This window comes from Mytilus californianus, unplaced genomic scaffold (genome assembly GCF_021869535.1).
Source record: "Mytilus californianus isolate M0D057914Y unplaced genomic scaffold, xbMytCali1.0.p SCAF_2, whole genome shotgun sequence".
Lineage (NCBI taxonomy): Eukaryota > Metazoa > Mollusca > Bivalvia > Mytilida > Mytilidae > Mytilus > Mytilus californianus.
Window position 1 is genome coordinate 36,007,088 of NW_026262668.1, and position 144,179 is coordinate 36,151,266.

Here is a 144,179-nt window from a genome sequence, read left to right on the forward strand (position 1 = left end):
CACACAATATTTTTAACTATTTTCACACCCTATCCTTGCTGAAAAGGTGATAGTTTTAAAGCAGACACCGCAAGTAGCAAATCATTTGATTCCGACATTTTTTTTCTTCACTTTTTACCAAACCAACCCATGACATATGAATACAAACCCAAAATTATAGAATAATTACACCTTCTCACTTATGACATCCACTAAACTTTGAGAATAATGTTTGATGGCAATAATTTAAACTTTTGTAACACCTTTTCGCATCCTTGCTAGATAAGTGAAAAATATAATTATTTTCATTGGTTTTCCCACTAACAATTATCACTCTATTCACTTTTAAAACTCGGTCAGATAACTATCGATGATACAACTGGATCGACACTGTGTAGGTAAAAATCTGCATAGTAGCCGAAGTATTAGCACGTTGAAAGGTAACTCAAGGAATAAATAAAGTAAGAAGATAGCAATGGGACGATAAAAACATAGGTCTCAAAAGAGATGATCTGGATATTGACGAACGAACATATTTCGATAAACGAACGTAATAGGAGCAGTAATTGTAAGCTTACAAACGCACTTAAGACTTAAAAGATGTTATCATGTTAAAAATGTATTTGGATGCAATCACTTTAATAGATAGAAATGCATAAAATATACCGATTTTCAAAAAGGTTTTCATAATATAACTGAAAGACGTTTAATAGTTTCCGAAAGTGTTACATACCTTACGATACAATGTGGTTGTTTGTTATTGTTGAAAGCACGATGAAATGTACATTACACATAGGATTAATCGAGTGCACCGACGACTTTTGCAATGTTCAAACAAATATGAATGCAAACTTTTGATGATTTGAAATAATTTGTAAAATCATTGTTGTCGGATCGAATGTTTGCTCTGTATTTTTAATTGGGTATTCAAGTTCAGACAAACAAATCGATCAGTTTACAATAAAAATGAAAAACCTATATTTTTTTTTGTACCAAATAAAAAAAAAAAAGATTCCTGTTACAAAGAATTTTCTATAAAACTATTTTTGTGTAAAAAAACTGGTCATAAGAGTAAATAAAATATTATATAAGGGAGTTTACTAGACATAAGGCATACCTGGTCCATTAATAACGCATTCAAAGATAACTTTAAAGCCTTACAACTATTTAAAAGAAAACAAAACATGTATTTCAAAATGACCACAGGCGCTTATGGGGTAGACCCCTTTTTTGTTTTGTTTGATTTTTATTAATTATTATTTAAAATATTTAATTTTCTCTGTTTATACCACTTATCTATCACTACTACGTATGTCTCATCTAGTTTTAGGTAAATTTACCATATCTGTTACAACCCCTTATTTTACTATCAAAACTTAAAACAACATTTTAGTATGGATATCAAACCATGTCAGAGGATATGCAATGATTACTTGCATACTGGATAGAATTAAAATTTATAAAGTCCAAAGACCCGTTACTTTGGGAAAATTTATGGACTGCAACAAACTTCGTCTGACATGGTTTGTTTGATACACATGCAATTGCGTAGATTGTTGAATTACGTTTCACCGATCTAAGTATTTAAAATTTCATTATTTCAAAAATACTCAGAAAGCAAATAATACGATTGATAAGAATATTATTCTGATGATGGTATGTCAACCTTTGTTTATTTCGGAATTCAGATATATTGCCTTACAGTTACTCAATTGAAGTGGGAAAACAGGGTATTTCTGTCCTTCCCAAAGGACTGGTCATTTGCATCCTGAAGGGAGGGGGAGGGAACTAAGTGGCCTCAAAAATTTTGAGGGGGTGGGCATCTAAATTGTTTACTAGATTTTAGCTGTTGTGTATTTCAACAGAAGTGTCTGACACTCGATTCCGATGTCATATCTATAACTATTGTGTCATAATTTTTGGCTTCAAACTTCATTTCAATGTTAAATGTTTTATTCATGTGAGTCATGACCAACTTCTGTTTGTTTGTTAGACATGGAGAATGACAATAATAGGGAATAATGGTTTTATGTCTTTCTTTTTTTTAAAGGTTTTTCGCGAATGTCTTCTTAATATTATATTCCCTTTCCTTATGATAAAACACTGATAATATTAAAAGTTGTGTCCTTAAAAAGATTAATCGCAAAACTCATGATTGAGCATATATTTCGATGGTTCAAGATGATATCCAAGAGTCAAGTGTGGCATTTTTAATATGTCTCAACGTGAATAATTTTCCTTTACGAGCTGGAAGTATGGATTCAGGCGACTTACAACGCTTCCCCTTATAAGAAAGAAAATATTTATTTTTTTTGGCAGGAAAGACATACATTTTTCGCCTCGCTCCGCTCGGCTCAATTGCTCAGTAAAACATCCTAAGTTTCAACATGTTCTTCCAAGAAAGTATTTTTATCTGAAGTTAAGTTACTAACTTTTTTTAAAACAATGTGCTGAAATTGAAAAAAGGTGTTGTAAATGTCCTTGAGACCATAACAGGCATATCTAGTTGAAGTTCCCTGTAGTCTGAAACAACAAACAACTTCCCCACTTGAAGCTTTATTTCCAATACTGATGCCTTGTCTTATTGAATAATATTAATATAGCATGTACCTTATGTTGTAAAGAATATAAGTATTGAAACGTGTTTGGGGTGGGGCGGGTGGGTTGAAATTTTCATGTCTTTTAAATTTATTTTCCTTCTTCATGGTGGAATCTTGAAAAAAAGAGAAATTCGGATTTTTCCTTTCCCTTCCCCCTATGAAAGAAAATGACAAGTCCCCAATAACAAACCTTAGATGACTTATAACTTTTTGAAATTTTGAAATGTGGAAACGATTTCGTTTAGTTATATACGTATTGATCATTAATTATATAAATATAGTAAACTTCAATATCTATGCTTTCACACTTTTCTTACCACAAAACTCATTAAAACCCTTATGGAACCTCAATTTATAAAGCAGAGTTTTAGATATTGAGTGTACCATTTGCTTTTGTAGAAAACATCTTTTTCAAACTACATGCAGACGATGCGAATTACTATACTACAACTAGCGTTTTTATGTTAGGATTATACATAACTATGTATAACACAGCAGCTCCCGTTTCGTACGATTCGTCAAGTTACGCTTTCGTAAGTTCGTTCGTCAATATCATGGTCATCTCTAAAAAGACAGATAACACCATGGAATAAAGAAACAAAGGACGAATATCACATTTGATGATGTATTGATCGACTAATGGGGTATTGGGATAGTGACTTTGAGCAATAAAATATATCTATGGACAACTTGGACAGAAATATTCTTCATCATTGATATGGTCATAATTATAACTTAACTGTCTACGATACTTTGAATTTTTCTTAAATCTAAGGATTTTGTACCCAAGAAAAAAATAAGGTTGGGTCTTCAATGCTCTTCAACTTTTTTTTATACGAACGTAACTGGTGAGTCTTTTGTAGACGAAACGCGCATCTGGTTTACATAATTTTAATCCTGGCATCTATGATGAGTTTACTTAAACGGTCGACCGAATCTTAGTGATGTCCGTTTTACTTTCGATGATATAATTTAGATACCATAAAGAACCTTTGATCTTAAGAGCCAATCTGCCAGAATACCATGCAAAACCGTCCGAATGTCACTTTTTCCAAATGAGTTCATATTTGGCATATTGGTGCACCTTAGTAATGTAAATAACCACACAAATTTTTTTGGGAAAATATTGAACTGATCTGGATATTTTTTGAGCGCCATATTTTAACAGATGAAATTGCTCGAAAACAGCAAAAATAAGCCTTTTTTGGCATATTTCGCTAGTTTAAATGAAAAAATATGGTAACATTTATAATTTTTTGATAGTTGTTCCTAGTAATACATCACTTTAAGTGTAAGAATGCATAGAATTAACAATGCTGTCTATTAAGTGTATGTATAATCTAACTGTTTCAATATGTCTTATTTAGCTACATGTCCAAAATGGCTGATTTTGGTCATCTTTCAGAGCCAAAATACTCCAAGACCCGTTTATTATTGTAAAACAACATATCTACTTGCAAAGTATAACTATATATACCCAATCAAAAAAAATATCAAGCTCGGCAAATAATGTTGGTGTCTGGTATATGCCACAACAAAATGGGGTAACCTGCATATTCAAATTTTCTCAATTTTGCCGTCTAATTTGTAACTACTGACATATGATAGGATCTGGACTTATAAATAAGTATAACAACATATGGAAAAGAATAATTAATGTTTCATTTAATACATTAAGAAAATAATCATACATAAATACAAATTATTCATTATAAATCTAGAGGCTCCCAGGAGCCGAAATAGATCGTATTGACAAATTGTGCACCTAAAACGATAAAAAACACATATTTCAAACGCAACCAATTTAAATTAGAAGTTAAACAATTCAGAATAAGTTCAGACTGTAAAAAAAAAGTTTCTTCTGACCACTTTTGCAATTTATTCTATAATATATTGATATTCCGGTAGTTGTCGGATAGTAGCAGAAAACTGTGAAAATTTGTAAATTTACACATTTCAGGGACAATAGTTCATAGATGTTATGTCCAATTTTTCAGAAAAATTTTGGGTATTTAGATCTTGTCATGTTGATAGTTTTTATCAATATATATATATATATATATTGAAAAGTTTTTAAATTTTGTATACATATATATGTATGACACTTCTTCTAAAGTTATTAAGATGATGGTTTAAAAGTGAAAACTGTAAACAGATGATTTTAACAGACACTTAGTGATGGAAATTTTTTTTATGACCCTTTGAGCCTAGTATGCTAACAAGGCAAGATTTGCCAGGTACCTATATCTATGTTGCTGCAATGTGGTCAATACAAACATGAAAATCATAAATGCTTCTAAATAAAAATCCCATAACTAGACGAAAAACAAATTACTTAGTCTATATATACCAGTGCAAAATTTATAAGGAATTTTGAATGAAATTGGATAGCTGTTAAGATTACTGTACCTATAATGCTCTACATCACATCCTCGGAGATAACAGAATTAAAATAAGTCATATGAATCTTCAAATTTCAATAAAGTTGAATGTGTTTTTTTATACTTGAACGGCTATAGGTTTTACTATAAAACAAGTGTACATTAACTTTCTTGTAAAAGAAAAACCATAACATTAAAATCTCCATAAATGATGAACTGTTATTTTTTGAGACATCATCCCATGGAAGATTTTACTGATGTTTTAAAGTTGGAAAGTTTCTGTTGCTTGTTTGGTTGGTTGAAATTGTTTCTGTTAGAAGCATTATCAGTCTCCCAATCTGATGTTGACTGCTGTGAAAGTTCAGTTGTTGTTGACACTGACAGAAAGGTTAGCTGCGAGTCTAGATCTGAAAACCACAAGACATACATACATAAATCAGGCTGTTAGTTTTCATATTTTTTCATTTTCTTATTTTGGGGCCTTTTATGGCTGAATATATATGCAGTATAGGTCTTGCTCATTGTTGAAGGCCATATGGCGTATGAAGACCTATAGCTTTACTTCTATGTCATTTGTTCTCATTGGCAATCATACCACATTTTTTTTTAATTTCATATATACCACTGACAGGAAATAAAATTGACAACTTTTACTGTAAGTGGATGTAGTTACAAAATTCTCCCAACTAAAGCCAAATAATTTTTGCAGAATAGTTATTATCCACTCCTTTTAAGCATGTCCAAATAACCCTTAACATCTTTACAACAATAATAAAATGCTCCGCTGGGGCGCAGCTTAATACGACCGCAGAGGTCGAACCCTGAACAGTTGGGGCAAGTATGGACACAACATTCCAGCTTGATACAGCACTGAATTTGGATTGTAATTAAATATTTGACACAGCATAGGTTTCTCACACAGAATGGAAGTGGTCTAAGAACTTAAAATTTTTTAATTTACCTATTCAAACCATATCATTATTATTTGCTTTTATATATAAATCAGGAATAACCAATTTAAAATGGAAAATTTTAAAGAAAAAATCCCCCCAATTGTTTGAACCCCCTTATGATTCATCACCCCGAAACTCAATCCCAGCTTTCCCTTTGTGGTATGGTACCTTGCAGTACAATTTCAGAGAGATCCATACACTTGAACACAAGTTATTGTCTGGAAACTAGAAAAATGCTTGTTTTTTGGCCCCTTTTTGGCCCCAAATTCCTAAACGTTTAGGGCAATTACCCCAAAACTCAAACCCAGCTTTCCCTTTGTGATATGGAACCTTGCAGTACAATTTCATAAAGATCCATACACTTACACACAAGTTATTGTCCTGAAACTAGAAAAATGCTTGTTTTTTTGCCCTTTTATGGCCCCTAATTACTAAAATTTTGAGGTAATTACCCCCAAAATCAATCCCAGCCTTCCCTTTGTGGTATTGTACCTTGCAGTACAATTTCAGAGATATCCCTACATTTGAACACATGTTATTGTCTGGAAACTAGAAAAATGCTTATTTTTTTACCCTTTTTGGCCCCTTATTCCTAAACTTTTTGGGCAATTACCCCCAAACTCAATTCCAGCTTTCTCTTTGTGACATGGAACCTTGTAGTACAATTTCATAAAGATCCATACACTTACACACAAGTTATTGTCATGAAACTAGAAAAATGCTTGTTTTTTGCCCCTTTTTGGCTCCTAATTCCTAAAATTTGGAGGCAATTACCCCCAAAATCAATCCCAGCATTTCCTTTGTGATATGGAACCTTGTGGTACAGTGTCAGAGAGATCCATACACTTACACACAAGTTATGTCTGGAAGTTACAAAAATGCTTATTTTTGGCCCCTTTTTGGCCCCTAATTCCTCAACTGTGGGTACCATAACCCCCAAAATCAATCCCAACCTTCCTTTTGTGGTATTGAACCTTATGGTAAAATTCCATTGAGATCCATTCACTTCAACTGAAGTTAGAGTGCGAACACTAATGTGTCTTCGGACGACGACGACAACGACGACGCCAACGTCATACCAATATACGACCACAAAATTTTTTTTCTGTCGTATAAAAATTGCCTCCATTTGGTTTGGCATGTCAAATTACCTCTCAATATAATTTTACATTGAAAACAGACAATGGTGATAATTTGACCGCTTTTAGTGACAATCTTTGAAATGATGGCCATCTTTATATCTGTTCTCTGTGTCAAAGTACAGCTAAATATCAATATTCTTTAAAATGAAACTCAACAAAATTGAAAATTTTACCCTTTATTTGCTGTGTCCATCTTTAAAAAAAAATTTCATTGTTTTGTTTGCATGTCAAAAGTGCTATAATTCCTTAATGTCAATTTTCATATAAGGCCATCTTGAAAATTTTTGCCATTTTGGAAGAAAAAACAACCTTACTTTGTTTAGCAAGTCAAACTACCACGACTATCCCTAATCAACAATTTTCATTAAATTAACCAGTGTTGAAATTTGTGCCATCCTTGGTGGCCATCTTGAAAATGTTTGACATCAGATAGTCATCCACATATTGTGCTTTTCTTTTCACTAAAGTTTCATTGAAAAAGATAACACCCGTTATCTCAGAAAAGGACAAATTTTGTGGAAGATGAAGAAAAAATGCAAGTTTGGACAGAACATTCAAGCTATAACAGCTCTAAATTTGTAATGGGATTATATATTTGACAAAGAATAGGTTTCTAACACAGAATAAATATGGTATAAAGATAAAGTTTAATAGATTCAGCATATCAGAGAACCCAAAGATCAAATTAAGATTTAAAATTTAGTTTAATTTTGGACCCTTCGGACCTCAATGTAAACCAATTTCATAATAGGGCCCAAAAACTAAATACAGGTTAGATTCAGGCTGAATCAGCATCTTTAAAATTATTGTTGAAATCAAACACAGTTAAATTATGGACCCCATTTGAACCAACTTGAAAACTGGGACCAAAATTATAAATCTAAGTACATATCTATATTCAGGATATTTGATTATTTCTATTTATCATTCAAAGAACCCTAATTCATTGTACATGTAATTAGAGTTCAAGTTTTGTTAAAATTAAACTAAGTTAAAATTTGGACCCTTTGGACTTTAAAATGGGGACAAATTTGAAAACCGGACCAAAATTAAAAATCTAAATATAAAACATTTGCATTTTGTATATCAAAAGAACCTCAAGAATTCAAGTTGTGTAGAAATAAGAAAAAAAAATTTTGGACCATTTTGAAATCAATGTGAACCAATTTAAAATGGGGCCCAATTGCAACATCTTAAATTATTCAAATACATTGTTAGATTTAGCATATTAAGAACCCAAATAATGTATTTATTTTAATTTGTTCTTGTCTTAAACATGCATGAACTATTTGCCATTGGACATTAGCATTATCAACAACCAATCAATTAATCGAACAGGTGAAATATCTTCAAAAGTACAAATAAAAATCTCCCCCTTTTATATTTGAAAAAGTAAAATCACAAAAATACTGAACTCCGAGGAAAATTCAAAAAAGAAAGTCCCCAATCAAATGGCAAAATCAAAAGTTCAAACACATCAAACGAATGGATAACAACTGTCATATTCCTGACTTGGTACAGGCATTTTCTTATGTAGAAAATGGTGGATTGAACCTGGTTTTATAGCTAGATAATAAACCTCTCACTTGTATGATAGTCTCATCAAATTCCATTATATTGACAACGATGCGTGAACAAAACAAACAGACACAATAGGTAAAATTGTCAAAAATAGGGGTACAGCAGTCAACATTGTGTTATCATCTTAATCACTATAAAAACAAACAAATGTAACGAAGAAGCACAAAAAGGCATACATCAAATTTAGCATCCTCATTTTGCTTATATTATACGATTTTATATATCTATGTAAAATCCACCCATAAAGGATGGAAGGTTTTAAGTACTGGCGTAAAATCGCACGTTTGAAATTCGCACAGGTAGACATAAAATAATTTTGTCGTTCAAAGTATGACGGGATACATAAATACAGTCACGTAAAATGGATATCACAAAAAACAGACTTAACAGTAAAAGTAATACGTATTAATAAATAAAATAATTGAAATGGAATGTATGAACAGTTCATTAGTCATTGTTAGTTATTGAATGGAAAGTATAGGAGCCGCCCAATATAGTACTACAAATTAAAATTAGCAAAGTGATTTTTCAATGGGAAAACCAAGTTAACAAAGACCTGTTTAATAAAACTGATGTACAAATGTATAACATGTAATTGAATAATTATGTTATTATATAAGTGATTACATATACTTTGTATGATTACCATGTTATACAAACAGTTAAATTAATATATAAGTTAATAATAACTTACCAATATCTTCTTCTATACATGTATTTAGTTTGACCTGGCTATTGTCACTTTTACAAAAAATCATCTTAATTGAGCATTGCTTGCATATATATAGCCCTACAAATAAAAAGTGTTAAACTATAAAATAATTCTTCAATTTTGTTTTACATGAAATAAAATATATCAGACAGGAAATGTAGGGTAGTATCACTGTGCATGTAGTTTAAATGTATGTTTTTTCTTTTAAAAAGGGCTCTATAAGTAATCTACATACATGTACATGTAGGGTCCTAAAATTGAACTTTACAAAAGTTTGCAATGCTTTTGATTTTTTTAGTCTCAATGGCCTATTAGTTCATTAATAAAATATTATTCTCTGGATAAAGTTGTCTAGTGTTACATGTACAGTTTGTTGTATGTAAAACATGTATTTGTAGGAGGCTTTTCCACGAGATAAAAGTTTTTTTAGTAGACAAAGAGCTGAACAACTTCCAGTAAGAACTGAAAATATAACTTAGGGGAAGAGAATAAAAACCTGACCTGCTAAACGTTGAATATGTTGAAATAGATTTTGATTATTATCATGATTCTGGTCTATAAATTGATTTTTTAAAGCAGAAAATAAATATATATTGTACCCTGGTTAATAGCTTGAAAATTAAAATTCTGTCCTAAGCTGACAAGGACATAAATATTTTGACCATTCTAACCCTCCCCCTTGCTTTTTTAATCAAATGGTCCCAAGACAGAACAATGTATATATGGATATATATTATTTGCTTGCACTTTGCCATAGGAAATAAATAAGATGTCTTAGAAACAGGTCAGGTGTAAAAGAATATTCACATGCCCCTTCAACACCCACCCCCCTTTTTTAATCTAGCTAATGTATCAATTGTTGGTCCCCTAATTTCAGATTGACTATATGGAACAAATGAAAATTGATTGTAAGATTTGTACCTGTTCCTACTGGAATAACTCGTCCTGTATACAGCCTGTTTTGAAAGGGTGAAGATCCTTGGTCTGCTTTGCTGGAAGAGGGTTGGACGAGATGTTGACATCTTGCTTGACTATCATGTCAATGAATTCCATAAAAGTCCCTGTACTTCGAGCATATTCAAAGACAAGATGATGTAACAACCATGGGAAAATAAACCACTCCTTGTCTTATATAAAATAAGGAGTCCTGTTGGAAATTCTACACCATAGTTTTCAGTATTATTCAGACTTCCTAAATGTAGATGAATGGTAGTCTGTATCTGTATGAATATGTTTGGTTACCAATGCTGGTTTCAATACCACGGTAGAGAGAGTGTCGTTGATTTATTGATGGTGCGCCAGAGCAGTTTTGACACTCTCAATCTCAATTTTGGTGCGAGCAAGGTGGTTCCACTCGCTCACTTTTTTTTTGTTTTGCTCGTTGAAATCTAAAAACACTTTTTGTTGTTCATGGACTTATTTTTCCAATCAATATTTATCATGTTTATTCACTAAATTATTGTCATGATTGTCAAATTTCTTGGCAGTAATTATTTTTTTTGGAAATGCTATTTTGGTCTTTAGTGCATTCAGATATCTTAAATAGTTTGTAATATGTAGATGTATAAGGCTGGGATAGCCCACATGCTCATCCTAGATTATTAAAGTCACAAACTTCACTGTAAACATTTGTCTGCCAAACAATCAGGCATCACTGGGAGCTGACATGTTTGAGATCTTATCCAAGGGAGATAAGTCAATGGAAGAGCATAAAAGATAGACTCCCTGGTTTCAGACAATTTATCTATTTTTGGACTTGCAGTACAAATAAGTCTTATTTCATTTTTCAGACATATTGATTTTACTTGTTCGAATGATTTTATGAGCCATTTTAGTACCAATTGTGTTTAGAAAAAGTACGAATTTAATTAAAATCAAAATGAAAATGTGTCAATTTGGGACTAAAATCACCATTCTTCCAAGGCATAAATTAACATATAATAGTCATTTGCCAAGCTTAATATTTTGTTTTGATATAAAACATACCCCATAGTTAAAACCGATATAAGTTGCAAACAAATCCGGAATGGGTCTTGCAAGATAGAAGCGAATGAAAACCACGTAGATTCATGTATGAAAAACCCCGCCTTCGTGTCCCTGCTCCTGGCAATGTGCCAAATTGTTTAAATTTTCATTTGTATTGATCATAACATAGTAAAATGGATGAGTTTCAGCTGACATTACTCTAAAAACTCAACTACCCCATTTAATATGCTTCTGGGTCATTCTTAAAAGGCATAAAAAAGTTGGATTTTTCCTTGGTTTCATTATGAATTTACAGAATTATGCAAATGAGGCTGTTACTAAAAATAGATACGATTCTGGGAAAAATTAAGTGGTCAAATTCTTTTATTTTATGTCAAGGATTAAGATGATGTATAAAAATTTGTCAAGTTGTGATTGTCGATTTGGACGATTTTCTGAATATTGCATGGTTTTCTGGCGGATTGGCTCTTAAATAGCTAACATGTAAGCAACAACAATTGATGAAAGGAGGCACAGGCCATGTACCAGTAACAATTTAAACAAGGTTCAAAAGGTTTGAAAGCCATAAATAAAGGCAACAGTAGTATACCGCTGTTCGAAATTCATAAATCGATTGAGAAAAAACAAATCCGGGTTACAAACTAAAACTGAGGGAAACACATTAAATATAAGAGGAGAACTACGACACAACAGAAACACAACATTAAAATGTAACACACACAGAAACGAACTATAATATATCAATGGCCATTTTCCTGACTTGGTACAGGACATTTTAAGAAAAAAATGGTGGGTTGAACCTGGTTTTGTGGCTAGCCAAACCTCCCGCTTTTATGGCAATGTTAAATATAACATTAAAATGACAACATTACATGACAGGACTACAATACAAATAAATGGGAGAACATATAGGACAGAGAAACATACGAATAATAGCTAACAAAAGGTACCAGGTTTAAAATTAAATACGCAAGACGCGCGTTTCGTCCACACAAGACTAACCAGTGACGCTCAGATAAAAAAAAGTTCGAAAAAAGATAAACATTTAAATGTAACTAATTTTAACAACTATCTTTGAATGACAGAGGGATAACTACTAAGAAAAGTGATGATTTGTATAAGTTGCCAACCTACAATTCGTAAAAGGTCGTGTTTATTTGTAAATTTGTTCATAAGGTATATTTACAGTAGGTGTTCAATTCATACAAATGCTGACTTTTATTGGCCGAAAAACGAATCGTTTGATTAAAAAAAGTATAAAAACCCAAAGTAAATTAAAACAGGGGAAGCCTAGAAAAACCTGACAAAACCAAAAGAAATCATGGTCAATTTTGAAAGAAATATTCTTAAACGGTCGACCGAATCCTAGTGATGTCCGTTAAACTTCCGATTACATTATTTATATACCGTAAAAATTCCTTTATCTTAAATAGTTTCTACGTAAGCAGCAACCAGATATAATCGAAATGATGAAAGGAAGTGCACGATATGTACCATTCGCGTTTCAGATTAAAAGTTTTCAACGGGTATTTTGGTTTTTTGTTTCAGATTGAATGGACATCCCCTTTTGTTATTTATCTTTCAGTTCGTTTTTTGTTAATACTTTTTTTCACATATTCAAATAAAATCAAATTAGCTATGTTTGGGAGGAGACATATTGGCCTTTGATATAACGAAATTAAGTTATTCGTCGATAAAAGATCAGCATTTGTATGACTTGAACATCTATTTGTTTTGCTAACACATACAAGTCATACAAGTGAGAAGTTTAGCTAGCAACAAAGCCAGCTTTAATCCACCATTTTCTACAGAAGGAAATGCCTGTACCAAGTCAGGAATATGACAGTTGTATCCCATTCGTTTGATGTGATTGAGCTTTTGATATTGCCATTTGATAAGGGACTTTTCAGGTTTTGAATTTTCCTTGGAGTTCGGTATTTATGTTATTTTACTTTAAACTGTAAATATAACTTGATGTTTTAAAAATCAACACGACATTTTGAGATAATTATAAAAGAAAACTTTCGATTTCTGAAATGAAATTTTCACCTTTTCAGTGCTTATTCCTTTTTCATTAAAGATATATGGTGTAAAATCGTTTTAGGTATTGTTTGACAACAAATATTCAGGTTTAAATGATTTTGGCTTTCATCCTACCCTTGATGAAAAAGTGATAATTTTGATTCAGAAACCGTAAGTTGTCCCACTTGAAATTATCAGAAAATGATATTTTAACTTTTCAAACTCTTTCATTAGGGTTTATTTACAGTAGGTGTTCAATTCATACACATGCTGCTCTGTTATTGACTAAAAAACGAATCATTTGATTTCGTCATATTTTTTTTTAAATTTGAGTAAAAACAAACCGAGATACAAGAAAACTTCCCAAGAATATAGAATGATAAACACCACCCAAAAAATGGACCAACATTGTTTTCCACATTGTTCGTGTGCTTTGTACAAATGGTTAATACATATACTCCTAAGTATTGCAAATTTGATAATTTGAATAAGTAATTTATTATGGTAAGGTTAACCTGTAAGCTCATACGTAACTATAAATCATTATTCTATGATATACAGGTAAACTGATTATTGAAATTTGATAAATGTTTTACGAGTTACCTACTTTGAAATCGATATTTCATTATGCCAATATATCAGGTATATGACTTATAATTGATTTTACTTTGAAAGACTCCGCTTTCATCTGACTACAATTTCTATCAAAGTTTTGTGCTAACAGTTTACGTTCTGATTCAAATGAATGAATAGTATATTTTTTTTTAATTTCAAATTTGGTGATATCTTGAAAGAGGGGACGAGGATGTGGATCGAAGCGACAAAAATATACATGGTCAGCTGTGACAGAGATAAACTATAACTGTTGACAAAATCATGATGATATATAAACTTTGAGAATAATGTTTGTAAGCAATATTTAAACTATTTTGCACCCTGTCGCATCATTGCTAAAGAAAAAGTGATATAACAATCGAAGAGAGCGATAATTTTATTGCAAAAACTATTTATCACATAATTACCTTTTAAAACTCGGTCATAACTACAACTGTATCAGCGCCGCGTAGGTAAAATCAGCAGAGTGACCAAAGTGGTATATATAAAAGCATAAGTCGATGAAAGGCAGATAACACCATGGCATAAAAAAGACAAATAGATATTAGGGGGAGGGGGGGGGGGGGTCGTAAACGAGGAAAGAGGTAAGGGGGAAAAGAGAGAAAAAACCCTAGTTTATACGCAAAGTATTCCAAAAAAAATTGTAGATTACGAAATCTTATAACGCTATAATATGGTTATTTCGATAATGAATGAAAGTAAATATGTGGTTTATATCATTGACACGGCATGCTTACAACATAATAATTCAAAAGACATATAAAGGCCGGCCTATGGCTTTCTTCAACAACAGACATGCGACGATATACATTGTTTGTGGACAGGTTAGTGAATAGATTAGGTAAATTAATTGCAACTCAACTTATACACCTGCACCATTCTGTTCAATATCAGAGGTGGAAAAAGTAACTCGTTCAGTGTCCTTGATGAGACTACTCGCTGAGTAGGATTTCTACCGTGCTAAGTGACAAGGCAATAGTTAACAAGGAGACATGTCAACCTACTCGGACATATTACTTGAACTCCGAGCTTACCAATCATTGCTCCTACTCCTATATGCAGCGCACAGGGCTGGAAAGAAAACAAAAACCGATTTTCAGATACTAGTACTTGGTTTGACCAAGCTTACGATCTATCCCATGACTCCCCCACTCTAAAGTCGAACACGCTACCACCAGACTACAGAAGGTCTAGACATTCGTGTAATGGATGCAAAGTGCACAATCTTGCTTCCAAAGACAGCTACTCAAAACTGCTCCTTAAGAATCAATCACATTAAAATATATTATCGTAAAACCTTTCTTCAAAACATTCAAAAGTTTATAAAATGTAAGATAAGCGACAGCTTAGAAAGTAGCACTACATCGGTCACTACAAGTGATTTTATTATAAATATTCCTACAACTATATTTATGATATTTGAACATCGGTTACCTATTGTGGACTTAAATCATGCGCCTGAATTTATCTGACTCAAAAATATGTTATGTGAAAATAAAATAAATAAAAACAGAAGAAAATAACAGAAACGACCCTGGTGAAACTATAGTACGAATTCATTGAAAAAAAATATCTTTGTAACTTTCTGAAGTAAAAGAAATTTCTTCATTTTACTTTTAATAACAATTGTAAAACAGGCAAAAAAGATTATTAAAAAATAATATGATTATAACTTAGACAGTACATCACATGGAAAATTTTGAAATCATTGAGACCAAAATGCAGAGGATGATGTAGGAGAAATTTGTGAAATCATTACTAATGTTTTAAGAACCTTTTTAAAACCATGGTTCTAGCAATGAGTGAATAGTAATTATTGAAGAATTAAGAATAAATATAAACGATATAGAAGAAAAACTTATGTCGAAATGAGAGGACGTAATCCCTTATCAGTATCATCTGTACTATTATTTGTCTGTTTGTCTTTTTATTTTTGGCCATGGCGTTGTCAGTTTGTTTTCGATCTATGAGTTTGACTGTCCCTCTGGTATCGTTCGTCCCTCTTTATTCACATGATTTGAAATTAAGCAACAATTTGAAATCAATTTTAAACTTGTGTGTGTTCCTGTACGCTTGAAACAAGCTTTCATGATGGCAGTTCATAAAAAGTGATTAAAATACATCACTGAAGGGGCATAGCCTTGACTAACTCCATAACAACATTAAATTCAGGCAAACATTAAAGAATTTCAAACATATTTGAAGAGAAACTTAATAACTTTGAATTCGGGCTACTGATTGTCTTAGATGATTTCTTTTATAATAAGCATAAACATAAAAAATAAGCAAAATCAGTAATTAAGGTAGGTAAGGGGTCTAAAATAAAATCGATAATTTGTTTTAACAAATTGCCAGTTGTGGTTTATATCATGCTTTTTACGAAATATGATAAAAAGGATATGTAAGGTAGCTATGAATATTAGCAAGCTACAGGTTGTGCAAAATTGTCAGATTTTGTATAGTTTATGCACGAAAAACGGATTTTGTGTAATAGAAAGAAAACTAATAAAATTTTGAAATAAAATATTAGGAGATAAATCTTATAATGTGCCTCAAGAAAAAAAAGGAAAATTGGGGTCACGGGTATCGTTCTCTTGCTACAAAAGATAAATCCCTACAAATTCCTTTATAAAATTAAGATATTCTGAGTTATCGCACCTAAATTCCAAAGTTGAAAAAATCGATTTACAAAAATGTATACAAAAAAAGTTCTGTGTTACACTTTTTGATGAACATTATTACAATTAAATTACATTCCTCTCTCAAAATTTGTAAATTTTATTTAAGAAGTAGATCGATTGTACTCTGCTATTTTATAAACTAATATGGCAGAAAACCCCGACTCTACCTTAACGGAATGCTTCAGTGATCTAAGAAAGGGCATTTGACTCTTCCTTGAAAAAAAGCTCGTTGTAAACATTAATAACCATGGACATTGGGAAAAGTATATACTAGTAATCGGTTTGAAATAAATATAAGGAGATGTGGTACAAAATGTATGATTGCCAATTAGACAACTATCCATCAAAGACCAAAAGTCGAGATGTAAACAACAGCAAGGATATATAATAGTACTATGTTTAACAGAGGACACACCAAAACCGTAAAGTAAGATATAAAAGGTCCGGCATGTAAACAATTCAGAAGGGAAGACCAACGGCCTAATTGATGATAAACAAAATAAACGAAAACCAATTATGGCAAGACAACAACCGAAACCGTCACTAGATTACATGCTCCAGACAATGGGAAAGGCACATAAAGAAAGTGGCGGAGCTAAACTAGTTTCTGAGTGCGCAACCCGTCCCCTTACATACGACAGTTGTGTGACAGCAAAACACAAAAACAAACTATAAAAATCAGTTTGAAAGAACTTGGCAGTTTTGACTTTTCAACTCTTTACCTTTCACTTCCACACAATCTTATCAAAAAAAAGTTTTCCTATTTAATTAAATGGTCGTTTGGTAAATCAGAATGGAAATATATTTGCTACAACTTAATTAAAACCTTTTCTCTAATGAGAAAGGTAAATATGCTAGATATACTTACTGGAGGTGTGATAAGATTATAATTATGTACGTTTCGTCAATGAAGTTTATCGACAGGTTGAAGGTATTCCTATAGGCACCAATTGCGCCCCTTTAATAGCAGACTTGTTCCTGCACTGTTATGAATCATAGTTTATAACCAAACTCAGTAAAGACCCGTCTTAATTGCATTCAATTGATGAATTCAACAACACTAATCGTTATCTTGATGATATTTTTTCGTTAAACAATCCAACATTTTCTAAATATACTGCCGAAATTTACCCGAAGGAACTTACTTTAAATAAATCAAATATAAACGGCAATAACTGTCTATTCCTAGATTTAGATATTTCAGTTTTACACGTGAAACTCTACACTAAAATTTACTGTTAATTTTCCTTTTTTGGACGGTGATGTTCCTTTGGAACCATCTTACGGTGTTTATATATCAGAACTCGTTCGCTGTTGTGGTGTTTTGGATTTCAATGAACGTAATCTATGTATTACTTGTAAATTATTAAGTAAGAATTTCGTTACCACAAATTACTTAAAATTTTTACTAAATTCTTCCATAGATATAAAGATTTGGTTTAGAAGTCTGGTTGTACGTGTAGAAGTCGTATCTCAAACGGTATAGCGCATCCTAATTTTTAAGGAGATGTTGTTTACCGAGCCCGGAATTTTAGATACAATCCGGGTAAACTTGTCGATCCTTTAAATAAACCTATTCTAAAAGGTTACCAATTCAACAATTAGATCCTTGAATATTATTTTTATTGGTATAAATATTGATTTTGTTATTTGTAAATTAAAATCAAACTAAATATTATTTCTATATACATATGTATATTCATTGCTCTACAATCTGTCGATACCTGTATCTTGGCATTGCACAAGGTCATTTTTTTTCATTGACTGTTAATGGCGTCTTTATCTTAATCCATTGCATGTTGGATGTGTACTGATTGATATTTTAGTCTTAGATGCAATATTTTTTGTAGTACAGCAGTTGTTATTGGCTTTGAATTAGCTGTCAGTAACTGCAAGTACTCTCAGATCTGTACTTTTTGTTGTTTGGATGTATAAGAACCCTGCCACGTCCACTCTGTGTTTTCGTTAGATGTATTTCTGCTTTGTATCCATCTGATGAGTCAAGCCCTTTTCAACTAAATTTTATAGTTTGTTCTCATGTTGTTCTGTTACACCACTGTCCCAGGTTAGGGGGAGTGTTGGCGCCTTCAAACTGTTTTAACCCCGGCACATTGTATATGTTCCTGTTTTGACCTATAGTTGTAAGTTCCTGTTTCATTTGGTCTCTTGTGGAGAGTTGTTTCATTGGCAATTATACCAGATCTTCTTATTTTTATATTGACTCATCAGATTGGTACGAATCATAAGAACATTGAAAGAGAGACACACAATACCGACCAATTAGTACTCCCAGTAACTTAAAACTAGTTCAAAGCCTTATTTTAACTGTCTACCGTAATTTATCAAACATGAATAAACAAATACTAGTTTAGAATCACAAATTACAGATTTATAAAATGCAAAAGTTTATATTTAGTTATGTCGTAGTTATTATTTTAAAACGTTATATGAGAATAGAATGCGTGATTTGAATAAAAGGTATAGAACCCCTAATTCGGGCCCGGTCGGAAGGAACATACAAGAAAGTAGTACATATTTTAAACAAAATAGTTCCTATGCATAGCTGTATCTTTGTCAATAGGTGCAATATTTGGGTAATTTTGGTATCAAATGAAAGCTTGGGGACTTGGGTTTACTGTAGAACTCTTGTTGAAAGATTCTTTTGAATAATAAAAAAAGTATATACAATTTTAATAGGAGGACATTTGCCCTGTTGTTCAGACCAGAAGTACTTTTTTTTTGTACTATATAACTTCCGGAAACCAGTACGCTCTAATATGCAATTAAAAGTATGTTGAATTTTTCAACACAAGTCAGAATAGGGTATAGTTTTGACCTGATATGACTGCCACTTTATTTGAACTTAAAACAAAGTAGCCATTAATGCTTGAAATTGCATAATTAACATAGAAAGAAATGGTGCTATGAATTAGTGGTTTTATACCTATTACTGAAAGGCATGTGAAATTCAAATTTTAGAAATCATACCCATTACTATGAAAATTGGTAACATTTGTTGTTAGTAATCATGTTACGTTAATTTTTGTTATGTCACAATTATGCTGGTGTCAAGTTACAGACCTAAAATTGCTACAATAGGACAATTTAGCCTTTTTTGGTCATTTGGCATGCAGACAGTTACGATTTTACCTCAAGTTTAAATTTTTGCAATATATAGGACTGAAACCAATGAAACATTATTATTATGACTGGTTTAGAGTATAAATATAGCTTTTGGTCAAATTATCTAATAAGTGTATATTTTTTATTGGGTTTCTTAGTGTATCCTTTATTTAAAAGGAAATTGATGTATACTTATAAAGGAATTCCAAAATCTCACTTGAAATGCAATATTTAACCAGTTTAGCAAGTTGTCTAGGTGGGAGATACATGAATTGCTCTTGTTGACTTTTTTTACATTAAATTATGGTTTTTATCAAATCACTCTCCTTTTTCACATAGAAAAAAGGGGGACAAAATTATCTACTATATTTAATGTTTGGACCACTATAATTATATTCCAGGAACAACCTCTGATAAAAATAAGACATATATGTAAGCACTTTGGTATTTCAGTAGGTATTAACAAAAAAGAACTAGTAAACATTGAAAAAAGTCTCATATCTGTCACTTTTAGTATCCATATGATGTTGTCTTAGTAAAACGCATATGTTACTACCAGTCCAATTTGAGCTTGAATTCAGTGATATAGTTTTTTGAAAAAAGCTTTATGTGTTTTTCTATGTTAGAAATAGACCATAGAATGAAATTAAGTAAAGCAAAAGTCAGTATAACAAGTTTTGTGCTGTTATACTGAAAGGCATGTGAAATTCAAATTTTAGAAATCATACCCATTACTATGAAAATTGGTAACATTTGTTGTTAGAAATCATGTAACATTTTTTTTTATGTCTTAATTATGCTGGTGTCAAGTTACAGACCTCAAATTGCTACAATAGGACAATTTAGCCTTTTTTGGTCATTTGGCATGCAGACAGTTAAGATTTTACCTCAAGTTTAAATTTTTGCAATATATAGGACTGAAATCAATGAACCATGAATATTATGACTGGTTTAGAGTATAGATATAGCTTTTGGTCAAATTATCTAATGAGTGTTTATGTTTTATTGGGTTTCTTAGTGTATCCTTTATTTGAAAGGAAATTGATGTATACTTATCTAGGAATTCCAAAATCTCACTTGAAATGCAATATTTAACCAGTTTAGTAAGTTGTCTAGCTGGGAGATACATGAATTGCTCTTGTTGACTCAAATTTTTACATTAAAGTATGGTTTTTACCAAATCACTCTCCTTTTTCAACATGTAGAAAAAAGGGGGGGGGGGACAAAATTATCAATTATATTTAATGTTTGGACCACTATAATTATATTCCAGGAACAACCTCTGATTAAAATAAGACATATAAGTAAGCATTTTGGTATTTGAGTAGATATTAACAAACAAGAACTGGTAAACATTGAAAAAGTCTCATATCTGTCACTTTAAGTATCCATATGGTGTTTTCTTAATATAACGCATATGTTACTACCAGTCCAATTTGAGCTTGAATTCAGTGATATAGTTTTTTGAAAAAAAGCTTTATGTGTTTTTCTATGTTAGAAATAGACCATAGAATGAAATTAAGTAAAGCAGAAGTCAATATAACAAGTTTGGTGCTGTTTTACTGAAAGGCATGTGAAATTCAAATTTTAGAAATCATACCCATTACTATGAAAATTGGTCACATTTGTTGTTAGTAATCATGTTACATTACTTTTTTTATGTCACAATTATGCTGGTCTCAAGTTACAGCCCTAAAATTGCTATAATAGGACAATTTAGCCTTTTTTTGGTCATTTGGCATGCAGACAGTTAATATTTTACCTCAAGTTTAAATTTTTGCAATATATAGGACTGAAATCAATGAACCATGAATATTATGACTGGTTTAGAGTATAGATATAGCTTTTGGTCAAATTATCTAATGAGTGTTTATGTTTTATTGGGTTTCTTAGTGTATCCTTTATTTGAAAGGAAATTGATGTATACTTATCTAGGAATTCCAAAATCTCACTTGAAATGCAATATTTAACCAGTTTAGTAAGTTGTCTAGCTGGGAGATACATGAATTGCTCTTGTTGACTCAAATTTTTACATTAAAGTATGGTTTTTACCAAATCACTCTCCTTTTTCAACATGTAGAAAAAAGGGGGGGACAAAATTATCAATTATATTTAATGTTTGGACCACTATAATTATATTCCAGGAACAACCTCTGATTAAAATAAGACATATAAGTAAGCATTTTGGTATTTGAGTAGATATTAACAAACAAGAACTGGTAAACATTGAAAAAGTCTCATATCTGTCACTTTAAGTATCCATATGGTGTTTTCTTAATATAACGCATATGTTACTACCAGTCCAATTTGAGCTTGAATTCAGTGATATAGTTTTTTGAAAAAAAGCTTTATGTGTTTTTCTATGTTAGAAATAGACCATAGAATGAAATTAAGTAAAGCAGAAGTCAATATAACAAGTTTGGTGCTGTTTTACTGAAAGGCATGTGAAATTCAAATTTTAGAAATCATACCCATTACTATGAAAATTGGTCACATTTGTTGTTAGTAATCATGTTACATTACTTTTTTTATGTCACAATTATGCTGGTCTCAAGTTACAGCCCTAAAATTGCTATAATAGGACAATTTAGCCTTTTTTTGGTCATTTGGCATGCAGACAGTTAATATTTTACCTCAAGTTTATTTTTTTGCAATATATAGGACTAAAACCAATGAAACATTATTATTATGACTGGTTTAAAGTATAAATATAACTTTTGGTCAAATTATGTAATGAGTGTTTATGTTTTATTGGGGTTTCTTAGTGTAGTTAGCTCAACTTGTGGAAAATTTTTTTCACTTTAGCAAATAAAGAGCTGTGAAGCCACTTAACGTAAATGAACGTGTTACTCGGGCATCGGTTGACACATTTTATTTTGTAGAAAATATATACATTGTAATGTGTAAAGTATGTAGATATCAATTATATAGGTTCTAAAATATTTTCTTTGGTAGCATTTTTAGTTTGTAACTTACCGATGAAGGTTATTCAAAATCACTTGTTGCACTCATGAAATTCATATCATTTGCTTTTAATTTTGCTTTGAAAAAATAATTAAAAAAAAAAAGAAATAAATTCTGACTCGACTGAACGTCGATTAAAGTATGTAATCATTTGTCAACTTTGAAGGTCTCATCATCCCAGTAACCAGTACTTTGGTATTGAAATGAATACAAATTTGCTGATATAAATTTCGAAATAATTTTAAGTTTGGGAATGTATCTCCCTCATGCTTCGCACTGCTTCCTTGTCTAGGTTTTGCTTTACCTTTGGTCCTTTTTGGTTTTATCCGCTCTTCAACAACGTTTGTATTAAGATTTGATTTTCAAATATGTTGACCTTGAGCATCATTGACAAGACATAAATTATCAAAATGCGCAACTGATGCAGTTAAATTAATTTATTTGACTAAAATTATGTGTTGTAGGCGACAGTAAATGAGTATGGTAACGGCAAAATACCCCTCTTTTCATTTACAAATATTTTGACAATGAAAAACAATTACTAGTAGACGAAGATAGACAACACTAGCACTACCATAAGAAAAGACAAAAAATTAAAAGAATTTACACATAGAATTTAAAAATTAAGCAACACGCACATCCCACCCCTTTTTCAGAGAAAAAACAACTATGTGAACATAGGTGCTTAACCTAAAGCTGAGACAACAAAGAAATTATAAACCATTGTACTGTGTGAATTCTTCAACCCTTGCTCATGATCGAATTTTACATTTAAAAAAATGTCGAATGTACGTTTTTTGGGTGTAAATCAATAGACTTCACTGTATCTTTGGTATACTTCATTTTCAGGGAAAGGACATAACTCATTTAGTAAAACATGAAGTTAAAAGTTTATGCTGGCTCCTTTTTGTGTTTTAGTCCCCTACCGACGAAGTCAAAGGAGACTTTAGGTTTGCACCGTCTGTCTGTCTGTCTGTCTGTCCATCCGTCAATCCGGCAAATCATTTTTCCACACATTTTTCTTTATGCTTGAAGATATTGATTTGATATTTGATGTATGTTTTTATCATGACAAGTTACAGATCAAGTTCGAATTTTGTTCCGGTCTGATGATTTTGTGCAGAGTTATGGTCCTTTGACAGAAAATTCACTCAAATAATCAGTTTTTTTTCGTCATGCTTGAAGATATTGATTTGATATTTGTTCTTAAGTTTACACCATGACAAGTTATAGATCAAGTTAGAATTTTGTTCCAATACAATGAATTTTTAAGCGGTAGGGGACTATGTATTGCCATGCAATACTCACAGAATGCTTGTTTTTTTTGTTGAAAATCTCCTGTATGAAGTCTGTCTAACAAGATAAAGGGAACAGATCGGCAAGAAATAGAGCATGGCACAGTTGTTTTCATGGGAATCCCAATTGTCTCTTGAAAACACGTTCCCAAAACGTAACAAAGATGTCAATAAAACAAATTACTGTCATGAAAAAGAGAGGCGAAAGATACTTAAGGGATAATCAAACTCTTAAGTCCAAAATAAACTGACAACGCAATGACAAAAAGGATAAAGACCAAAAAACAAACAGCAATATACAAAACACACTAAGGAAAACTAAAGACCGAGCAACATGAAACCTACCAAAAACAGCGGGTGATCTCAAGTGCTCCTAAAGGGTAAGCATATCCTGCTTCACATGTGGCACCCGTCGTGTTGCTAATGCAAGTACAAACCCGATGATAAGTCTCATTCGGTAGGTCACATTCGGAAAAAAGGAGGACGGGATTGTTGTTATGACAATTGGAACATACCTGAACGGAAAAAGCATTATCTGTATGTTCATATGTACTTTATGCTAAATCCTTTTTTTAAATGTTTTGATGGGTTTTTTCAAAAGGAATTCAAACACGTCAAAACTTAGCAATAACATTTCCCCCAAAAATACATGTACGACATGAATTCATCACCTGACGGCTTATTATCAACTCTGCACACGAACAATTTTAAGGCTAGTAATTTCTCCAAAAGTCGACAAAATAAACATTTTACAATCATTAAAGCGGATTGAGAATTTACGATAATTAGGTATTTATTGGTTTACTTCAAATGTACATTTGTAAATATTTCAAATCTATTTTTCTGTGAAAGAGAGAATTTACTGGCATATTCATTCACAAGGGGAGAGATATAAATTGGCAATCGTAAACACAAAATGACGACAACAGGGCAATTAGAAACTGTATGTGTCAGTAGATTCTTTCAGTTTTTGTTTGTTAAATTGATTTTTCTTCTTAATCGATTTATGAGATTTGAACATCGATAAACTACTGTTGCCTAAATCTATGTACCAAAATCTGATCAATATCTACGAGGCTCCACAAGTTGCACCAACCAGGATGCACATTGCAAGTGAAAATACGATTATGGGCGACATTTGGTGATGGCCACAATCTGGAATAATATGACACTGAGTACCATAAGGGAAAACAAGATCATGAACAAATTCGAATCGAATGCAAGTTGTTTTATACTTATTAAATGATTGATTGTTTTTTTTGACAAAAAGATCTGTGTTTATACAATCCACTATTTCAATAAAGTAGATGTGAGTTCACTTCCTCTGGGGCATGACTTTTCTTCATGACAGACTTAAGTAAACTGAAAACAAATCCACCTACTATATGATTCCCCACTAATAAAGTATCAAATCCACAAAATAAAATATACACGAAAATACATGTTTTTCTCCATCCACGAAAATTGGTATTCACAAAAATAAGTTAATCTAATGTATGTATTGTTTTATAACCATTGTGTAACATTTCGATTGATCTTCTACTTCATAGTGTGTTATTATTGCCTATTATAGATTTCCGTGAGCTTCTTGCAAAAGTGTGATATGAATTTAAATAACAGCTGCAAAATAAAATAAACATCTAAATGTCACTTCAACATGCCTTATACAGTAATGAATCTTTTCCAAAATCTTCAAGTTTCACATGTTTTGACATTTTACTCAAGTCAAACGTGTTTGTTTTAACTTTTGTTTACGACCTCTTACATGCATGTTACATGACAAATCATATAAACCTAAAAGAGATGGTATTCCTCAAATAATAATGTTTTTAGAGAAAAAGCTATGGGGACATGATACCATAACTAAGTGATTGAAAACAAGGAAAATATCTGGTCAAATCGAATTTTGAATTTTCAGTTTTAGTCAAAGTTCAAGGGAAATTTAATTAGGGGCATTAACAAATGGTTCGGGTATCATTGGTCTAAAAACGAAGGTTTAATCAATTGAAGGGAATAGTCCGTTTGAGGGACTAATTAAGCATAAAATTGAGAATGGAAATGGGGAATGTGTCAAAGAGACAACAACCCGACCATAGAGCAGACAACAGCCGAAGGCCACCAATGGGTCTTCAATGCAGCGAGAAACTCCCGCACCCGGAGGCGTCCTTCAGCTGGCCCCTAAACATATATGTATACTAGTTCAGTGATAATGGACGTCATACTAAACTCCAAATTATACACAAGAAACTAAAATTAAAAATGATACAAGATTAACAAAGGCCAGAGGCTCCTGACTTGGGACAGGCGCAAAAACATGTTTTTTGAGATCTCAACCCTCCCCCTATACCTCTAGCCAATGTAGAAAAAACAAACGTACAACAGTACGCACAGTAAAACTCAGTTTAAGAGAAGTCCGAGTCCGATGTCAGAATATGAAACAAAAGAAAATAAACAAAATGACAATTATACATAAATAACAACAGACTACTAGCAGTTACTGACATGCCAGCTCCAGACCTCAATTAAACTGATTGAAAGATTATGTCTTCATCATATGAATATCAGGCACAATCCCTCCTGTTAGGGGTTTAGTATTATACCGTCATAAAATATATGAGAAGAACACAACACGTGTCATGCCAACAACTGGTTTTAGAATAAATATGTTTAATTCCGATGCAAAGACCCTATAAGTGAATCAATATTAAAGCCAAAATATGCAATCTTTAATATCGTAACTATATCCCTTCTTAATAAGTCTGTTTAAAGGTTTTGTTAGCTTTTGAGGTGAATACTGGCATTTTTGTGCTTTGTAAAGAATATTACCATAAAAGATTGGATGTGAAATACCCGAACGTATAAGATGTCTGCATGTTGAGTTATATTTACGAATGATGTCCTTATACCGATGATAAAATTTAGTAAATGTTTTGACTAGTTTATGATATCGAAAACTCTGGTGTAATAATTTTTCAGTAATATATAGGTTTCTCTCGCTAAAATCTAATACGTTGTTACATACAAGTGCGAATCGTACAAGTTGAGATATATAAACACCATAAGAAGGTGACAAGGGAACGTCACCATCTAAAAATGGATAATTAACGATAGGAAATGAAAAATCATCTCTTTTATCATACATTTTTGTATTAAGCTTCCCGTTAATGATATAGATATCAAGATCGAGGAAAGGACAGTGGTCATTGTTAGTATTAGCTTTATTTAAAGTAAGTTCAACAGGATAAATTTCTTTAGTATACATACTGAAGTTGTCATTATTGAGAGCCAATATATGATCCAAATATCTAAAAGTATTGTTGAATTTTTGTATCAGATGTTGTTTCGATGGGTCTTTGCTGATTTTAGTCATAAATTGTAATTCATAACAATACAAAAACAGGTCCGCAATAAGTGGTGCACAGTTAGTCCCCATTGGAATTCCGATAACTTGAAGATATACGGAATCTCCAAAGCGAACAAAAATGTTATCAAGTAAAAATTCAAGGGCAGATATAGTATCAAAGCATGTCCAATTGACATAGCTCTTTTGTTTGTTGCTACTAAAAAATGACCTAAAAGAGTTTGAACATATGTATTCTCATTCCGACTTTTTAAATGCCCATCTAATTAGGTGTGTGAATTTTTTCTTAATAAGAATATGAGCAGTTTGTTATTATTGATCAAACGATTCATTCGAAATATTGGATTCAATAGTTCGACATATAATCTCAGCACAAATTTTGGTTTGAGACGAAGTTACATGAAGAGCTATTTACGATTTCACTTTAGTGAAAACGACATGAAATTCACTAGTGGCTTTGAACAGATAAGCGAAAGGGAATATGACTTATAGTTTGTAACTTAAATAAAAAGCACCCTGAACTATGTTAGATGAAACATGATACATCTCTACATGTTCAAATATTTTAATGGTTTCCTAGTTGTAGGCCTCTATGATCAGTCGACTTTTTATTCAACATAGGAAACAGATGACGAGCGAAAGCTAACATTGAATGATTTTTTCTACTCACTCACAAAACCAATAAAACTATAGCACGAATTGCCAAATGACCTTAACGAAAAATATCATGGTCAGCTCTGAAAACATTTGACCAACATATTTTTACCTTCAACACATCTTTGAATCAAACAAGTACTTAGTACACGTGATACCTCACTTTAATAAGTATATGTGAACGAAGGATAATAGCTGAAGTGTAAAGAAAACTGTTAGAAATTAATTTAACACCACAACAGTTTAAAGAAATTATTGAATGACTCTGCCTGTAAAATTTATCACAGCTCAACAGTTTTACACCTCCACTAAGCTGATATAATAAGTCACAATTTTTAAGTTCGTCAGTACGAATTCGAATTGATCGATTTTTTTTCACGTGTCATTGAATAAAACCTTATTTTCGTTTTCTTTTTTCATTTTCTTTTCACTCGATTTTGATATTATTGAAATTTAATCTTATACGGCTAAAACCAGTAAACAATAAGATCTTATTTCAATGCGATGCAGGATATTCTTTACTTATTAGAGCATCCGACACACACTGGATTTTGATTAGAGTAAGTTAAGTACAAAGATTTAGTTTTAGTGTTCAATACTAATCCAACTCTTCTTTTTTTCGTTGCTATTTTGTCCAGTGTAATTCATTATGCATTCCCCTGTAATTGTTATAAAATATTTTTTCTTACAAAACCCAGATTTGTAAAAATGTTTAAATGTTTTATCGTCTTTCGACTGTTAATTGTCTATTCCTTTTCTAAAACGTTTGAGTTGTGATTAGTTTTACAGTTAAAGTCTTTTAATAATTTTTTTAAACTGTTGAAGTGCAAAATGCATTTTTTACAGTTTTTTACCTTTTGTTACACATTACCAAATGATCTTTCGTTCACATATACTTATTAAAGTGAGGTACACCAAAAAGTTAATTTTATCGCGTGTACTAAGTATTTGTTTGGAATTCAAACACGTGTTAAATGTTTTCAGAGCTGACCATGATAGTTTGCGTAAAGGTCATTGAACAATTTCGCGTGCTGTAGCTTTACCGGTTGCGTGAATGTGTAGAAAATTAACTTTAATATAAACTAAAGTTTCAAAATTTGACTTGACTTGATCTTTTCACTTGTTTTCAAACACTTCATTCTTGCATCATGTTCCCAATAGCCTTTTCTCCAAACACATACAATTTTGCACGCTTGAGATAGTTCATAAACAATGGTTACAAACAAACACGTTCGACATTAGAGAAAAATGTCAAAACATGTAAAACTTGAGGATTTTTGAAAGGATTCATTACCGTTTAAGGAATGTTGAATTGACTTTTAGATGTTTTTCCCATTTTGCAGCTACTATTGCAATTTATAAGACACATTTTCAAGAAGCTCACAGAAATCTATCAAAGACACTTATTTCGCCCTAAGAAGAAGACAAACAATCGAAATGTTACACAATATCAAACAATGGTTATAAAACAAATCCAATCCTGACTTGGTACAGGCATTTTCCAAAGAAAATGGTTGGTCAATCCTGGTTTTATAACTATCCTAACCTCCCACTTGTATGACAGTTGTTTATAGCTCCGTTATATTGACAAAATTACGTGAACAACCCAAACAGACATAATAGGTTGATGTGGCAATAATTGGGATCCAGCAACCAAAACTGTGTAAACATACATGACAGACATACAACACAACTGACTCAAAAGTGCACACGAACATACAAATAAATCTAACAAACAAGCTATCAAAGGAGGATGTTGTAGTTGATATTAATTATGACGCCAATAAAAAAGTTTTTGTAGGTGATAGTAAATTAAAAAGACGCAGATGAAAAAAGTTTTTGTAGTTGATAGTACATACCGTATATAGTATACACTTTTCCGATAAAGTACAAATTAGGTAAAACTATAATACAAGGATAGACAAAATGGAAACAACACTGTAAAAACATTTTCCATCCGAATCGCATTTGAGGACCCACCTGAACAAGAAAAAACATTTGAGGACCCACCTGAACAAGAAAAAAAAACGTGGGATGCATAAATACCAAGTCACGCTAAAAAATCTTACGACCAAAAGAAACATAATAGCACAAAGACAGATAAAGGGAAAACTGTAAAATAAATAAAAAGATATACAACTTCAGCATCTAGAATCTATAACTCAAGACCCTCCTGTATTATTTGTGAAGGAGACACTGAATATTTATCTATTTGGTCTTTTGGATTTTTCGATGATTTTTTTCAGAAAAAGGACAGACGTTTTTTGTCGAAACCCTGGCTCATATTAGATTTCGTGGATTTGCCAAAGTCTGCATACTGACCTATAGAAAATGTGTACTTGATTTCGAGGTCGGCTCGCAGTCAGAATAATGTGTTTGAGTAGAGTGACATGTCTTCCTACGGACTGTTACCTTGTGAACTAGCATGTTAATAATCCGGCTCAGCGTGTCGGTCTAGTAAAAAGCAGGGTTTGTACTCATGTTATATTCTCATGTTCTTGTCTGGAATATGCATTTGATTTGCCACAGGATGTTAAACAACCATCCATCCATCCACCAATACATCTATTCTTAGCGAGCACTTAGGTTTTCTATGTATTCTCAACCTTGTTGAGTACTTCGTCTATTTGATTTCGTGGATTGCTGGTGTTTAAATAAGGAGAATCCTAAGGGCAACACATTATTTATTTGCTTAATTGTCTCATTAAGATTTTAACCGGTAGCATGATAGTATTCAACCCAATCAGTTTGGAATAAGTTTGAGTGTAATCTCAGGTTGAAGCCCAATTTCCTTGGCACAACTCTTTAAACATCTTTTCTTTAGAAAGGAGGTTAACACTCTTCTTCGTAAACTTGCAAAGAAGAAGCGACTCCTCCAACTTTGTAGCGGCAGGACCTCGGCGGATGAGTGGTCTAAGTAGCTTATTTACAGCGATAACTAGCCTGTCAACTAAGAGGTTGTCAGTACAAACCCAACACGTGGAGAGGGGTGCTCGACTCCGATCTTAATGAACAATGATAGCCAGTTTTCCTGCCGAAAGTTGATGGTTATCTCCGAGTTCTCTGCCAGCTTCCGTCATTATAAAACCTGGTCACTCGGATATAGCGAGTGTAGCTTATAACATTACACAGTTTTCTGTGTAGTTTTACTGTGAATTGTTGTCGTGTGTTCGTCTTTTTTTTAAGTAGTCTGTTTTTCTTTTACTTCCCTTACCTTAACTTGAATTAAGATGCTGTGGTCTCATTGATGTTTACTCAACATTCTTGGATTTTTTCTGAATAAGTATTAATTATTTTCTACTGGGCGTTATGAAAAAAATTAATCAATCATTGTCTTCATTTAGATCAAGTCATGCCTCGTGTTTGGATAAGTGCCATGCTCTCTATGCGTTATAGATTCCTTCCAACAATTTGGAATGTTTTTTTGCTAGGCAAATATTCTACCCGTACCCAACATAAGCTTATGTCACAGTTGCAGTCCTAATTTTCAGTCCGAAACCACTGTCGACTCACTTCCTTATCTTACATTTGTTTACCAATTTGATGTATTGTAAATAAATGAAAACACCACTTGAGTTTGTTCTCGTCCAAAAATGCATGCAATATTTGCTACTAGACGTCAAACAAAAATAATCAACCAATCAATCTAGAACTGCCCACTTAAAACTGAGAGTAATGTAAACTCCTTAAAAAAAATTCAGCAACACAACTTTTGACTGAAAATAAAATAAAACAAAATCTGTATTAATCTTTTAAGTTTGTGTTTCCGAAATCTTCAATCATTTAGAATTACTACAGTTATGCTGGTCAAATTTCAGACAGCTACGCTGTTCGCAAACTTTGAGGTGAGGGGTCAAAATTGGAAGTCACAATTTTAACTATTATTTACACATGGTCTAGTTAAAAAATGCCTACAATGCACAATATTGAAGAAGTGGTGAATTTGATTGTATATTTGAATACAAATGACCAGTAACTAACAATTAACATTCGCTAAAAGAATAAAGAAAATTGGGGAGACTTTTTTTACCCCCCTCCATTTCTATTATTTTTTTTCTTATAGTTTTCTTCATTAGTCTATTCAACATCCTTTGAATAGAGATGCTGTTAGTTTCAGATCATTTTGAGCATTTTCTACAAAAATAGAAACCCTCATAGTTTGACCAATATTAATCACACTGGAAGTGTTGCAAAACTTTCTTTGAGTTGTGTATATTATATGGTGTATACATTTATAAGTGCTTGAAATTACGAATTCCGGGGCGGAAATTTCTGTTATCAAATGCTGGAGATGTAAAACATCATAAGTGTTCAGGATGATACACCATAAGTGTTCAGGATGTTGAACAAAACTATCTTATGAAGTACACTGAAATGACATTTCTAAACAAGTTTGACCTTTGTCGTCAAGAACTATATATTGGAGTTTAAGTGTTGTAGTAAGTATATATGTTGTCAATTAGTAAATAAAGCGTGAGGCATTACTTTATTGAAATGCGTTGTTACACAATGTTGGTTAACATTTCTGATTAAGGAATATATATCCCTCATGCATAGCTTTGATTTTTTGACTGGATATGGATATGTTTTTGGTCTTTTTGGTTTAATCAGCTTTTGTATTAGGTTTTGAATTTCAATTATTTGCCCTAGAGCATAACTAAAGAGACATTGGTTGACGAAATGCGTATTTGGTTCAGTCTTGTGGTTCCTTAAATTTTATCACTACCACTAGGTCGATAACTCTGCAGGCGGATTGTTTGTCCCCAACACAAGCCAATTTTGCTCTGAGACAGTCATCTGAACAGCTCTTTATATAGAGACTGAACAACAAATGGTAAAGTCATCTTCAGTCTTTTAGTCAATTTTCAGACTTAATCTCTGCAGTCAATTCAATACTGTTCAGACAATTCACTTTCAGTCAATTAAGTTCTGTTCAGTCCATGTTCAGATTGCTCAGCAGATGTTATTTGCCTGTACACTCCAAAAGCATACAGAATTGTCTGAAAAGCTACTGAACAGTACTTAATTGACTCGAGCAAATTTCTCAACAGTACTGAATTTACCGCAGTGGATAAGGCTGAAAATTGACTACAAGACCATGGCTTAATAATTTATTGTTCAGACTTTTCAGATAATGTTCAGATCAAAATCACCGTTTACTAGTGCGAGGTTACCACCAACCCTATAACCAGTACATCGGTATTGGCAATGACAATACGGATATTGTTTTATTGATTAATATGCTGTGAATTTTGAAAATCGTTTTAAATTATGGAATGCATCTCCCTTGTGCATAGCTCTGATCCTCTGTCAAGTTTGGCTATACGTTTGGTCTTTCGTAGTCATTTTATCAGCTCTCCAACTTAAATTCGCTTTGGATTTTCAAATATTTTGACCTCGAGCATCAGTGAAGAGAGTATGTCTAGTCAACATTGAGTTTCAAACATTTCAGGAATATTAGTTCCAGAGTTATGCGACTAAATACTAATTTGATTTGAGTAAGTCTCAACGAGAGCATTGTACATTGAAACACACATTAATATTAAATTATTAATAGAGCTTCGGCTTAAAGATAAATTGTAAAATAACGGTATCATATAATACGTTATCATATTAATATCAGTTAACTTTTCAAAATACCTAAAACCGTTAACAGGTTTTATCAAAAAAGACACTATAAGAGACCACATCCTGTAACCACCATCATCTGACTTCTCTAAAAGACAAACAATAACGATCAATACATGGTCCAGAAAGTCTAACTTGGTGCAGGTACATAATGTAGTGGCTTATCACCAGTTTTACGTGCGCACAAACCCAAACCTCCCATATGTCTGTCGTGACCATATGTCGTAAAAGTATAACACTTGATAAAAAAAAATACGGTGTTCAGCTACCAGGTGAATGACTACTATCTTGAACAAGGAAAGAAAATTATTTGGATTTTGAGATGAAGAACAGCTATTCCTTTGCTTTCTGTGTGTATTTTGCTGTGCATGTACTGATTTTGCGTCATGAATGGATACCCCATATCCTTTGTATTTCTATTAGAGATATGAAAAGTCTAAAGATCACATTTAGTTTTCAGCGTAAACTTTTAAATTACATTCAAACCAGCCAATGAAACGGGTTGTCGGAATAACTGACTATCGGATTAATAAACATGTAACTTTAAATACATCTAGAAAGCAACTTATAATGTGCTTGCATCTGCTGGAAGCTAGTAAAGGTAGCCACGCCCATTTGTTTGAATAATAATGCTTAAGAAAGACAGCAATAAGAAACAACATTACTAACATGTTTCATCAAGACTCATCATAAAGTAAATTGAAATCGACATTATTTGAAAGAGACGAGCAAGTATTTAATATTGCCAGACAATCAGCAGAATTAATCATTTCAACTGAAGTAGTTAGTGTATCCCGCCTGTAAACCTTGCTGATGAAAGATGTAAGAACTGTCCCCGAATTTAAATATTATCTTTTTCATTATTTTAGTTCTATTTACGACATCATAGTAGAAGGCATGGTGAGACATATCATTTATTAATTTTCACGATTTTTAAGACTAATATTTGTTGAATTTTTTTTTCATGGTTTTGGTTTGAAGGACTTTTTCAGCTGTTTTAGAGTCAAAAGTCATTGATAATTAACAAATTTGTTTAAGAATACAATGTAAGCTACATGTAAAAGCACATCTTATCACATAGAAAATTTAGTTAAGGTTTATTTTACAAATAAATGACATCGAATGACGGAACTAGTTTGATAGGCCTTTTGCACCAAGTGCACTTTGAGATGAAGAACAGCTATTCCTTTGCTTTTTGTGTGCATTTTGCTGTTCATGTACTGATTTTGTGTCATGGATGGATATCCCATATCCTTTGTATTTCTATTAGAGATATGAAAAGTCTAAAGATCACATTTAGTTTTCAGCGTAAACTTTTAAATTACATTCAAACCAGCCAATGAAACGGGTTTTCGGAATAACTGACTATCGGATTAATAAACATGTAACTTTAAATACATCTAGCTTTGAATAACGTTCTAGAATAAATTGAGAGCAAAGACAACTTTTGAATTTAACAGCAGTGTACCGATTTAATTTTTTTCGGTGTAAATCATTGAAAAAAACAAAGCAAGTAGCTTCAAATTAGTTAGACTAAAGCTCTGACGGTACCAAATTCCAACCAGAAATATTCTTTATCGTACCACATATGTTGCAGATAAACTTCAAATCCTACCATTTGTTATATCTTTAAATTTTCTCGTTCTAAATATGCCTGAAATTTTGCCACTGGACGTTAAAAAATCAACCTTATTTCGATGCACAGAATTTTTTTTTTAAATCAAGAAAACAGCGTTAGTTACGATTTATTGGCCTTTGTTTGCATGGTTACACTGATCATTAATCCGTGTTGATTATGAATCATATTTGTATTTATTTCCAAATCAATACAATTCTCAATATAGATATTGAATGTGACTGGAATTTCCACATTATCCAGATACAGTAATCGATAACAGGTTTTCCAATCATTTATTGGATTTTTGCACTTTGTTAAAAAGAGCTTCAGATGTAACTATTTCAGTCGTGGATACGATGTATAAACAAATTGCTATTTTTTTCTTTAGCTGTGTTGTCGCCTAGTGTTCGTGTTCCTTAATTATAATGTGTAGTTTTCCGAATGTTTCCAAATTTTGTTCTCTTCCTTGTTTTAAGATGTTCAAGCAAGAAGGAGAATTAAAAGGCTTAATTGAGGTTCCAACTCCCTCAAGCAAAGTTGACCTTTGGTCAATTTGGTTATTCTTTTAGGCCACTTTTGATCCAATAGCTCTTCGTGTGTTTAGACAGTTATTCATCCTTGTCTTTCGATTGTAGGGTATGAGCGTTCCTGATGAAGATCAATCCAAAAAAGCGCTGTGTACGTTACAATATAAAAATAAGGAGATGTGGTATGATTGCCAATGAGACAACTATCCACTTAAGTTCAAATAAAGTGGACGTAAGCAATTAAAGGCAACCGTACGGCCTTGGTTATTCGTTTAGGCCACTTTTGATCCAATAGCTCTTCGTGTGTTTAGACAGTTATTCATCCTTGTCTTTCGATTTGTGGGGTATGAGCGTTCCTGATGAAGATCAATCCAAAAAAGCGCTGCGTACGTTACAATATAAAAATAAGGAGATGTGGTATGATTGCCAATGAGACAACTATCCACTAAAGTTCAAATAAAGTGGATGTAAGCAATTAAAGGCAACCGTACGGCCTTCAACAATGAGAAAAACCCACACCATATAGTCGGCTATAAAAGGCCTCGACATGAAACATACGAAACAATTCAATTGAGAAAACTAACGGCCTAGTTTATAACAAAACAATTTACGAAAAACAAATAAGACAGACATGAACCAACGACAAACACTGAACTACAGGCTCCTGACTTGGGACAGTTTTATTAAGTGTTATTTTCAAATTATTTTCATGAAGTAATATTTATTGTACATTGTTGTATTTGGCATGAAATAAATCATCACGTCCGTATCTAAATTTTTGCAAAGTCGGAAATAGACACGTTGGAAAAAATACTTTTGCAAGTAATTCAATGGTCTATCTAATCGATCCTTTACACGATAAATTGAAAGAAACCACATAAAGTGTTTACCAAAATTCGTAAATGCACTTAGAAGACTCAAATGGTGGTGTTATGTAATATTTTCTTATATATTGAGTGCTATTATAAATGCATGTATAAAGAAACTAGAATCTTAAATTTGGTAAAATAAATAATGAGCTTTAGAATAAATCATAATCTCAAATAGTATAGCCAGTGTTAAAAAATCCAACAAGATAAGTTCAGTTTGAACCGTTTTGAGTTTTACTGTGCGTATTGCTGTGTGTCTGTTTATTATTCCACATTGGCTAGAGGTATAGGGGGAGGATTGAGATCTCACAAAACATGTTTAACCCCGTCGCATTTTTGTGACTGTCCCAAGTCAGGAACCTCTGGCCTTTGTTAGTCTTGTATGTTTTTTTTTTAATTTTGGTTCATTTATATGTTTCGGAGTTGAGTGGGACGTCCATTTTCGCTGAATTAGTATACATTATTGTTTATGGGCCAGCTGAAGCCCGCCTCTGGGTGCGGGATTTTCTTGCTGTGTTGAAGACCCACTGGTGGCCTTGGGCTGTTTTCTACTCTTTGGTCGGGTTGTTGTCTCTTTGACACATTCCCCGTTTCCATTCTCAATCTTAATTTAACGTGCTCGTTAACTTATTCGTGCAATTCTTTAATTCATATTGCAATGAAGATTCTGAAGATTCTTTAGACTGTTCTGTAGAGGCTTATTTGTTGTTGATAATCACAACCGTTTTATCATAACGTGTTGTGTTCAAACCACAAAAGTGGGCAAATCACAACATTTCAGCTGTCCTTCCTTAACTGCTGTTAGGATAGGTATTAAGATTTTAAAAAGAGCTCAGTAAAACCTCTGGCAGACCAAGCTGTATACCGGTGTAAAAAGACTTGTGTAGTTGTTTTGGTATCCAATAAATGAATGTGACGACATCTTTGTCATCACTGACAATTTAAGAGGAGACAAGAAAGACTAAGACCTCTTGCTTAGGTATAGTCGTATACTAAAACTTACTACGATATTTCGTTTTTTATCGTTAATTTTCCCCTTTAACAAGATGGTGTTTTTTTTATCCCTTCTTATGGTATGTATAATTTCCCAACTTGTCTGCAAATCCGTGTCAGTAGTGATAGCTTCGATTTCAGCGAACGTTATATCGATCTACCAAATTTATCTTTTGTTATTATAAAACACCCATGCAACCGCGCATCCCATATTGCCTGATAGGACCCGACACTATTTTAGTGTTTCGGCAGTTAGAGCTTGCGAATTGTAAAGTCAGGAGTTTCGTTACAACTAAATTCTTTGATTAAGTATTAAGATTTTAATTTTGAAGTTAGGCTGTGGCTACATGTATAGAAATATTATCACAAACCGGATATCATGTCCTAATGTCTAGCGTGATGCTGTTTATAGAACTCGTATATAAAGATAGGTACTAAAATTGATTTTTTTTTATCAATAAATCATAATTGTTTAATGCATCACTTAACATAAACTGCTATCTTGTCAGTAAAAAGTATGGTTCTTTAAAAGAGAGGCAAAAGATGCCAAAGGGACTTTCAAACTCATAAGTTGAAAATAAACTGACAACGTCATGGCTAAAAAAGAAAAAGACATACAAACAACAGTACACAAAACACGACATAGAAAACTAACGACTGAGCAACACGAACCCCACCAAAAACTGAGGGGGGGGGGGGGGGGGGATATCAGTCGCTTTGGGATGGTAACCTTTGGATACCTATTTTTTAGCATTGCACAAGGTCGTGCTTTTTCAGACAGTTTATGAGATCTTTACGCAATTGACTTCTATTTCAGACTTGAAAACATGGATAATTCATTAGTTGAAATTGGGCTTAGAACTATCTTTCTGTAACTTGGAGTATTCTTAGATCAGTACTTTATGTCTTGTAATTTTTTTTAGTCTGTAAATATAAAATAAGGAGATGTGGGATGATTGCTAAAACACAACTATCCATCAGATTTCAAGTGGCGTGGTTTGTAGACTGTCACAATATAGGTAATCATCAACAATGAGCTAAACCCACACTGTATAGCCAGCCATAAAACGGTTTTTCCTAATATTGTGCTGTCTTGTTACACCAATGTTCCAATTTAGGAGAGTGTTGAATTCTCACAAACGAGTTTAACCCCTACACATTGTGTGTCCCCTTGGTATTCTCTGTCTCTGTAGGAACTGCCAAATATATCATAAAAAACCTTCAAGACGATTTAATAACAGACCTCGACTATATCACATTTCATCGGATATAAATTGAATTAGGAAACATATTAATAAATGTTATTTCCTTAATAACATATATTTATATAGTCATTCATTGTCCTTAAACTTGGCAAGTTCATCTAAAGTATCAATCAGTTTTCCTACCGAAGGTGGGCGATTCTCTTCGGGCACACCGTCTTCCTCTACCAATTAAAACATACCGCCACAAAATAGCACAATAGGGCTGAAAGTGGCGTTTAACACCAATCAATCAATCAATCAATCTAAAGTATCATTTCACCAAAAACGTGGAGCTCAAGAGTATGTTAAATAAGAATATGTAGCCACAACATACAAATTGAAACAGGCAGATATAATAAGATCCCAAGATATGAACTTACATGCAACTATTGCAAGAAAGGTGACATCTGAGATGAGCTGCATTTACTATTTCAATGTAGACATTACGAGAGAAAAAAATGAATAGCAAACAAAAATAGGAGAATTAGCTGTAAAATATAATAAATTTAATATTTCTTATTTTAATAGTAAAAACTAGAACACACCCGCGACATCGAGGGTCCGTGACTGAATTAAAGTATCCATGCCTATTTTTAGCCTTGATTTTAAGTATTCGTATTGTCATTTGATAAAGTTATGCTGATTATAATGGGCACAGTTTTCTGTGCTTTCAAAATCTTTCTGTTTGAACCCGTCCTGGTTTTCTTACTACCGGAAACTACATGTGACATATACTATGGGTATCGGTATCGGATTCGACCCGGAACTTGGTAATTATTGGTAATATTAATTAATATGTGGAAAACAAAAGGGCCTGGAATGGTATAATTTCTAATCAACACCATTGTCCTATATTAGTTATTTATAAAGTTGATTCGTCGTTTTTACGTTATGCCGGCTAACAAATTGAACCTCGTTATTTTAGTAGTATAGATGCATCATTATCATAAAATACAATTCAGCCATAATTCTGAAATGAACTGTAAAATCTGTCAAGGAATGCTAACACGAGAGTGCACTTAAGCTGAAAAGGATACTGTAAACACGATATTTTGAGTACTGTTTTTATCAGTACAAACACGGTTTTTTTTCCAATACATGTAAATTAAGACCTTACTAAATATTTCCGGTCATTCATTCTGTCGATACCTATATTTTGGCATTGCAAAAGATCATGTTTTTCTCTGATTGTTCAGGCGCGGATCCAGTCATTTGGAAAGAGGGGGCTACCAACCCCCGGAACACCATGAAACGTTCACATAATTAAAATAATCGTAAAAAGGGGGGTTCGAACCCAAGAACAACCCCCTGGATCCGCTAATGCTGTTTATTACGTCTCTACACTGAATTCATTGGATGTGTACTGATTGATATTTTAGTCTTAGAAACATGAGTTGTTATTGTGTTTTAAACTAGTTTTCAGCAACTGTGAGTACTCTCAGACCGTATATCTAAATTCTTTTTGTTAGATTATTTTGTGTGCTTTGTGTCGATCCGATGAGTCAATTAATTTTCAACTGATTCTTATAGTTTGTTCTTATGTTGTGCTGTTAAACCACTGTCCCGGGTTAGGGGGCGCCCGCAAACATATTTACCTCCCTCACATTCTGTATGTGTCTTTCCCAAATCAGGAGCCTGTGATTCAGTGGTTATCGGTTTGTTGCTGTATATCATATTGGTGTTTTCGGTTAATAGTTTTGTACATAATTCAGGCCGTTAGTATTCTCGCTTGAATTGCTTTGAATTTGTCATGTAGGGGACTTTTATAGCTTTCTATGCGGTATAGGTTTTACTCATTGTTGAAGGCCGTACTGTGACCTATAGTTGGTCTCTTGTGGGAAAATGTCTCAATGGACATCGTACCACGCATTCTTAAATTTATATTTTTACTAGATTATATTTTGTTGTATTAAATATCTCTATTGAATATAAGAAGCAATTAATGCTAAGTAGTTCATTTCTCTAGGTTCATTTTGTGTATTGTTATGTTATAATTGTATTGTTTTCACCAAATAAATATGATCGTATATTATCTAATGTCTATTTATAGATTTTCTGCATAAATTCAAATTTAAATTCAAATTTAAAGTTCTTGCGTGTACAAACGAAAATAGTTACTTTACCTTTTGTTGTTATTTGCAATGTCTATATATAGACATTCTAAAAATTCCCATGAATATGTTTCTAAAATTAGCTGTGAAGTGGAAATCACCGTACTTTCTTTGTTTACATTAAAGTAAAAGTTACAGCGACTACAACATGCCGATGGATCCACCAAATGGACAGTTGTGTAAAGGGTGTTCATATCTAATGACAGCCATTATATCGATAATCCTAATAGTCAGTTATACAATTTATGTTATTGCGAGAGCGTAAGTTAAATTTTAATTTCTATTTTTCTTTGTTTGCAACTTCATGAATATTTTATCAATAATGTAAACAATGTATTGCGCAATATAGCTGATGCTTATATACTTGTTGAAAATACTGTTATCATGGTAATATTATACATTATATTGCTCTTATTAATAGTGAATATTATATACAAACAAGGACAGTGGGCCGAATGCCAAATAGTTTCAATGTAGTAAACGAATAAAAACTGAACACAGTTAAACAAAATAATTATTCATGGCTTTGTTTCAGTAACATGACTGAAAAACTATAAAATATTTCACAACCCTGCACATATTATTGAACTTTTCATCCGTTCCAGTATAAATGGGGTTCGATTGACACAATTTGAGCAAGAGTTAATTTCCTTTTGTTGAAGGTCTCAGTGCACAAATTCCTTCATATCAGCCAAATTCAACTTGTTAAACTGATCGCCAGACTGTTTTCGGGTTATTCAAATTTGATTAGCCAAAAAGGAAAATTAACCATTTACCCCTTCAAAATGGCGGCGAAGGGAAATAACTTAAACTGAAATTACGTCATATCAAACCTTTTTATAAAAATTATAAAATATGGTTTTGATGTGAATAAAATGTCTATTTGGAGATACCCTGGCCATGTAGCCAGGAGTTCAAAAAATTGCATAAAAGGAGAGTTAGGGTAATCTCAAAGAGGCAGCAACCTTACTACACAAATAACTACAATGAACAAATAAATGTTTGTCATACATTGGTTCAACATATATATCACGTGGTTCTGTCCAGTTTGCCTTGTCCTTTTTACACTTTATTTCAAAATTTGCTTTTAGCCTTAAAATGATTAAACCCGGCAGCAACAGTAGTAAGAGGATGAACGTAAGTAAAAAAATGTAATACTTATCTACACTTATTTAATTTATTTAACATATAAGTACTATTTAGATATACTTTTACAGGTCAAATGGTGCCAGTTTCACAAAAGGAGACATAGTCTGTGCAGCCATTTTAATAAGTTTTGGAACAGTTATTTTGATTGTGATGTTAATTTGCTTGTGTCTTGAAACGCAATACTGTCGACAGCAGGTATGTATATAATTTAATCACTGAACTTATATGATTGATTGATTAATTGATGACGGTTTAACGCCAAGTGAGCAAAATGAGGACGAATGGTTTATGTAGCAGTGAGATCAAATGTTGTCAAATTTGCACAAAGTTTGATTAAAATAAGGTAGATATTTACCAAAAAATTTTATAATTACCGAGGCTAAATTCAAATGTAAACATCTTAAATTTGCATTGAATTGTGAGCTTTTGATTTGTGGCTTTGTAACGATGAACAGAAACAAAAGGTTGTAACAATTTCTTTGGGTTTGGGTATAAATAAGATTGTCTAGTGCTTGCATGATTTTTTCGGTCTTTTAACTTCTACACCACAACCTTACTTTTTTTCATCTCATATATTTCTGAAAACCTCACCCTCAATCATTTTCGTGTTTTGGCGTAGTAATCTTCAGGTTGGGTTCATATTATGAAAATGCATCAAACTATCATAGTCGAAAAGATGAATAATATGTAGAAGTTATATAAAAACTCCATACATTGATATATAATTTTAAAAATAAACTTTACATATTCATTACGGAAACTATTCTGTAAATAGATTTGATGAAATGAACTTTAATGTTTCACAATGATGACATACGAACCATACAGTATACGTCATCCACACCGTTTGTTCTGTCCACTGTGACACATTTAATCATCAGTGACGCTCGAATAAAAAAAGTTAAAAAAAAAAGCGAAATAAAGTACGAAGTTCAAGAGCATTGAGGACCCAAAATTCTGAAAGATTTTGCCAAATACAGCTAAAGCAATCTGTTCCTTGGTTAGAAAATCCTAAGTATTTCGAAAAATTCTAAGTTTCGTAAACAGCTAATTTAAAATTATGACCATATCAGTTATAACTCATGTTAACACTAGTGTAAACACAAGTGCTGAATACTGGGCTGGTGAATCCACGGAGAGGAAACCGCCACGAGCAGTAGCATCGACCGAGTAGTTGTAAATAAACTCATCAGAGATACCAGGATTAAAATTGTGTTCGCCAGGCGCGCGTTTCGTCTACTAAAGACTAAACTGATTGTTACACATATCATAACTGTGGGGTCTAGGGGTTCCGTTTTGAATAGGAGGTGTCCTAGCATTCATTTCGTCGACTATTACATTTTATACAATACTCTGTAGATAGGAGGTTGAATAACTTTTAATAATTAATAAATTAAAAAAACACAGAATTTCTTATGGAAACAAGACTCAACCATGGCGTGACGTAATAAGCTACACAGGTAATGCTTTTTAAAACGAAGGGTGATTAAATTACATCAGATGACTTTTTATTTTGTAGCATGAACGAGTTATGACTGTTCCAAGTAGAAGGATGAAACGTGTTCCTAAAGTGTCTGGTAAGTTATCATTTTACAACAAGCAAACTACAAATGTAAAAAATTCATTCTTCCTGTCCAAAAATACACATTCATTCAGTGATATTTATTTTGTTCAAAATCATGAACCCTTTTGTTCGAAATTCATTACCTAACAACAGCAGTTTAAATCAAATTGTTTGGCGATCACTTTCAAACGTTTTAAAATGATAGGGCATACAAAACAATTGACCTGGATGAGCTAAACAGTTAACAGTTCATTTCCTAATTGAATGTCAATTCACTTCCTTCTAATCACGAGATGTTTTTTTTACAGGTGATGACTGTGCAATATGTTTAGATGAAAAGAATTCAGCGATGACGACCATTGTTGGTCTTTCATGTCAGCACAGTAAGTTAAAACCTTTTTATCTCACCTGGCCCGAAGGGCCAAGTGAGCTTTTCTCATCACTTGGCGTCCGTCGTCGTCCGTCGTCGCTAACTTTTACAAAAATCTTCTCCTCTGAAACTACTGTGCCAAATTTAACCAAACTTAGCCACATTCCTTATTGGGGTATCTAGTTTAAAAAATGTGTCCGATGACCCCACTTGCCAACCAAGATGGCCGACATGGCTAAACATAGAGCATAGGGGTAAAATGCAAGTTTTGTCTACTATTTTGAAAACCGTTATGAATAGAGAAAATCTGACAGGGGCAAAAATGTTCAGAATGTTGAGCTCTACCAATTGTTCATATACGTCAAAACTGTCAGACAACTTCTTATAGGAGTTATTGCCCTTAAATGATAAAGTTTACCATTTTTTTCATTTTTGCCTATTATCTTGAAAACAACGATAGATAGAGAGAAACTTTAAATTGCAAAAATGATCAGCAAGACAAGTTTTACAAGTAATGGTTGAAATCGTCAGTCGACTCCTTATTAGAGTTATTACCCTTTGATGACTATTTTTACCAATTTTTTGCGTTTTTGCCTTATATCTTAAAAATTATAATAAATAGATAGAAACTTAAATAAGCAAAAATGATCAGCAAGACAAGATCTACAATTAAAACAATTTGTAGGAAATCTTTCAACGTCTCCTTATTGGAGTTATAGCCCTTTAATGATGATCTTTTACCAATTTTTTTTGCGTTTTACCTTATATGATAAAAATTATAATAGATAAATAGACACTTTGATTCACAAAAATTATCAGCTAGGCAAGATCTACTAACAAGTCAAATTTTGCTGATATAGTAGGTAAACTGTCACTCATTATAGGAGTGATTGCCCTAAAATAAGGGTTTTTTTACCCTCTTTTGTGTTGTGAGGAAAAACTAAAGAAGATAGAGAGAAACTAAACAGACCAAATGATCAGTAATACAAGATCAACAAAACAGAGATTTTTGTCATGAATTCTATTCTCGTCTATGTTGGATAAAGGCAACAGTAGTATACCGCTGTTCGAAATTCATAAATCGATTTAGAAAAAAACAAATCCGGGTTACAAACTAAAACTGAGGGAAACACATCAAATATAAGAGGAGAACTACGACACAACAGAAACAGGAGAGTGTCATTTGTTAAATATGCACATAGACAAAGGTGAGCGACACAGGCTCTTTAGAGCCTCTAGTTTATGTTTTGTGCCTTCTCATCAATTGTAATTCGACAAGCAAGTAGAGGGATTAGATCTTTTAAACATTATTTGATACTGTTAACTATCCTAAGGGGTTTACAAATCGGAAATGATAAGTGTAGTTGGGCTAACAAACGTTAAGCGTCGAGTTTATCAGATGAAGAGTATTCTAGAAAAAAAAAGTATTGCGTGCATGAAATATAAAATAATCGGTATAAATTGTTATAACTTTATTACCAAAGGGATATTCAAAGTCATAAGTAGAAAATAAACTGACAACGCCATGGCAAAAAAAAAAACGACAAACAACAGTATACAAAACACATCATAGCAAACTAAAGACTGAGCAACAACAAAAAACCGGGGGTGATCTCAGGTGCTCCGGAAGGGTAAGCAGATCCTGCTCCACATGTTTCACCCGTCGTGTTTATCATGAAAGTACAAACCCGGTGATAAGTAAATTTTGGTAGGTCAGATTCGGGGAAAAGAGGACGGGATTGTGGTTACGACAATTGAAACATATCCGTCGTCATCTGTGAAACAGATATTCCATAACGGTCAACCAACTCGTGATTGCGTCCATAAAAATTTCGAATGGGTGATTTCAACTTCACCTCTTGGATATCTTTGTTTAATAGCTTCCTTATGAGCAGCAACCCTTGATCAGTTTGTCTTTACTAAATTCTAAACTGAGATTGACATATGATATAGACATTTGTCTACCGTTTGAGGTCTTATGTTGACCTCTTATAATGTCTTTTGCAGTTTGATGTGCTGTTATGTTGTTGACCTGTTGTCTCAGTTCACATTGATGTATACTTTATATCTCGTTAAAGTCATATTTGATTCATATTTAGACGTGCTGTTATATTATCATTTCAGCATTCCACAAATCGTGTGTGAAAGAATGGATGATACATAAATGTCCTCTAACTTGTCCGGAATGTCGACAGCCATCAAAGAAATTTTCGTCAAAGACAATGATTTCTGACTTAATATATACACTGACAGCTAAAAAGAAGAAGGAGAAAACAGTACCAATGACATATGTATAGCAGAAATGTTGCTATACAGATAACATTATACTGACAGTCTTTCAGGGACCATTTCTGTGCTTATTTTGTTACTTTGAAAAAAATAATGAGTGAAAAGAATGACTGACTATTGTTATGTATGAATAGATGATTGTGTATCCATATTTTGAATTATTTACAAAAAAAATCATTCCATTATATAAGATATAATGCTAGACAATGTCTGCACTTCATAACATGTTGAAATACTATGTATATATATTTTTTTTGCAAGTAAAGTGCGATTTTATATGAGTGAATTTGAAAGTAATTGAAATGATATGAATGTTTTTTACAAGTGTAAATATGTGTGACTTTCAAATGAATCACGAGAATACTGTCGAATACATGTGTAAGAATGATTGGTGCCATTCATCGGCAAAAGAAAATAAAATATAAATAGGTAAACAATTATTTCATTTAAACAGTGCTTTTTCTTACGATTCTGTTTACACATAGGTCTAATGTTTTTGTAACCTGCCTCTGTATACTTTCTTCATATCAATAATTTGATGACTAAACTAATATGGAAATATCCAATACAAACATATGGTAAATAATGTGATCTCATCGCTCTTGTGCAATAATTTAAACCTAGTGATACTGCAAATGAGTAGAGTTTTATACTCGTTTTGAAAACATTGTATATGAGTGTTTTTTTCATTGTTGTTGATCTGAAATCTTGCAATATTTATCTACAGAAATGATTTTTTTGTTATTATTTGTTTCCTTACCTAAAACGTTAGATTCAAGTCACGATACCAGTAATTTTCTTCACTCCTTTTTGCTTGGAAAGAAATAACTGATATATGTGCGATATTCTGTAAACCCTTATGTCTACAAAGACAATGACTTAATTTTGTTACAAGGCGTTTAAAAAAATATTTACATTATTGTTGTATCGAAGTTATTAACAAGAACACTGACCGTGTTATTTTTTATTCGTCACGGTCGTCCTCTTCAGAAGCATATCTTTCATTCAACCACAACTGTTATATGCTGATGCTGCATATTTAAACATATTTCATACTTCATACTAGAATATATAAACGACTATTTGAATTTTTCAATGGTTTCTTTATTATAATTGTACACGGTGGCTTTCTTCCAGTATAGGTATGCATTTTTTGTTGTAACCTGGTATTATGGTTTAAAATTCGCCCAAAGACTTCAGATACATGTATTCGAAAGAATAGCGTTACTGAAAACGACAATACTGACTAAGATTCCAGATTTATTTTTTGCAATTGACATAATGATAATTCCTGATTTGGCTATATTTTACAATAAAAAAAATTTAAATTTAAAGTAAGCTTCATATACTTCATTCTAAAACAAGTTATCTTTCCGTCCTTCTACAATGTATGTAAATTTTATATGAATTTATAATATGAACATAGTTCTATATTAAAAGTGTCTTATATCTTTGTATCTTTATTTATATGCTGCCTGCTGAGGTTTGTGTTATCAGAAGCAACTATATTAAAAGTAGAATGATAATATAACTGCTGATAAATAATAAGAATAAGTTCAAACTACTAAAGGAGAAATCAAAAATTGTCTTCATAAGATGGGGATTGCATGTGTAAATGAAAACTGCCGTGCGATTTTATGTTGATTTACCAATCTATCATTAGCATGTCATGTTACTATTTTGACTTGCCACAAGATTTCTCATCTCAATACCAACTCCAAGTCTCATTCTTATTTGTGTGAGCTAGATTACGGTTCTTTCGAGGTTTCTTTTTATTTTTGGCTTACATATCGTTAAAATTTCGGTCTCTATGCTAATTTGTTCAGTACGTCATGTCCATTTGCTAACTCACATTGGGTTGACTATTTATATGCTAAATAACAATGTGTGATTTTCCATTGAAAAGTACTTTTGACATGGTAAATCATGCCAAGTAGTTTTAACATATGCATCTGGTAATAATTAATAAAAATTCTTTGGAGCTATAGTGTTCCATCTTCGCTAGTCAAGGGTTACGATCCACTTCCCTCCTCTCCACCCTTGGCAGATTAAGCCAACATTTGTGATAACAATGTTGCGCCATCTATCGGTAGATTAAAGTCACGCCCATTCCTAATACATTATTTTTGACCAATGGTAGCACTTGACCTCTTCAATCTGGAGGTAAAAACACGGTAGCGTCTAGATTCTACACACTTGGTAAAGCAGGAAACGAAAATATACGTTGACATTAATGCATTTGTGCAAGAAACATACACAGGAACTTCTATTAGTTGATTAAAAACATTCAAATTGTCACTAAATATAGTCGTATGTTTAGGGATGTAAAGACTTGTTGCACAATAAGCACGTGGCAATTGTTTACATACACTTTCTACATTTACACCTGATCATGTTATAGGCGCTTTTTGATTTGATGCAGTGAGTTTCGACTGCAACCAATGAAAATCATTACCTTGTGTCTCCGAAATTCTATCTCAATCCGCCAAGGGTGGAGAGGAGGGAAGTGGATCGTAACCCTTGGCTAGCGAAGATGATAGTGTTCTAAATGTTCGAACAGATATCTTGAATGGCAGAAAATAAATTATAATTGATAGAAAAAAAATTACCTTTTTAATTGTATCGACTTTCCCCTTAGAAAATGTGAATATGAGAACACATTAGGATTGCTCTCAATTACTCTTGCGGTGACGTGTTGGAATTTTGAAATGCTATCGTAACCCAATAAATAATCTCTCAGCTGACAAAACCCACAGATTTTGATTTCTCGATTTTGGTTCAATGCTTAATATTGTAAAAGCGGTTAAATCTTGTAGAATTTATTTCTTTTCAACATATCATCGAAATGTCATGTTTTTGCTACAGTACAAATTGGAATTTATTAGGATCCAGAAAAACACAAAGGACAAATTGAAATTCTAATATCTATACTAGAAGAAATTGGAATTCTGATAAATGCTAATTGAAATGCATTACAGATCTAGATTTTTACTAGGAGGATCCTGGATTGTACTAGATGATAACTTAAAAAGACATAATAATATCAATATTTTGAATTACTCCATGATGAAATAAAGTTATAATCAAAACTTGTCTGAATCAAAAAGAGAAAAGGCAAATTTTCCTTGATGGTATTTCACAGCAGAGCCTTTTTCTAAAAGTCCTACACTCTTTATTAAAACCACTGTGCCATATGTTCATAAGTGTACTTAAAGGTTTTAAAAACACTAGTGTACTGCAGAACATGTGATAAAATTATAAATACCTATGGATGGTTCAAAACTTCAATTTTGACAGATTTTGGCTAATTATTAGTAATTATCTAAACAAATATGTGTAGAAGGAGATTCTTAACGAAAAAAAGTCTATTGGAAATATTTCGATGTATGCCTTTCAAACACAGATTAATTCATGTAGGTTAATCACCGGTGTCCTTCGATAAAAATGGTGTCGTCACTTGCTATGTTGGTCATAGACAGGGAAGCAACAATTACTCTTGATGACACAATGTCACTCAGTGAAAAAGTATTATACAATCATCAGACATAAATACGGAAATGATTAACAATAAACTCAATGTACTTGAACTAGAAATTGATACAATATTTAAATTATGTTTTTTTTTCCAAAGAGATCATTGCGTCATATCTAGATGTCGTATAGGTCATACTAAAATGACTAATGAATATTTAATGAAAAAAGTAGATAAGACCTTGGTGTGAGTAGTTCTATTGGTATACTACATCGTAACCATACCGAACTTGTTTGCAGATTCCTACATCCCGAAAAGCCAAGCATCACCTTGGTAAGAGTACTTTTACGAGAACATTTCATTGCAACTATACCGGAGTTGTTTGCGGATTTCTAAATCCCAGAAAGCCAAGCATCACCATAGAAGCACGGGTTCAGCTACAACTATAGAATGCATTACTTGTCAATTCTGTCGCGGACACTCAATATTTATTTACTTTTTGCATAGTCACTTGTTTTGATCTATCGATAACCGATGTGATACATAAATACTTGGTATGCAGGGAAGGCAGTTAATGTTTGGAAAACTAATTATTTCAAAGTTGAAATCGTCAATCTTTGTCGTTCTCATTGTGTGTAGATGTCCATTACTGTTGAAATCCAAAAAAATGTCAGAAAATGAAACAGTACAAGGAGTTTCTGTAGTTTCGATGATATCCAGCTCTGATGAATACAACCGTCGGCATTGGGTTATTTTCTGCTCTTTGGTCAGGTTGTTGTCTCTTTAACACATTCCTCGTTTCCATTCCCTATTTTATGATATCTTGTTAGAATAGAAACATTGAATATTAATAGTGAGGATTTTTCCCCCGAATGTGACCTACCGAATTAGACTTATCATCGGGTTTGTATTGCATGAACAACATGACGCGCGGGTGCCACATTGGGAGCAGGATCTGCTTACCCTTCCGGAGCCATGGCGTTTTCAGTTTATTTTCGATTTATGAGTTTGTATGTCCCAACGGTTTCTTTCGCTTCACTTATACCGACGATAAATCGGAATGTTATGTTAATTGCTTTTTTTTTTCTTTGACTATATTATCCTTAATTGATTATTCAAATAATCCGAATGGATAAGCGTAAAAAACCCTGATCGGTCAATGAAGAATACAAATTGCCAAAGGAACGTAAATAGGAAGTCTCACTATTTGCCTGATTTCTGAAAAGAAAATTAACGGAAAGTGTATTGGAGTTATCATGGAAAAAAGGAACGCTCTTGATATTCTTTTCACATAACATCTTAATTCAGGAACACCATTAAGGCAATTTTTGTTGTTGTCTTTTTTGTCAATATATAAAGATGAAGGGTTTATGAAAATCATAAATCAAAGGAGACAGACAGACAGACAACAAAGTGGCTAAAAGAAAAAAGTAAAAGAAAAAATAAAAGGTTCAGAAAGACGTAGCAGAAAAAAAATAATTGTGTAATCTTTTAACTTCTGAAAACCAGTTGATTTCGTATATGTTTGAATGTTGTTTTTTTTAATTGTTTGAGAGGTGTGTCGGGAGTGTATAATTTTCCTCAATATCATAAGTAAAAATTACAAATGTTTATTCCAAACTCTACATATTAATGCTTATGCTAAAAGGAAATCTGCAGTAAAACCAATTTTCTACCAAAAGTCAATACTGTTCTGTTATGTAGGCTCTTTTTGGTTTGATTATCAATTTTTTAATAGCTTTAGCTTCCCTCATTTGTTTCCTATGAAATGTATTCTAGAACACGTGAAGTGGTCACTGAGAAAGGTATAAAATATTTAGAAAATTTATTTCAAGGATCTGATGCATATAAGTTTTTCGTTGAGCTAATGCACGCATAATATAGACTCGAAATGATCCCGTTTAAGTTTATTTTATCATAAAAGTCGTATGTACATATGGTACTGTTATTTCATCGATTGTGTCTTTTTAATTTGACTGAGTGTGGAGCATGGCGGTTGACGCATACGAGGTTTAATCCACCATTTTCTACATAAGGAAATGCCTGTACCAAGTCAGGAATATGACAGTTGTTTTCAATTCGTTTGATGTGTTTGAGCTTTTGATTTTGCCATTTGATATGGGACTTTCCGATTTTAATTTTCCTTGGAGTTCGGTATTTTTGTTATTTTACTTCATACACAGGCAGAAGATGCTTATCCTGCACACGCACCTGGTATCGCTCCTTTTTGGAGTTCATGCGATTCCTTCGATTTTTGTTTGTAACACCTTGAATCGCATCTTCTTAATCGATTTATGATATTTTAACATCGGTAAACTACTATGGCCTAAATTAATTTTAAACGTTCGAGTCAAATAACATTATGTTTTGCCATATATATTTGAATGTTTATCTGATGTGACTTCGTTGAAAAGCTATGAAAATACACATTTTGTAAAGTGACCTTTCTCTCTATTTTCCCATACATGGAAACTAATCTTTTAAAAATTTAGATGTGCCTGTTTGGTGGTAAGATTTTGACATTTTGGAGTCCAACATTGGTTTCTCATTTTAACCATTTGCTTTTTTATTTCGATATTCTTTGTTATTGCACATCTGAAAATAAGAAATCGTTTTACAGTTACAAACCTTTACTTAAGATAATTGAAAATGTTCTTAAGGTAGTATTACAGTCTGACTTTTCTGACTCCAACCAACAGTCTTTAAGGATTAATTTCTCCATCAGTACTCAATGAATTTTTAAAATCTTCAACTCATTTTAAAGCTGAAATGTTATTCTTTCTTAATCAATATAGATAAAGTTATTTTTGGTATGATCAATTAAAAATATAGCTCATTAACTGCAAATATCTCTCTACCAACTTAGAGGAAAAAGCACATTCATGTCAAATAGTAGTAAACTATTGTTTTCATCCCTTTAATTGACAATACACAAGCTACAAATGTTTTCTCGGATTTTTTGGTATATACCCCCAGTTCAAAGATATACTGATTTAACTGCTAGATGCAATACCTCATTTCACCTTTCATCTCTGGAGACCTATGAATTCATTCATAAACAAACTATCTAAAAACTGGGACACGATTTTGCAGAAGTTACTCCCTTTAATCACACACACATCAAAGCCAAACCAAAGTGTGTGACCTTAAGTTTCTATTTTCATTTTTTGGTAACAATTCATATAAAATTTTGTTCTGAAAAATTACCTCACAACGGAATATCCTTCGTTTAACCCCTATAAATTCAACATAAATATAAATATTCCGCTTGGAACACACTAAGAGTGTTCTGACACCATTATATTATCAATAAAACCACACTTTGTACACACTTAGAATGTAACATTTGCATTTTTTGTGCACTGTCCATCCCTTTACAACATTTATTTGGTATTTTGCTGGAGTTAGACATCACAGATTTGACCAACATCTGTAAAGTAGTAGTTAAATATAGGCAAAGCTCCTCATCTGTCTAGACAGTCGACGATAAGAGAATAAAAGAAGTGACCGGCTGCATATAATCAATATTTAACATCATTCACAATAAAAAAAAATAAAAATTCTCATTGGCATTCAAAAGGAAATATACTGTGAAATTATTATTTTTATTCATATATTTATCTTCCCTATCTTCCTCCACAGTTATATCAATTACTTTTATTGGATAAGTTTTCAGTCAGAGATTAACAAATGGACATTTAGTATAAAGGATTTATCTCCTCCCATATGCCCCTATAATTAAAGTAATTAACAAGTGCTTTTATTTACATAATTTAATTATCAATTTAATCCCTGTTGTGACATGATAATGATTCTGGGATTTTTACAAAATCTTCAGATTGATACTTTAAAATAATGTAATAAAAAAAAATCTCCAAATTTTTTTTTATAAGACTGAAGTGCTACTTTAAAACATACATACATTGAATATATAGTGACATAAATTATGTATACAAGATATTCGAAAAATTGGTTAATGATAAAAGCTTTTAAACGCTCATATGGCAAACCTATTTATGTCATGAGATTATTTAAACTGAAATTTTTGATAAAAAAAATAAGAAAAATTATAAAAAATTAAACATCACATTAGATGCATTATTTGCCGAAATGCGCATTTGTACCAGTAATGTCATGCATAAAATTAGATTAAATGAATGCGATGGAAATTCATGAATACTTTCAGATTAATAACACAAATCACAAATGTTTCCTTATACATTATTGATACAGCGGATGTAAACTTGAGTGTTTCCTAATTTGAGTAACACAAGCTATGTAGTGATCGGGACAAGTTAAACATGAAGTGCATTTTTCAAATTTTTCTCGTGTTCATCTTTTCCATAATCAATTTTGGAGGTAAGTTAATATTACTGATTTGTTACACATTTTTATTAGAACGTTTAAAGCGTTTTAATTGTTTAACGTTGTCTATATTTTAATCGGTATTGTATTCGAATTTTACCTAAATATTTAACGCATTAAGTTTAAAAGCAAGCAGCACCTACTTTACCGATAAGCAAAACTTTAGTTTTATTACCCGTCGGGGTATTATGTTTCCTGTACGTGTGTCCTTCCGAAAGTATGTCCGTTCGTCCGTACGCATCCCGTATCAGTTTAATGGAAAACTAACCTTTGCAGGTTAAATTCAGAAGGCGAATGAAACAAATTCGGGTATATTTCTGATGTTTACATATATCAAAACTTATTAAAATATAATATGGACATTTAAATTGACCAGTTGATATAGCTACAGTTGATGAATAGATGATCACTCATACATTAAGAGTCTACCTGGGTGCTGTCCCATTACTTTACCTGTTGCATTGCGACTGTTGTAGCGTAACTGGGATAGGTCTTTCAAAAGTTATCCATGTGGCATTAAGGCTTCAATTTTTATCTTGTTAAATAATAAAACATGCATACAGTTTAAATTACTATATATGGTATGAATAAAGCTAAAGTATGGCCACAAGATGTAAACTTATTTCATGTTCAAATATTTGCTAAAAACTGCTGATTTAAAAAAAAAATCATTTCCCCATGTTTTGCATTAGAGAATCCTAAAAACAAGTAAAGGAAATAAACAATGTAACTACAGTCTTTTTAACCATTGAAATTAATGATACAATTTATTACCAAAGAAACACAACATTAAGAAGGAAAAAGAGAGTTTCCATTTTACTGTCATTTCAAATTTTAGGAGCGAGAAAGCCAGAACAAGAATGTATATGTTTTTTTTTCTTGCAGGGTATTAAATTGCATGTTGTATAATGCACTACATTTCCTCATAATGTTTTCATAGCCAAATACTATGAGTGCTTGGATTTCTTTCATATTGTTGAAAAGACCTCTTTTATCTATTTATCTATTTCGCTTTTTCTAATGGGAGATAACTCAAAATAATTTTTCCAAACTCTTGTGGAAATCTTTTAAATTATTTTATAATTTCCATAATTTTCCAGGATTAATAGAAACCAGAACAAATGTGTGCATTCCTTCACTTAAACATTTATTCAATTCTTATTGACATTATTCTTGAACAAAGTGTTTATGCATAGTGAAATATCAAAATAATAGTTATGATTGAACAATTTTATTTATTTATTGAAATTGACATTTGATATCCCATCCAGCATTTCAGTTTCACTATTTGAAAGAATTCTAAAATAATCTCCTAATTCTTTTTACATTTTGGAATATTTTTTTTCATTTTTCACTATATCACTAGATTTTTTCCCATATCCACAGTATTCTGTTTAATTTCCCATGATATATATCACAATTAAACAGGTGCAGAGGTTTTATATAAGATCCCGAATTTTGTCATTTTTGCTCATTTCCAATATCACATTCAAAATGATTATCCTCACTTTACAAAGTTTCTGGAATATTTTATTCATATTTTTCACTATAACAATTGTTTTACTATATCCACAATATTCAGTTTTATTTCATTACCCATGATATATGTCCCAATTAAACAATATTAGATTCAGAATTTTATAATAAGTATTTCCAATATCACATTCCAAATTGTTATTCTCACATGATTTTTTTTGGAAAATCTTACTTTTATTTTTCCCTTTATCACTAGATTTGACTATATCCACTATATTCACATATTAGTTCATATTTATGATATATATCCCATTGAAACAGATGAATCGTCTTCATATTAAATCCAGAATTATATAATGATTATTTTCAAATCAAATTTAAAGCCGCAAAAACATGTTGGATGAACTTATTTCTCCTAATTCCAGTTTTATTTTTGTTTCCCTTTTAGATTAACTAAATCCCAACTTATAAAAATTGAATTCCCTCGAGTGAATTCAGTGTTTTTATGCACAAAAATCCAAATAGATTTCAAAGAAAAACACTGTAATGTATACTCCAAAATTATTTCAAATTTACATGTAAATCATCATATGAAAGCCACACAAAACATTTTGAATGAATTATTTCCTCCTTGATACATTCATGACAATCCATTCTTGGAAAAACAATTCTCATTTTAAGAAGCAATATTAAATGGCATCTAAGAAGTGAATTCAAATAAAATAAATCCCAACATTTTATGCACATTGATTCCAATAGATTTCAAACATTACATTAATACTCCAAAATGAAAAGTTTGAAGGGATATATGAAGAAATGCATAACATATCGATCTGAAAACTAAAATTGAAAACATCTGAATAGATATTTCTTGTTTAACTGACAACTGAACAATACTATGTATAAGGGTTAAAAATCTAAAGATTCATTTATTATGTAAAAAAACAGTTTTAATTTTCATACATATTAACATGCAGTTAAGAAAATGTTTTACTGATTTAGATTTTTGGGTCAAAATTAGATAAATCATCTTTATTTGGGGATTTAAAACAATGAAAACCAATAATATTTTCGTCCCTATCAATTTCATAATAGAATAACCCTAGGTGAAAAAAAACTTCAGGAAAAAGTCATGCTGTAAGGTTGGGTTAGGTGAATAAAAAAACAGTACAGGTAGCATCAAGGTAGACTCAACTCTAACAATACCAGCTGGTCAATTTAAATGTCCCAACTGTATTGTCAATTTTACAATCTGGTTGAACAAGAGGTAAAGGTAGACAGCAACACATATAGTCAAGTCCCAGTAACATGCCAATTTGTTTTATATTTAGAATTAAGATATAATTCAGAATACACAAATAAAGCTTTGAACGATTCTACGCCAGTACTCAAAACCTTCCCTCCTTTTTGGTGGATTTTACATAGATAAATAAAATCGTATAATAAAAAAGCAAAATGAGGATGTTAAATTTGATGTATGCCTTTTTGTGCTTCTTTGTTACATTTGTTTGTTTTTATAGTGATTAAGATGATAACACAATGTTGACTGCTGTACCCCTATTTTTGACATTTTTACCTATTGTGTCTGTTTGTTTGTTCACGCATCGTTGTCAATATAATGGAATTTGATGCGACTGTCATACAAGTGAGAGGTTTAGCTAGCTATAAAACCAGGTTCAATCCACCATTTTCTACAAAAGAAAATGCCTGCACCAAGTCAGGAGTATGACAGTTGTTATCCATTCGTTTGATGTGTTTGAGCTATTGATTTTGCCATTTGATTAGGGACTTTCCTTTTTGAATTTTCCTCGGAGTTCAGTATTTTTGTGATTTTACTTTTTGATACTGTTTATTTACGATAAAACTTGAAAGACTTTTTGAATTACTTTTATCTGTCCGAGCAGAATAATTTTATACAATTATCTCTATAGTGCATTACAATTTGGCCCATAACATGTTTTTATTAAATTACAGCTAGCTTGAATATATCAATTATTTCGGATACCCAGTATGGCGATGCACAGAAAAACTGCACATCTGAGTTTTCCGGTACACTTATACCATTCCAAATATTACAAAGCAATGCTTCTTCCGTACTGAAAGCTTTGGAAGTCAACGACACAGCATGGACTGGCCTAGAAAAGTTTGCAGTAGGATGTCAAAATGAAACTGAAACGGAACAAAATAGTATGCTACTTATGATTTATTTAATTGGTATATAAAGCCCATTTTTAGTCGAATTATAAAATGCACTTGTGTATATTTCATTAAAAAATGTTACATATTTGTACATGATAAGAAGTTACTTTTTGAATAATATCAGACTTATGAATATACGTGAACTGGAAATGAATTTTGAATCGAATTTAACGATTGACATGGCACATTTTTTAATTATTTAAATGCAATAAGTTGAATATAAGGATTTTGATATCTTTTTTATTAAAAATGCAGGCTATAGAGACGAAGTAGTTGTGTTATTAAAAGGAAAATACGTGCCTTAGAACATTATACAGAGTAGTTCAGTAGAAAAACTACGATTTACAAGTTTGCTTAACACTTATTCAGATCGTATGCTGACCTATAGATGCCATTTTAGTTTTATTATGATGTTTGATTGCTAGCTCGCACCACATTTCCTTCATTCATATTTATTCTAATTTATGTAAAATAATAAATAAAAAACCAAAACATTCAGTCCTAGATAAAAGCAAGAAACATTTAACACCAGCGTCCTAGATATGAGCGTTCCATAGAACGTTAACAGGTTCATACTTCTATAACACCAGTTTATGTAATTGTGCAAAAACCTAGGTTCAAACTGCCTCGTCCAAATATGGCTATTCTAATTAATAACCTATTTTGGTTTTATGCTCTCCGACGATTTAAATTTTAGGCCATTCAAACATCTGGTCACGAGCTAAAGATAGTTACCCCAGAAACACGAGTTGTGCGCATGGAAATCATATTATTTTGGGTTTTTTTTTTTTAGCTTAGAAATGTTTATTTTGTGTATTTTATTTTTACTTTCTTCAGGAATATGCACAGATATAAAACATGAACGAGTGCCAACGTCTTTCAAGCTGAATTACACATGTGGTTTGTAAAATTATGTTATAAATTTTAGACTTTTAAACAGAACTTAATAAACGGGATTGCAATTTGCCGTAACATAGTTGACAGGAAGACCTGTGGCTATCAAAATACGTTTCAAGAATATCACATTCATACCCCATATGTATGGGAAAAGGAATCATGGTGATGATTCCTTATTTTAAATCAGTAAGGTTACTGTTTTACCACGCTGATTTAGATATAAGAAGATGTGGTATGACTGCCAATGAGACAACTCTCCATCCAAGTCAAAATTTATAAAAGTAGACCATTATAGGTCAAAGTACGGTCTTCAACACGGAGCTTTGGCTCACACCTAGCAGCAAGCTATAAAGGGCCCCAAAAATGACTAGTGTAAAACCATTCAAACGGGAAAACCAACGGTCTAATCTATATAAAAAACGAGAAACGAGAAACACTTATGAACCACATCAACAAACGACAACGACTGAACATCAGATTCCTAACTTAGGACAGGTGCAAACAATTGCAGCGGGTTTGAACGTTTTAATGGTACCAAACCTTCACCCTTATCTGAAACAATAGTGTAACATCACAACATAGAAAGACACACTATAAAATATCAATTGAAATGGATTTACTCATTCAAAAGACATATTAACAACAGTGAACATACACTGAACAAATAAATTTGATCTATGATACAATGTAAATACAAAATAAATAAACTAAGGGAAGAAAAATTAAAGTAACATGATTTAGCCTTTATTTCATATCAATATGTAAAAAGGTAGTATAAGCGAAATGACATACCACTGAATTGAAATGATTAAGTCTCAGTGGTAAACAGCAAATTGTCAAAATCAGCGTTATAATGAATGAGTAGTACAAAGACAGAGAAAGAGAGTGAAAGATACCAACGGGATATTCAAACTCATTAGTCGAAGACAAACTAACAACTCCATGGGGAAAAAACGAAAAACATAAACAAGACAAACTACAGTTTACAAAATACAACATAGAGAACAGCAGTCAGAGCAACACGGTCCCTATCAATAACCGGGGTGATCCAAGATGCACCGGAAGTGTAAGAAGATCATGTTGCACATGTGGCACCATTCAAGTGGCTCATGTAAAAAATATTCGTGATATGTCTCATTCGGTGTTGTCACATTCAAAGAAAAGAGGACATAAGTGTGGTTCCGACAATTGGAGCATATACATCGTCATTTGTTCAACAGATATTCCATATCAGTCAACCAACTCGTGATGGCGTCCGTAAATTTTAAAAGGGATGACTTTATTTAATGTAATCCTTCGTGGCGTTGAACAGAACTGTGTTTTAGCTATGAAATGCCATTATAATTAGTCAATCATCACCTCATTTGAAACTGTGTTCAATAGGACAGTTGATTTGATTTATGAGGGTCACTACTAAAATGAATTCATATCAGGAACTTACTAGAAATTGAGCGCTTATGTGCTTTCCGACATCCCAAACATAGAATAGCTTTTTATCTTGAATTTAATGAAAACGAATTTTCTAATTTCAAGTAAAATTTCAAGACATAGGTTAGTAATTTCTAGAAATAAATCTGAGTTCATTTACAGTCAAAATTTAAATGTTAAGTTTTTGACAGCTGATTTTTCTATAATTAAGTCAAATCATAAACTAATGTATTAATTTCTAGATGCAAGTGAAAAGTTCTATGATATTTTGAGTATATTTTTATTTACAATTTTGATTTCACTTTATTAAGTCGCAATGTACAATCGTTTATCATACTCAAGACAGATTTGCGTGGAATTCGCCAACATTTGTGTGAAAAACGCGACGTAAATTTAGACGCTGAACGAATCATAATTGATGTATTGTAAAGACACCTATCTATATATTTGTGGCAAAACATGTAGGTGTAGTTCTCTAAGTGTATTTCTATTCAGCTTTCTATAAGACAATGATCTTTCAGTGATGTTTGTATACCATCTATAATAAATTAAGTAGGTGGCGTCTGTGGTGAGTAATGTGTGAAATCCTATACTTCTTATTGTAAATTATGTAGTAGGCGTCTGTGGTGAATGATGTGTGAAACGTTTCTTCTTGCTAATTGTTTAAATATAAAATAACCATTTGCATCAGAAATATCCGGCAAAACTGACAGTTTATAAGCATTGCATTGATAAATTGATTCTACATTTCTATAGGGGCCTCGGTGGCCAAGTGGTCTAAGTAGTTCTACTACTATCACTAGCCAGTCAACACTGAGGTTGTGAGTTCGAACCCAGCTCGTGTGGGTGCACTCGACTCTAATCTTAATTGACTAGGATTGTCAGTTTTTCTGTCGAAGGTCGGTGGTTTTCTCCGGGCACTCCGGCTCTCCTTCACCTATAAAAACTGACCACGAAATAGCCCAAATGTGGCGCTTAAAAGTAGCGTTGAAACACCAACAATCAATCAATCAATACATTTCTAGATTATATTTACTTTATTTTTCGAAGGTAAGATACAGTATTGAAGTGCTGACCGAATTTGGTATTTAATATGCTCCTTTTCTTTGCATGAATATATGTTATTTCCGGAATAATGTTTTATTACATATTTATACCACCCTTGACTCTTGATAACATACTAGTATTAAAATACACATTACTGTCTTTTAAACTGTATTGGTCATATAACGACGTGTTCCCATTTCGCCACAACTGTATATTTCCAGGTAACAATATATATACAAAAGTTCTATGACGAGGTTGCAATTGTACTAACGCTAAATGTGAATTTATCTGGAATAAACAAAGCTATATAATACTAGTCTTGTTCTGTTATTTCATAAAATATAAATCAACAGTTTAAAATTGCTTTATCGTTTAAGAAATAATAGCAACCATATTGAAATCTTAGATTGTTTAGTAAGGTTAATGAATTATTACAATATTTAAAAACAATTCTTCCTTCCTTAGTAATTCTTGTAAAATGATAAAGAAAATAAAAAATTCTCTTTAGAAGGTCTACTCCTTCTTTGAAATCATACATTATGAATTTTCAAAAGATTACAGTGACATTGTATTTTAATATTATTCAAAAATAAACACGAGTATCATGACAAAATTTGCATTTGCTCAATTTATTTAAATTAGATTTGGTACAAAAAATGATTGACATTATGCTATTTTTTGTCTGCAAAATACAACTAACATTATACTTATTAATCAATTTTGTTGTCAAACTCCTATGACAATTGTGGATTTATGCTAATTCTGAAGGTGCTACTTAAATTATTAAATAAATAATTATATAATATTTATCAAAGTTGTTATTCTTTTTATCCTAATTTGAATTTGTGTACATGAATATGTTATATTTGTATACAGCATTAAACCCCAACGTACTTGGCCTATGTTAAATGTTCACTCACGATCCCATTTGTCTTTGTTTGACAAATGTTTGATACTGAAAACTGGAATTTTACACTAAGGCGACATGGGAATAATTTTCTTATGATAACCTGACAGCTTAGGCTAGATTGGAATAGGCCCTGAAAGGTGTAAACAGCTTAGTAAGAGGACTGCTAACAGTGTCATCATAGTTGTTTCTAATGCTTTATTTATTTTGTAGTTGCTAATGACCAAGTTATGATGACTTCAAATGAGGCCAAAACGTACAGCGATAGTCAAAGTGACTGCAAATCACTAAGTAGCTCAGTCGCCAAACTAGACAATCAGCACCAATTATATAAACTCCCAAAGAGTATTCAGGTTCCTGATAGGGGTAAAGAGTGGTTTGAAACGGTCGAAACAGACTATCTGAAAAGCAGTAATTATATAATTTACTCAGATTTTCAATATAATTATTCTATGCATTTTTAGGGGTTGGAGAATGGGAAATTATGAAATAACAGTGATCTTCATAATAATTAATTAGAAAAATAATGCACGCATTAATTTATTATGCATTCGTAAAAATAATATCATTATGTGATGTCAGCTAATAGAATAAGATCAAAAAGATAAGTTTCCTAAATGGTTTAGTTTAGACATAGTGTTGAATATGCTACCATACTTTAATCCTTAGTTTTATCAAGACAATAATGTGGTAATACATATTTTCTTTATTCATTTAGGTTTGATACGGCGTTGCCAGTTTGTGAGGAAAACTGATGAATGTTCTTTACGGGTAGAATTTGGAGACTGTGACGATGCTAGAAAAGGAATTTGCTACACAGGTTTTGTGATTTTAGTTAAATTGTTACGTTAAAAAAGTTTTCGTTTCACAAAGCGCTGTGGAAAGTCTGCGAATTTCTAAAAATATACTATTCAAAACGGTAGCTGTTTGGTTAGTCAACCAGTCGCATATTCTATATAGATGACACTAAGCTAAACGGTCGTTCTGTGCATGGGCCACGCTCTCTCAGATTAATAAAAAGACAAGAGTGACCTACCGATTTGTATACTGGTTTTCCCGAATTAATTCACATCAAGTTTTTTTATGACTCAGATAAGGTACAAACTATATGGTACTGTGCACAATACCAGTTAAGTATCTTTGTAGGGATGAGTTCTTTACAAAATAATGATATCGTTATCAAAACTGAGATAAATCTCAAGCGAAATGTACGACGGGTGCCAGATGTGGAACAGAATCTGCTTACCCTTCCGGAGCTCCTGAGATCATCCCCGGTTTTTGGTGGGGTTCGTGTTGCTCAGTCTTTAGTTTTTTATGTTGTGTTTTATGTACTGCTGTTTTTGTTGGTCTTTTTATTTTTTTGCCATGGCGTTGTCAGTTTATTTTCGACTTATGAGTTTGAATAAATTAGTAATTTCATGAAAATTGATGAAAGATTATTTATAATGCATGACCAACAATATTGTTATATTTGTCTATGAACTATTTTTTTTATTATTCTTTCTATTATTATATTTGATAGACGAAGATATGTCATATCAAAGCAGTCTCAAATTTGTTGAGTTCCATGAAATTGGTAATATCACAGCGAGGGACAGAGTCGACATTTCTGAAGAAGATTTATGTTGTATGTACATTTCGAAATTAAGATTTGGTGTTTTAATATATGGTATAACATTGTCATCAGTTTTTGGTGGGGTTCGTGTTGCTCAGTCTTTAGTTTTCTATGTTGTGTTTTGGGTACTGTTGTTTGTCTGTTTGTCTGTTTCTTTTTTAGCCATAGCGTTGTTAGTTTATTTTCGACTTATGAGTTTGAATGTTCCTTTGGTATCTTTCGCCTCTCTTTTAAAAGAAATATTTTGGACACAGTATTAAAATGGCACAAAGGTTTAGTAGATAGATCATCTTCTATAAATGGGTTTAAATGAGCTGTCAATTATATTAATTATATTATGCCTAGATTACTTTTTTTGAACTATTGTTTGAGCCGTGATGGTATTTTAGAACTGTAATTATGAGCTGAATAAGTACTGATAGGCGTTATGATATTTTCTTTTTTAATTTTGTGTTCTCCAAAGTATTACATTTGTAGAATTCCAGGCTTTGGGTTTCTATCATGCTTGATAAAGGTAATTCCAGAGACATTTGTTGTGCTCGCGAAAATTATATCAAACTCCTATTTTTTTTTTATATTTTTTAGGTTATTTTTTGTAATAACAAAAAAAAAAACAATTTATTAGAGACATTGTTACACAGATCTAAACAGCAGACCACACACACAAATTAAACTTAGACAATGATAATTCATACACAACAGATTAAATCAAGTAGGCATATCCTGCCCCTCATGATGTAAATGAAAAAAAAACAAAAAAGATATGAATTAGCAATATTTACTAGTATTTAAATTTTATTCCTCGCTAGCTGTCTCGACGGTGACGACTATCAAGGAAACGACAGAACGTAAGTTGATATTTGTAGAACTTATATTTGTATAACTTATATTTGAATAACTTATGTTTGTGAGTTTTGATTTGTTTCATGTATAGATCCTTCTGTCGTTAACAGAACATTGTGTTTCTTTTGATTCAATTAATTTACACCATATAAAGATAAAAAGATGTGGTTTTATTGCAAACATAACAACTCCCCACCAAAGACCAATTGACGTTGACAACTATAATAGGTCACCGTACGGCCTCCAACAATGGGCAAAACCAATACCGCATATTATAGATATAAGAAGATGTCAATGAGATAACTCTCCATCCAAGTCAAAATTTATAAAAGAAAACCATTATAGGCCACAGTACGGTCTTCAACACGGAGCCTGGGCTCACACCGAACAGTAAGCTATAAAGAGCCCCCAAAATTACTAGTGTAAAACCATTCAAACGGGAAAAACAACGGTCTAATCTATATAAAAAACGAGAAACGAGAATCACTTATGAACCACATCAACAAACGACAACTACTCAACATCAGAATCCTGACTTAGGACAGGTGCAAACAAATGAAGCGGGTTTAAACGTTTTAATGGTACCAAACCTTCATCCTTTTTATGAAAACCATGAAAAGACAAAAAATGACAAATGTAACTCAATTCAAACGAGAAGACTAACGGCCTGTTTACTGGTCAAACAATAAACGGAAAACAAATATGATATACAGCAACAAACGACAACCACTGAATTACAGGCTCCTGACTTGGGCCAGGCATTCTCAGCATTAATCTGTCTCGAAATGATAAAATGAAAATTATTTGTGAGGGAACTTTTAAATTGTTTTCCATGCATAGAAGTAGTAAGTATTCGATGGTATAGTGAGAGCAACAATCCATTAATTTGAAAATGTATGATTTAATTGTCATTTGAATAAAAAGAATATCCCATATTCTAAAATTGTCCCTCTTTGATAATAGGAAATGCAAGCTCTCTACAAATTTAATAAAATAATACCATTTTTTAAAACATAATGCATTAATGTTGTATATTGATTGTTTCCATTAAGAAGAGAAGAAAGATAATGTATCCTTTATAGTCATCTATTTCAAGCATGAAATCAAAAGCAAATAACATCTTTAGAATGAATTAAAAATACAAAAAATATCGAAAACCTTAAAAAAGAAGGTAAGCCAAAGTAAGATATAAGAGTAGTAGCATCGGCTTTGAAAACGATTCTACGATTCTGCGATTCTGTGTTGTCATAACTATAAATTAACTGTTTATAAAACTTTAAATTTTTAAAATACTAAGGCTTTTCTACCTCAGGAATAGATTACCCTAGCTGTATTTGGCAAAACTTTTAGGAAATTTTGGTCCTCAATGCTCTTCAAATTCATACTTTATTTGGCCTTTTTAACTTTTTTTGATTCGAGCGTCACTGATGAGTCTTTTGTAGACGAAACGCGCGTCTGACGCAAATACAAAATTTCAATCCTGGTATCTCAGATGAGTTTATCTACTAAAATCTCACTTTAAAGAATGTATATGTAGTCTAATCTCTGCTTTGGCCTACCTCTATTGATATGGGCATAATCACGTGAACATAATAACAAAATACCAAACGTCGGCGGTTTTAGTTTGGCTATACAATAATTAATTAAAACAGTTTGATCAATTATCCACCTCTTTCAACAATCTACGTTATTTATTGAAACACTTCAGTCAAAAGTGGTCAGGCATTACATTTTGTAGGTGACATTCTTGTTGGTATTTTACGTTTTTTTTTTGTGTTTTGCATTTAAGATGTATGTTGTTATTTAAGTGAAAGATTTTGTCGACGAGATGTTTTTCCGATAAGAAAAGACGGGTAGGGGATTTGACACTCAACCGGAATAGTTGTTTAACTCACTTATTTTAGTTGTACTAGGGCAGTTACACTTTAGGGTTCTGTATTGTTTGTTTTACACTGTTTTTTTTTATATTTAATAAGTCATTGGTTTGTCAAATTTGCGGTGGTGACCAATATTTCAGTACATTTTGGTTTCTGCTACTAATTTCTATATATATACATATATATATATAATATTTAATAAATACTTTGCTACACAACTTTACAAATTGATAAAGATAAAGGAAATTACAATATTTTTCATGAAGGACAATTCCGTACCAGCGACTTCTTTTTTGTTTTTGTTTTATTTTGCATTATGGCAAAATAAAAACATGTGCGATTGGGGTGTATTTAACTATCTTGTCATTATTATTTTTTAATCTTTAATTTAGATATGCCACCTTCTACTCAAGAATATACCACAACTACCATAAGACCAAGACAATGTATGATTACAGTTTCTATAGTAATGTTTACAAGTGCATGTATACGGTGCGCGTGTGTGTGTGTGTGTGTGTGTGTGTGCGTGAAAAAATGAGAATCATGATGACCTAACTGATTAATTGATTGTTCGTTGCTTTTCGTCCAGTGGCTAATATTTCATGCATGTTTAGGACGAGAACAGGTCATCAAAAATACAATAAGTAGGTCCTGCAATAGGAGTCGTACTGGATGAAAGACGGTATATTAGAAAGGGACAGAAATTTTGCCTTGCAACAGGTCACCTTAGGAACCCTAAAAGAATTGTTGCAAAGGTTCATAATGTGCAAGGAGCATGGCACTCTTTTTACACGAGGCATCGAAGTTAACGTCACCATTATGACTGGACTTGGCTGCGTATTTATATATACATCCCGCACAAACAAACGGACGTCCAATTTTAGCAAGGGTTTTACTGGCGGTCGGAAGAACAACACAAGTGACCATACTTCGATTCATCAGTCACCCTTTGGATATATGAGGACATGACAAAAACAAAACAAATCAAAGCAGTAAAATATACTTCGAATGCTGCATTTGTTGCGAATGTTAAAGTGAAGAGGGGGTACTACAATCTCCGAAAAATAATTTAAACAATAGCTCTTTCATTGTATCTTTGTAACATGTTTTATAATAACCTTCATCCACTGGCAGACTTCATCAAATCCGACACAATTTGGAGTTAATACGGTCCGAAAGTTTCTCAATGTTTGTATATCTAGACTTACAAAACATGTATAATAATTCTATTGACGTCGATACACTTATTGTTCATTGACTAAGGTTTGAGTTTAGTGCGGAAAGTACTCTCTTTCTTCATTGGTTAAATAAGATACTAAACATTAGCAAAATACTCTACTTAAAAATGCAGTTTCTAACTTTAAAAAATCCAAAATATGTTCCGAATTATGACATCATATTGTCTGAAAAATTGTATTCACACGCATGACGCCAAAGTAAGTGTAGTTTAGTAAAGATTCAAGTACTTTTTAAGGGTAGTTTTTGGTTATAAACATACAGGCAGAATAGATCCTATATTTTTTTTTATTAAATTCACGAAATGGAACATCGTGCAATGTGTTGAAATATAAAACAGCGGTTTGTATTAGTTTCAGATAATCCAAATGATGAAACCAGTGCAACAGGTACGATAATTATTATGTGCATGACAATTCAGTATATGGATGGTGTGCAAGTTGTACTTTTATATTTTTCATAAAAAACTTCAAAATTTGGTAACAACTTTAAGTATTTTTACATAGAAATCTATAATTGAGAAAATCATTGTTTTGTCGGTGCATATATTTTACAGCGTTTTTTTTTTTTTACTAAAGTCAAGTTTTATAGAGAAATTTAGTCTCATATATGTAGGTCCATATCATGATTATAATGCATATAGAAAATTGTATTTGTGATAAATTCTTGATCTCTTAAATAAAAATTAAAAAAAAGTTTGAAGTTGGGTATTTGAGAGCAATATTTCCTTGACTATTTCTAAAACTGAAATGCAACTTTAAGCGAGCAAGTTGAATTATCATTGTAAAAATATATTTTATTAATAACTAATGTAAAAGAAGGATACTTTGAATTGATAAAAATGTCTAAGAAGGTTGTTAAAATCTATCATTTTTATTATCCTTAAAAGCTTTCTACCTAAAGTTTGATACTTTTAAAATAAATGTTTGAACTTATTTAAAAGATATATGACAAAATCAAAATTGAATCGTGAAAACTGTTTATGTTTATAACAGAAACTACACGAATATCTACAGGCGGTACCTCGGTTGGTGTATACAGTACAAGTATGTATATATTATGTAATGAGTTGTACTATCTTTGAATTACCATTGTCAAAAGTTTTTTTTTATACCATAATAACAATTGTCACTGGAAATCTCAAGAAATACAACTAATATATTAAAAGCCAAAGTGAAATCAGTTACTAGTAGTCTCAATGTGAAGAGTGGAGAACGTCAAAACGACAAAATAAAGGTATCGTAACATCGTCACGCTTCAAGTTAGTACTTTTTCATATGTGATCAGGCAGTTATCAAATTTAATGATTTACACAGCAAAAACGAATTCGACACCCCCCTTATATCATAATATCTCAAATCCAGAACGGATCACAACAATAAAATACAAATTTTAAACAAATTTAAATAGACGGAATTTTAGGCAATTGCATTCTAAATTGAAAAAAAATCATGTTTTGCCGCATTTTATATAGTGTATAGATATTATAAATACATATTGGGATCATTTTTATAATTCTTTAAATTGATTGTATTTTAGGAAGTACTAATTCTACATAAAATTATATTAATTTTTCGATATTGAGACGTAATTTAACAAAATCTGAAATATTGCCCAATTACGTATAATTCGCTAAAAACCTGCTAAATTAGAAAATGATGGTTAAAATCCATGAGATTTGCAACCATGTTGGCAATAAAAGCAGTACTCCCATTATACAGAATTATTTGACCAAAATGTTCTTAGTTAAATTTCCTCTGTTGGCATTACAACCCTAATTGTGGTGCTATTACATCATATAAAATATCAACCAATAGGCTGTCCTATATTATATGCAGCTCTGTGTTCTTCCGACAAAAAACCCAACCCACCATGAAATTTTAATAAAATAATTCAAAATGAACGACTGAACTAATTTGTTTTTATTTTTTAGTTCATGCTGTACCTGCTGAACCCAGAAAACCTTCCTCGGAATCAAATAGTATTATCATAATTATAATTATTATAGTGTTAATTATTATTGTTGTTGTTGTTAGAGTGATAAGAATGTGCCAAAATCGATAGTTTCGAAAAATTACTATACACATAAACAATTGACACTTTTTTGATAAAGGATGGTCAATTCGAAATAATTACATTAGATATATGTTTCATTATTATACGTTATTTTAATTGGCTAACAGCAATCTCGCGTCATTCTTCATTTCAAAATGAATTTCATGAATTGTAACATATATGATGACACACGTTTCCACAATAAAGTGCACATGTAAATTAAAGAAAAAAAATGATAGTAATCGTGTTTTCATGATCATAGCGAAAAAATGTAATTATAAGTATTGAATGCTTCTTTTAGTAATTTCATAGGGTTGTAAAAGCGTTGACCGTGCGTACATTTTTAGAATGAAGCGCTTCCGCGCTTCATACAAAATGTGCTTCGGTCAACGCTTTTACACCCAAATGAATTTACAAAAAGAAGCATTCAATTCTTAAATAAATCAAAGTCAATACTAAGATGGTGACTAGAAATTTAAATCGAAGAAAGCAAGACAACACAGAGGCAACAAGAAAAATTACAGCTTACACTACACAAAACATATAAGTAAAAAAGATCCACAGAAAACAGTGGTAAATTTAGATGATTTGGAAGGGAGGGGCATAACTTTTTGTCAAAATTTTCCTTCATATGGCAGCTTTGTCAATACTTGTCACATTTTATGAGGATGGATTGGTAATGGTAGATTACTCGTTGATCAGCAGGAGTTTATTTTGTGCCTAAATCATTTTTGCCATAAGACTTTGGCTTCAGATCTTCATGTACCTTCATAGGCCTTTTTTGGTAAAGGATTTTTGAAGAAGCGGTTCAAACCATTGTTTACGCCATGAGAATTTGGTACCGTATATTCACTCGCAAGTTTCATTCAATTTCAATTAGCTTAGTTTTTTTCAGACTTATGGATTATTGCTGTCGTAATAATATCCCTTTTGGTGATCATGATAATTGTACTCATCATGGTTTTGAGACATAAAAGAAGAGTAGGGTAAGAATATATGAATTGTAAATTTAAAACCACTCACTTCTCTGTACTACTTTTAATAATTCACTTGTTGTCCAAGATAAAATTTCGTTCTCATAATAATTAGCAGGCGGGTCGGATTACTAGAGAAAACATGACTATAAACATGACATTGTAATACCTATAAAAGGATTACACATCTTTCAATGAATATACCATAACAGGTTTTCTCATAGGATATAACTGAGAGAAAATCGCTGCATTTAAGCTTCTGATCAAACATGGTAACGTTGAAAAACATGCAACAGTTGACCCTGACAAATACCAGTTAATAGATGAAATTGTTGTAATGTATAGAAAATGGCATTGAACAATATAAAATGCATATGGTTTAAAGCAACACAGCAAGATAAATTTATATTTTATATATTATTTACAGTATACCAGTATCAGTGAAATTATTTTTTTCAAATAAAGAAGTAAAAGCATTGCAGTTTTTGCATAAAATGAAATAACCCTCCAGTTTACCGAAAGGTCGAGCATGACAATATAGAAATTATGACTTGCATAAAAGATTGATTGATTGATTGATTGATTGGTGTTTAACGCCACTTTTTACACTGTTGTGCTTTTTCGTGGCGGTCAGTTTTTAAAGGTGGAGGAAGCCGGAGTGCCCGGACGGAACCACCGACTTTCGGTAGGATAACTGACAATCCTAGTTAATTAAGATTGGAGTCGAGTGCACCTGCCCCGTGCGGGATTCGAAATTACAACCTCAGTGTTGACTGGCTAGTGATACTGTAGTTCGAGTACTTAGACCCCTCGGCCACCGAGCCCCCTACCTGCATAAAAGATGTTGTTAGTTAGATTAATGATTCTTTGTGATTATTTAAATTCAAGGACATTCTCCTATGTAATAAATGGACGATAGAATGACTTAGGAACAAAAGTGTGAATCATTGTATTCAAATGTTTCTTCAAATGTGTAATCCTTGACATGTACTTGCACTTGCTGACGTACATATTGGTAAAACTGTTAACATTTAGTGTTAGTTAATTGATAATTTATGAGGCTTGATAATGAAATTGTGACACCAAGCAAATGTCAATTTCTAGAAACATTGAAGTTGATTAACACTCAATTATCTTATATGAAATGAACATAAGAATTGCCAAACCTACACGTTATGAGCCAACCTTCACACTTAGTATAATTGGTTTTATTGTCAATAATTTACTTTTTGTTTTACTGACATTACCATTTTTATATTAGCAAAGGTACGATACTAGAACACGATGGAGAAAAGCGCACGAGTACTTCTGATGTGAGTGCCCCAGTAACAGGAAGCCTCCGACGATTCCAAGCAACTTCTGTAAGACCCTTCGGGACTGATTCAGGTATAGAAGTACTAGGACGAGATATGTTTAGCGGCCTGCAATCGGAAAATATTGAAATCACTGATTTAGATGAAGAAATCAAAGAAACTCAATTGAATGACAATGGAGCATTACGAGAACTCAATGTCATGACTGAAAACAACGACAATCAGAATATATCCACAGAAAGTCAAGAAGATGAAATAAAAGTGATAGAAGCTGAAACAAAGTCAACAAGTAGCACTCATGATTTTATTAATGGAGACAGTTCTGACGAAAAAACTGGATTGATACTTGACAACGGAGCATTACGAGAACTCAATATCATGACTGAAAACAACGAAAAGCAGAATATATTCACAAAGAGTCAAGAAGATAAAATAAAAGAGACAGAAGAAGAAACAAAGTCAACAAGTAGCAGTCATGATGTTATTAATGGAACCAGTTCAGACGACAAAACTGGATTGATACTTGAAGATCCTTGAATGACATTACAGAATCATTTATTTATAAACCATTTCTTGATTTGACTCTAGAAGTGCAATTGCATACGAGTACTTCCCTTCCAATAAAGCGTCAATTATAAGTAGCTCATGTTCATCTACCTTATTCCAGGTTGACACGCATATCATATTTAATTTGCTTAAACAAAGGCTATAAAACTTATGTAAGACAAGTCGAGTGAAGCTAAAAAAAAAAGTAGTTTATTAAGATACCATCTCATTTATAATTACTGATAACCGCAACTTGACGTTGCAGCTAACCACTGATAACGAAGGTACTCGTATCCAAATATATGTTGAGTCAAATTAGCAATTTTTTTTATTCATGGCAAGGTTTATTGAATGCTGTGTTCTTTCACGTTTTTTGTTTTTGTTTTGTTTTTTTGTGGTAGACACGTTAAAAGCTTGGTTTTGAATTGTAAATGATTTATTTTATGAATGGTTGTATATATGAGATATTGACTGAACTGTAGTATAATTTCAATTACCATTCTCATTATTTTTTTAAAAACTGAAAAGAATATTCAGGCTTTACATAATTCAGAGAAAAGATGGAATAGTTAAAAACTTGACAAATTAAGTTTATTATTTTCTTTAATATATAACATATATATAAAAAAAAACTCTTTGGATAAAAATCCATCAATTTTTTTTTTCAAGTGCTAAACATTGTGTGTACTTTAATGTTAATTTATAGATATTGCTTTACATTAGAGGTAGTTAATTGAAAATGAGGAAATATATGAAAAATTAAAGATATTTCAAATGAAACAGCAAATGATTGATTTATAAAGTACACACATTTACCGAATTATTACTAGATTTTGATTTAGCACGAACATTACAACGAATGCAACTAGTAGAGCAGGTACTGCTTACCTCTCCGGCGTATCCCTGTGTTTCGTGGGATTCATGTAGTCCAATCTAAAGTTTCTGAGTGCAATTATTTGTGAATTGTTGATTTTCTATCCGTCATTTTTTTTTAAGGCATATATTGTTTTCAATGACTTATGGTTATTGATTGACCCCTTGATAACTGTTCCTCTTTCTGTAGACCCTTAATAAGAGGTTTAGCTAGCTATAAAACCAGGTTTAATCAACCATTTTCTACATAAGGAAATGCCTGTACCAAATCAGGAATATGACAGTTGTTTTCCATTCGTTTGATGTGTTTGAGCTTTTGATTTTGCCATTTGATAAGAGATTTCCCGTTTTGAATTTTCCTTAGAGTTCTGTATTTTTGTTATTTTACATTTACCTTAAAGTCATGCAGCTGTTTATCTATTGTCACTGCAAAAATGTTAAATTCCACGGATTCCTTATCATATTGGATATTTCTACAGGATAATAACAGGAAACTAGGGTTAACGTTGATGAAACAGTAACTTTACTACACAGCACATTAACTAAAGTAAGACTAGCGTACCAAATGATCATTATACTGTCATTAGTGATAAACAAGCTTCCCTGCACATTGTTCATTAAAGCGTTCTCTCAATCGCTTGGATCCAGACAAGTAGTGGATGATTTCCACAGAAACAACGTAAGATCAACTTTAAATTGATTAAGGGGCAAAAACACTAAATTCAATAATATATTATTGTTATGATTTATCTGATATCAATAAAAAGATAGGAATGTTATAAGTAAAAAAGACAACTCAAAAAATTATTTTGTTTTTTTTTGGTTTTTCAAATGTTCGTTTCTAGCGGGTCTGATAAAAAAAACCTCAAGAAACATGTTATGCGCTTAAAACTAGTCCATATGATTTATAGCCATCACTTGGCTTCTGTCGTCATTCTTCGTCGTGGTCCATGGTAGTAAATCTTACAAATCTTTTCCTTTGAATCTACCTGACCTCTAGCAAAGTAGACCTTAAACGGCTTTGAATGTTCTGTTAATAGTTTTTTGGTTTTTTTTAACTCTGAAAAATTTTGTATGTGCGGCTGGAAAAACTTTTTTGTTTAAGAGATTTGTTGAAGATTATTTCAGAAGAAAGTATAGTAGGCACGGATATCAGTTTCATATTTGTTAATAAAATTGAGAATGGAATTGGGGAATGTGTCAAAGAGACAACAACCCGAACAAAGAGCAGAAAACAGCCGAAGGCCACCAATGGGTCTTCAACACAGCGAGAAAATCCCGCACCCAGAGGCGGGCTACAGTTGGCCTCTAAACAAAAATACTAGTTCAGTGAAAATGGACTTCACACTAAACTCCGAAACATATAAATGAACTAAAATTAAAAAAAAAAACATACAAGACTAACAAAGGCCAGAGGCTACTGACTTGGGACAGGCGCAAAAATGCGGCGGGTTAAACATGTTTTGTGAGATCTCAACCCTCCCTATATACCTCTAGCCAATGTAGAATAAACAAACACACAGCAATACGCACAGTAAAACTCAGTTTAAAAGAAGCCCGACTCCGATGTCAGAAGAGGTAACAGAGGAAACTAAGCAAAATGACAATGATAAGCTTAGTTGTATTGTTATGATTTAATTTTTGACCTAAATATTGCGGAATCGTACACAACCAGCATCGATGTGATTTAACATCATTCAGGTTACTAGTTTAGGCAATTATTTTGTAAATCATTGAAAAATCTTTGAAAAGTTTTCTTATTTAATACACGTCGTTACATGGAAATATAAATCAAATCTCCCCACAGTCTTCAACCCAGATCCTTGAAACTTCATGGAAAGACTATACTCATATATTGTACTTGTTTACCTGTTACTTCAAAATCAGTTTAGGAGTTTGTTCCCATTTTTCTAGTCTTGACAACTTAATCGATTTTTTCAGCAAAATTTTCAAAGATATCTTTTTAAATCAACTCCTCGTGTTGTTTTCAAACTAGAGCTTTGACACCGTAAAGAAAGTCTGCACACCTATTAACACATGGTTTCTTCCATTCTTAAAGTGTTTAACTAATTATTATCTAATTTGTCCAATTTCATGTTTCCATTTATTTATATGCATATCATAATCCGTTCACCATTTTTTAAGAAACATTCTGTTTGTTATATCATCATGCTAGTTTGGTATTTTACGTTTAGAGCGTCAGTAATTTTTATTATTTCAATAGTGTTTTTTTTTTTTTATCTTTATAATGCGAGAATAAGTATTCACATGCAACATTAAAAGAGGTTTTTTTTTTCTTGTTCGTATATATGTGAACCATTTTTGTCGAGCATGTGACATTTATGTCGCGAAAGCGAGACATAGCGATCCTAGATTCCGGCGTCGGCTGCGTCAACATTTGGGTTTAGTCTGTGGTTAAAATTTTATTTTACATCAATAACATTGTCAAACCTTCATGGAATATTATGCAATTTGGACAGAAGATTGTTTATGACCAAAAGTATCCAGAGCAAAATTTTGAAAATATTCATATTCATTTTTCCGTATTATACTGATAAATGGTTTTAGTGATTTCTTACAGTTAACAAGTAAATACAGTCTGGAATTAAAGTTTGTTACAAATAAATTACTTTGTCAAACCTTCATAGAATTTGATGAAACTTTGGCAGAAGCATTTTATGATTAAGAGATAATGTCTGAAGAAAACGTTTGAAAATTATTTTTTGTCATTTTCAGTATTTTTCTAATAGATTGACCTAGTTTTTTACAGTAAAAATTTGAAGACGGTCAGGGATTAAATTTTTTTTGACATGATACGTTTGTTAACCTTCATGGATTGTTATGAAACTTGGACAGAAGCTAATCTCCAAGACCAAGAAATAGCATTTGAAGAAAAAGTTTGATTTTTTTTTATCAATTCTGTATTTTACCGATAAATGGACTCACTTTTTAAGTCAACATTACACTTTACACTGACAGCAGCAATCGCAGGCGAGACACAGGGTTCCGCGGAACCCCTTTCGAATATTTTTAACGTTTGTCTTTGTATCACAGTTATTGTTAAGAGTTTAATTTTGGACCTGTTTAAAGTAGACTTTGGTAATCTGTATGTTTTTCTCTTCTATTAATTATGTTACCCCGAACGAAATCTTATTCTTATTCTTCCGATATATTTGTCTACTAAATTATTGTGGACAAAATTGATGAAATTTTAACTTAACAGAACTAGCCACCATCCGTAGATGTGAAGTTATACTTTGGAATTTACAAATTGGCCACCATAATCATTCCAACGAAGAACAATAACAAAAATGTACCAAATTTAATGAAACTCTACAACAATATTGCATGTCATGTGAAGAACTACCAGAGTTTAAAAACAAAATATGGCTGCCGTTTCCAGCATGCTCGGGGTGACATTCGCAATTGCAAGAATTGCAGTTCTAATGATTTTTTTCATTATTATTTTGTAAGCAATTTACTGACATACAAAATCAAAATATTGGAACGCTTTAAGTTTTTAGTTAATCTTCACCTAAGATCCAATTGAGCAATTTTCATCATTTGACATCCATCCTCGTCTGTCGTCGTCGTTAAAAATTTAAAAAGATATATGAATCTGAACCCGCTGAATTGATCGAGACAATACATCCTCGTCTTTTGGTCTGTTGTGGATGGTTGTCTCATCGCCTTATTTTCATATTGACCAAAATCATTATTGGGATATAAACCATCAAAATTTTGTCGATTATGTTTAATGACATAAACGTTATTTTTATATATAAACAAGTGTGGACACAGATCAGTGTGGATAGTATGTATGAATGTTTGACAGTGTTTCATGTTGACGTAGAGTTCTATATATATTAAACTGTGTTGCACAATGACAGCTTTACTGAGCCAAACACTTAACGTTAGCAGTATTGTTTATTTAATACTTTGTTTTAATGTTCAAGGCTGCCATGGAGACACTTATTTCATTGATTACCAAATGATTATTATAAAATATGTTCTACACCTTTGATTTTGGATACATGTGTAGCTAGGAGAGGAACACAAAGTTCATTTCTTCATGATGTGATTTTTTATATGGGAGATGGTATTGGAGAACATGCATGCATGTACTATTTGTATGGTTATATTTATGTTTCTTTGTGGTGGATCTTCCCAGTACCACCAGTAAAATATTTCGTTTAAATGTCAAAATTGTTTCTCAGATTAGAAGATATTTAATTGTCCGAATATGTTCTATTTATCTAAAAAGTTATAGAATTTAGAATAAAAAGGTAATGCAAAAATATTCTTGTTCCAAGATTTTTTTGTTATATGAATACAAATATTAGTGAATCCAGTACTGTATTAAGCTAGTTTTGTTGTGGTATGAAAGTGCATTTATTAATATTTACTGTTAATTCACACAATTTGACAAATTGACAAATGGATGATAGATATTGAACAATGAAATATAATTTTAGAAATCAATTAGGGCAGATAGGTCCTTTTTTTTTACAATAATGAATGACATTTACATCTACTCAGGACTGTGTTATCAGTAGGCAGTGCAGAAGTTAAAAAAAAGTGTAACAAAATCACCTAGCATCATATTCATGTTCATGATATTGCTAGAAACACGAGCAGTATTGTTTGGTAATTTGTGTGTTTTTCTAATTTAGCTTCTGGACACAACATCTTTGGTTCAAACGTAAATAAAATGCTTTAATATGTTTCTCCCTATTACTACTTACATAGAATGGATACTTATACAATTCCTTGTGCAGATTAGAGTTGTTTGTCAAATCTTTATTTCACAAAGAATGAATTGCATAACAATGAACTGAGCTCAAAGCAAAGCACTTAAATAATACACTTAGACAAAGAGCTCAATCCAGTGATATACTTTGTACTACAGGTCCTTCATGAATATCCACTTCTCACAAAAATGTCATACTACATGGATGGATCTGAAGTCCTGAAAAAAAAGACCTTAAATTTTATATCATATTTTCGGTATACATGTACGGTATAAATGGGGAACAACGGTTAAAACTTTCACAAAGTTGTGGTAAAATAATTCGGTACCTAAATTGCTTCATGCACAAATTGATATAGGCTGAGTACCCCTCTATTTAATATAAGATCATACCTCCACCTAATCATAGTAAACTGAAAAACAAACATTCAAAACTATAAAATGTTATTAGACTGTCACTTATCACTTATCAGTGTCTATAGCTATTTACCATCAAAACTGAACCAATAATATAAGACTCAGATTGATGTTTCTCTCTAATGTCCAAATGAAATAAGATTCCTAATCTACCACCAATTAAATACCCTTCTAATCATGCTAATGGACAGCTATTTGATGTTTTTAAATCAATGCCCCAAAATATTGGCTTCTCTAATTGATATCCTTTTTACAGACTAGCCGCAATGAAATCACAGTTTTCTTAAATGGTAGGTGGAACCTAAAACTCAAAAAATTTTAAATGTTATTTTTAAATCTTACAAATACATGTAATTACATATTTTTATTAGTACAATTCTTTTCAATAATTCGCTCTTTTTAGCTCACCTGGCGTCCGTCGTCGTCATTAACTTTTACAAAAATCTTCTCCTCTGAAACTACTTGGCCAAATTTAACCAAACTTGGCCACAATGATCATTGGGGTATCTTGTTTATAAAATATGTCAGGTGACCCGGCCAACTAACCAAGATGGCTGCCAAGGCTAAAAATAGAACATAGGGGTAAAATGTAGATTTTGGCTTATATCTCTGAAACCAAATTAAAGCATTTAGAGCAAATCTGACATGGAATAAAATTGTTGATCAGGTCAGGATCTATCTGCCCTGAAATTATCAGATGAATCGGACAACCCGTTGTTGGGTTGCTGCCCCTGAATTGGTAATTTTAAGGAAATTTTGTTGTTTTTGGTTATTATCTTGAATATTATTATAGATAGAGATAAACTGTAAACAGCAACAATGTTCAGTTAAGTAAGATCTACAAATAAGTCAACATGACCAAAATGGTCAGTTGACCCCTTAAGGAGTTATTGCCCTTTACATTCAAGTTTTAACAATTTTTCGTAAATTTTTGTTATCTTTTACAAAAATCTTCTCCTCTGAAACTACTGAGACAAATTTAACCAAACTTGTCCACAATCATCATAAGGGTATCTAGTTTTAAAAATGTGTCCGATGACCCCCAGGCGAACCAAGATGGCCGACATGGCTAAAAATACTACATAGGGTAAAATGCAGTTTTTGGCTCATATCTCTGAAACCAAAGCATTTAGAGCAAATCTGACATGGAATAAATTTGTTGATCAGGTCAAGATCTATCTGCCCTGAAATTTTCAGACCAATCAGGCAACCCGTTGTTGGGTTGCTACCCTTGAATTGGTAATTTTAAGAAAATTTGCAGCTTTTGGTTATTATCTTCAATATTATTATAGATAGTGATAAACTATGAACAGCAATAATGTACAGCAAAGTAAGACTTACAAATAAGTCAACGTGACCAAAATAGTCAATTAACCCCTTAAGGAGTTATTGCCCTTTATAGTCAATTTTTAACAATTTTCATAAATTTTGTAAATTTTTACAAAATATTTTCCTCTGTAACTACTGGGCAAAGTTCATTATAGATAGAGATAATTTCAAGCAGCAAGAATGTTCAGTAGAGTAAGATCTACAAACACATCAACATCACCAAAACACAATTTTGTCATGGATCCATCTGTGTCCTTTGTTTAATATGCACATAGACCAAGGTGAGCGACACAGGCTCTTTAGAGCCTCTAGTTTTTTAATTTTGTCTATTGTTTCACCGTATTTTAACCTCTAGATGTCTTTCAATTACATTCAGTTTGGCTTTGGGTTGATGTCTGATTGTTGTACATGTAAAATTGACGTGGGATTTATTCATATTAATAAAATATTCGCCAAAGCTCTCAATTATAGGCAACGATAAGGCCTTCAAAAATAAGAAAACCCCATACTGTATAGTCGGCTTTAACAGAGCCCAACATGTTTATATTGTGATACAGTTTATTTTGATAAGATTTATACAAAAACATTTCAAGACATCTTTAAGTATTTGCATTTGTTCTGTTGATTGGTAGTGGTATAAAGACACGAATGAGATCAAATATATATAGTTGGGCTCAACAGTGTTATGGTAAATCAGTTGTAGTAGGTTGTTTGAAGTTATCAGCATATGTAACTTTGTACATCTTTTTCAGATCTGCAATCAATATAAAAATCAGAATATTTGGTATGATTACCAATGAGACAACTATCCACTGAAATTCAAATGACAAAGCAACCTTCAAAAGAGGAAAACCCTGGTTGGCTGTCAACAGTCCCTACTGGAAAAGTATGCAACAATTCAAATTAGAAAAGTAATCGTCTGATTTTGCTGTTGTTAAAAAGGAAAAGAGAAAATGTAGCCTTTTAAACTGATAGAGGGGGAGGGGAACAAGGATTAATTATGTTTGAAACAACTTTTCTAAAGGATGGATCAACTTATTTTCAATATTGACAATAAATAATTAAGATTGAAGTCTGGGAACAGTATATCTGTATTATATAGATTTCAAATTGTGGACAAACCTGACATCAAATGTTGATAATGTTCTATGGTAGGAGATCAAATTAAGACAGTCAGTAAATTACAATGCAGAAACAAATTAATTGTCGCAATGGTGATACATTCCAATGGAATACTTTCCCGCGTAATTCTCATGTGTAAAATGGAACACCGTACCCCCATTCCCCCAACACCCAACCCCCCACAAATGAGGAATATCCCTTATTTTCTGTTCTAAAAAAGGAAAAGAGAAAATGCAGCCTTTTAAACTTAAAGAGGGGGAGGGGAACAAGGATTAATTATGTTTGAAACAACTTTTCTAAAGGATTGATCAACTTATTTTCAATATTGACAATAAATAATTCAGATTGAAGTCTGGGAACAGTATATCTGTATTATATAGATTCCAAATTGTAGACAAACCCGACATCAAATGTTGATAATGTTCTATGATAGGATATCAAATTAAAAGACAGTCAGTAAATTAAAATGCAGAGACGAATTAATTGTCGCAAAGGTGATACGCTCAAATGGGTCTTTCCTGCGTACATCTTGTACATGTCATGTGTAAAATGGGATATACCATTTTCAGGGCTGTACTGTAGTTCATATTCAGGCCAATTGCACACAGCAAAATATAAAGAACATGTTTACTTTATGTAATAATGTTTCTTTATTAAGGAAGTTTATCAGTAAATCAAACTTAGTAACATACCTTAAGTGTACATGTATGTTACTTAATAACTCGACTCGGAATGTAAACAACCCCTAAAATATATGGTCAGATCATGTTTACTTATGTACTTTCGTACTATGCATGCTTTTTCAATGGAAATCGTGACGTCATAATGCAGTCTTAATAGAACAAAAACTCATGAGACGAGGATAATGTATATAAAATCCTCTATAGCGATTTTTATAAAGCCTTTATAGGTGATAGACGTAGAATTCACGAAATTTACACAGATTCCATTGATTTCATCAGTTGAATGGACAGGTATGAGATTAAATATACATACATGTACACAAAGGTCTATTAGACAGTTGAAGTTCACAGTAATTCAGTTTTATTTGTAGGTTGATACAGACATACAATACATTATTGTATTAACCTCATGTTACAAATTTACAGTTTATGAATGTAATAATATTTCTATATAAATTATAGATAAAACTGAAGAATTTTCTGGTATATTTATGAATTTTCCCGTTTGATCTTTTTATTATTGAAAACGGCATAAAAATCATCCCTTTATCCTTGGTTGCTATAATAAGACGCTTTACCTGTACAGTTGTAACTAGGGTGCTCTTTGAGGTCTGCGTTCGTAGTATAAATACTGGGTAGCTATACAGTTTAAGTTGTTACTGACCTTGCAAGGGCTGCAAAGCCAGTCAAGGTCGTTAAAAACTTCCAATGTCATTAAAGTTGTCATTTGTACCGAAGACGTTGAAGGAAGAAGATCAGGAAAGCAGGAGAGTAAAGAGTTAAAAGCAGGATTAATTAAATAGTGAAGTGTTTGAAACCGGCTGACAGGATATAGAAAGGCTGAAACAGTTGGTTCTGTAAAAAATTTTTTATTTCCTGCAGAAAGGAAAAAAATGCCCATCAAAATCCAAAAGTGATTATATCTTTCTAAAACAAAAAATGCATTTAACTTTTATATATCTAGTGGATGCCAGGCCTTAAAACTTTCAAAACTCGACAGGTAAGTCTGTACACAGAGTATTTTTGAGGTGTAAATACAGCCATTTTTGTCCATTTAAGATGAACCTTAAGAATGCAGTGATGTGATATTTTCCACTGAAAAAAGCATGCATAGCAGCCTTTCCCCTCCCCCTTTTCCCGTTCATAAATGTAACATATACATATATCCTAAATAAAAATAGGGCGAACGATCCTAGGGCGAACGGACTATCAGGGCGAACAAACCTAGGGCGAGCATGTAATCAGGGCGAACGGACCTAGGGCGAGCATGTTGCGAACAGACCCGACCCCCCCCCCCTTTTCTGGGACAATTTTTGTTGACATGTGCTGTACATCTTCTTCAGTTCTGACTAGACTAGCAGGGTCGGATACAGCTATTTTTAAAAAGAAGAACCTTACCCAGGATAAAGGGTCAGTTCCAACTAAATATCCCCATTCAAATGCATTGAGCGTCACATGTCAATAAAAAAGGGGGGTTTCAACCTCCGGAATCTCCTGTCCCCCTGGATCCGCCACTGACTAGAGTCCTAATGTGTACAAACCTGACGTCAAATTATGTACTATAGAAGAAATAAATAATATCAAATTACATCTAAAAATCAATTACTGTTACTTCACATTACATTAATCCCTAAATTCAATTATATTACGATGCCAATGGAAGAAGTTCCCGCGCAAATGTCATGTGTTAAACGGGATACACTAAAAAAATAAGTTTAAGTGTATGTTAGCATTCGCATTCCGATCAATTTACACAGTTCAATAAAATATATATGTTAACTACATTTAAATTGGATTTGAATTTAGATACTTTATCAGAGAAATGATTTGTTTCTCGCAGACAACGCTAAATAATATACATTAACTCGGCGTTGAATCTGAACACCCTTAAAACAAAATGGTATATGCAATCGACCAAACAGATTTTCCTAATATTAATAAAGGTGAAATATGTAGAATAAGAATTGTGCACACTGAAATAAGATCAGAGATAAAGCCCTATGTAAAGTGAAAACCAAATAAAAAACATATATAAAATCATTGTTTATTAAATTTTCTTGCTTAATAACCTTGAAGTTGAAACTAAAAACTATTACGTGTATCCGTGTCAACCCCTAAAAAAATAATACTGTCTCCTTGACTACTTCCGCGCGCCACGGACTTATAAAATGATATATTGTGATAGTGTATGTTAAATATTGGGGTACATGTAGTCTTGTATCTAAACAACTCAAGCAGTTAGAGCACAATTTTCAAGATAAAATGATCAACAGGTCAAAGTCTACCAAACATGAATTGTTTTGAGAAATTTTCAAGTTTTACAAATTTTGCAATTCCTTGCTAATATCTTGAAATTTATAGAAGTTAGAGAGAAGCTTTGATTGCAAAATAAATCAGGTAGACAAAAACTACAAATAAGAAAATATAGTCGATATCGCCAGTCGACGTCTTATAGGATGTGTTCCCTGAAAAGATTGTTTTCCTTTTTTTCTCATTTTATACTGTAGAAAGAGAAAAGCAATAAACAGAAAAGATGGTCAGCTAGACATGATCTACTAATGAGTCAACGTGGTCGAAATGGTCAGGCGACTTCTTATAGAAATTTTTGAGAGAACCTTAAAACATCAGAATGAAAAGCAGACCAAATCTACAAATTAGTCAATGCCTAGAAAAGCCAGTCGACTTTTTTTTGTGAGTTACTGTCTCTTCAATGAAGTTTTTTACCAACTTTGGCGATTTTGGCAAAGATCAAAGTAGAAGATGAGAAATTATTATCAGCAAAAAATCATCTACAAATAAGTAAAATGACCGGAATCATCAATGTACTTCTTTTAAGAGCAATTGCCTTTAAACGACATGTTTTTTTATTTTAATGTATTTGGCAATTATCTTGAAAACAATAACAGCTAAAAATAAACATGATAAAAAAGTCAAATCAACGAAATCATTAGTCGATTCCTTGTAAGATTTATGAAGGTTACTATATTTTTTTATAAAGAGCAACTGTATGCAGAAAAATAAGATTTAATCAAATAAGTCGATAGACCGATATCGAAAATCGACCCCTTAAACGAGTTATTGGCCTTACATGACAATTGTAACATATTTTGTTTATAATTTTTTGGCAAAAATATTAGAAAAACAAGATCTACGAACGTGTTAACATACAATGGTTAAACATTGTCTTAAAGTAGCTATTGCCTTAAATGATAATTTTTACAGTTTTTGTGGTTGTTTTTGTTTTGGCTCTTATAATGAGAACTTTAATAGATATAGAGAAACTGTAAACAGCATAAGTGATCAGCAAGATAATTTCTTCAAATCGGTGAACATAACTGAATTTGTAAATTTGTGAATTGGCTCCGAAGAATTACTTTCCCTGAATGACAATATGTGGCCAATTTAGGGATTTTGTTTTGTAAAAATCCTGAAAAGTAAAATAGATAGAGAGAAACTGTTAAGAACAAAAATTATCAGCCAGACAGGAAAAGTCGTCAGTTGACTCCATATTGGTGTTATAATCCTTAAATGACTTTAAAAACTTTTACAAAATTCTCAGATTTGATCAGGATTAAACACGGTCACAATCTTTAACTTAGTATGCAAAAACGATGATTGCTTCTGTTCCTAATTCTTTTATTTAAACATATTATTGATATGTGAGCGATTACCTGATAACCGATTGAATACCATGGCAGTTTTTTGAAGACTGGACGAAACCTGTTAATCATTCATAATATATTTTAAGAAAAAAGACTTGCTCATGAAAGTCATAGAATGAAATAACGTTTTTGATATTTGTTCATACTAACGTTTTGAACTCGAGCAAAGCTGATTTAAAAAAATAATGAAATTGTAAGAACTTCTATCTACATATATATATTAACATGTTCACCAAGGTTGTTTGATTTCCATGTTTTAATAACAGCAACATTTCCTTCACACATCTTTAAACCTTTTAAACACTGAGACAGCTGCTTCCGTATTTTCTAGTCCTTTATAATAGACATTACACACTGCTTAGACATAAATGTTGATTGATAGTTATTCAAAGATCACTCCCTGTTTTGGGTGGTTATTGTGTTACTCAGTCTTATGTTAGTCTTAGTGTTTCGTGGACTTTTGTTCTGTTTTCATTGTTTTGTTTTTTGGGGGTTTTTTTTACATGACGTTGTCATTTTTAAGAAATTTGAATAAACCATAAGTATCTTCCGCTTCTTTTTTGTGACAATCATGCGACATTTGTTGGTGCTTATATTAATTGTTAATCTTTAGTTGGTTGTTGTTTCCTTTTTGGTATTAACTGCTTCTCGTTATTTTGAATACTTATGAGTTTACATTTGTTTGGTTTTAAACAACATGATTGCGACAAAAATTCGTAATGTGCATATGTACTGCATATTTAAGGTTTAATTTATACAAATCATTGGTTAATTTCGCAACTTATAAAAACATTCTGAAGTATCAAGGGGATAAAAAGTATATATACCAAGCCTTTCCAAGTCAACAATAAACTCTTTTTGAGACTATATCAGTGTAAGTTTGTTGTCGCTTCTCTTCATAATAAAAGTTACAGAACTTTTGAAAACAGATTCGAGTTAGAGGTAATATATGTGGTTGTCAACTTCGATGAGAATAACGTCATGTTTAGTTACGTGAAAATTGATCCTTACTGTTATATTATCCATTTGTCTTACTCTGGTTTCCTTAAAGGCATTATTGTGAAAAATACAATTATAGATAGTTTGTTGATGACATTTTTTCTAATTTAGATATAAAAAATGATACACAAGATGCAAAGATAGCACGAGACGCTTATCCTGTCAACGCACCCGTTCCCGCTCTGTTTTGGTTACATCCAATTTCTTTATTTTTTAACCTTGATTGGTATCTTCTGATCGTATTTATGTGATTTGAACACCTGTAAACTACTGTTGCCCCTAATGTGTGCCATTCATCGCAGATGAGATGATAAAGTGATCAAAACATATGTGAAGTTTGATATTTTAAAACGACCTTAATATTCCAGTACTTTAAGTGACGTAAGAAGTAAAGGTCAATCATGAATTCCATTAATTAAAGTTTTACAGCTTAAGGTTATAAAAGGTCAAATGTTAAATCACTTATAAACTTATTATTGAAATTTGCACTATTAAATTTATAGTATTTTCACTCACTTTTTTAATAAATTAACTTAGACATTGAAACAGAAATATTGTATTCTTTTCAATGATATATAGTAAAGGTATCTAATATAGTCGAAACTTTTCGTCTATGGTAACCGCACCAAGAATATATGACTTAGTAATAAGGAATCCGACGTAAAGATGCGGTCATTTTTGCACAACTCTGTTTGAAGGACATGCTACTAATATACTCAAGGTCTTGAAAATAGATTCAAGTTAGAGATATATGCTCCATATGAAGGCGATGCTGAATTACATGTAGAACCAACAGTAGTTTACCGATGTCCTCAAATCTCATATATCTATTACGAAGAAGTGTGTGGAATAGGTAAGAGATAAAACTTTTGCAGAACAATTTATTTGTTTTATGTTAAAGTTTTGTGTTCAGATGTCCTATGATGTAATGCAAATAATGTATATTTTGACTGATTCGTGTGATGACTGCATGCGTCTTTGAAAATATCACACTGAAAAAAAGGGATGGATTTAAGATGAATAAGAAACTTATGTTCAGAATACATTTTATTCAATAGTCAAAATTAAAATACTTGTACAATGAATCTGTATACAAATATATAACAATAATGTTAGGAAATTGGAGGTAATTTAACAGGTATTCTTTTTATGCCAGTTTTCACTATTGTTTTGTCAACATCTGAAACACACTGCTGCAAATGGTCTTTACTCGATTTCAAAACATTTTTACATGTTAAATTGTTCAATGTTGTTTTGCCAGCTAATGTCGTAAGAAACTGTTTTTTCGTGTTGGCAGTAGGGTAATCGTTTTTATTTATGTGAAATTGATTAATATCATCATTAACACGCTGTTTACTTGTTTTGCTTTTACGTAACTCTTCAATAGGTCCTTCCATTCTATTATCGTTTTCATTTTCTTCATGAATCAAATTACAAATGATTCCAGTTTCAGTTGAATAAGATTTGCATTTGCGCTTTGGTAGAAGTTTGACTTTATTTGGATGACACGATGCAGACGAATCGGATGCTCGTCGATAAATATTGTCTATAGTGCCGCCAACTGTTGATTGACTATCATTGTTATGTGAACTCCCATGATATAACAGGGGATAGTCATTTACCCGTTGCAAATCATGATAGTGATGGTTGTTTTCTGTGACTTTTGTGTCATGTTGTGACCTCAAATACTTTCTCAAAATCTTTTTATATCTAGGCCATATATTTCTTCTGATGTGATAACACGTATTTCGTCCATCATCATCAATTATATTTGGATCTGCACCGTTGTCCAATAACAGTTGAATGATATCAGTTGCCAAAACATGACGTACAGCATACATTAGTGCAGTACGACCTTTCATATCCTGGGCATTTATGTTAGCGCCACCTTTTATAAGTAGATTGATTAGCATAATCATGGAATTGCTATCCTCGTTTTCATGCAGAAAACTACATGCCACTATCAATGGTGTTTTACCATCATATCCTTGAAAGTTCACATCTACTCCTCCATCAAGAAGTAATTTGACAAGTTTTATCTTCCTTTGTGCCACTGCTTTAAGCATCATCTCTTTATCCTGACACTGAAGATATGAAAAACATTATATTAAATCATCTATGAAACTAATAATAATATACATAACCGATTCTGAATTTCCAAGATTTAAAAAAAAAACGAACAGAAAGTTTTACCATGGGTTGAAAAATAAAGATATCAAGCCAAAAATTAAAAAAGAAATCCCATTGGACCTACCTGATCCATGTTGATGATCATCAAATAGACTGTCAACTGACAATCGTTTCTTTAAATATACTGGCAATTATCACTTAATCTTGTATCCACGCCTATGATAATTGATCTGCCAATAAGATTATTCGATAATAAGATTTTCACACTCCCCCATATAACAATTATTTGTCATTAAAAAAAAGGCATTTCCCAAGCCTTTTTTTATGTGAAACTAGTGTATCTAAAGAAAAAACTATAATGTAGAATTTTATCGAACTTTCTGGACATATTTAAACGAAATTGTAGAACTATAGATCAATTACTTTACTTAATGTTGACACAAAACTTATGGCATATTCTTAACATTACGTCTAAAACCAATACTAACTAAAATCATCCACAGCAACCAAAATGGTTACATCAAAAAAAGGTATATAGGTTTCAACATTCGTCAGATTCAAGACATAATAGACCATGCAGAAAACTTAAATATTGAAGGAGCATTGCTCTTCATAGATTTTTCCAAAGCCTTTGACTCATTGGAATGGCCACTTATGTATGAAGCACTAACAAAATTTGGATTTCCAAATCCTTTTATAAAATGGGTTAAAACTCTGAATAAAGATATAAAAGGTCGTATATTGAACAATGGGTGGATCTCATCATCCTGCCACATTAAGCGCGGTATTAGGCAAGATTGACCGTTAAGTTCCCTGATTTTTGTTATTGCCGTAGAAATTATGTCCTGCAGAATAAGACAAGATTCCAACATCAAAGGTTTTCAAATTAAGCTTGATACTAAAACACATAGTTTAAAGATCTCACAATTAGCCGACGACACAACACTTTTTCTAAAATAAAAAAAAAAAATGATGTACGTCACACTCTTAATATCATTGAAATCTGTGGAACACTATCAGGTTTAAAACTAAACATATCAAAAACATACGGCATTTGGTTAGGAAAAGTAAAACAATGTAAAGATAAGTTTGAAAACATTAAATGGAATAAAGGACCAATAAAAAATGTCCAGGGGTTTATTTTGGAACAAATCGAGCTGAATGCGATAAGCTTAATACTGAAAAAGTAATACAAAAATGTGACAAATTAATAAGTAATCGGAAAAAGAGAAATCTTACAATGATAGGTAAAATAACAATTGTAAAATCTCTTTTTATACCAAACCTTACATATTTAGCTTCAGTCACAAACCTATCACATGAATTTATTCAACAGTTTAAAACCCTTATATATAATTTTATATGGGATGGAAAACAAGAAAAAGTAAAACGAACCATAGTAAGCAAATATACTACTGATGGAGGTCTTAAAACATTAAAAAAACAACACGTTTAATAACCCCATGCGTCCGAAGCGCCTTTCTGGATTTACCTTCACCAGGAACGCTCAATGCCAAACATATGAAATCCGACGGATGTATAAGTACCGAAACAGTTGAAGAGCTATATGACAAAAATACCTAAAACAAATAGCCAAATTCATCTAAGGTCAACTTTGTCTAAGGGAGTTGACACCTTAGTTTCTTTAAAATTTCAAAATTTATAAACGGACAACTTTAGAAAAGTTTGTTATAAATCATGTCAGTACCGAAGTACTGACTACTGAGCTGATGATACCCTCTTAAGATGACAGATATAGACAATTATATAACTGCACTACAAATAGCATGGATCAAAAGACTAACAGCAGATAATTTTGCTAACTGGAAAGTAATTCCGACATTTTACTTTAATAAATTTGGTGCTGTTTTCATGTTACTTTACATGAATCCAGACAATATTTACTCCATACAAAACCTACATAAAACTTTACCAAAATTCTACTTAGAAATTGTAAAGTCCTGGTTCAAAGTACAAAATTTTAATAATGTCAAACTCACTATGAATTTCAAAAACATAAGACAACAAATCTTATGGGGAAACAAAATAATAAAGCATCAAGGAAAGTGTTTAGTTTTCATAAAACGGATAAAAGAAGGTACTATATATATTAATGATATTATTGACCAGAATAGTAACATCTCTTAAGATATAATATCTAAAAAAATATCCTCAAAATCCAATCTAATGTTTGAAATGTAAAAAAAAATATGCTATACCAAATGAATGGCTCAAAGTACTTCAATCAGATAAATCGATAAAATCAAAAGTAAAAAATAAACTTAACCTATGCATTAAGACAAAGGAAAAAAAATAAGATAACAAGTTTACAAGTACTGGAAACAAAACAGATATACACACCCATTAATAATACTATAAATGAAGACATGCCTCTAGGTTGCTTAAAATGGAAAAGTGTACTAAATTTAGATTTTCTAATCCCAATTAAATCAATGCTAAAATTTGTTTTTACTTATTTAAAAGATAACATATTAAAATATGTAAATGGAAATTTGCGCATCATATCCTTCCTTGTAAACAACTGCTTTTTCAATGGAAGATAAATGAAGACAGTAAATGTGACATATGTAATGAAACAGAAGATTATAAACATTTTTAGAAAAAGAAAGAAAGAGAGAAGAGAATGAAGAAAAAGGAAAAAAAGAAAAGAAAGAAAAAGAAGAAAAGAATAGAAAAAAAAAAAAAAAATATATGTATATTTTACGAAACTAATATAACTTTTATTATCTTTAAGACGTAACCTATGCTTTCATACTTTACTGTCAAGAAACAATGTCGATACACTGTAATGCATAAACCCTAATTATACACTAAATCCGAGATTCAAAGTAACAAAAACAAAAGACGAACAAAAGATTATTTTGATTAAAAAGCAAAGATTGAACAGGTCATGTATGTCAATAACTGAAATATTCGTTTTCACTACAAAATGGCAGCTGAACTGAAATGGGGTCTAAAAAATTAGGAGATTTTGAAATTGTCTTTCTCAAGAACATAAATCTAGTCGCACCATGTTTATAACAACTACAAAGTCTGATGAAAACAGATGAAAGCCTCTGATTGATTAGATGATTCTGCACATGTGTCCTTTCCTTGCTAACGATTGAACCATTGTGATAAAAGCCTTCACTCATGGTCTATTTTGCGTCATTAGTGTTTTCATCAATATCAAAACAATAAGATGTTGACGTACAATTCTAACGGTAAAATCAAGGTACACAAATCTGATTTGCTATTCTACAGGTTGTTTCGTGTACAATTGCTACTCTGCAAATTCAAACCATTGTAACAGAAAATACTAAGTCATGATCTCTTTGAAACAATGGATATCCGTGGATACTTCAAAAGTTATCAATCTTATACCAATGAGCGTCATCGGTTCATCTCTAACTCTATTAAATCTGGTTAAGTAAATTTGGTAGCTTTAATATTATTACTATCATTGGTTGGATACTTCTGTAGCTGATCTATTATTCCCCTAGTATCAAAAGAAGAGTAGCCATGACTTCTGAATTGCCATGAAAATACGAGAGAGTCGAAAGATACCATAGGAGCATTCAAACTTATAAGTCGAAAATAAACTGACAACGCCATGGCTAAACAAGAAATTAATTGCTTAATGGCAGTTGTAATTCAATGATAATAAACTGTTTATTCCAGATTTTTTGGTAGTTGTAATTTGAGAATAACAAATTGTTAATTGCAGGTGCCAAAGTCAAATAGTGCATTATTATTGATTGTGACGACATTTTAATGTTTTACAGTATACAAATGTCAAATAGCTGTCGATTCCATTTCTTTGTAAATATTAGCAATAAACAACTATTCATATTTACTTCTTTTAGGAATTGTGAGCATTGGATATGGTTAAACAGTTACAAAATAAACTCATCATAGATACATGCGAGTATAATACGTTCGTAGATTTGTCTAACCTTATTGAATATGACATGCAAAGTCAAAAGGTTTTTTTACTTTATTAAAGGAATGTATGTTGCAAACCTACATCTTTCAGAATATTTGTGTTTTGTGTCATTGAGCCTTGTAACGAAAAGAAATACATTAAGTTCAGTTAAACCTGTGAAATAGAGCATATATACTGTGTAACCATGATTTTTGAATATGTATGCTTCATTAAAAAAATAATACAGAGGATTTAGAATATATAGCAGAGAATTTGTAAATTATGTAAACAAATGAAAAACAATGATAAAATAGAATTTATAACGGGACTATTAGCCTGGATAAATGGTTCATATTATATACAACAAAGGTAAACTATAACGGTCAAGCAAGTCATGATAGCTTAATTAAAACGATATACCTAGTTATAAAATATTAGGGAACCTTCTTACAGTAGTTTCCTTAATTCTACGGTAACCCTTTAAGAACACAATTCTTAAAGTATTTCCCATTGTTCACAAGCTCTTGAATATCCATTATATTAGGTAGTTCTGAATAAAAGTTCATAAAATTAGAATTATTGACATTTAAGATAAAGCTTTTAAAAAACGGTTCGGGAGTATTCGAAACTTCTGTTTCCGATTTTAAACACAGCTGTCTTCTTTGGATTTGTCGGCAAAATGTATGCACTGTTATTTTACTGCAAATGCATAGACAAGTTTGCAAAAATCGGCAATAAGCAACCGTATACAGTTCACTGCTATTAAAGATGAAAAAAGAGGCGGAAGAGACCAACAACAGTCTACAAACGCAAACATAAAAAACTAAAGACTAAGCAACGTGAACCGAACCAAAAACTGAAGGTTATCTCAGATACTTGTAAAGGGTAAGGTAATAAAGACTAAAGAAATATATATATATTCGGTAATATCGCAAGCTCATAAGTTGAAAGGGTAAGGATAGGGATGACATTTTAAAAGGCTTTTACACCTTACAGAAATAACTGAACAATGTTAAAACTTAATTATCTATATTGTGCCTACACAGTGTTTAAAACTGTCGAAGTGTCAATCGATTTTTACAGTTCAAACCGTTTTAAAAGATATCGATATTAAACACTGACTAAACGAATTTGTTCCAAAGAAAAAACGAGATGTCAATAAATAAAAAAAAACCCAAAATGCTAAAAGTCACATGTTAATTGTAATTGTCGTGATTTTGTTATTGAAAACGTTGCAAAGTAATTAAACCCATTATCACAGTCTATTAGCAATTATATCAGTTTCTAGCTAGTACATAACGGCAATAACCTTTAAGTGCTTTTTCTAGTAGTAGTGCAAGTTAATTTCAGCTCTCATTTAAATAACTCATATTTGTAAGCGGGAAACATAATTTCTCTGCTTAAGTTTTATTGCTGATGAGAGTTCTGCCATATTTCTCAAAGCGTTTCCAATGTTTGAAAAAAATCTTGTGTTTTAAAAGAGAAAGTCACAATCGTACAAGACTGTATTGTTTTGTCGGGAGGGGGGGTAACTGTCTTATCGACATATGACCAATATTTTATTTATAACTAATAAGTATCTATGCAAAATTATATATAAGTGATATTTGTATTTTCAATATATTCCAAAACAGCTTAGATGCATGACTTGATAATTTTAGCTGACGGTTTACCTTAATAATGATTGTCATCGGCAATCGATAATAATGTCTTACAAAGAAAAACATGCATCGGAGTCTTCATAAAATGTGCAAAATGTAAACAATTACACGTTTATAGTCATGAAAAAATCGAGGTGGTAGATTTTTTTGATTTTTTGGGGGGTTGGGGAGGGCTGGTGTCGGGTGGTGTCAATTGAAGTTGATATCGTTCTCAATATTCAAATAATGAGCCTGACATGTTAGTGAGTTAGATAACCAAATACATTTGTAAGCCTAAATTTCCGAATCACGTTTTGAAAAAACCTGGATTTGAATCTCACATTCTCAAGCTATGTAATCAAAGGGATTCATAATTTACTAACTGAAACAAAATAATTTTGCACACTGAAAATAAGGGTTTCAGCGAAAATTGATGTTTTAACCTTAAAACTGTTAAAAATATGACAGGAAACAATAACTTATATAAAGAAAGATCGAGGGTTTTACATTCAACAAGTACCTGTTGTCTATTGATTATATACTTACACGTGTATTATTTTTATTTTTACACGTCAAATGTAAGGATTAAATTAATCGAGGTAAAAAGAAAGCTAGAATTTGCAGTTTGGACTCAATTCAGATAGTACACTTTAATTTTTTTTTATAACTTTTTCAAATTAACTTGGATTTTTATCAAACTATACAGCTATCTCAGTTATATATTGATCTTATTGAATCCCAGGTCGTTATGTAGTTTGGTGTATTGCTGTCAAATTTAAGGATTAAATTAATCTAGTTCAAAAAAGCTAGAATTTGCAGTTAAGACTAAATTCAGATATTAAACTTTAAAATTATTTTATAACTATTTCAAAGCAACTTGAATTTTCATCCAAATCTACAGCTATCTTCATTATATATTTATCTAACAAAAAAACAGGTTATTTGGTAATTTGGTTTATTGCTGTCAAATGTGAATATTTAAATTATAGGTATCTATCTGAATTTTGTCAAAACTGAAAATTTTAACCTTTTTTTACCTATTAACTTAGTCCTTAAATTTGACAGCAATACACTAAAACACAAAACAACCTGGTATTTTGTAAGATAAATATATAATAAAGATAGCTGAAAAGTTTGATGAAAATCCAAGCTGATTTGAAAAAGTTATAAAATTTTTAAAATGACACCTTTGTTTTGTTAAAACAAGAATTTAATATAATCATGATAATAGAACTGTCATAATGAATGAATGTTATTTAGAATCTACTCTCTGGTAGGTGTGATCTTTTTGCCACAAGCAGGAGGTATTGCTTTATACTTCACCACTAATCAGAAAAACAATTTTAATAACTTCTTTAATGTTTGATTCCTTTTTAATATATTCATATAATATATATCAACTTGTCGAGACAATGTCGAGACTAGTCGAGTAAAATGTGAGCACAAAATTTGGTCTTTTCAGACTCTGAGCAGTTTGTAGTGTAGATAATGAACAAATCCAAAGTCATGAAGAAGATGACCTTGTAATAAGAGCCTATGACAGTTCTGACAGTGATAATGACAATGATGATAATAATACTAAATGATGAATACAGTAGTAGTAGTAGTAGTGGCAGTGGCAGTGAAAGTGAAAGTGAAAAGGAATCTTATTTGCCTTCTTCAAGGAGGAGATCAGTTAAAATTCCAGACAAATTCAAAGACTGCTATATGTGATCTATGTTAATCTGATAAAAACGAAGTTAAAGTCTGTTTGATTTATTCATAGATTAGATAGGACATATACTTATTTAGTAGATATTTCATATAGGACAGAAACTTTTTTTGGTATATTCAAAGGGTAGGAAATAGATTTATTTTAAGGGAGAAATATAAAATAACGGGAATTCATTATCTTACTTGGAATACGGAGATGTGGTATGATTGCCAATGAGCCAATTATCCAACAGAGTCAAAATAAAACGGATTTCAGCATTTTTATACCACAAGGCCTTCAACGATGAGTACACCCATACCGAAAGTCACCTATAAAAGGTCCTGACATAACATGAAGTGAAAGATTCAAACGAAAAAACCAACGGCCTGATTTATGACAAAACAATAAACGAAACACGAATATGTCAGACATCAACCAACGAAAACTCCTGAATTACAGGCTCATTACCTGGGATAAACAAATATAGAATGTGGCGGGGTTATATATATTTGTCAGCGCTAAACCCTCCTCTAACCTAGGACAGTGTTGTTACAGCAAAATTAGCACAAACTGTAAGAATTCGTTTGAAACTGCTAATCTCATCAGATCGGAAAGGAGCATCTAACATCTTTCAAAAAGTACTGATCTAAGAGTACTCAAAGCCAGTTATCCGTTCGGTACTAACATGAGATGTTTTTTTTTTTTGTTGGTACTCTATTATTGGATAATTAGCATATGCAGTGATTAGTTGAATTGCAGCCTTATTTGGGTCTTTGAAATTAGACGACAAGGTCGACAGACGCAAATTAAACAGAAAAAGTAGAAATAAGAGTAAAATAAGTTTGATATAGTATTAAAGGTTTAGTTATACATTAGATGGGGAAGGATTGACAACGATTTAATACAGATGTCATATATCTAAGTGGAATTTATCTGAAGAAAGAGTCTTGAAATAACGACCTAAAACGGCGTGTTTACACAAACTTCGACATTATACAATCCGGTCACAGCTGAAATTTAAATTACACCTAGCTAGATTTCACAAAACAGTAAATGCATTTAAAGACTAAATGCTAAAAATCTATTAGGCGAAATCTAATTACAAGTTTATCACAATGGCAATTAAATGTCGTGTTAATGTAAAATCAGAATACACAAAACAAAGCTATGATTATTGTCCTACAGTACCGATCACGTTATACCTACCTATGACCGCATGGGCAATTTGAGACAATATTTATTTGAATACTGTGGATTCATTATTATTCGTTGGATACCAATTTTCGTGGATTTCGTGGGTACAGGTGAACCACGAAATTAAACGTTCAACGAATGACAAGTTTCCTATAGGTTTGTATGCAGAATTCGGCAAAACCACGAAATCAAATATCAACGAACTCGTAAGTTTTCGTTAATCCACGAAAATTTGTACCCACGAAAATAAATGAATCCACAGTAATTTATGATAAATTACATTAGCATAATTGAACAGGGTCTTACAAGAATCAGTTTTTGACAGTAAAAATATGACTTATTGCATAATACATCAATAGTTTAAACAAAATGCAGGTATTTAACATATATACTTTAAAAGAGTGACGAAAGATACCAGAGGGACAGTCAAACTCATAGATCGAAAACAAACTGACAACGCCATGGCCAAAAATAAAAAGACAAACAGATAAATAATAGTACAGATGACACAACATAGAAAACCAAAGACTAAGCTTAAGTTTCAGATCAGATCGAGGACGCCAACAATTTGGGCTCAAATTGTAGGTTTGTCCAACTACGAAGGCGAAGCAAAAGCATCAGAGGCTTCAACAAATACTCCAGCTCGAATAGCTTCATGCAACCCACTTACAAATGAACCCCAGTTACAAGAGTGAAACCACATTTATCTTGGATCAAGCATTTCCACTCCTACAATTGGTTTATTTGATACAATGAATTCAACCTTTGCTACACTACCTTGCAATCCAAAAATGGCACCTACTACAGTACCTGCAACATAAAAAATACATCAACTGTGTGCTCCAGGTAATATATTGGTCCAACCCTTTATTAAAGTAGGTTATACTATGCCCGTCGAAACTGTTAAGGCATCACAGAATTATTTTTTTAGCTCACCTGGCCTAAAAGGTCAAGTGACCTTTTCTCATCACTTGGTGTCCGTCGTTCGTCGTCGTCCGTCGTCGTCGTCGTTAACTTTTACAAAAATCTTTTCCTCTGAAACTACTGGGCCAAATCTAACCAAACTTTGCCACAATCATCATAAGGACATCTAATTGAAAAATGTGTCCGATGACCCTACTTGGCAACCAACATGGCCGACATGACTAAAAATAGAATATAGGGGTAAAATGCAAGTTTGGTCTATTATCTTGAAAAGCGCTATGAATGAAGAAAATGTGTCAAAGGCAAAAATTTTCAAAATAATGAGATCTATATATTGCATCTTTCCTTAAAAAATGTCAAAATAAGAACTTATTATTAGCAAAAATGATCAGCAAGACTTCATCTACAAATAAGTCAAATAGCCGAAATCATCATTCGAATCCCTGTAGGAGTACTTACTCTTCAATGAAATTTTTACAAATGTTTTACGTTTTTTGACTACTATCTTGATAACTATGAAAAATAGATAGATACTTTAAATAGCCAAAATGAACTACAAGACAAGATCTACAAATTAGTAAAATTTTGTGAAAATTGTTGGTTTACTCTTTATAGTAGTGATTGCCTTAATTGATAGTTGTTTACCGTTTAAAGTGTTCTGGACAAAAACTAAAGAAAATAGAGAGAAACTGTACAGAAAAAATATCAGCAATATGAGATCAACAAAAAACAATGACTTTTGTCATGATTTCTATTCTCGTCCACAATGTTGGAGAGAGTTCATTTTTAAAGATTCTCATAGGCTCTTTAGAGTCTCTAGTTTGGAAGTTGGGAGTCTATTTTGGGTAATTAGCATTTGGAGTAATTAGTGGAATCGCAGTCTCATTTGGGTCTTTTGGAAATTAGAAGGCAAAGTCGACAGACGCAAATTTAACAGAGAAGTTTATCTTAAACAAAACCCACACCCACCCAATGTATTGCAATGTAATGGTGTTAAAGACACGATTCTACTGAAAGTTTTATATTTTAGCTTGAATTCTGTTGATGGAACTCGAGGAATTAAGAGGAAATCGTACATCAATACCAGCTAAGGAGTCTGAAGACGATTTGTTATTAGATTTGAACTTAAAGTTGTGGTATTTGGCATATTACGTTACGCTGGATTCAACATTCATATACTCAGTGAACAGTAATGATAGTCTCTGTTTACTAGAGCTCATCAAGTCCACCACTTATCACCAGGGTACAGATTTATTAGTTAAATATATATATATAATTCGTCTAAAAAACAGCCCACCAATGTAAGATCTGTAAATTTGCGGAAGCAAATTTTTTGTTCTTCCTTGGCCGGGATTCGAACTCATGCTACTGAGATATCGAGGCACCTAATCGCCTTGCACTATGTCCGGCGCGCTAGACCACTCGACCACTCGACCACCTAGGCTCTACAAAAATCAAGCTTTCGGTGTTCGGGTGTTACCTTTCCTCGTCAGTTTTTATCTAGCGTCGTAACACAGTACATGATATATAAGGCATGAAGATGGAATATTACAGATCAGCTGAATTATCTATGGTAGAGGATCTTACAAATTAATGTAGGATGCAGTCACAGAAATGATTATATTATAAGTACGTCTGAACCAGTGACAACTCTACGACAGATTTTGTCCATCGGATCACCAGTGATGGTGATACAATGCTGAAAACACATTCTGTTTACATAGTTCGTCTAAATAACACCCCATCAATGTAAGATCTGTTAATTTGCGGAAGCAAATTTTTTGTTCTTCCCTGGTCGAGATTCGAACTCATGCTACTGAGATATCGAGGCACCAAATCGCCTTGCACTATGCCCGGCGCGCTAGACCACTCGACCACCTAGGCTCTACAAAAATCAAGCTTTCGGTGGCCGGGTGTTACCTTTCATCGTCAGTTTTATCTAGCGTCGTTACAAAGTACATGATATATTAGGCATGAAGATGGAATATAACAGATCAGCTGAATTATCTATGGTAGAGGATTTTACAAATTAATGTAGTATGCAGTCACAGAAATAATTACATTATAAGTACGTCTGAATCAGTGACAACTCTACGACATATTTTATCCATCGGATCACCAGTGATGGTGATACAAGGCTGAAAACACATTCTGTATACATAATTCGTCTAAATAACAGCCCAACAATGTAGATCTGTAAATTTGCGGAAGCAAATTTTTTGTTCTTCCCTGGCCGGGATTCGAACTCATGCTACTGAGATATCGAGTCACCAAATTGCCTTGCACTTTGCTCGGCGTGCTAGACCACTCGACCACCTAGGCTCTACAAAAACAAGCTTTCGGTGGCCGGGTGTTACCTTTCCTCGTCAGTTTTTATCTAGCGTCGTAGCACAGTACATGATTTTAAAGCATTAAGATGGAATATTACATTATTAGTTGTTCGAGATCATTTCCGATAGCCACATTATAGTTTACATCTATATATAAATACAGACATTTATAAATATACTTATACAGATCATAGATTGACAATTAAATACAGTCATGAACATATTTGTTACATATTGTTTAAGATAAAGATGTGGCCAAATACTGCCAAACTTCCTTATTAATCTTTTGTTATTTGTTGTGTCTCAAAGATAAGTTCATACCATCGACAAGTTTTTCATAAATATATAGCAAAACATATTAAGATACATGTATGTTTAAATTTATCAAAACAAAATCAATGTTAGTACCGATAAAACAATATTAAAATATCTTACTACAGTCTTTAGGAATATGGTTATTCAATGAATCAGTGAGTTTTCATAAATCATATTATGTTTATTACAATTTAAAACGTCTTCACAAACAGGAGGGGGCCTCGGTGGCTGAGTGATATAAGTAGTTACTTCTGTAATCACTAGCCAATCAACACTAAGGTTGTGAGTTCGAACCCCGCTCGTGTGGGTACACTCGACTCCAATCTTAATTGACTAGGATTGTCAGTTTTCCTATCGGTGGTTTTCTCCGGACACTCCGGCTTCCTACACCAATAAAAACTAGCCGCCACGAAATAGCTCAAAAGCGGTGCTTAAAAGTGGCGTTAAAACACCAAAAATCAAATCAGTCAAAAACAGGAGAATGGCGTATGAGTTGGGAAATACAGAAAACAGCAAATGAACATCACCGTCCAAAAAATTGCAATTGTTAAAGAAAAAACTTTTGTTTTAAAGTTTGGTTTCGATATTCCCGCGTGAAAAATAAAATATCATAATTTAGAGCAAGACAATAATTGCTGCTATTTAACCTGATTTAAAGTAAGTTGGCCTGGGTAAATTTCCGCAGTATAAATAGAGAATTCTTGATTATTTAGAGGAAAAACCTCATCAAGTAATTAACGGTCTGTGTTATTTACTTAATCAATTCAATGGAATTTGACGGATCCTTACTGATTTTGGCCTAAACTGTGATTTATAACAATGCACGAACAGATATATTATCAAAGGGGCGCACTTGGTGCCTATAAAAATACAAACATCCTGTTTTACATACCGGTAACATTTTCCTAATAAAAAATTAGTTTTAATCATCTTATCACAGTTTTATTTATATAGTATATTTACCTATATACTTGCAGAAGAAGGCTTAAAATGAGATGCAATAAATAAACCTGCAATCAGATATTTCAAATGACCATATTATTAAAAAAAACCCTTCTTTTTGATAATATTGTTTGAAAGTGCAGTGTTGAGTGTATAAAAGTCATAACCGTCAACCGATTTAAAATGACAGTCAGAAGCAAGTAGTTTATCTAAAACATCCAGAGTTTTTTTACACTAAAAAAGTAATAAACTCCATTATTTTTATATGCACGATTACTAAAACTAATGTTAATAAAAATTCTTAAATTTTAGTAAGGGAACTACATGTAGTCATAAGCACACTAGCATACTAACCCTTTTATCACTTTTCAAATTATTTCCTAAATGTAATATGCAAATATTCAGACATTTATTTAAGAAGGAATCAAAAGTAAATTTTTTTTTAGATTTTTCCCATTTACACCATTTTTTAAAATAGGATGATAGAGCATCTTTAATGATCTGGCGAAATTCTTTCCTATTAATTTTCGATGGAGGATGATAATTTGGATTTTTAACAGAAAACCTTTAACCTTTCGGTCCTGAACGATGTTGATGTCCCCTGTAATTATATAAACACAGATGTCATACTTAAACTTCGATGTTTCATAATTTCATGTTGAAGGAGCATTATTTTGTATACTGACGTCTGATATAACTGACGTTTAATTGAGAATTAAACTTCTACTGGGGTTTTATATGTATAAAAAAATTAGAGGTGTTTCCATGTTATCAAAATAGAGAGGTATAAAGTTTTGAACGATAGAGTCATAAGAATTGCTAGATAAATTTGATAAAATCATAGTTCTGTTCACATATTTCATTTTTAGAAAGTACCTTCTATGATGATCTATAGGTTTGTCAATACAAGGAACAACACATGGTTACAAAAAGCTGTTATATAGTTGACTGAGTTACACCTGTGCCGCCTGTATATCTCACCTGGTTAAAAAAGTTACCAGTTGCTAATTAGCTAATTAGCTAAACTTTTTATCATAACAGCCAAAATCTGCAAAATTATTTTAAGGGCAATAACTTCAAAACAGAGCAACAGTTTTTCATCTAAATTTTAGGGTAGATTCGTGTTGTTGTGATACACCTTTTTGCAATTTACACTTTTAAGTTAGCTTTTATGTTTCATGAAAACAGCCAACAACTGCTAAAAGTGGGAAAAATCGATAATTCATGGCAATAACTCAAAAACAAGAAGTTAGATTTTTCTCCAATTTTCAGGGTAGAATCACCTTGTCGTGCTAATCATTTTTTCAATTTATAATTTTAAACTAGCTAAAATCCTATAATTGTTTAAACAATGGCAAGGAAATGCCAAACAATTTATAAAATAAAAACATTTCAGGAGCAATAGCTCCAAAACTGGTGGACAGATCTTATTAAATTTTTAAGAATATATAGAACTTGTTGGGCTGATGATTTTTACCCTGTTTGTTTTTCTCTTATTTACAACAATTTTAGAGATATTTGCCAAAACTGTAGTTTGACCCCTATGTTCTTTTTCTAGACACGGTGTCCGTGTTGGTAAATCAACCTGGACGATTGTCTAAAGTTGTCAGTTGTGTTCACTAAACTTTCTTTGATGAAATTCTTATAGTTTTATAAATCAATTTGAAAAATCAGATATTACATTAAAAATCAAAGACGTATAAAGAGAGAGAGAGAGAGAGAGAGAGAGAGAGAGAGAGAGAGAGAGAGAGAGAGAGAGAGAGAGAGCCATAAGGGGGACCAAACATCATCAATCTAAAAAAAAAGACAACACCATGGCCAAAAAAGAAAACGACAAAATGACAAACAACAATGATAACAGATAACAAAAGATTGAGCTGTGTAAGCTACCTAAGAGTAATACAAAGCAGACGATGAAGGACATACAACACAGAAAAAAAAAGAAATGACATGCAAAGATTTATGCATATGTGGAGCAGGATCTGCTTACGCTTCCAGAGCACCTGAGATCATCCTCGGTTTTTGGTGGGATCCGTGTTGCTCAGTTTTTAGTTTTCTATGTTGTGTTTTATATAAAAAAAAAGGTTTATTTTTCAAAAATATATAATCAGTCATCTTAACAGTGTCCCTTTTTTTTTAAACAAATAGTTAAAAAATAAGTATGTAATCGGAGTAAGAATTGCTAAGTTCTGACATTTCGTACTGAAGTCGATCAAAATTAACAACAACCGACGTCGCGTAACTTTACCATTACTAAACCGAACACCGTGCGTAACGTCACTGTCATTTGAATAAATGGTATTGTCAGTTTATTTTCAACCTATGAGTTTGAATGTTCCTTTGGTATCTTTCTCCTCTCTTTTACCAAAACCGCCAGTTGCAGCTCGACTAGTGAACCCCGTCGTAGCAAGTTTGTCATCAGTTCTTTTTTCAATACCTTTTCTTTTCCACATCTAAATAGAGTAAATTCTAGGACTCCATGGAGTACTCAGTTTCTCTCAACTTTGTTAAAATAGCTAACATGCTACAACTCACATTATCAAGCAGTAGACCAAATATAAAATCATTCTCTTCCATAGAAGCCAAGAAAATTTTGAAGACAATTTTCTTTGTACAATGTTGTAAAATTTCAAGCTATCGACAAACATGACTTGGCTGCACGAGAGATCTTAAAATTGCTTACACACTACAAATGAACATGATTAAGCTGCATGCCAAATATAAAATCATTCCCTTTCATTAAAGCCAAAACAACTATGACTAAAGTTTTCTATCCAAGGTTCTTCGGACATACGGACAGAATGACGAATGCAGTCGAGCGGTTTAACAGACCTCATTTCACTGTTTGCGACGCAAGAAAACAATTGAAAGAGATCTGTATCATTAGATCGACACAATGCACAAAAAACAACTAGTAAAAATACTAATAACATCTCGCAGTTACTGACAGCAAGTTCGAGGCAATTACAACTGATAAATCATTCACAGTTTCTCAGACTTCAATATAAATTAGTACACATCCAACAGATTAAATGCAAAAACGTCATACACAGTCTGAAATAAATATGACCTATGCAATGCCACAATATAAGTATCGACAGGATGTAAGACCGTAAAAAAGAGGCGAAAGATACCAGAGGGACATTCAAACTCATAAGTCCAAAAATAAACTGACAAGTGCCCATAACTGTATAAGAATTCATATTTTATAATGATTCAATTAATTTGTAACAAAATTAAAGTTAGTACCGATAGAAACTATTTGCAAATATTTGAATACAGTGTTCAATTCATAACTTTTAAGAACATGAAAAATAAGTTGTACCAAAGGATCTATAAGTTAACATTGATTGTATTAACATATATGGGCTCTATTATAAACAACATCGCCGAAAAAATGAGGGTGTTGTATCCTGTCAGTAATAAGCTTTCTACATATACCAAAACTTCCAAACTAAGCTGTGTATCTATGAGAACATGTAGAGAAAGCTTTAATGAATTTGTCGGAAATTTTTGTGGTTTCCCGTATGAAACTGACATTTCTCAATCGAGAAAAAAAAGAACAGTTATTGCTGTTTATATAAGATTTATCTAAAGTTAGTAACCATGGGTAAATTCCGGCAGTATATTTTAAGAATTCTTAATATTTAGCGCAAAAATCTCATCAATGTATATGTTGTTGAATATATCAATTAAATGGAATTTAGACAGATCTTTCCTGTGTTGGCCAGAAACTGTGATTCATAACAATACAGGAAAACATCTGCAAAGAGGTTGAATTTGGTGCCCATATAAAAACCGACAAACTGTCGATAAACTTTATTGCTGAAACGTGCATAGATGTTATCAAGAAGAAAATTTACAGCTTGTGTCACTTCATCACACTTCTAGTAATAATATCTAGCGTATTTGCCCTCTAAACTCGGAAAAGACTATTGACTTTACACTTCCTCCAAAGCATAGGGAAAAGTAACTTCTCTCTTTTAAAACTGATAGGGAAGTTTTGCAAATCTTAAAAGCGAAGTGCTCGTCCGGTGGTGGCGCTATAATCTTTAGTTTTTAACTTGTCCTTTGTAAATTATTTAATTTGTTTTAGTATTGTTCAAATTAAATAGTTTTTGTATTGTTCAAATCCAATTTTATTTCGTACCTACGCAATTATTAACTGACTTACTTAAAGGAAGAATAAACACAACATAGAGGAAATGTTTAAGAACGTAAAGGTGGTTGACCTTAATGGTTGGAGGTATTCACAGAATATACATTAGTTACAACATAATTTAATGCATATCATACAATTGTTTGACAAAACAAATACCTAATTTGACATAACACAGATATGCAGTGTCAGGAAATAAAGGCACTTACACATAACATAAAGAAGAAATGACAGTACGTAAAGACAAACCGACAAAACACATTAAATATTTACACTATAAGACAGTTGCGGCGTTCCATAAATCTGGATTACAGATATGGCGATCTCACGACAGCGTAAAACAATTGCTTTAAAAGTATATTAGTGTCTAGTCTTAGAATTTAAAATGTTAAGGACAAACCTTTATTTGTTTTAAACATGAAGTGATACAAACAAAAGGAAAACTGTCATTATAATTAATAAACGCACCTGCCTTATAACAATTTTTATGTCAATCAACACATACATTAATTTAAACAAGATGTGTTTATTGAGTACCAGTTACCCTAAGAAACGATTTTTGTTTTGTTTTGGCAAAGGTTTAGTTAAGCAAAATAATAGGCTTGGATTTATCAATTGCCTTTTTCTATATTTGGATATTTCAGTTTCACACTTAAAACTCTTAACAAAAATTTACAACAGACATTTTTCCATTCCCTATTGTCAATTTCCCTTTATTAGACGGTGATGTTCCTTTGTTATTGTTATTGGTTTTGACATAGCTTACAATGATTTTGTTTTTGTTTTTTGAAAGTTGATTAGAACACAACTAAATATGTATTGGCATATAGTTATGAAAATATATGGGCCGATAACTTTCAATTACCATGTACTTACTGTTTGGCATTGTAAAAGGTCATGCGTTAATTAGACTGTTTATGACGTTTAAAACTAAACTGTTAGGTGTGTACTGTTTGGTATTTTCGTCCGGAAGAATATTATTAATTTATTAGTTGTTTTTGGCCTTTATACTAGCTTTCAGTAACTGTGAGCACTCTTAGATCTGAACTTTTGGTAAGTTTTTGCTGTGATTGCTTACTGCCAATCTGATGAGTCAAGCCATATCAAACTGATATTTACTGTTTATTTTTGTTGTTATGTAACACCAGTATCCCAGGTGAGGGGAAGGATTGGGCGCTTACAAACAAGATTAACCCTGTCATATGTTATGATCCTGTAATTCAATGGTTGTTGTTGGTTGCTGTCTGTCATATTTGATTTTTGTAATAAATTAGGTCGCTGGTTTTCTAGTTTCAATTATTAAACATTTTGTCTTGTCGGACCTTTTATAGCTGAATAAGCGGTTTGGGTTTTGTTCATTGGTGAAGGCCATACAATGACCTAAAGTCGCTTTCTTCTATGTCATTTGGACTCTGGTGGGTAGTTGTTTTATTTGGCACACAATGATAACTCATCGACATTTAACGCATTGTTTTCGCAACATTGCTCATGATAAGCATCTGAAATACATTAACGTCATCAGATTGGTTACGACTTATTCCCGATTGTGACTGTTTTGCTGAGTGTGAATTCGCATTGCTATAAGACGTGTCACGGTACTTTTCTATCCAAAATTCATGTATTTAGTTTTGATGTTATATTTGTTATTCTCATCGGATTTTGTCAAATGTCTTATCGTTTGTAGTTGTAAATCTTATTTTTTTCTGTTGTATTCGTGTGTTATGGTTAAGATAATTAATCACCCAGTTCATTAATTAGATTCTAGTTTGGGTCAACTAAATTTATATGATATATTTGGTTTACAGTTTGATTTAGAAGAAACACCGACAATGCTAGATAATACTATTAATTATCTAATTACTACCACATTTTATATTAATTAGTATTGTAATTTTCATTGTTATTAATAAATGTTATATGAGTATTATAAACCAAATCTTGAATTCTATCCTAATTATATCCTATTTTGGGGAAATTTCAGAAATTCAAATGTGACGTCACTTTTTTTGCGTTGATCTCTTTGACTAACTCGGCTGTGAATTTTTATGTGCTGGTTTATGTTGTTTTATGTATCCGTTTTTATTCTGTAGTTAGTCACCACTTCGGTGTTATCATGTATATCTATTATATAGTCATTTTTATAAATTTACTGTTTGCTAAAGTATGAATTATTCTAAATACTAAAGATGTTCTTAGCCCAGACATATAACCTTAGCCGTATTTGGCACAACTTTTTTGAACTTCTGGTCCTCAATGCTCTTCAACTTTGTACTTGTTTTGGCTTTCGAACTTTTTTTATCTGAGCGTCACTGGTAAGTCTTGTGTGGACGAAACGCGCGTCTTGCGTATTAAATTTTAAACCTGGTATCTTTTGTTAGCTATTATTCGTATTTTTCTCTGTCTTATATGTTCCCCCATTTATTTGTATTGTATTCCTGTCATGTAATGTTGTCATTTTAGTGTTATATTTAAAAATTGTCATAAAAGCGGGAGGTTTGGCTAGCCACAAAACAAGGTTCAATCCACCATTTTATTTTATTTAAATGTCCTGTACCAAGTCAGGTAAATGACCATTGTTATATTATAGTTCGTTTCTGTGTGTGTTACATTTTAATGTTGTGTTTCTGTTGTGTCGTAGTTCTCCTCTTATATAATGTGTTTCCCTCAGTTTTAGTTTGTAACCCGGATTTGTTTTTTTTTTTCTCAATCGATTTATGAATTTCGAACAGCGGTATACTACTGTTGCCTTTATTTACCCGACTTTCAAATCGGCTACAAAGGAAAAGAAACACGTTGTATATATAAGCATCCAATACGGGGATGTGGCATAACTGTCAAGGCAAATGATGACTTTTTATTTTTCTGCAATCAATAAGTTCCATCATAAATATACATATTTTAATATATATGACGTTTTAAAACTAATTTGATGTGTACTGATTGATATTTTAGTCTTAGATGCATGACTTTTTTTATAAGTTGTTATTGACTTTGAACTAGCTGTCAGTAACTCCGAGTACTCTCAGAACTGTACTTAGTGTCTTTTTGTTGTGGGGATGTATAAGTACCCTGCCACGTCTACTCTGTGTTTTTGTTATACGTATTTCTGTTTGTATCCATCTGATGAGTTAAGACTTAATTTAATGATTTTTATAGTTTGTTCTTACGTTGTACTGTTACACCACTGTCCTAGCTTAGTGGAGGTTTGGGCGCCCACTAACATGTTTAACCCCGCCACATTCTGTATGTGCCTGTCCCAAGTCAGGAGCTTGTAATTCAGTGATTGTTGTTTGTGTATCATATTTGTTTTTCGTTTCATTATTTTGTACATAAATAATGCCGTTTTCTCGTTTGAATTATTTTACATTTGGCATTTCGGGGCCGTTTATAGCTAACTATGTAGTATAGGTTCTGCTCATTGTTGAAAGCCGTACGGTGACCTATAGTTATTAAGTTCTGTGTCATTTGGTCTCTTGTGGAGAGTTGTCTCGTTGGCAATTATACCACATCTTCTTATTTTTATATATATTGTTTCAGGTAGGGATACATCGTACTTTGTAAAAAAGCAATCTGATTCAAACAAAACATCCTCTGAATACGACATCTCTCCAATCAAACTGGAAATAAAGAATAACAGTTACCGTTGAGTTTGCTTCCAATCTTGACCTATATTTAAAAAGTAACAATGAGTTTGGAACAAAAAATAAACTGTCCTACAAAAGAGATAATTTCAGTTGTCAAATTGTGATCTTTCCAATCCAGCAATGCTTGCATTTTTATTTTATATTTCATATTGCATAACATTATTCTAAATAAGAAATTAGAAACCTTTTTTTCCGGAGAAGATGGCAAATTCAACTAGAACATCTGTCCATAGGACACCATGCCCCACTCGCACTATTTCATTTCCATGTTCATTGTACTGTGAAATCTTGACGTGATACAAACAATTTAAAATGTCAGTATACATGAATTTAAACAAGATGTATTTATTACGTACCAATTACCCTCAGATACGCAAGGTGTCACTTTAATATGCATTCGTACAATGTCCGATTTAGAAATAAACTCTATCTACATTTAAAGGGTTGGCAGAGGTTTAGTCAGGCACAATAATAATGTTAATTTTATTAATCGTCCTTTTCCTAGATTTGGATATTTCAGTTTCACAAGGAAAACTTTGATCTATCACATTTCTATGTTTATTGAAAAGTGAAATCTTGAGGTGATTCAAACAAAAGTAAAATGTCATTATTATTAATAAATGCACCTGCCTTATGACAATGTTTAAGTTAATAAACACTCTCGCATACATATATTTAAACAAGATGTATTTATTCAGTACCAGTTACTATCAGAAACGCAAAGTATCTTTTTTATATGCATTCGTATAAAGTCCGATTTAAAAAACTGTATATAGACTTAAAAGGTTGGCAAAGGTTTAGTAAAGCAAAATAATAGATAACAACAATACTTGACCTAAATCTTGCAATCATTCCATACACCACATACAATTAGCCTAATATTTATAGTACCCAAGAAACGGAATTACCATCTACATTCACCAATGTACCATGAAACTGAGGTCAAGGTCAGATAAATACTCTAGAAAGACATGTACATTGTACACCTTGAAATCATTCCATACATCAAATATAGTTAACCTATTGCTTATAATTGTACAAATAAAAGAACAGAGTTCCAATGTTCCCCGCGTTGCACAAATTTTATCTGTCCAAGGTGAATAACTAAAAAAAAATGTCCGGTTCTTTAAAATTTTTCTTCAAATTCTTAGAGAAAAGTAGGCATGAGAGCGCTTTCAATGCAATTTTCCATATTATTAATATTTCCTGTCAAAACATTGTTACTCTTTAAACAAAGTTAATAGGCACTGATTTTCGAACTCGTCCGCGCGACATTGCTAATGTAAACCTTCGGTATAAATTCAATAAAAATTTCAATCCATTAAATATTGCGTTTGAGGAATGCTCAACCGAGTTAACTTAATTGTAAATATGAGATAAAGCAAACATAAACTTTACTCGAATAAAAATATGTGTCCACTCTATTTCAGATCGGTAAACAAAATGACATTAACATGATGCCAATAAAAGCAATGTCTTTAAAATCCATAATCTGATAGGAATCATCTGGGAGGAACAGAAGGACCCATAGACTAAAAATCAATGTTCTTAGGAGGGATTAAAGAAATAAATCATCACACTCCAAATAGTGCATTCACAAGAATTTGTTGGGTTTTTTTGTGACAATATTGTGTCATTTTTTTGTTAAATGACTTCCTGGGTCCTTCATTGGTGACTTAATACAAATACGAAGATGTGACATGAGTGCCAATGAGACTCTCCATCTAAGTCACAATGTGTAAAAAGTGAACAATTGTAGGTCAAAGTACGGCATTCAACACGGATCCTTTACTCACACCGAACAACAAGCTATCAAGGGCCCAAAATGACTAGTGTAAAACAATTCAAACAGGAAAACCAACGGTCTAATCTATATAAAAAACGAGAAGCGTTATTAACCATATCAACAAACGACAAGGTGTAATGGTGTATGGTGTTAGAGGGAAGTTTACACCATCCAAGGACTGTAACAAAAACAAGTAAACATACACTAAACAAATAAATTTGATCTATGACACAATATGAATACAAATATTTTGTCACTGTACAAAGATAATTTCCAGTTAAGTGCATGATTATTTCTGACATTTTGGTTCTGCAATTAGGAGGACTGGACCGTCTTTGCCACCTTTTTGCTATTCAAATTAACTTAAACGTCAACGTGATCTTTAATACTATTGGTGGAGTGTACTTTGTAGTTTTAAAAATACAACGTAGGATACAATGTATTACAGCTTTCAGATTAAAGATGTATACGTCAAATACATATCACCTTTCAAAACAAGGACTTAACAATATGAAAATACTCTGAACCCTACGGTTAAGATATAAGAAGGAGTTTCAGTTGATTCTTCCGATGAAACTTTTATTTTTCATATTTCGTTACAGATGTAAAGCGATCACTACTGTATGTGGCTGCTTTATTCCATCATATTAAATCTACTGCTTGCCTGCACTTCTTTCTGACATATTCCCTTGATTGCAAAGGTCTGTTCACTTTGTTTTTGTAAATAGAAAAAACAAGTGTCTCCAAAAACTGTTTTGAAATTAGAAATTGGTCTCCGGTCACTAATAAAATCACGTATATTGATGGGCGAACTTGTATAAGTGTCTGAACATTCAAAATGGATTATATATTTGTTGTTTCCAAAATTGGAAGCTTCTCACTTTAAATAAAAATGTCTGCATTATTGTAGAGCATAATCCTGATGTATGCCTCTGTTGCCAAGAAAGATGGTGTGTTTTGATGGTTAGAGAGTCATTTATTGGTGCATGATAAAATGCTTGATACTTTGCTCTGTTTTAAAAAGATTTGAAAAAAAATTTGTTATGACATTCATTACATCTGCAAGAGATGATGGTTCTTCTCTACCAAGGTCTCATCAAGAACTACTTCAGATTCACTCTCATCTTCAGATGACGATGAATCTTGGTCTATGGTTCTTTGAAAACTTTAACCAAGCTTACCTTTTAAAATAAGAATGTTGGCATTACGATGCAATATCCTCCCAATCCTTAAAAGAAAAATAACATGAAAATAAAACATCGATAGCAAAGTCAGCCATGCATGAAATACTACCTAATAGGTGTCAAAATGTGATACAATTTATATTTTATTCGTCGTGTACATATTCAGTGTAAAGGTTACGAGAAATAGACAAATATGGAAACCATTATATTTCCAGATTATTCCTGTAAGAGCTAGACAAGATGATTGAATAATAATGGAATTTTCTATTGTGGATTGCCATATTTGATGACAAAAAAACAACTGAATGCAAATAGATGGTAACTAATGACTAAATATATAGCCTATGACTGAAAGTCATGAGTTATTTGTCAACTGCCAATTTTAACTGTTAATAATAAACTTAACCACTAATAAAGCATGTTAATAATTGTGGATATATACATGCGCTATAATTTATAAATACAGAAACAATGCATGTTACTTGGGTATGAACTTTCGTGGATTTCATAATGCAGGAGAAAAATTAAATTTGGTGTCTAGTTCTAATGCATTTATCTTAAAACCAGGCCATTTTGAAAATGGCGACCAACAGACATTTTGAAAATGGTAAGATATGGATAATTTTCGACACCAGAAATCAATTTATGATATTATAATTTATTCACTGAGATATCGAATTTCATTAAAATAGGAGCACTTGAATATTTATACATTTTGGCAACCATTTGGTAATGGAGGCAGACAAATAATTTTTTACAACAGAAATTAATTCAGGATTTCATGTATACACATATCACAAATTTCATTGAAATCCAAGCAGTATTAATGCTAACGTATTTTGACGACCGAACATAATTGACACAAGAAATCAACCTGGAATACATTGTAGCATGGCATATTATACCTATGACCAATTTCTTTGAATTAATCGCCCAAAAAGATTTTTCTTAAAAATTGTGATAAAAAAAACCAACTAAGGTTTAAACATATATTTGTAACCAATTTTCATAAAAAAAATAATAATTTACACATCTGTATACCAAATGTATGAAGCACAACAACGGGACAAAATTATCAAATCATCAAACTTCAAGTTCTGCGTATGGAAACCTCAGCTGTCAGTATTATTTGTCATATATTAAAACCTTACCAAAGAGCATAAAGTTTTAATGTAAAGTTTAAACAGAGTGATAATGAATCAAGTATGCGAAATGCTAATAATAATTACAAAATACCATTAAGGTGCTATATTCTTGATATGTCAGATTGTACCCCATGATTCAGGAAAATCAATTTAATTGTTACACTTATTCAATCTCCTAGGGTTTTGCATTTCTTTTTTTGTTTATCTTTTTTCAAGAGATGTTCCGTTTAAGTTACAACATGTTCTCCCGTCAAACTCTTTATCTTGGAAACAAACTGTTAAAACTGTGAATATAAATTTGCACCTCAACAATGTCAGACATTGCATAGGCATTAAATTGAATGTGTATTACAATTCTAAGTATTCTTGGTTATTGCTTTATAGTTACAAACATATGGTATCGACAGTTATTTGCCAACTGTATTCTGTATTCATAGCATGAAAATGTTGTCACATACAACAATAAGTTACACAACTTCATTGTTATATTTGACTCAAGCACTTGCAATTAAGAATTAAATTAGTTATTTTCAAATTTCAACTACCAAAGCTGCAATATACAATTTGTTATTTTCTAAATATAACTACCAAAGCATATGCAATAAACATTGTGTTATTTTCAAAATAAAACTATCAGTTGTATTTTAAAAATAATGACACCGTAGTTTTGATATCGATTAATTGCCATTTTTATACGATTTCATTACAGAAAGATCTGACCAAATAGTTTGTTTGATATCATAATTTTTGCTTTTCACCATATTTCTATGCCGATACCGAAGTATTAGCTACTGCGCTGGGGTGCCTTCGGGAACTGATAGTTCACCAGCAGAGATATCCACTCAGTGACAATAACAACATTAACGGCACCAATTTTACTCCATCAGATGCTTATTTCCACATTTTATGTCTTTTCAGTGATGCTTAAAGCCACAATATTTGAAAATTCAAAGCATAATACAAACGTTAAAAAGCTTAGAACAATTAAAAAGGACCAAAAGTAAGCACAACCAGGACAAAGGTTCAGATCCATGAATGTGGGAGTAACATTCCTTAATCTATAATGATTTTATAAAAAGTTTTGAATCAGTGAAAGTAATACCATTAAGATACTAAATTTACTAAACCAGATTTTACAAAGCAACATCAAAACAAAATTACTCCTTACTTAACCCGAGGATATTACAAGCCTTATTAAAGAATGATTCCAACAAAGGTTTAGCTTTATTAGCACATTATGCAACTTAAGTTTTAATATTTTCAAGAATAACAACAAATACAACACATCAAACATACATACAGTAATATTAGCAATACATTTTGAATATCTATTTATCTATAACAATAAACATTGTTGAAAATTGATTTATATATATATAGATGAAAAAGAGAATATAATTACGGAAAGAAAAGATAATTTGAGTGAATGTACCACATGAGTAGGGTAAAGTATTTTATGAAAAAGGAAGAGGTTAAAATATCCTGTAAGATTTCAGTACATAATAGATTGTGCTATTAGATAAAACAATATTTTATTTTAGTTTTGACAATAAGTATTTGCAAAAAATAAATGACAATTTGAATTATAAAAAATAATTCTTTAAATGCATTCCACATGGTATCAAAGTGCCCTTCTCTTTGATTTTTTACTGCCATTATTTTTTCTAAATTGTACATATATTTTAGCTTTGTTTTAATGGCACTGAGTGAAAAATCATTTGAAAAACATCTACTGTTGTATATATATTGTTTCATGAATAGAAAAATCAAATTATATGGGCCACCTTTTCGAACTTTTGATAAATCAACAAAAATAAAATTTAACTTATTCAATGGCAGGCTTACCCCACCAGATAAAAAACAATAATCAATATCTTGTAAAAATATTTGGATAATCTCAATATTCACATTAAATAATTGATTAAAATGTGAAAGCCAATTTGATTGTTTCAATTGTAATACTATACCGTTAAAATTGTGAATCAATATTTTAATGTTTTGATATTGATTTTATCGCAAATATAGCAAAATAAATCATGATAGAAAAGCCATTATCACAATCGTTCAATCGTTAGCCAGGAAAATCACTCATGCGCAGAACCATCTAATCAATCAGACGTTTTTATATATTTGCAAAGAAGTTTGTAATTGTTATGGACATGGTGAAACTATACCTATTTTCAGTTTAGCTCCCGATGTATTTTGTTAAAGAATAATTAAGCTATTGACATAAATTGCCTGCTTAATATTTACTTTTCTTGAATCAAACTGGTCGTCTTTTGTTTTGTTACATTTTTATCTCGAATTTTGTACAGTGTAGAACTAGGGTTTAGACATTATACTGTATCGACATTGTTACTTTTAAGTTAATTTTCAAAAGTATGTGAATTTAAAAATCAAAAATTATATCAGTTCTGTAAAATATGAATATATTTTTTGTCTCTATATACACTGGTTTTCACATAACAAAAGGTTGGAAAAATGTCATTGTTTTAATGAAATTAAAATAGCTTTATGGGGGAGTGTGAAAATTTAAAGGCGAATAATTTCATTGGCAGATCAATTATCATTGGCGCGGATGGAAGATTAAGCAATAATTGGCAGTATATTCAAAGAAACGATTGCCAGTTAATAGTCTATTTGATGATCATCAACATCAATAAGGTAGTTCCAATGGCGATTTCTTTTTAAAGTTCTTGTGTTATATCATTATGTTTAAACTAATTGAAATTTTCTATTTGATCATTTTCGTTAATAAATCAGAATCGTTTATATATATATATATATTATCACTATTTTCATAAATGAATTTATACAATGTATTTCATATTTTTAGTGTCAGGATAAAGAGATGATGCTTAAAGCTGTGGCACAAAGGAAGATAAAACTTGTCAAATTACTTCTTGATTGGGGAGAAGATGTGAACTGTGAAGGATATGATGGAAAAACACCATTAATAGTGGCATGTAGTTTCTCTGAATGAAAATGAGGATAGCGATTCCATAATTATGCTAATCAATCTACTTATAAAAGGTGGCGCTAACAAAAATGCCCAGGATATGAAAGGTCGGACTGCACTAATGTATGCTGTATGTCATGTTTTGGCAACTGATATCATTCAACTTTTATTTGACAACGGCGCAGATCCAAACATACTTGATCATGATGGACGCAATACGTATTATTACACCAGAAGCTAAATATGGCCTAGATATAAAAGCATTTTGAGAAAGAATTGGAGGTCACAACAAGAAACAAAAGATATAAAAAAACAACCATCACTATCATGATTTGACTCAGGAAGATAACTATCCCCTGTTTTATCAGAGAAATTCACATACCAATATCAGCCAACGAGCAGTTGGAACTATAAACAATATTAATCGACAAGTATCAGATTCTTTTGTATCATGTCATCCAAATAAAGACAAACTTCTACCAAAGCGTGAATGCAAATCTAATTCAAGTGAATTTGGAATGAATTGTAAATTAATTCATAAAGAAAATGAGAAAGATGATAAAATGGAAGAATATATTGAAGAATTACGTAAAGGCAAAACAAATAAACAGTACATTAATGATGACATCAATGCATTTCATTTGAATAAAAACGCCTGCCAACACAAAAAGACAGTGTCATACGACATTAGCCGACAAAACAACATTGAGCAACTCGACCTGTAAAAATGTTTTGAAAATAAGTAAAGACCATTTGCGTCACTGTGTTTCAGATGTTGACAAGACAATAGTGAAATCTGGCATAAGAAGCATACCTGTTAAGTTACCTTCAATTTCCTAACATTATCTGTATATATTTTGTAAACAGATTCAATGTAAAGTGTTGTAATCGGAATATTAAATAACATTCAATACTAGCACAAGTGTCTCATTTATCTCAAGTCCATCCCTATTTTCAGTGGGCTCTTCGTGAAAACTTTGTATAAACATCAAACGAGAGAATCAAAATATTCACTATTTACATTACATCACATCACATCACACCTTCGCCCCAAACATAAAAGAAAAACAAATTGTACTGCTCATGTTTTATTTCTTAGCTAATTTGTGGAACAAGATCGGCTTACCCTTTCGGAACACCTGAGATCACCCCCAGGTTTTGGGGAAGTTCGTGTTGCTCAATCTTTAGTTTTCTATGTTGTGTTTTGTGTACTGTTGTTTGTCTGTTGGTCTATCCTTTTTAGCCATGGCTTTGTCAGTTTATTTTCGACTTATGAGTTTGACTGTCTCTTTGGTATCTTTTGCCTCTCTTTTACAGCTTATTCATAGCAAACTTTCATTGCATTGCAAATTAACGTATACACACATGTTTAAAAACCAGATACATGAATAAAGATTAATCTGTGACAACTTTAGCAAATATTCAGGTATATTATCAAACATGCATTACACAGTGGACATTTATTTTCTTACCCCGTTTGTTCATGCACTTCTGGATTGTTTTCCTTCCCTTGTCTACATGTTTGTACCTGACTTATGTCATGTTATAAGAAATTAAAGTTATGTCTAGAGAAGAGGCTGTACATTGTTACATGTTGCAGGTTTATAAGATTGTTGTCATAGCAGCTGTGAATAAATGCCACATATCTTTTTGAATATTATATGCTGTTGAAGTATTTTCTAACTCTCATAAAAGTGGGAGGTTTAGAGGTCAAGCTAGCCAATAAACTAGATTTAACCCACAATTTTCTGAGAAAAATGCTTCTACCAAGGCAGGTATATGACAGTTGTTTTTCACTTGTTCCCTTGATATGTAGCGTTTGATTTTGTCAATTTTCAAGGACTTCCCCTTTTGGAGTGCGGTATTTTTGTTATACTTTTTTTCTGTATCCTCAATAACAGTCTTTTGAAAGCTTACATTTCTTAGCATACTGTTCTGCTGTATATATGATGGTATCTCATCGAATCAGTACAAGTTTCGTGACTATGGTGATCACGACTGCGTCGTTGAACTTGGAAAAGGATATCACAGGTACAGTTAGGCCTTCTTCGCACATTGATCTACACTTCAAAATTGACCATGAGGGTCAGTTAAATGTTCATAACTCAAGTTGACAACTGAGAATAACCACCACAAAATGTAATTGTATACTTTCCATTTTCATACATTATCATTCCCTCATCTTTTCTTTTTACTTTCTTCGTAGATATGTGAGATTGGAATCTATTTTCAAGAGCTTCAGAAAACAAGTAAGATTTCCTTGACACAGTGTTAACTTGCAACTGGATAATGCTTAGTCATTCAATTCAATAGCTATGAAGATAAATAAAATGGAGAGTTCAATCATATTTCAAAACTAAACAGACTTTTATACATATGCTATGTACTGCCTAAGTGGTCTCGTTGTAGCGTGCTTGCTTTAAGTTATTATATTGTGGGTTAGATCTTGGGTCTCGTCAAACAGAAAACTAGAAAATTGGTATTTGCTGCTTCTCCGATAAGCACCTACCAGTATGGAATAAGATCTAGAATAAAGACTGGTTCCCACGAAATCAGAACATATATGTCCGATAAGGTTACACTTTATCATGTAGACTGTCATCTGGCACAGCGTATCAGTCTGGTACAAAGCAGGGTGCATACCCTTATCAAATTACATACTATTGTTCTTATATGCATGAAAGTTTTGCCACTGGACGTTAAACAAAATTCAACCATCATTTTCACATAGCTGCATACACGTGTACTATCTTGTATATCATGCAAAGTTAAGATGGAAACATTAATATATTTGATCCCTCCCTACTCCAAGGGATAACTTGGGTATAGAAACATGATAATCCATTGACTTCTCCGATTCAGTAGTAAAACTCATTCGCAGGATTGGATCAGTTTGGAATAGGGAATGTATGAAAACACTATCACATCCCGTCAGAATGAGGAGTTAAATCTGATGCCCTGTGTTTAGAGTGTATGTGTACATATTAAATTCTCCTTAAACTTTAAGAAAAAAAAACTATTTTCAAGGAAAAACATCTGGCCATATCAATAAAATAAAATACAATATTTTATCCAAGATACCGTCATTTTCTAGTGGCAGTCTAATTGTTACTTTCACTTCGGTTGACCCGCTTTGCAGAACATAATTATTGGATGTATTTGTTATAAGTTCTGATTATGCTTCAAATATTTGCCAATTAACTTTAGGCAAACAAAAATCGACCAATATATACCTCCTTGGCCACTACATATTTTTGCTGAAAAAGAGTACACTATCTTTTTTTTCATATTTTGACCCCAGTGTAAGGGTCTTATCGTGTAGTATCCTGTATTTTGTCTGACATTTTTTTCCCTCTGGAATATAAAAAAAGTGATAATTCCTTTGAACCCGTGAATGTATATTCCCATATAAAACAGCGGATATGCTGTAATTCAATGAAAATGTAAATTGATTAGACTGTATTTTATGCTTAAGAGAAAGTAACTTTCTTTAATTAATAGCTACAGTGGACTTATGTAATGACAGGTAGTACAAAGTAAGATCTAAGGTAAAGACGATTATAAATTCGGCAATCTGAGAAACAGTTGTGAATATAATGCTTCAGCAAAGTTGCCAAATTGATCTATATAAAAATAAGGAGATGAGGTATGATTGCCAATGAGACAACTATCCACCAAAGTTCAAATAAAGTGGATGTAAGCGATTATAGGCAACCGTACGGCAATCAACAATGAGAAAATCCATGCCATATAGTCGGATATAAAAAACCCCGACATGAAAAGTATGAAACAATTCAATTGAGAAAACAAACGGCCTAATTTATAACAAACCAATTAACGAAAAACATATATGACAGACATGAACCAACGACAATCACTAAACCACAGGCTCCTGACTTGAGACAGACACATAAAGAATGTGGCGGGGTTAAACATGTTTGTGAGCGCTCAACCCTCCCCTAACCTGGGACAGTGGTGTAACAGCACAACATAAGCACAAACTATAAAAATCAGTTGAAAAAGGCTTAACTCATCAGATCGATTCAAAGCAGAAAATCATCAAACATAAATTATAGCTGACTTTGCCGTGTATTTGAGTGTATGCTTTATTTCGCTTTATCAACGTTAATTGTTGAAATATTGGAGCTTTAATAAATAAGAAATTCTTGATTTTAGTTTGTTTTCATTGAATAAGATTGTACTTTATTCCAAAGAACAGTTTAAATGGCCAGGGTGTCCATAATTCTGTTTCTGTTCTTCAACATCTTTTTATTTCCAGCTGAAATTTCTTCTCTCAATCTCTACTCGTGTTTGTATTTTAAATTTTCTTGCACTAAAGGAGCCATTTCGTTTAAGTCCCCTAATAGACGGACAAGCAATAACAAATAAACAGCGGCTTAACAGCTGAAATTGGCTTTCATTGTAACAATGTATTTACAAATGAAGAGACGACCATGAGAAATTATTTAACGAAAAGGGGATGTCGAAAGCATATTTACAAAGATGTGTACAGCAGTTTGCACACTGGAGAAAATTAACGGATATCGTTTTAGTTCACCATGTCTAAAAAGCCACGAGAGCTATTGTTATCACTTGGCGTCCATCCACGTCGTTGTAAACTTAAAAAAAGAACCTTCTCCTTTAAAAATACTGGGCTATTTAATACCAAACTTTACCTGAATATTTCTTAGGGTATCTAGTTAGATTAGTTCACCGGTTGTTCCATCAGCAAACATGGCCGTGGTTTGTAAAAATAGAACATGGAATATAACTACAGTTTCTGTTATCCGTCCCAAAAATAAAGCAGTTAAAGCAAAACTACCATAGTAAAATAATCAACAGGTGAAGGTGTATCTACTTTAGATTGTTTAGCAAAGCTCGCAGTGTTTTTATCTTGGAAACTTTTAAAGATAGACAGATACTTTAGATAGTCAAAATGACCAACAAAGTAAGTTCTACAATAGGCTAACATGACCGAAGTAGACAGTTGACTCATTAATCGGAGAGAAATTGTAAATAGCAAAAGGATCAAAATAATAAGATTTACAAATTATCAAAAGTGACTGAAATCGTCAGTTAGCTGTCATTGTGGAAGTTATTGTTATTAAGTTGTCGTTTTTGACCAATATAAGCGTTTTTATCAAATGTTTTAAAAGTTTTAATAAATAGACTGAAAATTGATAAGCAACACAAAATAGACTGAAACTTGAATAGCAAATTTGTTTAGAAACACAGAATAGACTGAAACTTAAATAGCAAATTTGATTAGTGACACAGAATAAACTGAAACTTGAATGGCAAATCTGAATAGCAACACTGAATCTATAATTAAGTTTATTTGAACTTAGTTGTCCCTGAAATCACAGTTTAAACATTTTTTTCATTATGCTTAAAATCTTTCAAAATATAATGGATAAACAGAAACTTGGTCCAGCAAAAATTGTTATCAACACAAGATTTTGGCTCTCACCGTTTCTATTATTTTCAAATATTCTTGTTTCATTGATTCATTTAAATGCAAAAATGCCATTTGAACGATAATGGCTCCTGGAAAAACAACAAGATGGCAATTGAGTGAACAGTTGTGTGTTCTTTGCGGAGATAGGAAAAGGTTAAATTAATAATGTTATAGTGAGTTTTTTATGTTAAAAATCGGTGTAATGGACATTGGATATATAGCAAAGATAGTGATGAGAAAAATAATCTACAATTATTGATAATTGTGGTGATTCAAAGGCATTATGCGCATATAAACATTTTGTGGTGATTAGTGTTCACTTTTATACATGAACCATTATATTTCGGTCAATACATACAATAACAAAAACATGAACATTAACACTCATCAATCTAAGTGTTGGCAATGATTTAAAATAGTTGCACTTGTATCAACTTATGCCTCCGAGAAACATATATATCATTTCACAACTAATCCGACCAGCTGGCATTTTTATCTGTACCTTTTGTACATTGTGTAAATAGTTTTAACTATAAACCATGGCAGGCGGAGACAAGCACGGCATGGGTCGAGGTAGTTTTAAGGGACAGGTAGTTTCCAAGCAACCAGTCAGCCACTAGAACATCACAGATAAACCGATCCGAATTTGCAGCCAAGCGTCAGCGTGTAAGTGACTCTGATTCCAATGTGTCTGAAATTGCCAACTTTATTTAATCTGTTTCTAGAAATGAAATTTCAACAAAGGAACTTGTAGATGAACTATAGAAAAAAAAATATTCGTAAATTGTCTTATAGATATTTTCAGATTAGATATATTTGATGAACTGCAAAACCGTATTAATACACTAGAACTTCGTATTAACGAAATTGAACAGTTCTCAAGAAGATTTTGACTAAAAATGAACGGCATCCAAGAACCCAAATTAGCCACATTAGATCAAGATCCTAAATCTAAACTTCTGTCCGTCATAAACAATATGATTGTCAATCATGACAGAAAATCATCTTTTCGAGAGACAGCTTGTACACATTGCATTTGCGAAAGGGGAAAAGGAAAAACTTGTGACATCATATAATTCGATTTATATCATACTGAGATAAAGCACTGGTATACAGTAATAAAAAGAACTTAAGGATCGTCAATGACGAGCAAGATAATGTTAAAAAAAGGAATATGTGTCAACGAGGTTCTAACCTGTAGGAGTGCAACCCTATTTCGAAAAGCAAGACAACTTCAGCATGACAAGCTCATAAATAGCTGCTGGACCGATGATGAAAAATTCCATGTGCGAAACTTAGCCACAGACAAGGCCATCTAAATTAAAACTAAGAAAGATCTAACTCAGTTCATCAAGCTGAAGATTCGTTCGGAAAGCCCTGACACTGACAACCGATCTAATAATCTAAAGCAAGTTAAGCTTTTCCAAAAAGCTCATCATCTGTAAATGACAGCGAACACGTATTTCAACCATTAGCAGGACTCACTTTAACACCTGTAGCCAATGAGGTCACTTCTAGAACCCGATTATCACCAGCAAACTCTAATAAAAGTTTTTAAAGCAAAGTGCAGTACATATTATTCTTTTACACAATTTCAATTATGATATATATTGTATTATGCTACTCGAATGATTTGTAAATATGTTTAGTCAGACACAAAAATATGAGTTTCCCCTTTCCTTTTTTATAAATTGAGTTTATTCTAACATATTTAGGTAAATTATGTTCTGTTTGTATTGATGAGCAAGTCTCGAAGTCAAATATTTAGTAAAACTCTCCTGATAGAGCAAATCTCAGTTAAAGTCAAGACAATAACTCACATAATTGAGCATTGTAGACCAAATAACAGCTCCAAACAAACTAAAGCACGTTTGGCAATAGGGGTTTCTGTGTGTAAACCAAAACATAGTCTCAGCAAATCATACTGGCTTAAAGCAGAAAGGTATGTTAGAATAAATAATTATTTTATTATCAATAACACTAAAATCCAAAAACTAGCTTTGGGACTTGAGAAACACTTAGCATACCAATAGAATTTTAATTTCCTGCTTAAGCAAATCAGCAATTGCAACCGTCGGTGTGAGGGAGAACCTGCCTGCCGGACAATGCGCCAGCCGGGGAATGTGGAGCGAAAGGTCTCCACGAGGGGATGGGACTAGGCGTGTCATCTGCAGCCGGGTGTGCAAGGGCTGCATGGGGATAGCCCATGTGCTAGTAGAGTAGCAGGGGTCTATCAAACTGGGGCTTGAATTAATTTGATAAAATTTTCCCCCGAAATGCTTGGGAATGAATGAAATTTTAGCAATGACCAGTTATAAAATTCCATCAAGGAATAAATTAAATAATTAAAAGAAAAAATATATACCACTTGTAAAAGCTGAGATGTTTCCCTTGTCATGAAACATTATTGAAGGTGTTAGGAAGGAGATGGTGGAATCCCTGTTGGTATACATATAAGAAAAATATTTTAAATTTCTGATGTATACGTTTGACGTTGACTGTTCAGACCACAAGATTCAAAGTTCTGGCGTACAAAAAAATTAATCCTGGTATCTATGATGAGTTTATATAATCACTGTCCCAAATTGAGGGTATTAGGGTTGAGCGCTCATAAACATGTTGAACCCTTTCATAATTGCCACAATACAAAATAGTGATTGTCGTTGGCTGCTATATGTGTTGTTAGTTAATTTTGTAGTAAAAATCAGGCCGATGGGGAATTTAAAAAAAAAATATTTTCCATTTTGTCATACAGCCTTTTAAAACTTATTATACGGTAAGGTTTTTGCTCGTTGTTGAAGTCTTTACGGTGACCTGTAATTATTGTTGTTCACATCAATGGTCCATACGGCGGCAGAAACCAAAGGTATATTAAACTCGTAAGTCCAAGACAAACTGATTACGCCTTGCTAAAAAAAAAAACGACGAAAAGACAAACAACTGTCTACAAAACACAGCATAAGAACTAAAGACCGAGGAACTGAACCCCACTAATTACTTTCTCTTTTCGTTACCAATATTTGATATCAGAAGAAAGAGAGTCGCTAATAAATTTACGACATGCTATTCAGTTGTTATTAGAACGCGGACGATAATGGTGTACCTTCTTTAGGACATTCATAATCTCTCGGTTCTGGAAATGTAAAGGTCTTCTGTAACAACATGGTCACGAGGATCGCATCTGAACCTCAATTAATCACGATCTAAACATATGAGGAGTGTTTTGTGCAATGTCAACGTCGAAAGTAATGAATACTAGTATTTACTTATGACATATTTTTTTGGTATTCTTTTGTGGATATAAGAATAATAGTGGTTATAATAAGAAAAGTCTACCAGTATTATCAAAGTTTGAAGGCACAAGTTTTTTAATATCACTGTCTTGAAATATACAGGCTAAATTGATAATATCAAGTCCAGCATTTAGATATTGAAGTTTCAAAATGACGTATGAGATCTTCAAGCCTTTCTTTCAGGGGGGATCATCTCTTTGATTACAGATTTTGTTTACCATAATAGCAAATCTGTGTCACAGATGACAACGAATATGTTCCATTTGTCACACCCTGTATTGTTTTCGACGTTAATAGATATCATCGCATGCGACATTTTAAATGAGTGTGGATTCGCATTGCAGGTGAGGTGATGCATACATAGCAAGAGACGCTAACCCTGTGGACGCAACCGGTAACGCTCTTTTTGAAGTTCGAACAATTCTCTCCGTTTTTGTTTGTTACCTTGATTTGTCTCTTCTTGATTGATTTATGAGATTTGAACATCGGTAAACTACTATTGCCTTAATTTACCATCAAATAGGTTTGCCTCGGGTATCACTGAAGGGACATTTTTTGTCAAAATTTGCATCTGGTGCAGAAAAATTGCTTAACGTTATTATATTATATTGCACGAAGGAAGCAACTAGTGGATCAGGAACTACTTACTATAGTGTTTAAGGTACCACAGATTTTTTGACAATGTTCTCATAATTTTGTGTGTGCAGATTTGTGTATTGTTGCTTGTCCCTTTTCGACTTCTGGTTTTTATATTGTCGTTTTGGCATCTGCCTACTTTGTTAATTTTCAGGTTATTTTAAAAGTTTAAAAGGAACATTGACATTGTTTTCCATTGCTTAATTGATGAATATTCGCATCCGTCATCCCCATTCTTAATATGCGTTACCTGTTTTAGTTCTGCATGTATGACTATGAGGGTTAAATATGACTGAAAGATATGCATCGTTATTTTCGGAAACGTTAGACTTTCAAACATTTAAAGTATGGCATTTGGCGTTTTTTATTCATGTTCTTCCACTTGCTGTTTCACGATACAATAGCTCTTTATGCTAACCAAAGAACTGAAATTCTCGTCGATGTAACATAAGGAAGAAGGATATTATATGCACTTCCGATGTTTTGATTTTGCTTCTATTAAAATCGTAGCTTTAAAAATCAGGATAAGCATATACCATTAAACAAAATGCGAGCTACCAAAATTATTTTATTTACATATCCAATGAATATAGATAACCCCTGCAAACTAACTATAATTTTTTCATATTAACTCCATTTTGCCTACTATATCAAAGCTATCAGACACAATAATGACATTAATGGTACCAATTTTTACAGCATAAGATGCGCATTTCGACAATTAATGTCCAGTCAGTGATGCTTTAGGATAAAACATTTGAAAATCTTAAACTGATTCAAAAATTGAAGAGCTCATATAACCAAAAAGAACAAAAGAAATAGCCAAAGCCAGGCAAGGAATCAGAGCTTTGAATGCGAAAATATATTCCATTATTTTAAATAATTTCCAAAATTTTATATCAGCAAATTTCAATAACACAACATCCGAATTTTTATGTCAGTAGCAAAGTACTGGCTACTGGGGTAGTGTTTTTTTTTATTCGAGCGTCAGTGATGAGACGTGTGTAGACGAAACGCGCGTCTGGCGTACAAAATTATAAGCCTGGTTTCTTTGATGAGTTTTTTTCTTTCAAAAAAGACCATCAAACTAAATTTTATGTATAAATCAGAATGTAAAGTTAAAACGTGAATTTATAAGGAAATTAAAACGTATATATAGATTAAGAAGACATCTGTTTTATTCTTCTGAAATCCTAGAATATTCCATGCGTGACTGATTTATTATCAGGTTTAAAGGAACACATATCACTAGGGACCATTATTAGTCTCAATAATCTGTTGATCTTCATACACGATCCAGTTGATAATCTCAATCTGAAACAAAAATGAATAGATTAATCCTATTGTTGAAAATTTTAGAAACTTTTTATTAAAAAAAAAAGAATGTAAGTGCACTACAAAGGATTGTTAAGTTTCTTTCTATTTCATGTTCTTAAGTTGATGAGAGTGGCTTTATATATACTCTACCAATCAACCTGTATGATTACAAAACATAATCATGTCTTAAGGCAGAAAAATAGAACGGAAGAAAAACAATTATATGGCTCAAAATACATTGGTAAAGAATAGTACAGATAATAACATAAATCTTTAAAAAATTCCATAAAGATACCAAGAAGTGTAATATAAAACAAAGTGTCTTAGAAAGAAGGACAAAACCGTGGCAAAACTATTCACTGATCGAAAGTTTGCCTAATGTTCAGTGTCAAATATTTCTTGCATATTCATGGTAATATGATATATAAGACAAACATCTTTTCATAAAACACTACACAGAAAACTATATTGACTGAGTAACACGAACCGCACAAAATCCCGAGGATTAACTCGTGTACTGTGAAAGGGTAAACAGTTCCCACATCACAAATGACTTCGTCGTGATAATCTAAAGAGAATATCCGGGATCTTTCGATCATTCTGATTTATTGAACATGTATAACTAAAAGTCAATGTCGCCAGAGTTTCTCAAAGTCCATACAAAATTTTTATGACTGCATGTTTGGGACTTGAAAAGGCAGGATAGTACACCCAAACTTCGTAGATGAACACGATTTACCTATCTTTTTAGAAACTTATTATTTTTCATTCCATTACAAGTGTATAACTCGTCAATCTACAAGAACGCGTCTGGAGGAGTTAAGACAAGTTTCATACAGGGTTATGGAGTAAGACTTTTGCAACCTACAATTTATTGCTATAGATTTCATATCAAACTACGTTTTTCCTAAATTTATTGTGAAGTAATTTCTGCCTATATTTTAAACAACTTGGAACAAATAAAAACAGATTTATTTTTTTCATTTGATAATATTTATGTTGTTAAATTTGCTGATAATATAAATACGTGAGATGAATTTCACCAATAAAAGCACTGCTCCCTTGCTTTTTGCGAGTTTTTTGCTGTGCATGTACTGATTTTGTATCATGGTTGGATACCCCATATACTTTGTTATTTCTATTACAATAATTATTTTTTGTCCGGAAATTTGCTATACATTATGCCAAACCAAATTGTAAAAAAGTTGTTCACATCAAGAGAAAACAAAAAAAAAACAAATAAAAAAATTATGACAAAATAAAGGAATAAAATTCAAACAATTCTGTGTCTTTCAATATATGGTTTGTTACAATCAAACAATAAACGACTACAAGTACCCGGTCACGTCCAAGTGTTTTTGTTATATGTATTTCTATTTGTATCCATCTGATGAGTTAAGCTTTTTTTCAACTGATTTTTATAGTTCGTTCTTATGTTGTACTGTTACACCACTATCCCAGGTTATGGAGAGGGTTGGAATCGCGCTTACATGTTTAACCCCGCCACATTCTGTATGTATGCGCCTGTCCCAAGTCAGGAGCCTGTTATTCAGTGGTTGTCGTTTGTTGCTGTGTTCCATATTTGTTTTTCGTTCATTCTTTGTACATTGATTAGGCCGTTAGTTTTCTCGTTTGAATTGTTTTACATTTGATTTCGGGGCCTTTTATAGATGACTATGCGGTACGGGCTTTGTTGAAGGCCGTACGGTGACCTATATCTGTTAATTTCTGTGTCATTTGGTCTCTTGTGGAGAGTTGTCTCATTGGCAATCATATCACATCTTCTTTTTTATATTCAAAATATTTTATGTGAATAAAGGTATTATCATATGAAATGTGTAGCAAACTATTGTAGGTGGTGAATACTCATTTTATTACATCGTGTTATGTATTATTGCGTTCTTCTAGAATCATAATCGCCGAATTTGGTTTGTGGATAATTTTTGAATAGAATTTAGTTAAGTTAAAATTGAACTCGTTTATTGAATTAACAAATACACGTAATGACTGGCTTGGCAAATCAAGCCGTCCTATACTGCTTTTGATATGCTTATATGAGCATGTGAGAGTTTTGACGTAAAATAGTCATTTTAATAGTTCACGTTATTCTAAAAACCAAGCTGAAACGACGTTGAAAATTAAGACCCACACTCCTTGACCTTTATGAATTGAGCTTTGTTTGCTGTTGTTCTTAAACAATTTTCCGATGCTCCAGTCTGCATAACTCCATCCGTCATGGTAACATGAAATACAATGTACATGGATACACAGTAGATCCAAAATTCAAAATATGCATGGATAGTGACAGCTGATAATTGTGAAATATTGCTGCCTGGACCGCACTTCAGTACATCATCTTTGGGTTGCCCAGCTGTGCTCCAGTGATTGTTCAACTGTTTCGGTTCTTCGATTCTTATACATCATTGGCTTTTAAATAATCGGCTTTGAGTATTGTTGATGAATGTTAGTCCAGAAAAGCACTTCGGACGCATGAAATTTATAAAGTGTTGTTTTCATTTTTTTGGGGTAATGTACATCAAAGGAAATACTTGGATTAAATGATATACTCCATAATGAAAAAAAATAATTTAGATACAGTGTAGTTTCGTCAGTCTTCCAAAAAATACATAAAGCGCATCAAACATTGCTTTAATGCTTCAACTCAGTGAAAATAGTATAGCTCTTTTAGGGTAATTGTAGTCATAAACAAGACAGCTATTTGATTTTTTAAAATTATACTGCTTATTTTTGTATATGCATTATTATAATATAGAAACCTTAAGTTAAAAATAAGCTTAATATGACCACTTCTACTATATGAAATTTTAATGTAAAGGGTTTGGAGTTAAATTTGGTCTTTTTTTTTTTTGTCAGCTCTTCAACGTTTGTATACGGTTTAGGACTTTCAAGTATTTCAGCCTCGAGCATCACTGAAGATTGCTTACAGATAATATATTGTTCAATTTTTGCAGATACTGTTAAAACATCTATTGATTTGTGTTTCGTCTGTGTTTGTTTACTAAAGTTTTGCCATACATACTTTACGTGACAAAAAATATTATTCTGCATTAAGAGGAGCACAGTAGTTATCCAATCAGATTACAAATCAATTGGCTAAAACCTTGTAATAATTTCGAACGTACTAGTACTGTGTATATCTATGTAGATGTATCAATGGTTCTATACCAAATTAATACACACATTTATCTGGCTTGGAATAAAAAAGGAACACGTAAAATGCAATTTCTACAACTACTAAAACTGGAGATATGAAGTATACGTCAATGAAACAGCAACTCAACACCACAAATTTCTAAAAAATTGTTAAAGACATCTACTGATTTGTGTTTCGTTTGTGCTATTTACTCAAATGTTGTCATACATACTATACGTGACAAAAGGTATTAATTCTGCATTAAGAGGGGCACATTAAGTCTCCAGTCGGATTACCAATCAATTGGCTAAGACTATGTATTATATTGACAATATAATACTTTCATCCTAAAACGAACACAGACATGTCCTTCGGGTTTTTCGTGTCTCATTAGGGTCGTCAAGTTGGTTACTTAATCCTTATTCCATATTAGTTAATAATTCCTTATTCCTTATTCGTTACTTATTCTTTATAAGTTAATAATTCCTTATTCGTTACTTATTACGTATAAAAAGCAAATAAGGAACAAATAAGCAGCGAATAAGTAACAGGGTATCAGTCGAGCGCACAAGCAGGTATATATGCGTAAACAGGGTAATTTTACCTCCTAGAACCCATAATAAATAAGTAACCAATTTGACGATCGTACAGCATCTCATTGTTTTTTTTAATAGTATTATTTAAGGAATGACTGTAATATTTTTTCTGTCTATGAAGAAATAACATAAAAAATATGGTGCACACGTAGCGGGTTATTTAAAAGTGTGCACCACATTTTTTATGTTATTTTGAATAGACAGAAAAAATATTAAAGTCATTTCTTATAATTTAATTCTAAAAAGGAGTAAATCATGATAAAAACGTTGATGACGTCGCGGTCACATGACAAAATTATGTCTATGAGCTGATAGACAAAACACTTTCAGCCAATCAGAAGAACTGTTACATCCAAAATTAAATTATAAACCAGCAAAACACAACTAATGCATGTTAAACCGAAGACACACGCTGATGTGTTTTATGGAATGCGATGCTTCCGAAGCACATTTATGGATCTATATGTATCAGGAACGTTCAATTCCAAAAATTGAAAGCTAGGGATACATAAATACTTGCGAGCTTTATGACAAAAACATACAAAAAATAAATAGCGTAGAACCGTATGAATCAACATTACTTGAGGGAGTGGGAACCTTAGTTTCTAATAATTCATTAATTCATTAAGGAAATTGTTTAGACATCTTTGTTATAAATCGTTGTCAGTGGAGAAGCGCTGACTATTGGACTGGTGATACCCTCGATGACTATTGACACTCAAATAATTTTGATTAGGCTCTTAAACGTACAAACGGTGTGACATTAACTAACACATGACATATGCTTAGGAAGAAATGTTTTGGTGTTAAAATGAAATTAATGGTTGATTTTAACATTTCTTAATTTTATTGATGATAAAGGTCATTAACAGGTCCTCGATAGTCACAAATTCAACATGTCATTTTTCATGTGGCACTCCAAATTTTCATCCCTTAGTCAGCCGATCTTTGTTCCAGAACCAACGTAATTGATTTATATTTTTCACTGAACTTTTAGCTACTTCTGTCGACTACAAAGATAAATATTAATGTCATAATACACGCGTTATTGTTGACTGTATGTTAAAACCCTAAAAATTGTTTTAGAAGAAAACAAAGTGTAATAAAGGTTGTATTTTGTTTATAAATAGTTTTAACTTTGTCAGCGGTTTATTGTAATTTCAAGCCTTCCATCTATGAAAAAGGGATTTGGAGAACCACAATTGTTTTCCTGAACCGATAACAGAGATTGCAACATATTGGCACACCTTCCGATTTTCTTTATAAAATTCAATTAAAAAATCTAACACTAAACGGTGATATATTCTTTATATTTTAGGAAAATTGAACTATGCAACTATGAACCATGCTATGGTTATATAATTAATATCATGGATATATATTTCTTCGTGGAAATGTAATAAAATTTCAAATCCAAAAGATGATATGTCAACGAAAGCTAAAAAAGCTAAGGAAACAATCATATACAAAGAACACTTGGCGAAGAATGTTGTTATAAGAGTCGTTTAAAATAAGTAAAAACGGAATTTACTGACTAACAGATCTCTTAAGAAAATCAATGTACTGGATCCCGGTATTTGAAAAAGGAGAAACTGTTTAATAGATTCATGGTATACAGGTGATATAACAATACCCGCATGATCTTGTATTTATATGTTGCTACTAAGAAAATACGAAAATAATGTATTCAAGATTTAATAATTCTAGATTAGGCCGACCATAACCATTTTTATTTTACTGAATTAAATATGATTTTTAGGCTTGTTGTAGAATTTTTACTATGCTTTAATCCGAAATGCAATCGTATCTTAGGACAATGTCACCCGACAAATACTTGAGGTCAAAATCTATCTTCGACGTGATAAAGCGCGTCAAAAACTGATGTTAATGTTACAATATGCTTATTCGCCAGCAATATAACCTCAGTTTCCTAAGAAAAAAAGTTTGGTTTTGTAGATGGAAACAAAAATCGTGCTCTAGTATCGTGTTCATTCTATTAGTGGCTAATTTGATAAATCATACTTATCTACGTTAAAAATATAAAAACCATATCAAAACGAAAATGTGTTTGATAAATCAAAGGACACATTAGATTTGAAAAGCAGGAGCCTGTTGTTCAGTGGTTGTCGTTTGTTGGTGTGGTTCATAAGTGTTTTCCTGTTTGAATTGTTTTACAATAAGTCTTTTTGGGGCCCTTTATAGCTTGCTGTTCGGTGTGAGCGAAGGCTCCGTGTTGAAGGCCGTACTTTGACCTATAAATGTGTACTTCTTAAACATTGTGACTTGGATGGATAGTTGTCTCATTGGCACTCATACCACATCTTCTAATTTATATTAAATCGTTTTTTGACTTCATAAAGTTTGTTTTGCTCTTTCCTTTTTCTTTTTTTTTTGTTCTGTTTAGCTGCTCAATAATTCACCAATGCCTTGTATTGCATGAACTAAATCGTACAAATGTCAAACAAAATAATTAAAGTAATTTCGTGAAGAACTGTTGCAAAAGCGATTTCTACTTTCCCTTTTCAATCAGAATAAACATTTTTTTGACTGAAATGAAAACCTATATGCAGATTCATTGTAACAAAAGGATAATATCTTTATATTATTAGTTTTAATAAAGACAACATATTGAATAACCCAACTAGTCCAGTCGTTGTATTCCGACTCACAGTCGACTGCGTACATTTGAGAGGACACTGACCGATAGAAGGCGCTGAATCATTCGAGTTCAGATTAAACAATCTCAAGCAGGAAAGTGTGTCACTCTTATTATCAAATGTACGAGTGCTTCAATTGTAACCCTTTGGTATTTATGTCTGTCTCTGTAAAGAAACAAATCAAGGTCACATCAATTTTATGTAAAAAAATCAATTTTCCAGTTACAATTTTTCATTTTGTAGCTTTACACTTTGGTCTTTTATGCGTTTTGGCACAATTGAGCCATTAAACGCTGACGTGGCACTTCAATACTTTATTGATAGGGGGTGTCGCTGGGGTTCTGTTACCCAATCCTTTTCATATGATTTAATTTTAGAAATAAATGCCATTTTTTATTGCGTAGGTAAAAATGTACCCTTTTCCCATATTGGTAGTTTTTCGTGTAGTGTGTTGAAAAGTGGAATATTTGAGGCTAAGATTCCTTATGTAATTTTTTCTTACGGCGATACTTTCGGATGTGGAAAAAAATGACAGGGCTTTTCATATCACAAGTAATGGAAACTTTATTGTCCTTATCATATACGAGGGTTGTCCGTAAAGTTCGTGGACAAGCTGAAGTCTGCGAAAAAATAGCATTTCAGGTAAATTCTTTTTGCATATTTGTAATTCTGAACTATATCCTAGTTCGGTTATATCAATAGTTGTCCAATTTTAAATGCAAAATAATGACACTTACTTCATATAAATATAATCAATAGGGACCCGGAGCATGGTGAAAATATCACATTACTTGCAGGCTGGTGTTTTCATATTTTTGTTATTTTAAATTTCAAAATCCGCCAAAAAATACACGAAACATACATTGTGACGTCGACAATAGTCTTGCCGTTACGCCTGCTAAATTTGAATGGTCAAAATTTCGAAATGGCGGAGAAATCTCGATTTGAAGCATTGAATTCAGAATCGGCATCACCGAAAAAAAGGACATTTACGGAAAAGGTGGAGCAGCGGATGGTTATAAAGTTTTGTGTAGACATCGGAAAGACGCCAACAGAAACACACAAATTCTTAAAACAGTCTGAGAAACATAGCAAAGTTAGTCGTTCATTGGAATTCAAGTGGCACAAAAGGTTTGGGGACGGTAGAGACAATTTGGAAGACGAAGAGCGGGAAGGTAGGCCATCTTTCAGGAAATCAGATGCGATAAAATATGAAGTTCTGAACGTTATCAACGTTGACCGGCGACTAACAGTTTGCGAAGTTGCAGACAAAATGTGACACTTCTAAGACTACAGCGCACCACATTTTAGCAAATGATTTAAATATGAATCGAGTATGTGCTAGATGGGCACAGCGACTTCTTACAGCAGAACATTTAACAAAATGGATGGAATTGTCAAATCAATTTATTAAAAAACTTTCTCGTGGTGGCATACGACTTCTAGACAGACTAATTACAACCAATGAAAGCTGGTTTCATTACTACATCAGTGATATTACACAAAGACAATGCACCGGGCACACTTCTCTAAAAACTCATCTAGAAATTGATTTACTTGAATTCGAATGTCTGAAACAACCTCCGTATAGCCCTGACTTAGCACCAATGGATTTTGCGGTATTCCCGCATATCAAATCTTTTCTCCGTGGAAAAAGGTTCGACGATTTACCTGAACTAAGACAGGACGTAATGAACATAATTTAAAAAATGAAAACAGAACAGTTTGAGAAAATATTTGATGACTGGTTGAAAAGATGTAAAAACTGTGTTGCTTTGAAAGGAGACTACGTTGAGAAAAGTTTTAAAAATGTTTACGTCGTTGAACGTCGGAACGTCGGAAATATTTGTTTGGATGCTCCGGGTGAGAGTTTCTTATTATTTTCAAATTGATGAAAATACGATTATTTAAGCAGGTACTGAAATAAAATTTTGTACACTTAATCAGTAAATCATGAAATTAGTTACATACTTGTTTTATTTATTTCGGACGGGTAAATGATATTTTATTGAGATTGTCCTCAAACTTTACGGACAACCCTCGTATTTCTAATAGTTTTCCCCACCTATTCGCATATTATCAAGCTCGAAAATCTGACCTTTTCATGCGGCACGTCCTATCACCTTGTATATAGAGAGTGGCCCCCGAAATAGTGAATCAGACATCTCAAGTTGATTTCTTGCTTATGATCTGAGAAAAGCTTCGTGTTTCGTCAGCAGGCAAAATTCTTTTCAGTCCTTTGAAGTTTCATGAACTTTTTAAGTTCATAAGAAAAAACGCTATACCGCTACGACAGATTTGTACGGAAGCGTATTAGCACCACACAATTTTTTTTTATATAAAGTTTCTTCCTATGTTTGCGTTACAACGCAAACCTTTGTGAAATAACACAAACCTTTGTATTATAACGCAAACATTTGTGAAATAACGCAAACCTTTGAGTTATAACGCAAACCTTTGCGAAATAACGCAAACATTTCCGTTACAACGCAAACATGTGTTTTGTCTTATTTCTTATTTTTAAGGGAAGCAGCTGTTATAAATGGAGGCGGCTGCATGCATTAAAATTTTCCACCCTTTGTACTTATTACAAAGTAAAATGCTTGAGTGTTTAGCACATATCATGTCAAAATAATGATCAGAAGAATATATGTATATGTATTTCAAAGAAAATTGAGTAAATTGAAGTTATACCAAAGAAAATAAATAACCAACCCTGTTAATGTAGCCGATTTTAACAATACTTCCAACGTAAGCGCACGTTTGAGTATTGTGTAAGATTGGTTAGATCCAAACAAGCTACTCTATTGAAATAAATGTATTAGATGAATATTTTTTATTATTATGAGTATGTACTCTACATTCAAATTGCTACCCAAGCATCCTAAATAGCTTCCTCACTGGATTGAAGTTTTAAACGCCATGATTTTTTTATCATTAAGAATCTGTATCATATTCTGAGATTTCTACTAACGATTTCTTAAATCAAAATTCGATTTTTTTAAAAATAATTCATTTTAAAGCCGCAAGATCATTTTGTCTATTTGACTTTATAGTTTCACGATTGTATGAAATCTTTTTTGCTCTTCTTTACTTCGCCATTTCCTGTTAATCAAAATTTTCAACATCTTTGCCTTTTCAATTCAAATGTTCGTATACCATATTTACTTTCATGTTGAATCTATATAATTTTTTGATACAAAAACTTTTTAATTTGTGTATCATTAATTGCGATACAAGTATTCCCTTATTCTTATGTATATTTATTATAATGATTTGGCCTTGTGTTCATGGGCATTCTCTTAACTAAATCACAGCCAAATGTTCTTGCAAAAGCCGATATTTACAACAAAAAACTGCTTTCAAATTATATAATAAACATAAAATGTAAATTCAATATAGTTTTTGTTTATGAAATATTCCAAACTTAATGAATAATCAAAATCGAAATGTTTGCGTTAAAACGCAAAGGTTTGCGTTGTAACGCAAAGGTTAACTTGCGTTATTTCGCAAAGGTTTGCGTTATAACGCAAACATAGGAAAATATATTAAAAAAAGTTTGTGTAGCACTAATACGCTTCCGTAAATTTGATCCATCGTTTCTGAGACATACATTGATATTTCACTGTTTGATATTTTTCTGTTTCAAGTATGTTCCAGTGAAAACAAAACTATTATAAACAATTGATTTGCAACGGTAAACATGTTGTAGCACGTTGTAATAAGAAAAAGGCTGAATTAACCCCATCTTCTTATTTTTTAAAGCAATACCTATGTTTTAACTTACTATTCTCCCATGCGATTAATTCTCTTCTTTCCATCCCTGTTTGATCATCGGAACAATATGTTGCCGTGCATTCGTTCTGAACTACTTCCATACATCGGTCTAGAAAAAACCTATCATTGATAAAACGCCTGATGCATGATAGAATTTCTATTTTATAACTCTTTCCAATCCGATCCTTGTAATTTGACTTAACTGAAATTCCTTTAAAACGTTTTCCTCCCCCTGAACTTAAGTCTGCTTGATATCTCGATGATTCCAGAGATTCGCCATTTGAACTTCGTTTTCCACCCCACGGATTAAAAGTATAATGTTTACCCAACAAACAAGTTATTCTCAAAAGTCTGTTATCTTTGGAATTTATACCTGGAGGACAGTCATCTTGACCGATTACAGTTTCACAGAGTATAATCATTATGAACCATCCGACACATGTATTCCACATCGTCTGTACCGTTCTCCAAGTGAAGTAAGCGAACCAAAAATGACTTATATAAACAAAGTTACGTTAGTGGGAAGCTTTTCTCAGACACTTTAAAACCACACATGAAAATTAAATTGTACTTGGGATCAAGCTCTAATCTCTATATGACATTAATATGTTCGTGCTTGTGGAAAAGCTTATTCTATCATGTTCAATTACATGGTGACACACATTTAAATAAAGAGAATAGTTTATTGTTAAATGTAACTTTATTTATTGCTAACAAGAGTGTAATAAGAAGAAGAATTTTGCCTTCCAATATATGATAACAAAATTCTATTGGGTAACACATAATCACGTTACATGGAATGATTCAGTTTGTTTTCATTTAAATACCAGGAAACACGCATAACCCTAAACATTTACACCCAGCGATGAATAGCCCTATTATTCACAAGTGAATAACCTTTTAAGCTTCTCGGTTTCTACACGATTTATCTCCCATTAAATTGACGTCACAGACGTATGTTAACAAAATGGCAACGGCAAATATCGTGTGCAAAGATTACGTTACCACTGTTTCAGAGTTTGGATCAAGTGACTAGGCAACAAGATCAAACAAGACTGGATATTCGTCTAGTGTCGAGGATATCTCTTAGTCTTAAACGGTCCTTTTCAGAGCCACCTTTGTTGTACATAGAGAAATTATTCGCCTCAAAATAATGTTCTAACCGTCGTAAGCAATTTGACTATCTGTTACTACAGTAAGGCAAATACTTTTTCGATGGTTCAAAATGCCCTTCTACTGTTAGCTCAGTAGAATACATCAATTGAGGCACGTTAGCTGCGCCCTCTCGGTAATGACCTTTTAAGGTTGAAAATTTTAGATATTCACCTTTTTTACGGGCAATAATTGTATGATATAATACTTTGTCGTTTTTGGAGACTATTTTTGGTAAATACTTATAGATACAACACAAACGATTTCTGTGTTTTTATGTGAAAACTGTTAATTATCATTCGTTAGTTTTATAGAGATGAATAAAAATAAAATACGTTTTATGCAATTTTCGGTATTCAAAGGAGTTCAATCAAGACCAGAAAAACAACTTTCTTTTGTCGTCTAGTAGACCATTAAATATGCAACAATGTATACTCTACTTCAACAACGATGACATTTAACGTATCGATCTAAGTTATCTTGAAAAAACTTAGGTCAGTACAAATAATATGGAATTTAGTACACACAACTTTGTTTTTGGTATTCGAATTAATTTCGTTTTGTTTGTTTAACTCGCTCTTTTTCTGGGAATTTTTATGAACCAACTAGTAGAATTATAAGACTTTCAAGAGTTTTGTATGTAAATCCGTAAGGATTTGTATTTATCATGCATGTTGTAGCAGTTTATCGTGATACAAAGATTTTATATTTTTTTTATCGCGTGATGAAAAACAACAGTTCTCTGTTGATGGTCAATGTTTCTACACAACCCACAACTAAATCCTATTTGAGTGATCATGTATTATACGAAAATAATCACAGTTTACATTTCCTATAAAATATGATAAAAGGAAAATCGTTTAATTTTATAAACGATATGTAAAATAATTTTGAGAAAAAGAACCTTCTTACCTATGTTCTGGGGAAACCGTAGATGCTATTCCTTTAATTCGAAAGATACAAAACATGTTAACGTACTTGATTTTTAGATATTTGTTGAAAATTAACAAGACTTAAAATTAATTCCCTTAAAATCAGATAACCAAGAACATTTAAAATTTTTCAAAATAATAGGTTTTTAATTCATGTTCAGATGCTCTCGTCGTCTTGTACTCGTTGCTACCATATCACCCCTCCATCAGTAACATGTCATGTGTCTATCAACAAAACTATATCAGATCGTCCATAATAATTATTTATAAGAGCTTCTATTGAGTCTTGATGATAATGTATCTTCAAGTCATAGTCAAATATGCTCGTATTATTTCAGAGCGTGGACAACCGAAGCAAGTGAGATATACTAAAAAAAATAAGACACAAGACTAATAAATAAGTAAGACAGTCACGCATTTCTTCTTCTTGAGTCTTTAATTGTGCGGTTTTTTTTTTGTGTGTTTTTGAAATTATAATGTGACAGATAGTGATAAGACAAAAAACATGTTTTCAATTATTTCAAATAGTTCATCAGTAGAAATTGGTACAATGATTTGACAAGAAGAAAAACGGCAAAAAGGCCATAAAATAAAGGCGACAGTAGTTTACTGCAGTCCAAATCACGTAGATCGACTAGGAAGAGACCAATCTAGGCAACCAACAGAAACATAAAACACAAAAGAAACTGAAGATGAAGTAATTTGAAACTGGGCCGGGAATGAATTCGGAAGTATTTCATGATCGATAAGTGACATCCGTCCTGTTACTCGTTGAAAATAAAAAATCGGTGATGTCACAATCGAGGAAAAGAAGACATTGTGGAAACAACAAATGGAACACAGATATTCCAAAACCGCAAACTAAACCATGATGCAGCCCCCTGTAATGGCGCTGACCATGGAAAAATTTGACGAGTAGGAAAAAAGTTTCTCGTGCATGGTAACAGAAATTAAAACTGAGGTAGCGGTAGTAAAAACTGATGTTACAAACACGAAAATTAAGCTTACAAAATTACAGGAGGACCATCTTGAGTTAGAAAAAGGTGTTGAACACATAGAATTAGAAATAAACAGGGAAGAAAATAAGAAGTTGGAGCTATTCAGACAAAATCTAGACAGTAAAATTGCAAATCTTCATGAGCAACAGATTTTACTAGAAAAATTGAAAGAAAATACAACGCCCTTGTTTATGGAATACCTGAAAGTGAACACGTAAATATATATGTGCGTAATACATTTTTTCGTTCAAGACCTGAAAATTGAAAAAGATAAGGCTGAGAGCTTCGCTATTGCCAATACTCATCGTATTCCGTCAAGGCAAACATCTGACCAAACTAAATGGCCTGCTCCTATTATAATTCGCTTTATGCAATACGCAGACAAACAGTACGCCATGTCTAAAGGTTAACATTTGTCTGGCAAAGGAATGCGCATTGTTGACGATCTACCCCCAATCATGAAAGAATCGAGGCATGGACTAGCAAAGATGGCTTACAAAATTAGGCATGAGGAACATCTGCAAACAAGAATCAAGGTTATCGGGACCCGTCTTCTCTTAGAAACACGTACAAGCTCAAAAAGTAACTGGTTTCTTAGAAAGGAGGCTTTCTGTTGCTTACATGACTAAGCTTCCATGTTACACCAATAGTTGTTTTGGTGAAAATTAAATTGACTATCTTTGAGATGTATTTAATTAACAAGTATATATATATTCTTTTTCTTGTTATTTATTTTACAAATGTATATGCATGTTTCTAACATTACATGCACATTATATATATTTCAGTTTTTAAAAAGAAGTACAGTAATTAAAAATGTGTTGAGTATACAATGTGCTAGTTTTTATGTTAAAGGTTAACATTTGTCTGGCAAAGGAATGAGCATTGTTGACGATCTACCCCCAATCATGAAAGAATCGAGGCATGGACTAGCAAAGATGGCTTACAAAATTAGACATGAGGAACATCTGCAAACAAGAATCAAGGTTATCGGTACCCGTCTTCTCTTAGAAACACGTACAAACTCAAAAAGTAATTGGTTTCTTAGAAAGGAGGCTTTCTGTTGCTTACATGACCAAGCTTCCATGTTACACCAATAGTTGTTTTGGTGAAAAATAAATTGACTATCTTTGAGATGTATTTAATTAATAAGTATATATATTCTTTTTCTTGTTATTTATTTTACAAATGTATATGCATGTTTCTAACATTACATGCACATTATATATATTTCAGTTTTTAAAAAAAGGTCAGTAATTAAAAATGTGTTGAGTATACAATGTGCTAGTTTTTATGTTTTTGTATTTGCTTTTTTTGTGTGCTTATTTTTTGCTATTTGTGTGTTTGATTTTTCTTTGATTTTCTGTGCGTTTGTTTTTTGTTGTTTGCATTTTGCTATTAGCTTAATTTGATTTGTTAATTTCTTTCTTTCTTTTGTTTTTATTTATTTTTTAATCAGAATTATTTTGATTAACTTTACATTTGTCTTTCACATGTTTACTATCAGTTTTGACAATTGGAGAACATCTGATTTTATATTGTTCTCTTTGATATATAGGTACCATAGATAATAGATTTACTTATGTACACATGTAATGATGTACGCAAACTTTCGCCTTAAAACCTGACTTACTTATCCAATGTGAAGAATATTGATCAGTTCAAAATGACGGATACATAAATATTTATATTGTTCATTAAGTTATGGTTTCAGGTTTTGAATAGGACGCATTACAAAAATTGCAATATTTTAATACATTGTTCATGAAATACAGGTAGTAGTTTTTTTTTTTTTTTGTTATTATCATTTATAAATTCTACTTCTAGGACTACGTACCAAAGATAACCCGGTATAGACTGCTTCTTGAGTAATGAAATAGTTTTCTTTTGTTGTTAAATATTATAGCAAATTAGCTTAGCAATATATCAAAAGGAAAACAAAACTTAATGATACATGAAAAATACTGAAAAAACAGCAACATTGAAAAGAACTGAAAACAAAACCTAAAAGGAACAAACTAAATGAATAACTAGAAATATATATCATAGAGCATACAACAAGAAATCTGTAATGAAACATGCACATATTAGCAAGGGTTTTGTTTTTGTTTGTTTTTTGTTTTCAGAAATGTAGTCATATTTACAGGCATTTCATGGATTATATGCTCATAGTGATGAATGGATATTTATATCAAACATGATCATAAATATACAATGACATTTTGAGAGTGAAACTTAAAAGTGAAAATGACTTGAAGCAACTTTCAACAGTATCAAAATTAAAAATCATTCAAGATTTTAACATAATTTAACTTTTACCAATCAAAGGGAAATAACTAAAAAAATATTCATTGCATTTGAAAAATATTTTGAAATAAAAAGTGCTATATTTAGATTATCAACAAATTGAAATTTTAAAAGAATTATGTGAAGAGTGCAGCTTATTTACTCATAAATCTAGTTATATTTTCCATTCAATGTACATTTCATAATGTTAACCTTTTATCAACGTATTACTAATACCCCCTCCAGCAGAGCATAAATGGTAATTTCAGAAAACTGGATGACTATGCTTTTTGCAGGTATAGATCTTATATTTTTTAACTTACTCTTATTTATTATTTTTATTTATTTTCATTAAACTTTTGTTCATTTCTTTTCTTTTCCATGTTCTATTATTTTGTTTATTATTTTATTGTCAAATATAGGTATAGAAACTCAAGCAAGATTACTAATAGTATCAAGTTTGAATCAGAGACCAGACCATTTCTACAGAATATTTATTGTGTTAGCTATTCATTACTTATTGTCAGTTGTGTGGGACATTTTTCAGTCATTTATATTTAAAGACTGTTAAGTATCTGAAGCGAGATGATATATCAAATATTTTCTTTTATACGTTTTCAAGACAGAAAAGTCAACTCTAACACGCCTGAACATAAAAAGGTGTACTCGACATTCTCTTTTTGATGTAATTATTGCCAATTTTGGGGTTTTTTTCCAAAAAAACTGTCGCCGGGGGCAGAGATGCAAATTAATGCTTTAAAAGGGTCAATATATTATCTTTCTTTGGATTTTTTTTGGCGTAATTTATGCTTATGCAAAAAAAGAAAAACATGTATTTGCACCTAGCACAATCGACTGTTTTGTAAAAATGTATCCATAATTTTAAAATTTACAGATATCTCGAAGCTCCATGCCATAATTTAAGTAAAAACAAATACATAAGACGCATAAAATCTTAAAATTGTATTAACATTGTATCATAGATCAAATTTATTCGTTCAGTGTATGTTCACTTGTGTTAATATGTCTTTTGATTGAGTTAAGCCATTTCAATTGATATTTTATAGTGTGTCTCTCTATGTTGTGATGTTACACTATTAATTCAGATAAGGGCGAAGGTTTGGTACCATTAAAACGTTTAAACCCGCTGCAATTGTTTGCACCTGTCTTAAGTCAGGATTCTGATGTTCAGTAGTTGTCGTTTGTTGATGTAGTTCATAAGTGTTGAAGACCGTATTTTGACCTATAATGGTTTACTTTTATAAATTGTGACTTGGATGGAGAGTTGTCTCATTTGCACTGATATCACATTTCTTATATCTACATTCATTAAACTTTTAAAGCCCATAGAAACATGTAAACAATTCAAATTTACCAGCTTGGCCTTTTGTACCTTCTCTAACAAAGAGTTTCATTTCTTTTGTTTAATTTCAACTGGGTTTCCGCCTGCAAAATAC

The 144,179-nt window shown here is 32.1% G+C and overlaps 2 protein-coding genes and 1 long non-coding RNA gene across 3 annotated transcripts; 2 read left to right on the forward strand and 1 right to left on the reverse strand.

Annotated features, from left to right (window-relative positions):
• Nucleotides 1-4,224: 4,224 nt before the first annotated feature.
• On the reverse strand, nucleotides 4,225-10,714 carry LOC127729792 (uncharacterized). Its single transcript, XR_007994829.1, has 3 exons — nucleotides 10,270-10,714; nucleotides 9,331-9,426; nucleotides 4,225-5,367 (listed from the first exon to the last, which is right to left on the reverse strand). It is a non-coding gene; the product is annotated as an uncharacterized LOC127729792 (long non-coding RNA).
• Nucleotides 10,715-41,131: 30,417 nt separating this feature from the next.
• On the forward strand, nucleotides 41,132-47,860 carry LOC127729797 (uncharacterized). The gene is made up of 5 exons (XM_052237690.1): nucleotides 41,132-41,300; nucleotides 42,257-42,383; nucleotides 43,708-43,765; nucleotides 44,061-44,135; nucleotides 46,247-47,860. Exons 1-5 carry the CDS (start codon nucleotides 41,188-41,190, stop codon nucleotides 46,417-46,419), a joined length of 546 nt encoding a protein of 181 aa, XP_052093650.1. The 5' UTR covers nucleotides 41,132-41,187; the 3' UTR covers nucleotides 46,420-47,860.
• A 6,224-nt stretch (nucleotides 47,861-54,084) lies between these two features.
• On the forward strand, nucleotides 54,085-73,441 carry LOC127729798 (uncharacterized). The gene is made up of 13 exons (XM_052237691.1): nucleotides 54,085-54,242; nucleotides 57,699-57,911; nucleotides 58,761-58,823; nucleotides 62,416-62,613; nucleotides 62,921-63,022; nucleotides 63,725-63,829; nucleotides 64,627-64,665; nucleotides 66,930-66,983; nucleotides 68,127-68,162; nucleotides 68,769-68,819; nucleotides 69,707-69,754; nucleotides 70,724-70,814; nucleotides 72,064-73,441. Exons 1-13 carry the CDS (start codon nucleotides 54,185-54,187, stop codon nucleotides 72,650-72,652), a joined length of 1,647 nt encoding a protein of 548 aa, XP_052093651.1. The 5' UTR covers nucleotides 54,085-54,184; the 3' UTR covers nucleotides 72,653-73,441.
• Nucleotides 73,442-144,179: the final 70,738 nt, after the last annotated feature.

Bases quoted from the DNA above. Each gene is read 5' to 3' on its own strand.
- LOC127729797 (XM_052237690.1), top strand. From the start codon at position 41,188: ATGCCGATGGATCCACCAAATGGACAGTTGTGTAAAGGGTGTTCATAT. The intron at 43,766-44,060 runs GTAAGTTATCAT...TTTTTTTTACAG, and splicing joins ACGTGTTCCTAAAGTGTCTG to GTGATGACTGTGCAATATGT. The intron at 44,136-46,246 runs GTAAGTTAAAAC...TTATCATTTCAG, and splicing joins TGGTCTTTCATGTCAGCACA to CATTCCACAAATCGTGTGTG.
- LOC127729798 (XM_052237691.1), top strand. From the start codon at position 54,185: ATGAAGTGCATTTTTCAAATTTTTCTCGTGTTCATCTTTTCCATAATC. The intron at 54,243-57,698 runs GTAAGTTAATAT...ATTAAATTACAG, and splicing joins TTCCATAATCAATTTTGGAG to CTAGCTTGAATATATCAATT. The intron at 70,815-72,063 runs GTAAGAATATAT...TTTTTATATTAG, and splicing joins AGACATAAAAGAAGAGTAGG to CAAAGGTACGATACTAGAAC.